Source organism: Lytechinus variegatus, chromosome 3, assembly GCF_018143015.1.
Source record: "Lytechinus variegatus isolate NC3 chromosome 3, Lvar_3.0, whole genome shotgun sequence".
Classification (NCBI taxonomy): Eukaryota; Metazoa; Echinodermata; class Echinoidea; order Temnopleuroida; family Toxopneustidae; genus Lytechinus; species Lytechinus variegatus.
Genome location: NC_054742.1, coordinates 35,376,766 through 35,485,741, shown reverse-complemented (window position 1 = coordinate 35,485,741; position 108,976 = coordinate 35,376,766). Strand labels below are relative to the sequence as shown.

The 108,976-nt window shown below is 35.6% G+C and overlaps 4 protein-coding genes across 6 annotated transcripts; 2 read left to right on the top strand and 2 right to left on the bottom strand.

Moving 5' to 3' along the window:
• Positions 1 to 1,737: 1,737 nt before the first annotated feature.
• LOC121412204 (angiotensin-converting enzyme-like) lies at positions 1,738 to 11,637 on the bottom strand. Its single transcript, XM_041605112.1, has 9 exons — positions 11,393 to 11,637; positions 10,703 to 10,894; positions 10,146 to 10,281; positions 7,715 to 7,846; positions 6,587 to 6,813; positions 6,066 to 6,210; positions 5,479 to 5,577; positions 3,137 to 3,259; positions 1,738 to 2,622 (listed from the first exon to the last, which is right to left on the bottom strand). The coding sequence occupies exons 1-9, from the start codon at positions 11,628 to 11,630 to the stop codon at positions 2,463 to 2,465; spliced, it is 1,452 nt and encodes a 483-aa protein (XP_041461046.1). The 5' UTR covers positions 11,631 to 11,637; the 3' UTR covers positions 1,738 to 2,462.
• An 8,307-nt stretch (positions 11,638 to 19,944) lies between these two features.
• On the top strand, positions 19,945 to 47,132 carry LOC121412013 (angiotensin-converting enzyme-like). The gene is made up of 27 exons (XM_041604926.1): positions 19,945 to 20,097; positions 20,621 to 20,829; positions 21,323 to 21,456; positions 22,130 to 22,284; positions 23,046 to 23,305; positions 25,679 to 25,870; positions 26,610 to 26,745; positions 27,149 to 27,280; positions 27,709 to 27,932; positions 30,972 to 31,116; positions 31,670 to 31,768; positions 32,187 to 32,309; positions 33,076 to 33,240; positions 34,346 to 34,352; positions 36,269 to 36,532; positions 38,461 to 38,619; positions 39,259 to 39,346; positions 39,938 to 40,081; positions 40,536 to 40,727; positions 41,767 to 41,864; positions 42,396 to 42,568; positions 42,876 to 43,099; positions 43,880 to 44,024; positions 44,807 to 44,905; positions 45,357 to 45,479; positions 46,081 to 46,262; positions 46,927 to 47,132. The coding sequence occupies exons 2-27, from the start codon at positions 20,643 to 20,645 to the stop codon at positions 47,022 to 47,024; spliced, it is 3,948 nt and encodes a 1,315-aa protein (XP_041460860.1). The 5' UTR covers positions 19,945 to 20,097; positions 20,621 to 20,642; the 3' UTR covers positions 47,025 to 47,132.
• A 1,812-nt stretch (positions 47,133 to 48,944) lies between these two features.
• Positions 48,945 to 80,372, bottom strand: LOC121410879 (angiotensin-converting enzyme-like). 3 transcript variants are annotated; one of them, XM_041603232.1, is made up of 13 exons: positions 79,864 to 80,372; positions 63,282 to 63,440; positions 62,887 to 62,974; positions 61,952 to 62,095; positions 59,949 to 60,140; positions 59,459 to 59,556; positions 58,386 to 58,558; positions 54,515 to 54,738; positions 53,317 to 53,461; positions 51,797 to 51,895; positions 51,347 to 51,469; positions 50,731 to 50,912; positions 48,945 to 49,680 (listed from the first exon to the last, which is right to left on the bottom strand). In XM_041603232.1, the coding sequence occupies exons 1-13, from the start codon at positions 80,074 to 80,076 to the stop codon at positions 49,598 to 49,600; spliced, it is 1,923 nt and encodes a 640-aa protein (XP_041459166.1). In that variant the 5' UTR covers positions 80,077 to 80,372; the 3' UTR covers positions 48,945 to 49,597. The 3 variants fall into 3 exon arrangements, with proteins under 3 accessions (XP_041459166.1, XP_041459165.1, XP_041459164.1); XM_041603231.1 differs by lacking the exon at positions 54,515 to 54,738 and adding an exon at positions 57,104 to 57,327 and having other exon boundaries at positions 79,864 to 80,371; XM_041603230.1 differs by lacking the exon at positions 54,515 to 54,738 and adding an exon at positions 56,339 to 56,562 and having other exon boundaries at positions 79,864 to 80,368.
• A 3,018-nt stretch (positions 80,373 to 83,390) lies between these two features.
• Positions 83,391 to 108,165, top strand: LOC121410877 (ataxin-7-like protein 3). The gene is made up of 10 exons (XM_041603229.1): positions 83,391 to 83,573; positions 93,857 to 93,988; positions 94,577 to 94,752; positions 96,900 to 96,979; positions 97,522 to 97,593; positions 98,027 to 98,088; positions 99,978 to 100,090; positions 100,631 to 100,732; positions 106,717 to 106,853; positions 107,760 to 108,165. Exons 1-10 carry the CDS (start codon positions 83,511 to 83,513, stop codon positions 107,915 to 107,917), a joined length of 1,095 nt encoding a protein of 364 aa, XP_041459163.1. The 5' UTR covers positions 83,391 to 83,510; the 3' UTR covers positions 107,918 to 108,165.
• The last annotated feature ends 811 nt before the right edge of the window (positions 108,166 to 108,976 follow it).

The following is a 108,976-nucleotide window of genomic DNA, read 5'->3' as shown; positions in this document are numbered from 1 at the left end:
AAAAATAAAAATATCGAGGACACATGTACATAGAGCTATGTTGAGTATGTTCTTTTCATGAGATAAGTCTTTAAATTTGATATGAACAATGTAATATAGGGGATACAACGAAGGTAAGCTGGAAGAATATTCCAAAGACGTGGGGCAGAGTTTGAAAAGGACCTATCACCCAAAAAAAGTTATTTTTTTGACAGTTTGTGATTTGCAGGACGAAGGAACCTACTGAGAGTGTATGCCAGGATTAATTCAGAGATATATTTTTTTGGAGCATATCCATGAAGAAATTTGAATGTTATATAGGAGAAGAATTTGGAATTGTACACGAAATTTTGATTGGGAACCAGTGCAATAATTGTCAAAGAGTTGGTGCTATATGGTTGGTTTATTTCCAATTTGTCTAATGCCAATTAGTCCAATTGCCAACTCGTCTGCTACCATTTGGACTATCATCAGTTCGTCTACTCACCACATGGTCTACTTTCATTTCGTATAATGCCATTCCGTCTAATAACCAGTTGGTCCAATAGCCATTTAGTCCATATACCATTTGGTCTACTAAAATAAAAGTGTTAATTGTGCAAAATGAATGAAAAGAAAATGGGTATTACACCAACTGCTTATTAGACGGAATTGTAATAGATGAAATGGTTATTAAACAAAGTGATGATTGGACCATATGATTATTTGACCAAATGGTTGTTAGACGAAGTGTTGATGGACGGAATGGAATTAGACTAAATTTCAAATCGTCACTTAAAACTCACATTTTCTCATAACTTGTTTTATTTTTCTTTTTTTGATGGATTGACTGTATGTTATTATAATCAGCTAACCTGTACGCTTTAAGGCAACAGTATATAAAGCGCCCTACAAATGTTATTAATAATAATATTATTAAATGAAGGTAGACCATGTGGTGAGGGGACGAGTTGGCAGTGGACGATTTGGCAATTTACCATATGGTTGTGTTTTTAGTGAGGGAAACTAAACGGGCTGCCGAGTTTTGAAGTATCTGCAGCTTTAAAATATCGTTTTCTGGAATTCCATGGAGCCGGCTATTGTAACTGTCAAGAAATGAACCAATAAGTGCATGAATGAGGACTTCAGGAGATGACTTAGACAGATATTTACGAATTTTACCCATTTTCTTAGGGTGAATGATGCTTTCCGACAACTATCGGTACTATTGACATAGGAACGCATTGAAAGGTTGTTTTTTTTTATCAAACAAACACCAAAGTTAGCAACCGTTTTAGAGGGATGTGCATTTGAATTGGACGTAGTTCAGGGGTATTACCTTCGATGGAAGGACAGATGTAGGACTTCCATCTTGTTATCGTTAAGGAGTAAATAGTCTTCAGTCATCCAATTCATTAACACCAATGTCGAAATTGTGAAATATCGTTAAGTGTAAGCCATTTTTCTTCTTTTATCCTCTTAATCGAGGTATTTATTCACAATAAAATGTACGCATATATATACAAAAACAAAAACAAAAATTTGTTTAAATCAATTCAATTCAATAATGCAATAATTTTTGGAATATCACATTTTTTCCAAATACCGAACCTGCTTTTTTGTTTACATAAACTTTCTAAATAAATAATCATAGTAAGCTTGAATTCAATCCATAAAAATTCGCATCATATCTTTTTCCTTTGAATATGCTTTTTATATAATATTGATAAATAACAAATTGAGCAACAACACGAATTTTGCAGATCACAACCAATAATTAATGTTTTTTTCTTCTATAGAAATAGTAATCGAAAATATAAAATAGCTACCTTACTATAATTTTCAAAAACAATCGAACATATTTACAATACAGTATGAAATGAAAAGTGGTATCAACTTCTCCACAAATGTTACATGTGTTGCTTTCTAATACGTGCCACTTAGATGAATTGTCTCTTGAATGTAAAATCTTGTAAGCTTTAATTATATTTGTAACAATCTACAATTGGTAATATTTTGGTAATAAGTATTTGAGCTGGCACTTAAAATTCCATTAATGTGCAAGTTTACACACAACTTAATGAAACACCTGCCTGGTCATTGAATCTGACTAATCACTTCACCCACCATGTCCATGTTGTCATCCTAGAGGAAATTATTGAGGTGGCAATCTGACAATTAGCTAATAATTAAGAGCGCCATCTTTGATAGACGTTAGGAAAGAGTATTGATATGACGTATTGTTATCTTCTATATACAGTGTAATAATGCATCATCAAGTCTTTTAGAACTTGGTATGTTGATTCTTTGTTGAACAGATTCAGCGGTTGTACATTTCAAAACCCATTAAAAGATATATTTGTATTTTCCGAGTCTTCTTCAAAGAAGGGCTTCTCATTCTGGATATACCACCTGAAGAAAGAACTATGATAACGGCCCAAAACCCAATCCATAAGTTCAGTATTTTATAGAATGTAAATTAAAACAAACCAGCTCTATGACTGTCAGGTCCATCCAACAAATTTCCCCTGGTTTTCATTCCGCAGCCATTCGGTAAGAGGCTGAATATATTCTAGGAGAGGTTTGGCATCCATTTTGCGTTGGCCAGTCATGACCTCCATAGCGTCATGCCAAGGTTTACTGGCACCCATCTTCAGCATAGACCTAGGAGAATGAAAAGATAGTTCAACATCTGTTCAGTAGGGGCCCGAGCGGTCTCAGTTACCTGGCAAGAAAGGTCCAGGGTTCAATTCCCGGCCACATGTATGCCCGGCACCTTGAACAAGGCTGTCTTGTTAACATTGATAGAATGAATAAAAATTATACATGATTGTATTTATTGGTCCAAAGTTTAAGGAAATAACTTAACATTAAGATAAAGCCACTGAGTTCAAGGATAGGACAGTTTGTAAACGAATGGACACAATTTTGAAAACAAGATTTTATGTGTTTTTATTACTTTTAATTGTGATATTTAGCTAATTTTCCAGCGTCATGAAAACTCACTGCAGACTGATGTTGTGTAAATTTCAAACGCCAAGAATCATAACACTGTGTACAGCAGAAATCATCGAGAAAACAAAACGAGCAAACATGGCAAAGGAGACCATACAAAATTTATGTTAGATTGTGCGCTTTTTTAAATAAATACTTTCCATGCAATGTTGAAAAGTAATACCTAAATTTTCTTCCAGCTTCTTTAGAATTATAGATGTTGCATAGATGTAATGGGCCCTGTTCTCCTTTAGCGTCGCACAGTGCTTTGTGGAATTGGAACTGAATAACGAAACTAACGAAATATCTAGAAAGACAGAAAACACACACACAACATTGTAGCCGATAAAGCTATCATAATATTAAAGTACACACTAAGAAATAAGGGTTCAAAATTGAACCCCGAAAGGTTGATGCAAAATCAGCACCCTATGGGTTCAAAAATGAAACCTTTGATTTGGGGTTCAAAAATTGAACCCTGCGGTTGGGGTACATTTTTGCACCCTGCGGGTCCAAAACTGCACCCCTAAAATTCAAATTGAACCCCTAGGGGTGCAGTTTTGAACCCGCAGGGTGCAAACATGAACCCCAACCGCAGGGTTCAATTTTTGAACACAAAGATTTTGCATCAACCTTTCGGGGTTCAATTTTGAACCTTTAATTCTTAGAGTGTATGATACTGTGCATACGCTTTACTTTCCTGTATTTTCATTTCACAGTAGATAGCCATATCTGACCACTTGGATCCTACACTGTTAAAAAAACCCTGATTTTACAGAAAAAACAGAAGATTTTGCAGAAAGCAACAACAGAATCATTCTGTAAATTCATAAAACATGAATTTTTCTGCATTTTTTCAGAACAGGGCCCCGTAAAACACAAAGGTTAGCGATTGATCGTACGCTTGATTTTTACGATTGATTGTCCATTGTAGTCAAATCGTAGAAAAGTGTTCTACGATCATTGCTAAGTTTTGTGTTTTGTGTTTTGGCCCAGGTTTGTCTGAAAAGGGGAAAAGTTTGTTTTAGTAAAGGAAATAGATAAGGTTCCATACACCAAATACCAATTTCCTGTAATTTTACATGATCTGGTAAGATTACAGGTGTTCTCGAGACTCTGCTGCAGGAACTTCTTTTTATTTTAAGGATACATTTTCTTACAGTGTATATTATTACGTTATCAATCATTTCACGGGATAGAAGGTAATCGTTATACCTGGACATAGTGGATCGAATGTCACTGCGTTTGATCACATGCCAAATTTATCGAATGTAAATTCGTCAAATATATTCAGTAATTTTCTAGTGGGTTTGAAGATATTCAATCTTGCTTTACTGACCAATACCTGAAAAAACTGATTTCGGTCGTTGACAATGGTGAAATCGCTGAGTATATCCTCTGAGGTTTAGCATATATTGATTCTCATTATGCTAATCGGAAACGGGCTTCTGGGAAAATTTCAAATAAACATTTATTTTCCTCCATTTTACAAAATTACTTCGTTTTTGATAACAAGAATAAGTTTAATCCTATGCTATAATGCATGGTCAACTATCCAAAATATTGATTGCCTGATCATGCTGATTGAATAGAGTCCAAAAAACAACTCCCTTGGAAATCGAATATCTACTGTTTAATATCGTTGTCATACCTGGCTATAGCATAGAAATAGATAAATTGATACGGGCCATTTTCATTTTCCTTCTAAGTTTATTGCTTTAATCCTCAAATAGAACCCTATAATAGAATATTGTGTCTCTTAAAAATATGTCCGTTGATAAACTTATTTCTTGAGGAAAAAAAAAAACATATTTCAGTGCATCTAATTCATGCGGAGTCGCTTTCAGATTTTTTCATTTCAATAATTTAAAAGTAAAGTTACATAGACATTCATCATTAATCCGAACGTACTTGAAGAACGTTTCAACGGAACCTAGTTAGAACGAGACTGTGCGAAACTTCAGATATATCATGTTGATGTTGAGAAAGCTTCTGGCTGTCACGTGATTGTTTCTTTTCTTTTACTACTTGACAATACGCATCCCATCAAAAATTTGCGGTAGTAATTTTCATGATATAAATTCGAATTATTGGTTTTGCTACAAGATGTAATATAATTCTGATCTATGAAACAATGACCCTCTAAAAAATTACTGAAAATAACTCAATTTAATGGTAGTTAAAAGTTGAAATGTAATTTGAACAAAGTCAACTATAGACAGAAAACCGTGGCAAAATTAGCCAAAATTTTTGAGGGGCGTATTGGGAAAATTTCAAACAAATTGCGAATGAATGATGCGAGCGAGAATAAATTTCCAATGTTTATTTCAAAATTCTAATTTTGTGATAGATTTTGGCATACTATCCAGATAATATAATAATTATTTACCCTATCTCTTGACTATTCTTGACTTTTCTCTTTGTTACTTTTTCCTGATTTTTTTTTTTGGGGGGGGGGTGGGCAAGCGCCCCAAGGCCCCCCCTTCTGTATGCCACTGGATAAGTTCATGCCGATAACCAAATTACCTGACGTACGGTGTACCCGTTGCTACGTGAAACTTCGCCCCTGGGTCAAAGTCATGAGGACTGCGTGGTATTGGTGCCTGAATCCCTTGGTATTGTTTCCTATTGATATAAGTATCATAAACTTACAAAATACGCACACATAATTGTTATGTCAGTTTTTGCGGGCAATTTGGGGAAGAGAAATGAATATTGTTGCTGACAGGTTCATCACAAGTAATGCATGACAAGTGTACGTTGTTTCTAAAGCCGAAATTGGTATATAATAAGTGTATTTTCTAGCAATTTGACGTGAAAGTTCATTTCTTGAACGGTTAAATGATATGTCACTTTCATAGCATAGCCATGGGGATAAAACACAAAAAGGACAACCCAAAGTTAAAATCGAGTCAAAATATGATTAACACATATGAAACAGGCAAATTAAGTATATAGGTATAAACAACGGGAAAAAGCCATATTGAATTGGTTTGTAAAAGTAGACAGACAACAAAAGCGACCAAACAAAACAAACAAATAATCGAACAACGCAAAACAAAACCCAAAGTATTTCAAGATTTCGAAACTTTTATTTCGGAAACATTCGATACCTTAGATTCCACCAGGCTTGGTTGTAATCATTTGGTTGTATTTCGCCTTTAAAAGCCTGCCATCGCCATTTATCAACAAGCAGTCCATACGGCAGAAATACCAGCTTGAATAGCGCCAACTTCATTAGAAAGTTAATATTGGATTCTGCATCTGAACGAAAAAAAAATAGTTGTACAAAGACATCTGTTCAAACAGTAACCTTTCTCTTTTTTTAATATCAGTACCCCTTATCATTTCATTTTAAAATATATGATAGGGCTATCATCTCAGACAATGGCTGATCTAGGTAAGGGAACATCCAGCTCGTGACCACCACCCCACCCCCCCCCTCCTTGAGAGGCGTAATTAATGCTTTTTTAGGGAATGTGTCGTGCATACACAATTGAGGAGCTTCGCAACATCTTAACAAGCAGTTAAGCGATAAGAAACCATCACAGTATTTTGGCAATGACATCCTGGAATGGAAAAGGAATCAACGGTTATGACGATCAGGCAATGATGAAGAAAATGATGATTTTACCTGTGTGATTGGATAGAGACTGTTGGAGGAGACCAATTCGGTTCAGATAGCTTGGTGTAATAACCGACAGAGAAACAGTATCCCCTACTGCTTCGTGGAACCCAGGGTTGGCTCCATCACGAAAGAGAGCATGTTGATTCCTGTACTGTAGGTAGTATTGACAATGTCCCATCTCATGATGGACAGTGAAGAGATCCTGCATGTTAACTTCTGTGCACATCTTGATCCTGCACAGCAAAAACTGTGGTGTTAACCGGTGTACATAGAGGACCACACCAGTTATTTTACACCGGTGTTAAATTGGTGGTGTTAGTTTTACACCTTTGGTTGTTACATTTACACTCTTTGGTGTTATTTTCAATCTTTAGGGAGTAATATTAACACCTCAGGGTGTGGTCCTCTATTTACACCAATTGGTGTCAGTTTTAACACCATAGTTTTTACAGTGTGTGTACAGGGATATGAAAAAGACATAAGTACAAACACAAAGCAATGCTTAATAGGGTGTTAATAAAGTGGTATAATACTGAATAGATATATCTGGATATGCTAACATCCACTGGGGATGTGCCACATTGATCAAGCCTATTTTGAACCTCGCCGGTCTAGATCGACAGAGAAGTCGATATCAATGATGGGGATGACCACCTCTACATGGGAATAATGAAGAGGTTTCAACTGATGACAGTAGTATAATGAGCCCCCCCCCCACTCAACAAAATTGAGGGGCATAACATGGCGTATATGCTGATATGGTAAAAATGTCTTTAAAAAATCGTGAGTGAGCGAAGAAAGCGAGTGAAAATGTTTGCCTTAAAGAAAATGAAAATCTACATTCATGATATATTTGACATATTGTATACTGAAAAACAAATGATATCATAATTTACCCTGACCCTTTCTACCCTCTTCTTCATGTTTTTTTTTTTTTTTTCATTTTTGATCGTGGAACCGGGGGGGGTCAAAGTTATCAAAGCCCCCCCCCCATCTGTATGCCAGTGACTGAATTTAAACAAACAGGAATTCGTTTATAAGAAGTAAACCTAACTTGTTGAATTGCTGCATGGACTCATTGAACCATTAGCGAAAGAGTGTATTCTGTGCAATTCTATAAACATAATTTCTTACCTCACATCTTTATTTTTGTAGAAATCAAGAGAGCTTCCGTGGCATGATACTTCACGATTTCTTGGTTTAACCATCATAGACTTAGCCCAGAAACTCCTTGGCATTGATTCAAGCCCAAGTGATGTAAAGAATCTATATGAAAGAATCATATCCGTCTTTAACTTCCAATTTGAAAATAAAATGATTTAAGGTGGTGTCACACCTTGGCGTTTTAGACAGCGTATGCCCGACGTATCAAAATTTCTCTAAAACGTCGGCATACGCTGAACTTTGATTTTTTTTCAACTCTGGGCGTATACTTAGCGTATTCATAACGAGTTGGACGTATACATAACGTATTAGTAACTTATATCGAACGCTTCGTTAACTTATAAGTAACGTATTCCAACGAATGCTTAGCGTATTGCTGGCGTACACAACTTATGCCCTACGATAGCCTAACTTACGCATAGCGCGCGGCAGCGTATCGCTGACGAACACGTGTCATAGCCTATAAAAAGGCTGCCCTCGACTATTCAAATCATAACCGCACGATACATCACCGTATCAACACCACCGCCATGCCGAAGAAAACTCCTGTGAACCCCACCTTTGTATACCAATTCCTATAAACGTTGTCAATACGCCATTATACGGTAGCTGTAAGTTATAAACACGTTCAGTAAGATTTGTGGTCATCCGGAGCACGTCTTCATACGTCAATATACGTTGGAGTTAAGTTACACATACGTTCAAAGCACGTTACTCATAGGTTAGAAGTAAGTTTAGGGTACGCTGGACATTATCTCGACGTACATCGACTTATGAGTAACTTACGAGTAACGTGTGTCAACGTGTATCAACGATCGCGTAACTTGCCTACAACTTATGGCCCGCGTATGCGGGACGTATGAGCCATACGCTGGCATACGTCGAAAAAATTTGTGCTTGCACAAAATTTTTCGACGACCTCGCCGTATGACGACGTATACCAGCGTGTTTTAGCGTACTCTTAACGTATGCAAAACTTACCCGTAACGTATTCGACGTACGCCAGCGTATTCGCCAAATTCCTCATACGTCGGGCATACGCTGTCTAAAACGCCAAGGTGTGACAGCGCCTTAACATTTAATACGACTGAGATATAAGCATACTAACAGAAGCCTCATAAATATTTGAGCAGGTACTCAGTTTGCATACATACACCAAAAAAATGATTTTATCTTTAATACTTTTGTTAGTACAAATGTAAATGCGAAAACAAGATTTCTGTACATAATACTTTATAAGCTGTTATTTTCGCGGATTTCGCGAATTGCCGATCGGCCGCGAATTTAACAACACGCGAAAATATTGACACATTTCTTAGTCAGTGCCAATGCCCCCAACAGCAAAGATTTGCTATTGAAAACATCCTGCATAGTTAGAAAATGGAGATATGCACCTCTATATGTACAAAAAATAAGGCTTAGAAAGTACAGTTAGTGATTCAAAAAGTTAGCTAGAATTTCACTTTTTTAATGTCTCGAACGAAATCAGAGCCTAAATTATTTTCTAACATTATTTTATCAATATTTATACACTCACTGTAATAATAAAATGTATTTTCCATGAAATAATTTGATTTTATTGTCATCTGATTGACTCTATACACACGTATTGGTAGCTATTTGCATACTCATTAATATTCATAAGTCACATGACCAGAATTTTGAGGGTGAAGATTCTGTTCACAAAATTCCACAAGTTTGCACTTTTACCAACTTTTTGAAAAATTAATCAAACAAAACACAAATTCCAAAGATTGCTTAACCCTATTAGATCCTGTGGCATGATGATTTTTTAGATCTAAAGGTTAAAAAAGTGAAATTTAAGCCACCTTTTCCATAATTTCTAACTGTTTTTACAGGGACATATTTATGTACAAAAGACATATCAGCATGAAGATTTTGAGTGGTAAAGATTTGCACATGATTTGCACTGGATTTACTTCTTTGAAATGCTGTGAAAATGATTCGTACATCTTCCGATCGCGAATTTAACAACCCGCGAAAATGTCGGGACACCCGCGATTCGCGAAAAATTCTGTACGCGAAAATATCAGCTTTTACAGTAAGCCTTAATTTGAAATTTCACTTATACACTAAAATTGCACATGTGAAATTTCAAATAATGAAGACATTATTTAAAAAAAAAATCCTATGGTTTCGGTTCCATAAGTTGATTCAACTTAACTAGACTGATTTTTTTTTGGAACTGACTGTAATTGGTTTGAATTAGATTGAAATTTGCTGGTTTTCATATAATCATTCTCATAGATTTTTAAATGAAAATGGTGTCATATTCAAGCGTTCGTGATTAACATCGTTTTTTATTTAAGATTAATTTCAATACGATAGTTCACAACTTCATGTCTTCTGTCATTTATAATGTTTAACACAATAGACTTACTGATTAGCAACAGTGAACATGTTTTCTGCTGTCCATCCGAGATCTTTCATTTCATTGGTGACATCAATTGCGCCATGACCCGGATATGGTTCCACGATGTCGTAGATATTATTCCATTCCTGTGCCCACATGTTACCTGTGAAAATTGCAATTTTCCTGTAAATTACAGGTATCTTATATCATTACGAAAGCAAGGTTTATAAGATTAGGCTACACTGTAAAAACTGCGGTGTTAAAACTGACACCAATTGGTGTTAATAGAGGACCACACCCTGAGGTGTTAAAGTTACACCCTATAGATTAAACGTAACACCAAATAGTGTAAATGTAACAACGAAAGGTGTTGTAATAACACCTATAGGTGTAAAACTAACACCACCAATTTAACACCGGTGTAAAATAACTGATGTGGTCCTCTATATACACCGGTTAACACCACAGTTTTTGCTGTGTAAGCAGAATGTAATTTTATATCATCGGCCTCGTCGGAAGACCCCTGGTTTCATATAATTGATTTTTCGTTGAAAAGAATATTATTATTGCTATCATAGACTCACCAAGGAGATGGGCAGGGATTGGTCCATGTAGATCTACAACATCTGATCCATAATAATCAACGAGTCTTCGCCTGACGTAAGCGTGCACTTGTAAATACAGCGGCTTTATAGACTCCCAAAGATAGTCGATATCATCAATAAAATCAGGATCTTCGTATCTATGCAGCCATGATTCCCCTTCGTTTGAAAAACCTGAACACAATGATGAAAGATAAAAGTAAATTTCTCAAGTACTTTTTTTTAATTTAGAAAGATAAAAAATGAAAGTAATAACATACATTATCTCAATTAAGAGAAGGTTTATTGATGCTGAGGGCATTGATGTACCCGGTGGATAGAATTGATAACTTTAAAAGGAACGGAACAGAAACGAGTAAAAGGGAGGAATATACGGGGGAAATGAGGGGCCGTGGTTAATACAATCCCTTTTTACATCGCCTCTGTTATTGAAAAAAACCCAGATGATTTGACATCTACAGATAATTAAGTGTAACTTGCAGTGCACATAAATGTGCACTGCAAAGATAATTATGTTACAAACTATAAAACTGACATGAATATCAAATACATTGATTATTCAATTACAGGGATAGTCAATGAATTGCAGAATTCGATCATACATGGCTAAAAATATTTTCAAAAAGTGACAAAAGTATATGTCCAAGGGTTGACATTCAAAATGTTTCATACCTTTATTCACAGCAGCTACGTTGGATAGATTCACATATATTGGATAAAGGTCTCTCATTGGTCTACCGACTGCATCTCGCCAGCCTTTCCACGCCCACAGCAACTCATTGGCATCACGTGACATCGCCATTAGGTCAGTTAGATCTGGTTCGATTTGTAGACAACGATGTCTTGTCCGAGGCCTACCGAGAAAGGTGCGACCCGCACAAACCTTGCCATTGTGATATATTCTTCTCATTTCACCTCGTATGAAGCCATAATATCTGTGTTAAAATGAATAATATTATAATGACGTATCAAATAAAACGGGGGGAAATAGACGATGTACCGTTGATCTCAATGTAGATAGAAGTGCTGAAGATGACGGTTTCTATGGCTTTAACACCGTGAAATTTGCAATGGCCACGAACACTAACCTAACCGGGTTGCGTCGCAGTGGTCATCAAGTTTGATCAAATGCCCAAAACTTACAGACCCACCCATTAATAGTAAGTGAAGAGGCTTTAATAGGAGGAAATTATAATTTGTTAACAAATTTTCGGCATTACTCCTATTTGTTTTTGAAGATCAGTAAGCTCGATCTGTAATGAAAACCATAAGTCAGAAAAATTGGAACCAGTGGGATTCGAACCCGCCATCTACTGCTTTCCAGGCAGCGACTTAACCACCATGCTATTCTGGTTCACGGCTAAAGCCAGGCTGACACTTGCACGACTTTTGGCCACGATTTTGTCGTGGCAAGTCGTGGCATTTTGGGGGCACGAACTGGGAGGCTCCCGCACTGTTTACGACTTGTTTCACGCATAGTTCACGACAAGTTCACAAGTTCACGACGAGTTCACGAATAGTTCACGAATGCGTGCCCGTCAGTGTCCACATTGACACGAACTGGCACGACGAGTTCACGCATAGTTTGCGCATAGTTTACGCACTTCCTGCATTGGCGCAATTCGGACGGTGTCGTGCTGAACTATTCGTGAACACGACATGAGCTGTTCGTGAACTATTCGTGACAGTCGTGGCATGGCGCGCACTGCCACGCACTGGCACGCATCCTCCTGCATCGTCCAGACGAGTTCACGACGAGTTCACGAACAGTTTGCGCATAGTTCACGACCCGGTCGCTAAATTTTGTCGTGACCGAAATTTTGAACATTTCAAAATTCTCGTCCTGACATGGCACGCGGTCACGACGTGTCACGACGTGTTTACGCACACTTCACGCCAGTTCACGACTAAATTTGCGCACTGGCACGACTTGAGTCGTGCCAATGCGTGACGCAAAATCGTGCTAGTGTCAGTCTGGCTTAAGTCACGATGAACTGGAATTCAAATACCTTCGATCCTCTTCTTTCTAACTCATTAGTATCCGAATGCCGTCCACCGTGGACAATAGATAGTAAATGAAGAGGTTAATCTTACACGGAAAAACGAAAAAGACGTCAAATATGGTCTAATCCAGGGGCGGATCCAAAATTTTCCAAAAGAGGTGAGGGGCACATTTTTCCGAGGAAAAATTTGACAAGCCAAAAAAAAGGTTTTAACCAAAAATTAAGGATATCTCGTCCCCGAAAAAAATTGACAAGCAAAAAAAAAAAAACACAGGTCTTCACTTCCAAAGGGGGGGGGGGAGGCACGGGCCGGCTTTGCCCCCCCCCCCGGATCCGCCAGTGGTCAAATCGTTAACTTTTTTCGTGCGTAGGCCTACTCCAAAACCACCATAAGTTTTACACGCTTTGATGCCATGAAAGATCTTTATGTGGTTACCGAAGACATTTATGTCATGTATTATTTTCTTTCTTATTTTGTCACTAAAGTAGGCTTAAATATTAAGAAACCCATAATAACTGCATACACTTCCGTGCTAAAACGGCCGGACTTGATGGCTTGAAAATCGAAAATTTTTGACATTCTAACCTAAAAATTTTACATTCTACGCACTTTTTGTAATCATTAACAGGATAGGTATATAACTAAACAATATATGCGAGCGGAAAAAAAAATTGATTAATACCTAAAACAGGACCATATTTATTCATGTTTTGTAAATCATGAAGAGAATGAATAATTGGGTATCTCCCTACACTAATAGCGCGAGCGTGAAGCGAGCGAAGAATTGTTTTATATTCTGATATGAAACTAGATAATTTAAGCATGACTGTGCGCGTGCTTTTGAGATTTATACCTAGAATTTGGGCATTCTGAAATCATTTCTTTTATTATCAATAATACGCTAGCGCGAACCTCTTACCTGAGTTGACTTGGATTATTGAAGGTGAATAGATCAGACCCATAAAAGTTGTATAATCGTTTTATTTGAGGATCCATTCCAGGTTGATCTACATTAATGGATTTAGTCTGCTCCAGAACTATGGATGTTAATGCAACAGTTGCTCTTTCAACGCCTCGTTTTTCCTTTTTGAAAATATGAGAGTGAAGAAGTTTGGAACGAATTGTAAAAGAAATGATAGGAAATGAGAAAATACATTCCATATTTTAAAATTTGAATTTTAAGGGGAAGATTTTGATTTCAAAGTGAAAACAGACATTTTTAAAAATGAGCAGCACGAAATCAAAGAAGCAAACATTTTTTTAAGTTAAAGGAAGTTATGAATTTGTCTAAACCTTGTGATCATTCCAGTTGAAGAAACATGCTTTAGGATAATTTTTTCCTGGATATTTGTCGATTCTGAAACTTATAATTGTTGTAATGCATGAGTTTGATTCGTCTTTCAATGAATAATTCTTTTAAAAGATATAGGTATATTCAATATTAAGGGGAATTTTCATCAAACCTCCAAATTATATTCTGTCAGGTTGGTGACGTAGTTCCATAAAGCTAGACCATTGCGATTTCGAACCTCCACTTCTACTTCATTAATGACTTCCATCCATCGACGGGCCAGTGGATTACTCCTAATCTGACCTGTGTGATTAAAAGGTTAATCCGAGGGTAATCCATAATCATCATAAATTACGAATTTTCATATTATGACGACAAAACATGAAAGCAAGCAAACTATATGATTTTAGTCATTTGGGATCATTTTGATAAAAAATATTCAGTTTAAACTATTATGGATTTAGGGTCGTCTGAGCTGGAGATAATTCTTGCTTCATTGCGTCATATTTTTGCCATGACGAATAAAGAAATCTTTATGTGTAGGTCAGCACAAAAGAATGTCTGATTTATCTACTGGGATTGAAAAAGCATCTTGTATAACACATGCATGCCTACTATAAGCAAACAATAAACAAAATATCGTTTCATCATGTTTATTTGATTTGTGCCCGATTGTTATAATATTGCGCAATCAAAGTAACAATTAAATATAACAATCGTAATAATCAGTATTAGCCTTCATCCTTATCCATGAAAAAGGAGAAAATACTAGAGCGCATCATCTAATTAATCTTTGACAAAGGAAAGACATGCTGTATAGAAAATGTCAAAAGAGCAATTATCATCTTATAGGCTCCCGGCATCCGAGTTGTTTCAGACAGACAAACTACATGGACTTTGTATAACTTACTTTAGAAATGCATCCGTTGACATGCAAAGAATAGAAAGAGAATCAGATACAGTTCCTCCATTAGATTCGTCCAAAAGACATGAAATATTAAAACGACTCGGAAGCTACAAATCGCTGCTTATCTTGATATATATTTCCCTTTGTGTTTCATCATCATTGCTGCTTATTAAAAGGCAAGGTACGGCGAAACATTCACTGTAGCCTACATGTAATTGTGAATGATACCCCCCCATCGCACCGGTGGGATGTACGTACATTATAGTGACAAATGAAATTTATGTAAAGTGGATAATTGATAAATACCTTTTTGTCTATACTGTATACACATCGAAGACACAGGATTCATACACACCATCTGTCCCAAAAGGCCCGAAGTGTGATTTATCAAACTATATATAGTATCAAGGTTTACAGATTCACTCGTTGCTACTGACGACAAAGGAATGGTGATTAGAAAGAACAGATGAAATGGCGCCATCTTCATGATCTTGGTACGCCAAGGTTGGTTCGTTCGGAACGAAGAAAGTAGTTCTGCTTATAATGCTAGAAGTATGAAACTGAAACAAAGAGTGATAAATAGAAAGAGAACACAATGTGTTCTTATACCATTTTGGGCCAAAACGATGCGCATAAAATTGCGGTTTCATAGATAATGTTTAAATTTCGTTTTGTCATCTCTTAAGGCTGATAAATTTATCGTATCATATTAACAAAAATGAGTCAATTTGATTCATTCTCTGAATCTCTGTGCTTGGAGGGTATATCAAATACTTGAATAGTAAATATATTATGATGAACCCTAGACAGGTAAATAGGCAGTGGAATAAGGTTCAATGCAACTTAGCTTATGTGGATCGCATGGTTGAGCAAATTAAGGATCTCATTACAATGAGTTATGAAAAGGATGTGTCTTATTTAACTGAAAGTGAATTGAAGTAACTGATTGTCTTTCTGTGCCTACACGCATATTAATTCCTGGTCCCACCTCGGTTTTTTTTGTTGTTGTTGGAAGTTTTAAAGTGTATTTTTTTTGTACATTGAATCAGAACATATCGGAAACCTAGAACATTTTCAATCCAAAAAGATAAATCAAAACTTTGTCAAGGTAACATTAAAATGAATGGTAAAGTAATTTAGAAGCCTTATTGACAAATTTACAATCATGAAAAAATTGCATTTCGGGAAAAGTGTCATTTGTAACTATTCAGATGGTTAGGATTAACAAATTAATCGAATTCAATGATATCAACCATTGCTTACTCGTTGTGCTTAGTTTGTATTAGAAATTAAGAGGTCATATAAATGAATAAATGAGAAAACTTACTTACCATGAATAATGAGAAAACTTACTTACCGAATCGTTAATTGTAAGATAAGTAACCTTGCAATAAGTTATAAAGAGAGCGTATAACCAAGATAAAAATGCTATTCCAACAACGATTCCTGAGTACTTTTGATAGCTTTTGGCAGAAGACTCGACATGGAAAAGTCAAAAGGGATATAATGATACATTATAAAGGTGAATCAAAGATCTTTTTCACAGAAATGTAGAATAACTCGTCATCAATCCAACAATAAATCGAGTAACAGGATGTTTGAATAACGCCCTGCTGAAGTGACATGAAATATGAGCAGATGGGTAATGTGTCGATGAATCTTATCTGAGCGTCCCCGACCAACAGCCGGGTTATCTGTCAGTTCGCACTCGGAATTGATAGTCGTATGTAGAAGGAATGAATAGTCGAATACAGAAAGGTGGATCAAGGGGTTGTATTAATGGAGTACCAAAACATTTTGATTCCATGTATAGAATAGAATAGAAATAGTTTATTTGAACAAAAGAAATCATTCGCGGCCCAAAGGCCGAATTACAGATTTTCAGACAAACACAAAAATATACATAAAAATTACAACATAATGAGAAACGGGAATTAGAAACACAATCCAAAATACGTGAAAAAAAATAATCACATGCCTGGGGTAAATACATACATACGTTATTGCCAAATCAGTCATCATTGTAATACAATTATTTTATAACCATTTACTATTTGATTCATTAATCTAAGATAATTAATCTAAGATTTGATTATTATTATTTTTATCATTACTATTAATATCATATTTAACTATCCTTTTATTATTCACATTATCATCATAAAAAATTGAGTATTGCACATAGAGAAACATTGGCACTTTGTATTACACTCATAAAAAAACAATAAAAAAATAAAAGATGTTCGTTCATAGTGTACCACTGGTTTATATTGTTACGTTGTGAGTAGTTATAGGTCATAGTAACTTGAAAAGTAAGGCTATAATTGTGTAGGACGGCTAACATATGTATTTGAATTCCGGAAGACTTGGCAATTAAAAAAAAACTCTGTGAGAACTCATACATTAATTGATATATAGAGCGATTAGCAAACGTATGATGCTCAAATGATAAAATATATCAGGAATGGGATTCATTGGTTTTTCTTGGAAATGATAGACAAACGTTTCTGAGATGGCTCTAGACATACAATACTAGTTATTTCTACAATTTTATCCTCCTTTTTGTTCTACTCCTCTTTCCTTTCCTTCTCCATCTTCCGATCTCTCCCCCTCCCCCTTCTATTATAGGTTCTATATAGGCTCCAATGCATAAAACATACCACAAAATTTAATGGTAAATTTACAGTTATCGACTTCAGTTTCAATTCAGTCTTTATTCTTCCATTGCCACATTTTCTTTTAACAAATTACCATACAGATAAAGGAAATAGATATTGATAACTACAATAACCATGGACATCAGCAAAATAAAATCGAGGTTTCCATGGAAAAAACCGTATATGACATGATGTTTCGTGCAATTGGGCCCTACATAGAATGGGTGGCAACTTTTGTGATAACGTTTGCGACCCAATCATAATCTGAAAATTATTTCCAGGACACGTTAAAAAAAAGATTAAAGCTCTATCTCAAATGCGCAATATTAATCTTCGCTCACTTTTTAATGCAAACTAAGAAATACACATACATGTATTTCCAAGGTTTTTCAAATCTTTCGGCATCAGCACCTTTAAATGTTCTTGCAATGTTAGTTAATTAGAACCAAGGAGCTTCGAACTCCCTGCCTGTGTCTACCCTCATTACATGAAGTAATAGTCTGGTAAGACGCTCACATTACATACCAATGATATACAATATCAATAATTGCTCCTAAGCTTGTGTGAAAGACTTCCAGGCTAAAGTCTGTAATCTCGATCGAATACATTAAATTAGGCTAAGATTGGAAGAAACAAAAAACAAAAACAAACATAGTAAGAGCGATTTCAGATAAGCCTTTTAGAACTCTGATTATTTTTCATTTTCTTACATAACTTATTTTTTTGTACTCCAGTGAATCCCAACGTGAAACCATAAGAGTGTTATTTAATAACTGAATATCAAAGTTTAATCTACCCTGAATAAGTCAGTTTAAGACCTTGGTTCCAAAAATAATCGTTGTATGGTAATGAAATTGGTATGTTTAAGATAGAAAAATAGGAAGAAGAATTACACATCCACTAATGAAAGACAATTCGAAATATTTGTAAAATTATATATTTCTGTGAAATTACGAGCTAAAATCCAAGAATTAAAGTCATTAATGAAAATGGCGAATAATGTTGAAATATTATCTCTCTCATTTCATTCGTATCAATGCAGGTCTGATAGCAAAAATATCATATACGCTCGCGCATCGCGCTCGCTTTGATTTTCATGATAAAAGATGTATAGATTTTAGGATTAAATTTGAAACACGTGCGCGAGATCCCATACTACCCATCCTTTTCATGATTTACAAAACATGAATAGAGTGTCCCGTTTTGGGAATTCTTTCGCTCGCGCATCGCGCTCGCAACAATTGTTTAGTTATATAGCTATCGTGTTAACGATTGCAACTATTGATTAAAAATTCCATTCTTTATGTAGAAATGTCAGAAAATTTCAGCGAAGCGCTCGCTTTTTGAAATATTTAACGTCTTTATGGCTAAGTGCAAGCAGTCCTTAACAGGTAGGGCCTACCTTTTTGATTAGTTTGAAACGTATATAAAATTTTTCTGCTCGCGCTTTGCGCTCGCATTGTTAATGTTAGGAAGATCCCGAATTACTCATCCTTCTCTGAATTTACAAAACATGAATAGAGTGTCGCGTTTTTAGGTCTAAATCTCGAAATTTTCCGCTGCGCTTCGCGCTTGCATCAATTGTTAAGTTATATACATATTCTGTTTAAGTTACAAAAAGTGCTTAGAATTTAATTTTTTAGGTAAAAATGTAAAAAAAAAATCAGATCGTGCCTGGCGCTCGCATTATTTAATTGTTGAAACCTATGTAACGTCTTCATGGCTAACTGCAAGCAGTAGGTAGGCCTACCTTTTCGATCAGTTCAATACGTGTATTAAAAATTTCTGCACGCGCTTCGCGTTCGTAGTAATTATTTAGTTGCATACACATCTTTTTTCAGGATAACAAACATTACCTAAAATTTGTATATGTATGTTCATTTGTAAGAATAAAGCTAAGAAGTAATTATTAGGACTACCCCTTCAAAGAAACAAACAAAAATCATGTTCGAGAGGCCGATCGGGAAAAATATGGCTGAAAAAAATTCCGCCCCACCCCCCTATTGGCGAAGACTGTATCCGCCCCTGCAAATAGCTGAACATGGAATCGCATACGTTGTACGTAAATACTTTAACGGATTATTCTTACATTCGCAAAGCACTTGATCAATGACATGCCCCTGTTTCATGAAGACTTGTTATTATTATTATGTCAAATACACACTTTCTCTTTTTCTCGAAAATTTTACCATCACCCAATCATATTGCATGATTTCAATAGTTACCTGATATTGTGTTATCATAGCTAGTTTTATGAAACTGGGTCCTGGTATCAGTGGTCCGTATGGTAACCATTTTTACTGGTATTACTGAAGTTGCTAAAAATGCATTTGTAACAATGCGTGCGTCATAAATCTATGCATAACACAAATATATTTCATTGAGTCCATATGGTAACACAAAAAGAGCGCACTGTAAAAAGTACAGCTTATATTTGATTTTGAGCTGCTTTGTACATCAGGAAGGGGAAATGCAATCTAATCGTATTTTTTCATAATCTTTGTATCTTCTCTTTACGGTAAGTCTTCGTCTACTACATAATATGTGTATTTAATTTTTTAATCAAATTATCAAGTTTTTAAGTGTTATAGCCTAGGTTTTGTTTGCAAGATTATAAAATATATCTAGTTGCGCTGTTACCTCCAAATCACATATTAATATAAATATTGCATAATCATACTGTATAGGTATTTATCCATTTTTTATAGATATGGTGGTGTTTTAAAAAAAAATCTCCAAAGTGTTCTTATGGTTGTATTTTTCATATTAATAAAAGTCACACTGAAACTAATTATGAGGGGGAAAGAAGACGTAGCTTTCTTCTTTTTTTTAAGATATCTGATATTAATGAGACTATTATGTATTATTCATTCATTGGCCAACATCAGAGCTGGAAGGGCCAATTTACAATCACATTTTTCAATAGCGGCCTTTTTTCTTTTCATTTCTCTATTGCATTCAAATGAAATTTGGTTGGAGATGACGTGACTTCTAAGTTGATAAGTCCATATTGTTTTGAAATGTTGTATTGATTTTGTCAGTTTGAGAGAAGAAACAACCATTATGACGAAGTGGAAGGTGATTGCGATAACGCTGGCAGTGATTTGCGCCGTTGTAGCACTTTCCTATGCTTATGACGTCATCGATATGACGACTGCTGAAGAAATGACTGAGGAGTTTACCAATAAGCTTCCCCGGTTAGCATGTTCGGCACCTTCTTCACGTATGTGTGGGCATTTTAATAAGACAGGTATGCATTCTCTTTATCTTCAAGAAAGACAACATATTGTATTTATGTGTTTTTTTATCAGAGTATGGTCATTACAAGAATTTGTTCAACTTTTTAGCCCTCCAAGGGCGGGGCCAGTTTTATGGCCATGAAGCCGAAGGAGACAATGATGCAGGGACCTGTTCACGGAGGATTGGTCTATTGTTACTAGGGGTACTGAGCATTGTCACAGCATCCCCAGTAACAATAGACAATGCTCCGGAGCCATGACATTGATAAAGTAATTCAAGGACCTGTCCACGGAGGATTAGTCTATTGTTACCGGGAGTGCTGTGCACCGTCACAGCACTCCCGGTAACAATAAATATTCCTCCGTAGCCAGGTCCACGAAGTAATTATTGATGATGATGGTGGTGGTTATGATGATACTGATATTGATAATAATAGCTGTTTATTAGCTTCTAACAACATGATGTGACTGTGATGAATCCTGCGTGAATATTATCAAACACAGGCAAGATTCGTGATCCGGAGTTGGGACGATACTGGCTTAAACATTATGTGAACACTGCATACGTGGAGGCCAAGTACAGGAATGCTCAAGGCTCGTGGAACTATGAAACAAATATTACGAAAGGAAATGCAAAAGTAAGTACATGGACATCCATTAAAATGAAAATTCTTAGGATAAACCATGTTTAATATAGTCATTTCATGTTGCCTGTCAAATCAGGTCAAATGAAAATAATTATAATGACGAACATAAAGTAAATGAGAGTTAAATAAGGCATAATGTGTCCAAAATATTAATAAAATACCTATTTGTACTTGTCCAACATGTCCAACTAGGTGTCTGCTTATACTACTGATAAAAGAATAATTGTGAACCGACATTTGCTTCTGTAAAAATTACTCTGGACACAATGCTCCTAAGAATACGACGATTTCTTTAAGGCAATTATTCCCGCGATAATTGCTCCGACACAAACATTGTAGCCGACGATAGGGGGAGGGGGGGGGGCAGCCAAATTAAAAGATATAGATGAAAATTAACGAAAATAATATTGGTAACTTGAACAATTAATAATACGCAATGCCAAATGCCAAAATACGTTTTCAAAAAACCTGGAAATTCACTATAAAACCGTTAAACCAGGCATAAAAATACTATCAAACAGATATTTTGAATGATATTTCTCTATTTTACGTCTGTCTATATCTATTATCTGTCTCTTCTCCCTCATTATCTTATTGTTTCATCTTTCATTTTCCCTTTTCCCCTCTCATTCTAAACTCAACATCGTATTTTTTTATTTGCAAGGAAATGCATCGCATTATAGACATTGCAAGCTCTTTGATGGCAGTTGTTAAGGCTCAAACGGAAATGTTGGACCCAGCCAATCTTGATGAGATAAGTAAGAGAATCATATCATTCATGATGGATGGTGGATTTTATTCAACGAATGAACATGCTCGGTGAGTTGGGATATCTGCTTTTACAGAATTAAGAGGAGAAAGAGAGAAGAAGAAAAAGGAGGAAGAAGGGGGAGAAGGAGAGGGAGGAAGAAGAAGAAAAAAAATAAGAACAAGAAAAACAAGAAGCAGAAATCATGATAATAATGATAATAATAATTATAAGAAGAAGAAAAACATAGTGTTACCCAAGTTTCATTGAAAATACGATGATAATTACCCCGTCCCTAAACTGCATGTACTTCTTCATGAAATGAAATACAACTGGAAAGAACAAAAAAAGAACAGAAACTCGGAGGAAGATTTCAAATTTAACTTTTGATATTTGAAAGAAAATAATCTGTAATTGTGATGGAGATTATCATGTTACAGCTGAACCTAATTCATTCTGTATTATGGTTTACTGCACGTACATAGTCCGAAATAAAATTCGATACGGTATATTTTTTTAATGAAAACTGAACCAAAATGCCTTGTACTAGTCATTTACTTGTAAATCGAGTGGCAACTCAATGCTCAATGATCGGAAGAGAATTCACTAAACCTTTTATTGCACTTTGATGGAACCTACATTGTATGCTTGAAATTTAGCATCGGCTTGCAAACACTGGTTCTTTTGCTGGATTACCAAGACTATTTATCAAGTAGTCAAAAATCAATGCAAAGCGACGGAGAGAGAGAAAGAGAGAGAGAGAGAGGGGGGGGGGGGGTGCCAAGTAATTCGTTGATACAAGAATACATTTGTTTGTTTGTTTTTATGTTAGGGAAGCAAGTGCGGTCCAGGATAATATGACTACCATTTTTGCAACAGGAAAAGTTTGTCGAGAGAGAAAGCTACCAAATAAGAAACGATCGGAGATATGTATGCACATGGAACCAGGCCTTCAGCACTTTATGAGCATATCACGTGATTATGACAAGCTGTTATGGGCGTGGAAAGGATGGCATGACGCAGTTGGACCGAAGATTGGAAAGCTATATCCTACTTATGTTTCACTGTCGAACGAAGCTGCTAGGAATGGGGGTAAATCCTAAAAGAGATTTCAGTAATCCTGATATAAATTCAACAATATTTCAAAGAATATATATATATATATATATACAGTGCGTATAAAAAAACGGGACAGATTTAAAAAGTCTATATATTTTTTTTTAAATTATGATCGTTATATTTTGGTGTCAATAGGTGCTCTGAAGTTTTATCCTTCAAATGCCATCAAAATAATTTAGTTTCGTTCATGCTTGAGCAAACACGGAATGTTTTTGTCTGGGGTTAAAAAGGAGGCTTGCGCCAAAATGGCATAAAATGATAAATATGATGGTGGGACTTCTTGCTAACCAGCAAACTTCCTCTTAACCTTTTCATTATCTTTGCCATAATTTTCGAATCATGCGGTCAAAATTCATTTCCAAATATACTTATTTGCTTGAATTGTTCTGTTGTTCCTTTTTAATATGTTCTCTTTTAGCTTTTAATATTCCTTCTTTAGGCAAGAACGTTTTTTTAACCGAAGTATGGGAGAGCGTGTTTTTTTTTCTTCAAATCCTTTGATTGTGTGCTACAAAGGTTATGGTTGCTTTGAACAGTAGCATACTGATGGGTTGGGGCTTGGGGTACTTCCACAAAATAAATAAATAAATAAAAATCATTAACAAGAAAAAAAAAGTGAAAAGGAAAATAACAGAAAACATAGAAAGCGAAATATGATATCATTTTCTGAATATTGTGTCAAAACCACAGAATTTTATTTTTTAATAAAAAAGTGGAAATTTTTGCTTGATAGCTTCACGACTTTTTAATACATTTTATCCGATCTGCCATATCTTGCTCCTTCAAAATTGACTCAATACACAATTGCCGTTGAAAGACATGAATCCTTTCCCGTTTGTCCTGTCAAGCACATAAACTTGGTGAAGGATTCCATAACCCCTTGAAAATAGGATTCATGTCTTTTATAGGTACCATAACATAATTTGTTTCACGTAATAAAAGGATTTGAATAATTACAAATCCTCCCAATTAATAATGTAAATCTTCTTACTTGGGTTGACAAAAAGTCTTCTTTTCTTATTTATGAAGGAAAATTCAAAGGTAAAAGAAGTTTAAATAAAAAACAAAATAATTCAGGTAAATAAATAAATTTGTAAACAAAATTTGAAAGCTTAATTTGGAAGTTATGGCAAAAACCATGAAAAGATTAAGAGGAAGTCTGCTGATTAGCCAAAAGTCTAATCATCAAATTTCCAATTTCTGCCATTTTGGCGCAAGCCTCTTTTTGAACCTCCGACAAAAACGTCCCATGTTCGCTCAAGCATGAACAAAATTTATTTTTTTAAATGGCATTTCAAAGATAACATCTCAGAGCATCTATTAACATCAAAATATAGATGTAATAATTTAAAACAAAGTTTTTATAGACTTTTCAAAACTGTCCCGTTTTTTTATACGCACTTTATAGTAAATAGTGGTGGTAAAATACGATATGTGATTGACTAGATCTGTACCACGTGACTTCCCTTTAAAAAAGTTATAATGTAAATAAGGACAATATAACTTTTTATTTTTGGAGGGTAAAACCGTAATTAAAGACCCATGCAAGGTACAATATGGACATTTTGGATGTGCAACGGTTCGAATGTTTGACATTCAGCCCCCCATTTGCTCGCGTTCAACAAGCTAAATAGGCCTTGTACAAATAGTGAACGTTCTATCATACAATATTACCATGATTACTGGACTATCCAAATATAAAATTATCCCTCGTGCAGGTCTACTTCACCTCGGCCTTCGGCATCGATGAAATAAACCTGCACTCGAAATAATTTTATTTTGTCGTACATAATATAATCCAGCACATTGTACACTACAGTGCGTCCCATAAAAAACGAAACCGAGATTTATCGATGATTTATTATAACTTAATCCCAAATACAACAGACAAATTACCTACCATTGTAAAGCTTAGAATCTTCTCTTTCATCTGAAATAACTTAGATTATTTCTAATTCATGCATGAGTGAGCAAAAACAATTGAAGAGGGGATACCAAAAAGTCACTTGGCAAGCTGTATCTGGGTTTCAAAAAGAAAACCGCATTTTTCTAAAGTTCAATATCTGCTCCTTAATTTGATACCTCAATTACAGAAAATGGTCAAGAAATAACAAATTTCCGATTATTTGAAATAAGGCTTGAATTTCAATAATTTCATAGAAGGCTAGCGTTCAGACTCACTCGACATCCCGTTTTGTTGACGATCAGCCATGCATTAAGTCTTTTGTTAATCGCGCGGTAGCTTCTGGGAAACCGGTGAAAACACGTTTTTTTAATGAAATTATGGAAATAAACAAGCATTGACACCAATGGAATTTAACAATGATTCATTTTTCCGATGTCAAGGTTATGAAGATTATGGTGGCGAACTCCGGAGTACATATGAGGACCCCAATTTTATTGAGGAGATCGACGCCCTTTGGAATACAGTCAAACCTATGTACCTTCAGATCCATGCATTTACGAGAAGGAGACTGGTGGAAAAATATGGAGCGGACAAGGTCAACTCAACAGGACCAATACCAGCTCATCTTCTTGGTAAGTAGAGCCCCCTACGTGACTACGTCTCAGCAGATTGTCGTCTATAAGAATTCGGTCATGGTTATGGGAGGTGTTGATACATTATTTCCGTCTTTGTTGCTATGTGTATACGATGATAGGTGATGAGAAGTGTAACAGTGTCACTACTTAATAGGCAATGACCAGATGGTCCGGTGTTCTCACTACTTTGAGCCATTTTCAAAGCCAATGTAGCATGAAAGAAGTGCCTTCGGATATTCTTCAGATTATATGCCACACCAATGATGAGTTTTTCACACAGCGACGCCGAACGAAACTTAGAACACAGCAAATGTATTGAAATTACACGCCAAATCACAATGAAACGCTGGGAGGTCTTTGTCGAATATTGGCAAATCGGAACAGCGGTTTTTTTTATCCTGCGTTAAGTAATTAACGATTGGTTTGCCCAGAGTCCAATGAGGAAACTGTTTTTTTTTTGATTCACCAATCTCAAGACTTCATTGTCATGAAGCGCACTTTTTTTTTATAATACATTATTTCTTTTCCCGGAAGTGTTTTGTCGTGTTCCGTAAATACCCTATAGTTCCATAAGCTACGCACTCAGTTTGTGGTTCTCACTGCGTAATCATGGTAATTGTCAATTTTCTTTGACTGTAAAGACGGAAGGGTATATTAGTGAACTTACAAAAATGTATACTATTCTAAACCCCATCTAACATTGTCAGTTTTTATTTCCATGCCTTCCCTTCTCAAGGTAACATGTGGGCTCAAAAATGGGGTCAAATTTATGATCTGTTGACTCCCTACCCTGGTCATGGAGTCGTAGATGTCACAGAGGAAATGCAGAAACAGAAATGGACCGTTAACAAAATGTTCCATGCTGCAAACGAGTAAGATTTTTCTATTGACATCATGTTGGATGAAAAAGGTATATTCAAATTGAATTATATTTTTTCATTGTCATGCTTTACGTGACATCACAAATGTTAACTTTGAAGTAAAAGTCAAACTTTTAATGACCACTTTGACATTGTGAAGCCTGTCTCTAGAGTGACCACCAAAATCACAAAAATCCATTTTACAACGTATTTCCGGATTAAAAATTAACATAAGACAGATGTATTTTAAAGCAAGTATTTGTACTTCACAAATAGGTTCTTATACCCCAGGGTTTTTTTTACTGATAAATAAAAATGTTATTTGGTCTACACTTTGGATGTGAGTGTGATGATACCTTATTTTCAATAACACCATTATTGATACTGAATTTCTATTTTTTTCTTCCTCACCTAGTTTTTTCAAATCTCTTGGATGGAGGTCGATGCCTGAAGCATTCTGGGAGAAATCTTTGTTAGAGAGACCACACGACAGACAAGTAGAATGCCACGGATCTGCTTTTGATTTTTACAAGAACAGAGAAGTCAGGTGAGGATAGATGGATGAAGGATCGTTCATTCTGCCATTCCTATATGTAGTACAACCAATGCAAGTTTTGATATGATTTTTTATCTTAATAGACGTGTACCATTTTGTATTCATTATGAATAGCTGTAACAAATGAATAATCAAAAATAATGTTTGTATATTTTATTTGTAGTTAGATATCAAATTGGTTTTACACTGATGCATTGAATGATGACACCCTGAGAAACTGCTTATATGAATCAAGCAGTTAACATTCACGTTAGTTATTAAGATTGGAGAAGGCAGTGAGACAATTTGGACCAATAATACCACGCTTTCTTAGTGCCCTTTCAACTCATATGGCTGTGTCTAGAACACTGTCGACAATCAGAAGATATGTTTTCTCTAAACGAAATTCTAGTTGAAATTGATTGATATCTTTTTATCAGGATTAAGATGTGTACAGAGATTACGATGGAGGACCTTTACACTGCTCACCATGAGATGGGTCATTGTCAATATTTCCTACATTACCGTCATCAACACGCTGAGCTTAGAGGAGGCGCCAATCCGGGATTCCATGAAGCAGTAGGAGATACCATTGCCCTCTCAGTTGTTACCCCTGACTATCTACATCATCTAGGTCTTCTAGCAACTGATGAGGTTGATGAGGGTAAGATATCCGGGTGGTGTTTCAGATACAGCTCTTCATAACTTACGCATGACTTTGCCCACTGCTAAAAAAAATAATGTTCTTTTTCAAATTCTAAATCATTCAACGTCATATTAGATAAAATTGAATAACTATGTTGGTAGATAAACATTCTGGTGATAACCAGGATCTGACTGCAAAAGTTATATTACAAGTTTCATTAGGTTATCGAAATTCATTCCCATTTTCACTATAAACACAAGAACATGTCACCAGTTCTATGCGTGATTTTTTTCAATAGGACAATTCCATGAAATATATCCGTCTGACTCCCTATGTGGGATCTTAATGAAATTTTTTGTCTCTGATTTCTCGCTCTTTAGACAGTCTATAACAGGGGTTCTCAAACTTTTTCTTTGAAGGGCCAGATGAGACTTCAAGTAAACCTGAAAGGGCCAGGGTAAATTGGATACTAAGAAAAAAATGTGGGCGAAGCGCAATGACCCTTGCGGTCGCGGTCCGAGTTGCTCTCTTGTGCAATCTGGCCCTTATTTTGGAGCCTTTAATCCAACAAATTTAGAATAGTTTCATATGGAACGCGGGCAAAATTATATAAGATTTCAAAATACAGCGAGCTAGAGTAAATATTAATGATAACAAAAAACTTTGCTAAAAGAAATTTAGATTGTACCAATACATATCTGGTAATGGGGAGACAGATAATGTCTTGAAAGTATCAATATTTTTGTAGTAAAAATAGAATGAATACTATACAGTGCGTATCAAAAAAAGTTTACACTTTTGAAAAAGCCCTGGGAATTAAAAAATATACAACATGTGGGTAATTTTTTCATATATAATCTTGGGGTTGGGTCTCATCTATCCAATGAAAGTAAAAGTTTTGACAGAACGTTACACTTGAGTGAGTACTGTCCATTTTTGTAAAGCTCGCAGAAATCTGTTTGCGCAGAAATGCATGTTTTCACGCTGTGTCAAGGGGAAAGGGCGAAATCAAACCTACCCTGCAAAACATTTCTCATACATTTCCCTTGCACTTTTAGTCAATTGAAATAAAACGGATACATTCAAGCATTTTGTAACAATTTTGCCACCCAAATTGAAATTTCAACTCTTTAGTACGCACAACCTTACCCTTTTTGCGCCAGCTGGATCTGAGGACATAACTGAATCTGAACAAAAGTTTTTTCAGACATCTCCAGCATTTTTCACTAAGTTTTTATCATTTAAAGTGGGTTTACATTTCATTTTTCATTTAATACTTGTTTCTACACACTTTTCTAAAGCTTGACAATGATTAACAAAATGAAAATCAAGCCTAAGCCATTTTATGTAAATCACAGCTTAGTGTAAAGCAAATATCGCCACGATGGCCTCAGTGTGTGGGGGAGTGGGATGGGGCGAAATGCAATCTTCAAAGTATTTTGGGCAAGGAAACAAGTAGAAAATGGTAAAAGATATCTTCAAATCAATTTTACTAGCTAAATTCAACATGTTCTTCATGATTAAGGTCTACTTTTATTCGCATAACTATTTCAAAGTTCTGCGCAAATCATTTTTCACTAACTTTTCAAAAGTAAGTGGTGCTCATTCAAGCGGAAATATTTTTCGACAGTTATATCGTCATTTGCTTAAATGGATCTGTACCAATGTTAAAATGTGTAAAAATTTTCAGGATATTACAAATGTGTAATTTTACAGGGTTTTTTCAAAGTGTAAACTTTTTTTTGATACGCACTGTATAGCATGTCTGTTGTAGAGTCTTAAGGACGTCAGTCTCCTAGTCACTTTCAATATTGGAAATGTGACAGTCCGTCAGCAACAAGTTGCTTGAACCTTGGCACTAAACGTTGTAATTGCCAGACAAAGGCACTGGTCAAGCAGGGGCCGCGGAAGCGGGGGGGGGGGGGGTTCAGTCCCCTCCCCCACTTTTTCCAAAACCATGTACAAAAACGTAAAAATGACCATATATGATTGTGATTTTTTGCATGGCCACGCCCCCCCACTTTGAATACCGTTCGGTATGGGTTAGTTCTTAAAAAGTGTTCATTGTGGAAATGCACTTTCGCACCTGTATGTTGATCCAAACATGGTGAGAACAGCGCTGGTCATCTAATAAGAAAGTAGATCGAACAGACAGAAAAGACTCTACTAAACCTTTTTTTAAAGTCAAATTAATTTGACTGCCATTACTTTTATCACGGCTAGGTCTACATGGATACACAATGCAATCATATTAAGCTATGTTTTATATCGTGACTTAAAAGTGAGTTAAAAAAAACAGCGTCTCGCGGGCCGGATTGAGAAGCTCCGCGGGCCGTAGTTTGAGAACCCCTGGTCTATAATATTCTTAAGGACCTTGACTTGGTCAGTTTATGAAATGAAGTAAGACTGGAGAAAAAAGGTTGATCATTTTATGGAATTGTCGAATAACCAATCCAATGGACAGCTTTAGAATATCCATCAGATTCTTTTATTGATCCAATCAACCATTATAGAAAAATAGTTTTATCATGTGGAATTTATAAATTGATTTTGATACATAGATTTTAATCACGTCTAATAACGAATTTGAATTGATTTGACGAGATGACGTGCTATTTTTGTTTATGAATATGTAAATGAATATACGGGACTGGATGACATTAAGTCCCCGATTGAAAAAGTTATGATATTGATTTCATTCCTAAGTTGAGAGTAATCCAATCAATCCCAACTCTTTGTACGAGAGGACCAAGGAGTGCTAAGAAATATGTTCGTTATAGTAGCGGAGGATTTGGAATAAAAAATGCACACTGGAATGTCCATACTGTTTCCTTAGTACTAAAAAAAACAGCACTCTATTCCTAAACATAATTTAAATCAGATCGTAGCAAATATCTGTAATTATATAGAAATTTCCAGTTTTAAGTCGTGCGTAGTGCCATCTCGACATCAAAATGTAGTTTCTATATAGTAGAAAATTAATCTCTTTTCAAATTTATTTTTAATTGTCTTTTAAGATAATCATTAAAAATGACTTCCGATTCACTTTACCTAAAGAATTGCAGATCAATTATCTGATGAGAGTTGCTCTTGATAAGATATCATTTTTACCTTTTGGTCTTTTGATCGACAAGTGGCGTTGGAAGGTGTTTAGTGGTGAGATCAAACCTGATAATTATAACACTGCATGGTGGCAAATGAGGTACGTATTTACAATATTTTGTAACAATGTAGATATAATAATTCAGATCTATGATTATATTTTTTGTCATTTTTCATATGAATCATATACATTTGCTTCGAAAAGTAATATTTCAGTTTCCTAATGAAAAAAAAATAAACATACGAGGATTCTCATTTATTTTTTTCCAAACTTATTCAAACGATATTTCATTTTCATGTAAAACAGCATGACCAGGGTTTCATTTTTTTCTCTCTTTATTTTGAAGATAAATATGTAGTATTATACGTTTAACGCATTTTCAATTTTCCAAGTCTTCCCCTCACGTTATTTTATTTACTCGTCTTTCTCATGTTTTCCTCCTACTTTTAATTTTTTTCTCCTACCATTTCCCTTCTTTTTTCTTTTTTTGCTCCACCAATAAGGGGAGGGGGCGGGTCCTTCGCCCCTGGATCCACCTATGGTATTATGAACCTTGACAGTTTACCTGGAAGGGTCTGTTTTCCATGTTTATCAGAAAACATCATCGGAAAAAGAACACTAAACCATGATTTTATTCTATCCTTAATAATAGACGATATTATCAGGGATTAGAGAGCCCTATAGAGCGCAAACAAACTGATTTTGATCCTGGAGCAAAATATCATATAGCATCAGGAACACCATACATTAGGTAGGTATATATTCTTTATTTAAATGAATAATATAATGAATTAGACGAATATATTCAATATTCACTTTGAAATAAAAGATTACACAATCAATCAATTTAAAAATTTGTCAAATCTATATAACTGATAAGTAGAGATCTATGATGAAGAAGTCTTGATGGGTTAAGCCATTGTTGTCACCGTATTTAATCGCTGCTGATGCGAAAATCCTTTTTCTTTTTTTTTGATATGGGTGATATTTATCTGAAATCATCAAATATAAGTGGAAAAGAAGAGGAAGATCACAAATGTTATGGACTATAACATAGCACTTTATATTTCCCTATACGATAAGCTATAATCTGCCAGTGTATTTCGATAGTATATAAATTGATTTAACTTTGAAATTCCATTGCTGTATCAAATTTCATGTTTTTAAAGGTATTTCGTGAGTTTCATCGTTCAGTTTCAGTTTCATCAGAAGTTGTGTGAGATTTCAAATAGTACTAAACCTTTACATCTATGTAACAACTATAACTCCAAGGAGGCTGGTCAGAAATTCGGGTAATTACTATTAAGAATTAAACTTTAGTTCGGGTTATAATGTCAGTGAGAGAAACTAAATATGGATTTTAAATTCATCATCTAAATGTTATTCGAAAATAAACTCAGAGAAATTTTGTCTGAGAAATATAAACGCAGTTGTATAAATTTGTATGAATGAACTTTCCTTGAAGTACGGTGTATTTCTTTTTTTTCTTTTTTATTAACAACTTCCTGTGCTGTAACAATCGTTAAAAACGTTTCCAAGTAAAACGATTTAAATCCAGGTTTTAAAGACATACAACAGTAGGTATGATTCGGGCCATAGGAAATACCCCCTGAAATAAAAGGATAACAAATGGAGCAAAAAAAAAGAGGAGAAAAGAAAAGATTGGAATTATTGGAACGAGAATATGTGTGCAATACGAGAGTCTATCCATGGCTCTGCCTCTGACACCAATATAGTTTAGACCAATGCTAGTCAAATTGTAATTATATCTCCATCGAATAATTCCAACTGTCTGTTTTTTAATAAATTTTCTACATGATATCATCTTTGCGAATGATTTATGAAAGAAATACAATTTGTAGAGTAGGCTCCCTTCTTTGTCACGGTAATGAATCCAACAAAAAATGTGATAAGAAAATGCGATACTAATATTAATCATTATTTATTTACTAACAAAATAATAGTGTCATTACTTCTAAACGCAGGTTGTTTTATGGAGGAGAAAAGACAGTTTGATTATTTGTTTTATATTCCTTTCTCCTCTTCCCGTCACTTTAGATCAATGCTGAAGATGGGTATGAGTAAACCATGGCAGGATGCAATGGAAGAATTGACAGGCCAGAGACGAATGGATGCTAGCGCCATCATCGAATACTTCCAGCCACTTATCAAATGGCTTACGGATGAAAATGAAAAGAATAACGAAAAGATTGGATGGGATTAGTTGGAAGGTTTAACTGCAAAGTCGGGGTAGTTGACACAATTACGTAACAACTGACCCTAGATTGACCCAGAGACTAGAGCTGTTGGTGCCTTACCCCGTAATGAGGAAAAAATGGCCCTTATTGCCAGATGTAGCGCCAACAGAGCCGATATCTGCATCGATTTGACCACGAAATTAATAATTCTCTGAATGAAATAAAACAAGTATTTTTAAAGGTTGATTTAATTCAAGTTATCATCCCCAACCGATAAAAGTTTTCTGTTACAATTCTCTGATCCGACCCGGGAATTTTTTTAGAGAGTGTATCAATATATATTTATTTTAAACGAATGGATACAGGATATAAGAAAACAGCGATCATAAAAAGGTCAATCTAAATTTCTTACTTCATATTATTTCTCTCACGAGAGACATTTTGTTTCCCTCCGTAAGGTTGTTTCTTTTGAAATTAGATATTATACATGATAATGGGGGAGGCTTTGACTTTGCGGAAAATGATGATTTTTTTTCCCCCGTCACATTTCATTTTCTCATTGAGGTAACTCCTTGATTTCCTCATTGTTTGCCTTCTACCTCTACTTTCTTTTCTTTCTATCCTCCTGTGTCCGCTTTTCAAAGTCATCTTTGTGGACAGAGATTGGTTTGGCATTCAAGCTTTCCGATTTTCCATAAATTTCATTATTCAATAAATCAAATTTATTGATTAATTTATTCATTAATTTACTTGTCCATTGTTTAGTCAGTACATAGTTTGGGGAATGCAGTTTGGCCGTGCTCAAGTATGGACACTTGTCCCCTATTTCGGAATGGTCAAAAAGGGATTCTTAATCATTTTGCGATATAATCACTTGATTCTAATTTTAAGCTTTTGAACTTTAATTTCATTGCTTATACCTTTGAAATTGTATCCAACACTTAGTGAAATCTGATCTTTTCTTCTTTTAGCACAAACTATTTCAATCATTGTCAATGGCATGATGTGAAAAAAAAATCCAATAGTTTTATTTTTAAATCGTTCCTTTGTATTGGACGCGAGAACTATTTGTTAAACCAGGATTTCTGTTATTTATTCTTATTATCTTAATTGTAAATCTCATTTTATAGCCGAAAGGTCAGTAGCCCACTGATTTCTAAAAGTCTTTATACCGTAGATTGATGGATTATATATATAGATCATTAACTTTACCATTGCTTGTTGTATCAATTGCTAGTTTAATTGTTTAAGTTTACTATATTATATTCGATATATAGGTGAGTTTTAAAGAAAATTTGGTAAAATATAGGGAGATATGAATTGCTTCTTTGATTTCCTAGTATATTCATTTTATAAAGACGGCACATCCTGATATAAAAATGATACTAATGGGGAAAGTGAGTGAATAAACAATTAAAACAGTGATAAGTTTATAGGAACTGAATGAAAAATTTGAAAAGTCACAAGAGTCTTTAGTTACATTTCACATGAAACCAGTATATATGCACAACTATGACGACGTGTCAATGAATGAGCTAATGTTGTCGCAATCCATTTTTTTGTGTGGAAATTTATGAAATAGAAGTGAAATGAAAAGGCGAGAAAGTGGAAGCTGGGGAGTAGGGTAGGCCTATTTTTTTCTGAATGAGTGTAGCCCTTGAAAAGACTACAAGAAGGAGTGGTACAGCTGAGTCGGGCCTGAGTAGTATAGACAGTGTGGAAGGCTTGAGTAGATGAGAGAAGGCTGGCTAGATTCGGCGAATGGAGTTGTATAGCAGGAGAGAAGACTCGACGTTTCGGGCAGTTTAACATTACTGCCCGTCTTCAGGAGTGTCTTTAGAGCCTTTGAAAGTTGATTTATCTTGTGAAAGAAAAAATGAGGTAAAGGTATTCGTTTGTTAGCTAAATGGACCTTTTGCTAGTCTATACGTAATTAAAAAAATATCATTTTCAACCATCGCAAAGCTCCCACGTAGAAGGAGAATATACAAAAGTATATCAGAAGGTAATTTGATAAAACCCGTATTGCATAGATTAGCATACGCTGCTGATTTTCTCTAATGAATATAATAAACTAATTATTTCGCTCAGTCATTATGCGACCTCGAAGGCAAATGATCATTGCCAATATTGCAATGTACGTATATCTGTTTCAAACTGTTATTTTTATCAATAGAAAGGCCATGTACTGACTTCCGGTTTTTTGAAGGAAACGCCTCGTCTGTGTCTGGTGACAAACTTTGACCCGATCAGAAAAACCACCCTGGTTAGATTTTTGTCCAAATACTAAGGTACCACATTATAAGCAAAGGGTGAATAAGTGAGATGGAGGAAGGAAGGGGGGTGAGAGGAGGGTAGAGCACTATAGACGTATGCTTTAATGATAGATAACGAGATGGATATAATAATGGGATGATAATGGTATTTTAGAGTATCCTCCTCCCCCGTTGAAATCTTGTTTCCCTTGCCAGATTCGACAAACATCATGACGTGTTCGGGATCGTTATATTACTATTAATCTGTTAAAATCCTTCCAATGAAGACCAATTTTCTGATCATCATCTATTTTATAGGCCTGTACATTATACATTCGGACAGAGTTACACGTGGATTAAAGAAAATCATCATAAAAGTACAGCATTGCAAAACATCTCGTTTAATTTGTGACATATTGTTACTATAGAAAATAATGTCTTCGTGTTGTTTTTCAATCTGTTATGACACTCAACATGTGGGCAGGAAATATCCTTACATGGGTATGCTTAAATAGAGCATCACCTTCGAAGATTCACTTTCCATCTAGGAATTGTATATTTTTCTCAACCCGGGCTGTCACTTGTCTCTATGTAGATCTTTCATAGTTTCGTGGCAAGAGCAAAATAGCGCATGCATATCGACTGGCAAGAAATTTCAATTCAGAATTCCAGCTCACAGGTCTAGAGGTTTTCCAGTCTCAAACTAGGGGGAATCCTCCCGCGCATCATTTGACAGTTGCCCGCTGGGATTCGCCATGTGATCCCATTTCAACAACTCAAGAAAGTATCACTTGCTAGGTAGAGATCACCACCAAGATGGAGCTCATCGTGAAGATGGTCTTCTTATCCACGATGACAATGGTTTTAATATCCATTACAGTAGGCTTGTCGACTACAGACCAATCGGAAAATAACCAAGAACACGGTAGTAACTATAATGAGACACAGTTTGAAATATTCTTGGAAGAGTTCAATCAGAGAGCGATGGACGTCTATTCGTATTCTATAGAAAAATCATGGATATATAACACCAACATCACGGAATATAACAGACACCAGATGGTATGTATTATATACTGAATTTATTTCCAATAACGGGTAAAATGATAATATGCATGTTTGCTTGGTAAAATAATACCAAATACCTTGTGAATTTTACGCGATGTTTCGTTCAAAATTTACCGTATTTTGTCTGATATAGGGACAAATTATAAAGCTAACGTGCTTGTTCCCTTTCTACCAAATATTGGGTAAATTATTACTCAATCGTATTTAGAGTGTAAAAGCAATCAAGTCGAAATACGGAACGATTCTCTGGCAAAGTCAAATCAATACAGCTATTTGAGATATTAATGTGAGTACAATGCATCATTTTTAATGGCAATAGACAAAACAATCCGGTTAGTGGAAGTTAACGTTAGTTTGCAATTAATTTATAGTGCGACGTGTTAAAAAAAAGAGAACACGCCCGTAGAAAATAATATAAACATAGCATTTTTTTTTAGAAAACACACAATCGATTATTGTTACTTCTATTGATCTTGTATTTGAGTGAGACAAGTGTAACTTCTCATCTGGGGTACATCCAATATGATATGACACAACGCAAAGTTATGCATCGCATTCACCCCGCGGTATCAATTTAACAGGGGCACTTTCCATGACCTGAAATATAACATATCTCTCAGCCTTATAATAGAAGCCTGCATGCAGATAGAGGCATAGTTATAGAAGACTGCCAAGAGCTACCAAGAGCTCTAAGTCAAATATTCAGAAATGTGTTTGGTATAATACAAACCAGCCCTTTAAAACTGACGATGACTTGAATAATTCCCTCCAGAATATGATTACTATATATTAGAGTATGGAATATGTTGGCTGTGAATATTTCATTGTCTTCTTTCGACAACTAGAACGCATCGTCATTGTATTTGAATTATATCATTGCATAAAAACAGACGATTGTGATGTAAACAAAATAAATCCATGGGTAAAAGTGGGTCTATAAATGATAAATGATCGGGGGCGAGATGAGAAATTATAAAGACTTGGAGAAAAAAACTCCAGTAGCCTACATTGTTCATACTAATTAACTAATAATACTTTATAATCAATACATGAATGATCTGTTTGGGAATACAAATGGTAGCATGTATAAATGAATAGCATATTCACCGCCATATTTTTTTTCTTTCTTCAAATGAGTATTAACAATTAACACTTGGGGGAGGGGTGAATGCAGAAAAAAAAGAAAATAGACAGTAAGGGTTGAGGAGTTCAAGGCACAATGATAGAACTAGATTCTAATAGAAATACAGGAAGGTGACCGCACTTTTTTTTTTGTAGGAACCCGTTGTAGTGTTTTAAGCAAAAGGCGCGATATTAATCGATCTCTTATGATTGTATTGTTATTTCCAATGTATTTCTTTGTTTTTTTCAACCTTTTGGTTTTTCATGGTTTTCAGATAAAAGGAAACACATAATCATACAAAACAAAATCATAACAAAGTAATTTCAAACAGTTAAAACATAGGTATTCATATACATTTAAGATAATTAGCTGAAAATATAATTTGTATTTGAAACTATACACAAAATCACGTCACTTGCTTTCTTTTATAAACATGCGTTTCCAGGCTTCGCAAGTTTTTTTTTTTTAAATACGGGAGACTCGGGATTATGGCAATCCGTTTTAACATTTGATTCCATTGATATTTTCTTAAATTCATTTCTTGATACACTGTAAAAACTGCGGTGTTAAAACTTACACAAATTGGTGTTAATAGAGGACCACACCCTGAGGTGTTAAAATTACACCCTAGAGATTAAACATAACACCAATGAGTGTAATTAACACCTATTACAATAACACCTAAAATAACTGGTGTGGTCCTCTATATACACCGGTTAACACCACAGTTTTTGCTGTGTATCGAGAATTCGTTTTTTTATATCAAGAATCATAATAATTTGTATCGTTTTATCACTAGATTGAGGCGAGTGTTACTACAGGCAGTTTTTCGAACCATATGAGAGAGCGAGCGCTTGTCTTCAACGATACCAATTTCACTGACACAAATCAACGGCACTACAGGCGACTCGTCTACGTTGGAAATGCTGCTCTTAAAAACGTGTCTGAGATGGAAGAAGTCAGTATTTGAAGTTCATTATTATTTCCAAGTTTATTTTCGGATGGCCTCGATTGCACAATTCCTGGTTGGCACGGTACAATATTATGCAGGACCAGCGAGTAGCAGTTGACCTGTTGACCTTTACAATTTCATAGTGATTGGTTGCAATTTGCGTTGTATAGACTTAACAATATCTTTATACCATTTTAATGTGATTTTTAAAGCAACCATTAATATACAAACTTACAGGATGAAAAATGTGGATCGGAAGCGAGGTAACGATAATTATCATTATCTAGAATACATACGGCCGTTTTATGTGTTTTCTTTTTCACCTCAAGACAAAAGTTTGCACGCCCCCATGCCAAAGAATTATGAATTTGGATTGATTTCGTTGATCTTGACTTGAGATGGACAAATATAGTTTTTACAATGATATTATCACCCAAAATAATGTATATATTTCGAAATAATAATGAAATTTAATAAAAAGAAAGCATTATGACGCAGGGTCATAATTATATTTCATAGTTTCAACAATTATTTGACACTAAAATAATTATTTTGTACCTTAAAAATAATACATGAATAAATTTTATGTGTAGATAAACTTTTCCCAGGGGGAATCATTATTATTTTTTCTCATTTTTTATGTAGGGTGCAAACTTAGTTGCTCGAATGAAAGGACGATATTCAACGGGTAAGGTGTGTAAGGAGGACGGAACGTGTTACAATCTTAATCCGGGTATGTACTCCAAAATTTAGAACATTAATAAATAAATACAACTTTCTCAAGCATGAGCATGCAGACGCCACTGATTAACAACAGTTGCATTTGTCAACTAGTGACCATAATATGGAGAAAGAGGCCGGGACTCGCGGGTTGGAGGCAGAGGGAGGGTTTGAAAGTACTTTTTTCATGTTTAAGATGGGGGGGGGGGCTGGCGTAAAGATGTATAACAAATTAACGCCTTATGCCTCCGTAGAGTAGGCCTAACTCATGTAGCAGATTTAGTGCTGAATATACATACAGTATACTTTTTTATCATTATATCGAACTCCCGAAGACCGGTTAGATTTGCAATCTCCATGATCTTTATTTAATGGCATTACATAATTATTACTTATCAAACACCTTCCTCTAAACGCCAGCTACTGTTTGATGTTTTTGCCTGTATACAGAATTAAGAGAATGGTTAAACGGACTAAGATTCACGCTAATTTATTTCTACTTACTCATTGAACCAAACGACGTAAGTCATGCGGTTGTTGGTATAATAATGTTCTTATTGTTCTTTTTTCTTCAACAACTTCCCAAAACCTTGTCATTTGAAAGGACTTTCAAAGATCATGGCATCTTCAAGAAACTACAGTGAGTTGCTATGGGCTTGGGATTCATGGCGTGCTGCAGTCGGACCTGCGAACCGCCAGGATTTTGTGAGGTACGTCGTCCTGAAGAACAAAGTAGCCGTTGCAAATGGTGTGTATACCCAAAATGTTCTTTCCAATTATTTTATGGCTAACACGATTAAGTATTTTTTTTCAGACAGTGTTTACGTTTTGAATGACCCGTTTATAGAATTTTATACGTCATACTAATGAAAATAAGGATATTGTTAAGATAATAATGATGACGATGATAATAATAATAATAACTTGATAAGAAAGGTATTATATTTACGAATATCATTATTATTATCATAATCGTCGTCGTCGTCATCATCACCGTCATCATCTTCATCCTTATTATTTTGTTTTGGCGTACTTGACCAATATTTAATGTTACTTCCTCAACTACGTGGGATAGGCTTGCAATGAAAACTTCAATTGAAAGTTTCGTTTAATTCTCTTCTCAGCATGCTCAGTAAATTCACAAAATTACCTAATACCAATAATCATTACACGTCTTGCACGTTTTTTTATTTTGATGACAGGAGAGTCGAATGCTGCCACCTACTGGCAATCAGCTTACGGAAATGAAACCTTCCCTGTGATGGTGGAGGAACTTTACCAACAGATAAGGCCACTTTATGAACAACTCCATGCCTATGTAAGGAGAAAGTTGTATGGCGTCTACGGACCAAAATACATCAACCTTCGAGGACCTATCCCAGCACACATCGTAGGTATGAACGGGCTCTCCAGTTTCTGAACTGGATTAGTGATGAGATAGTGGGGACAGATGGTTTTTTAATCTGGTAACCTTAGTATAGCCCTCAACCAAATATTGTACCAAGAAGACCCTAAACATGACCTGAAATCCGATCACCAAATGGGACAGAAGGCAAACGCCCCTTTTGATATTAAGTAGTAAAATGAGCATGGTGTGAGGGGCGGAAGGAGAAAAGTGAGATCTGTGTCTGTGAGTCAATAATACCTAATATATTTTCAATCTATCAGTTCTATGATGGCTTCCACTCTATGAAAATATCTTGGCTCCGTCCCGGAGAATGAGACTTGAGTTTCGAACAGACATCGTCTTCTTATAAGTTTGGTATAAATTTATCGTGCCATATGCTAGCGACATTATTACCATCCCTTTACCATACATTTAATGTATGGTAAAGATATGGTAATGTCGCAAGCATATGGCACGATTTAATTCCTTAACTTATCACATGAATATGTTCATCTATCTTTCCATGTGTTTTAGGGGGTTGAATAGTATTTCTAAAGTATTCAAATAATATTTCCACAGTTTTTCATTCGGAAATGCTTATTTCTAGTTGGAATCAGTTTATTGTTAATTATAAATAAGGTAAAAGGTTCTAACGCTGCCTAAGGCATACGCGCATACGTAAGTTCTCACAGTTCAAAAAAGTTACATTTCCTATACACATTCACCTCACACTCTCACGCCCGCCATCTGCACGCACAAACCACATAAATACACACTACGCACGCACGCATTCACAAAACTCTCCTTCGATTTGGCGGCATTGACATGCACCCTCTCCGATTCATATACATTAGCATAAACAAAATAACTGAAAATTCATTGAATATAAAAACTGATTATTTTCATTACATAATAATGCCCGAATAGTTGTATTTAATTTTCAAGCATTTTATTACTTGCTCTTCCAAATAATTGATTCAGGCCAGTATATGTGTAATACATTTCAATGGTAATCAAATCATATTATCATATGGTCTTGTTTTAAGGAAACATGTGGGCGCAGACGTGGGGTGGATTATACGATATATGTAAACCCTTCCCAAACAAGGCACGAGTCGATGTTACCAAGAGTATGGTGGAAAAGGTAAAATTAATACACTCTTACAAAAAGCAGTGCAATACATCTTACGCACTAGTTGAAATGTTCAAATAATATTTATCAAAAACAATATTAGTAATTTAGTTCACCACGTATAACTATGTCCCATCAAATATCTGTCGCTGTTCAAGGTCAGGTCTTACTTTTCTGCCTCCAACCTTAAATTGAATCGAATGTTCCGTATGTTTATACATTTGATAGTATGCAGATATTTATTTAATCAAAATCTAATGCAACGCAAACATTAACAAAAGCTGCATATCGAATGTTTTGTTATGAACTTTATTTACACTTATTGTATAGAATGGCATGTTGTCTGGCTGTCCATGATGAAGTAACATTTGAATGAATCACGGGAGATAGGAGCATTTAATGTTATGTAATTAACATATCTAAAAAAAAATCAAATTTTTGCCTACGCTAAGAAAGAGCAAAACAAATAAATTCAGAAAATATCAAAGATTATATCAAAGGACTGAGTAAATATATTTTCTTTGTGAATTTTGTACCGATCAGAATTACACCACCAGTAAGATGTTTGAAATGGCGAATGAGTTCTTCACTTCCCTTGGTTTGATCTCTGTACCTACATCATTCTGGAATGATTCCATGTTTGTACGTCCTACTCACGGAAGGAGTGTTAACTGTCACCCGTCTGCATGGGATTTCTACAACCAAGTCGATTTCAGGTGTTTCCTATAAAGGTTTTTTTGCCATTTTCAGACGTTTATGGCGTACTGCCATCCAGATACTGAAAAAATACTGTAATTTAGTGAATTAATTTACTGTAAACATAAATCACATTTTCATTAACTTTCTCAAAGCAAATAAATTCAAATCGTTTTTTTTTTTTCATTACAATTTTTTGTGAAAGTGAAATACTAATTTACAGTGAGAGCGTGCCGGGGAGTGAAAACTGCGAAGTTTACTTTTATCTCCTTACTGTTTTATCTCACATATAATAAGATCTGTTTTTTTGTATCATGTTGTGTACAGAATCAAGATGTGCACAAGTATAACAGTGGAAGACCTGAATACGATACACCATGAACTAGGACACATCCAGTACTACTTGCAATATAAAGACCAGCATGTTCACTTTCGGGGAGGTGCCAATCCCGCTTTTCACGAGGCCGTCGGGGACGTCATGTCGCTTTCGGCCGCAACACCCGGGCATCTATATACCATAGGTCTATTGGACGAAATTGAATATGACGAAGGTAATTGGTTTCTATCAGCAGAATAACACAAAATTGTCTAGCTAGACAGATATGGTCGTTTATCCAAAGAGTTACAAGAAAAGTGATACCTCCTTTTTTTCAAGTCATCCCAAATTGCATACATCATTCTTACAAAGGTGTAGATATGGCTTCTCCTTTCCCTCAGTTTAGAAGTCAAGTTTAATACTTATAGGTAAACACCAATATTGGTGTATTTGTGAGATTTGACGGTGATGAATTCATAATTTTCTTAAATGCTAGTGTATGTTGCGTTGTATCAATAATGATGTATGCACGCAGTTCAGCCCTTAGGGTGTCAATGCTTTGTTTACACATAAATGAATAAATCATTAAAATATGCAAATAAATACACGGGGAAGTACAGTAAGACCCCTTTCGAAAGCTTGAATACTGATTCCCATATGCTCGTGAAACTTAACTGTAATAGGTTATTACCAGTCAAACTTTATACAAAAAATAGCAAGCACGAAATAAGTAGGATAATGCCTATTCTGGCTATAATTGTCTGATTAGCTGATTGATCATGAATTAATTTCAAATTATGTAATTTACCTCTTCCTACCAATAAGTTCCTAATACAGCGTTGAAATTCGGTAGACCATATTTTTCGGATGATGTTGCCCTCTGTTTACTTGCAACTCCAATAGTCAGAACCGCGTCTTCCATTCTAGCATCAATAGACACAACGACACGTACTTATCATTAGGTTTGATCGTAGTATGATTACCACTTCTGGTGTTCTTGATAATTATACTCTAGAGGCTGATCTGAATCACTTGATGAAGGTTGCTCTAACTAAAATAGCTTTCTTACCTTTTGGATACCTGATGGATCAATGGAGATGGAGTGTCTTTGACGGGACCACACCTCCATCCAAATACAACCAAGAATGGTGGAAACTAAGGTAATGGTTGACTTGTCGTATTCAGTCCAAACTTATTCCTTTGAAGAAGCTGAATCCCAAAGGGTACTTTACGCCATGGGCGGAAATCCCAGGGGGACAGGGGACGTGCCCCCCCTACTCAAAATAGTCGGGGGGGGCACAATATCAAATGTCCCCTACTATTTGTGGTCTTTTATGATGGTAAAAATACATCATTCAAAATTTAATGATGACCTTACTTTTGGGATGATAATTGGGGTGATAACCTTTTTTTTTGTCAAATTTATTTTCGTCGAAATGACCTTAAATTTGGGGTGATTACCTTTTTTTTTGCTTGTCAAATTTATTTTCTTCGAAATGACCTTAAATTTGGGGTGACAACCTTTTTTTTTCCTTGTCGAATTTTCCAGCCCCTTGTCCCCTCTACCGTTTGGGAGAGATTTCCGCCCCTGCTTTACGCTCGAAAAAAAAGAATTATATGTGATTTGTCTAGATTACTGGATGCCAAAAAGATACTTGAATGCCTCCAGACAAAACTGAAACGATTCAAGTGAAAACGACCAGAATCGCAAAATATGTACACAATAATCAGAATTTTATTCTACTACGTCAGAATGACGTTATCATTATCTTTTTTTAAATACTAAAATGTAGAAGGGTATTAATTATGACTAGAATAGAACAAGGGTGCCAAATTTATAAGTTCTGTTTGAAGATACCAGCATTGTCTTGACTTACTGAAGCCAATGCCCAGTAGTCAATGGAGTGTCCTACTTTAAATACATATTTCTCTCTCTCTCCAGGCTGAAGTATCAGGGAATTATTCCACCTAATGAGCGTAGTGAGGATGATTTTGACCCCGCTGCCAAGTACCACATATCGGCTGGAGTCCCTTATATCAGGTAATATTCATGATTAAAACTTTCTATTACATACTTCAAAATACCGCACTAAGTTTTATTGATGTGGGACAACTATCGTCCGTTGCTTACGGCCATGGCATCGTGTATATCGCAAGTATTAAAGCTGCATTCTGTATTCGCCTAGTATAACTAGTATGACAAGTGCGACTGGACAACTCCATCAGATCATATTCTTTTGGTGTATTAACACATCACTCACCGAGGAGAGTTCTCTGCCAGACAATTTATCCTGACCGATAACTCATTCAAATATAAATTGTCAGTCACAGGCGGGGGGGGGGGGTGTACATTCCCGATGTTATCAGAGACCCCAAAGGAGATACTGAAATACATGAATGTTTGCTTGTCCGAGATCGCCAAATAAAGGAATTATTTTTTCTTCCATCTTCTGTTGTACAATAATTTATTTTATCCTATGCCTTCGCTCTAGATATTTCGTCAGTTTCTTTCTCCAGTTCCAATTTCATGATGCTTTGTGTAAAGCTGCTGGTCACGATGGTCCGTTACACCGATGTGACATCTATAGGTCAAGAGAAGCAGGGTCACTTCTGTCGTAAGTTCAATTTTTTATTAGTAATTGTGGTATCGTGGCACGTGTATGTCCTTTTGCCGAGTTTTTGTTTTAAATCATGGTCAATATTTTGAAATTTTACAAATCGCATAAAATGCGATCTGTTGCAAATCTTCTTCATAAAGCAATTATTCATCCCCCTTTCAATCGAATCATCACCATCATCATCATCATTGGCTTTGTCATCGTCACCTGCATAGACTTTACATTAACGTCATCGCCCTGCCCTCTTAGAGGACGAAGTCATTTACTGCATGCCATGGTGATCTGCAACTAGCCCATCTCCGAGAACTCCGTTTTACATGTATTCCTGTAACCTCTCGTCACATGCATAATGTTCATGAGAGATAAAGAGTGATATCAGAATGTCACTTTCATTTTCAAAAATAAAACAGTAAATAAAATGACATCAGAATAACGCATTTGATCTTTTACTTGTATGATTATTTTTTGAGGGAGGGGGGGGGTAGATGTCTTTCTTTCCAACAAATGCCCCATGATGTCTATCAATATTTGCTTATAATTCGTAAAATGAACCATCAACAGTTTAAAACTGTTTCTTCCGTTCTTTTTTTCAAAACAGAAATATGTTAAGTAAAGGTTCTAGCCATTCATGGAATGAGGCCCTGGAAGCAATGACGGGTAGTCCAGAGATGAACGCAACTGCATTGGTGTCTTACTTTCAACCTTTGATGGAATACTTGAGAAAAGAGAATGAAAGGAACAACGAGACCTTAGGTTGGCCCGAGATATACACCCCTTTTGGTAAGACAAAGACTTGAAACTCTATATAAACCCCATGGCCTGTATTCTGAAGTCGGGTTTAAGTTAAACTCAGGTTTAAAGTTGTGGTTTAAGTATGGATGGCCAATTGTTACATAAATCACTAACAGTAGAGATATATTTCAGCTCATTTGGCTCTTAAATCATAATTATTTAGGAAGTATAAATAGATGATTGTTTTCAGGAAAGAGCCGAGTAAACATAAGAGACCTACAACTTAATAAAACTTTTGATACTTTTGGCTTCCCATACTTATCCCATCAAAGGTTGAAAGTAAACCACAACTTTAAACCTGAGCTTAAGTTAAACCCGACTTTAGAATACGGGCCCATGTATATAAGTAGAAATTGAATCGTGTCCGGGTGATGTAAACGATTCACACATCTCACTTCGATGAGTTTTATTTTTCTAATCCCACTTATGTTTTACATCTCGGATTCTCATGAAATCAGGGGGCGACCACTTCATCCTCTATTGAGATTATCATAGAATTAAACAAACTTGCTAAAGCGAAATTTGGCAAAAGTTTCGTAGATTAAAAATAAAAACAGAATGCTTGTATCATATAATAATCGATAAAGTTTTTATTTTCCTGATTACCAAAAAGATTGTTGATTATGTCGCTCTCATATTCATATTTTAATAGATCCTTCTTGTGGAGTTAGAATTGGAACCATGTCCCCATCTACATTTATCCTGGTTCTATCATCATCAGTTCTTTGGACACGACTTCACTACTTGTAGTTACCCTTGACGCCTTTTTAAGGACCATTACATGGAATATTAAATAATATAATTTTCTCCTCGTTGTCATGTGAAACAAGGTTTTATTCATCCCTGAGCATGTGTAATTATCATTGTTTAAACATTTTGTGAATCTATAACAAGAGGGTCCTTATTGTCAATTGTGTAAAAATTGAAATATTTTATAATTTAAACAATTAAAAAAAAATAAGTGAATGAGGGACATCAGCGACTCTCATTATCACTGAGTTGTGCATATAACTGTCTGGTGAAAATAAGCGAAATTTCAAAATGTCATAACTCTCTTTATTACATCCAATTTTGATGAAGTTTTCAGTGTTATGCTAGTTCGATTTTAGTCTTTTTCTCCAAAAACTTTTTTTTCTGGTGTGGACTTGACTTCTAACATAGCAAGATACATGTGACTTACAGACTAGAATATGAAGTATAAAATAAACATATATCAAACGTTTTCCTTGTGATGTAATTATTCGTGACGGTGTTTATAGATTTTTAACTGTAAACATGGTAAAGTGCGTCCCAGAAAAGAACGAAACCGAGATTTAGCGATGGTTTACCATAACTTAGTCACAAATACAATAGACAAATGATCTACCATTGTAATGCTTATAATCTCCTCTTTTATCTGAAATTACTTAGAATATTTCACAGTCACGTATAAGTGACCAAAACAATTTGAAGAGGGGATACAAAAAAAGTCATTTGGCGGGCTGTATCTGGGTTTCAAAAAGAAAACCACATTATGGAAATACAAGCATTGTTTCGAGGGAACACAACTTTTTTATTTCTTGATCATTTTCTGTGATTAAGGTAACAAATAAAAGAGCAGATATTGAACTTTTAGGCATGAGACTTTCGTTTGAAATTATGACACTCTCCACCAAATGGGTTTTTGGTATCCTTTTTTTCAAATTGTTTTTGCTCATTCATGCGTGAATGGGGAATAATCTAAGAAATATCTGATGAAAGAAGAGATTCTAAGCTTTACATTGGTATGTCATTTGTCTATTGTATTTATGATTAAGTTATGATAAATAATCGCTAAATCCCGGTTTCGTTTTTTTCTGGTACGCACTGTAAAGTTAAAATAAGATGAAATAAAAGAAATATTAATGTTCTCAGTGATGAACTCGATTGGTAGTATTTCACAGGTATATCTTTAGCTAAACATGAACAACAGTGTTTAACACGATCGGGATTAAACTTTTGGGGTGTTAATACAAGCAAAAACGGTCGCTGAATTTTTATTTATTCTTCATCGCCTCCGTACTTCTGCTTCGCAATATGAATAAGTTCTCTAAGTTCTCTTTTCTTTTGATTTTTATTGCGTTGCATTCCATGATGATGATATCATTCGCATGTTGTTATGTTTAGATCATCTTTTACTTTTATATTTATATGATATTTCATCTTATTTTTCAGTTCCGGTTTCAGATTTTACATCATTATTTCATATTTTAAATGACACTTGTAGTTTCCCTGGTTTTGATGGTTTCATTTTGTGGAACCGCCTAACAGCTAGAACAACTTTCGTCTCTTGATATCGGCTTATATAATTAAGTATACTGTACATGTATATGTAATATAACATACGCTAGAATAATGAGTTGATTTGAAGTGATTATTCAAGAGTTCATGTTTCCATATTCATTTGAAAACCATGATACAGATGTTGAATGTAAACGGCTCTTAAATTTATGTCAAGAGATATGTGAAAAATATGAATTCAATGACGAAAATATTCTACGGAACTGAAATAGTGATTGTGCTTTATTCTGAAATTAAAAAGTACTACTGATGAAGATGATGATGCATGTAGACATATATATGGTATTGAATATGCAAATTGTTACTTATTGGTATAATAAAAGTCATTGGAAAATGAGCGTTTCGAAATTGTCAAGTCTTTGTGTTTTATTTCCAGTTCACTGTATTACCCAGACGTCGTTGAACACTGGTACTCCGTGTCATAAGAACATAACTACTAAATTATGTCCCGATCTCAACTCAAGTAAAAACCAATGCTCTTCTGAATTACAAATGTATGTCTTAGTATTTATCTTCATTTTCTAATATACAAATAAAATGAGTGTTTGTAAATTTGTACTCCACTAACTTATCTATATTATCTAGATTACAAAATTTGTGAAATAATGCATCTATATTGCATTGCTATTTAATTATTACAGAAAACATCGTAGCTATGCTCATAATTGAAAAAAAAATAGTAGTTTGTGATATGGAATATATATAAAACCCTAACCGTGAATAATCGTTTTCGAATACCAATACTTGGGTTAAGACCGGCATATAAAAGTTAATTTATGATTGCTATTTCATTAATCCACTATTATTCGACTTCAACTTTAGTACGGATATAAAACAGAATTTCTTCGTTGTTATAATACACACTTTTTTGTGAAAAAAAAATGTCACACCTGATGACGTCAAAAGACACCAAAGATTTTTTTTACACCATGATAATCGTTCTGATGTAACAGATCACGGTGAGGAGTAAGTTTAAGCTACTAAAGAATTACAAATCTTGGTTCCTAAAATATTCTCGCAAGTATAATGAATATGCAAAGGAAGATCGCTGTCGTAGAAGGCTGTACTGTTACGCCAAAGTTTGGATCTGCAAGATTAAAACAAAAAAGAACAGATTGTAAGTTCATTCAGATATCAAATGATATTTGCTCAATTTAGTGTAATTTAAAAATGGCATTAAAGCTCAAGCTCAAATATTTCATTCAGCTTTTAAGTTCCTTTGAAAACCGTTTTTATTTGGCTTGTCAATCTGGCAATATTTGGATTGTAACTTTGACAATATTTGGCTTGTCAATTATATCTAGTCAGTTAGTTATTCACCTATAAAGACCTTCGGGTGGGTGTCAAGTAAGCCTTAGTTTATTAGGTAGTCTTTTGACTACCTAATTTTTTAAGAAATGCTTAATCCGAATCCTCATTTAGTCTTTTATTTTGGCGTTATAATAGTCTTAATTTATAAACTGGCCCCTTGTTGTTCTTTTCTTTACAGTTTGTTCGTTTCAACTTACATTGTACACTTTTTATATTCATGTTTGTTATATGTTTGTATTTTGTTGTAGGGCCTCCAAGGACAACAGCATATCAATTACTGATGGAGCCACCCTACTAAAAAAAGACTGATAAATAAATGAATAAACAATAAAAACGGTATTAATTGATAAAGTGTTAATATGATGACTATAATTGTTGGAAGCGCATAATGAGAAATCTTTTCACTTTAACATGGCTAACATAAATCATGGATACACAAGGTATGCTAAAATGAATACCTATTAACACCAGCCCTGCTTAAATGTGTGCAAAATAAGAAAGTAAACAAGATTCAATAAAAAAAATACAGAGGCATTTTGGAGACGAATTTCAAGCCATGCATTCATTTAGAGTACAATGTCTTTTAAGACAAATGTGACGAAGGCAAATGGTTGTGAAGTGGCAAGTAGGAAGTTGGGGTCCGTTGTCCGAACAATAAAGTAGATAAAACATCATAAAACATAAACAATAATTTTGAATGCTTGTGCTTTGTAATGTCTGATATTAGTTTCAATTGTTGATGAAATATTGGTCGCAAATTTCCTTCTTGTCTCTGGCCGAAAAACCAACCTGTGTGGACATGCAACAAACCGGGTATAGTACTGACCTGCTGGTGTGTATGTTTCTGGCCATCCTGCAATGTCACCATTTCGTTCATTCTCTGCTTCCAGATAGTCAATCAGGGGTTGGAAGTAAGTAACAAGAGCAGTAGCATTCATTTCACGAGAACCGGTGATTGCTTCCATGGCGTTAGGCCAAGGCTCACTTGAACCCTTTTTCAGCATGTCTCTGAAATCATAGATAAATGTATATCACCTTTAATAGAGAGAGAGGAGGGGGCGGGGGGGGGTCGATTTATCTTTGCACCCAATCCCTCTCTACCGAATTTCGACAGTTCTTAAACCGCATTGTACTGATAATGTGAATCAACCAAATGGTTATCTTCTAATTATTTTTGTATAATTTCTATTTAGCATGCTTTTACACTTGGATTGACTTGTTTGCTGTGATGCAAATTTCGATTTTAGGACGTATAACATAGACCCAAAGGTTACATAAGATGAAAGTTATTCTCAATATAAAGAATACGTACACAAAATAAGCACGCCAATATCATCTTCGTTTATTTAAATCAATAGATTATCGAACAAAGAAAATTGCCTTGATTCAAATATTAATAACACTTTTATAGTAAAAAAAATGGCTGAAAACGCGGAACTTACGACAGAAGTGTACCAGCTTCTCTTGATTGGTAAATATCACATTTATGAAGAGGACCAACATGACCTGCTGCTTTGCACAAAGCATCGTGAAACTGAAACTGTATGACAAAACTGATGAAATACCTGCAAAGAATGAGACAAATCTCTTGATGAAAAAAAGAAGAAAATCCACATGAATGATCGGATTCAACATGAAAGTTTCAAAATTCAGTCTGTGAAATGTTTGATGGAGTCTGGGTCTTCCCATGCGTCGGATTTCCACAGAAAACACAAACAAGAAATAAATTGCAGACACCAATAATGTTATCAGTTGGCATTTGTTTTATGCATGTTTGTTAACTACGATGAGAGCTTCTCATCAAATAGGAGTTTCCCTTTTTATACGTGGCCACTATTTGGCAAAAAATTACCTGACGATGTTATCTCCATAATTTCAGCTTTTATTCTCACCTGATATAAGGTACGTCAGAAGGAATGTGGAACTTGGCTGCAGGGTCGAAATCTTCTTCCGTACGGGTTACAGGTGGGATGATGCCCTGGTATTGCAGTCTTATGGAAAAAAAAAGTGTACATTAGAAAAATAACAACGACGCTAATTCGGTCAATATTATGGTTGGGATCTTTGAAACCTAATTTCCAACTCAAAATTCATCCTGATTATAATTATAAACCCTTTTTGTGTTTAATGCCTTTTAATAAGTGAAATCGGGATTGTTTCTATAAATCCACCTTTTCTGTCCCGCTGCATCGTTTCTCAAATCAATGTTGTACAAGTAGCATTCTCATTCTGTGATTTGTCATTTAGAAATAAGTATTAATCACTGTCTATTTTTGTTATGTTAATGATGAGGCGTGTCTCCATTCTTTGACTGGCGCTTCTGCTATTGAGTATTAATTAGACATCTAACGCTCGAGTCCCCAAGTGGCAATCTTTTATCGTGCGAAATACCCGATGTTTTTTTTTCTATTTGAAGGAAAATTCTTAAGTGACTAAATGTGTGATCTCTGGAATATAATTTTGATTCAGGAATAGTGGAATGTCATTTGATAAAGATTACGTAAATTAATTTATTCTCATGGTATTTTGGGGAGTTAAAACATCGTTAAAATATTTTCGTTCTAAAGCTAGTGTACCGTATCCAACGCAGATAGCTCTACTAGCCACGGAAAAGCTGATAGGGGTGATGGGTCCTTCGGGACCGGGGCGCGGCCGGGCGGGGGGCAGAGCTACGTTTTCAGCAGGGGGCAAACATGATACCTTGACTTGCAGCGGCAGCGGCCCAAGGGGAAACCTAAATTTGATGAGTTAAAAAAACAACAAAAATAACATCCTGATAAAGTCTGGGTTTACTGTATTCGCATGCACCGATATTGAATGAAAGAGTCACAGCCAACAAAAATAAAAGAAGTACGTGTTGGTGCAGTTGATAGAGGTACCGTTATTCATGCATACATAACAGAAACAGTACAAGTTAATAATGAAAGTACTTACTACTAACTAGACTATCAGCTGGGGCCTGGCCCTGGCTATCCGTTCACTAGTCTTGGCCCCTGTTACGGGAAGCTGCATTTCCCAAAGCCCAACACTCTATAGACTCATAAGACCTACCCCCACCCTCATCCAACAATCTTCCCCTATTATGCCCGAGCTCGACTGGGTACGTGTCAACAGGGTGGGGAAAGATATGAAGATTTGGGAAGGACTTGGGTGGCGTCGTCTACCATGTCTACATCTTCTTATTCTTCTTTTCCTTAGTTGCTTCTTCCTCTCAAAATTTCTGCTTCCACCTTTTTTCCCCTCTTCTTTATCTATTTCTTCTCCCTCCTCTTCATTCCCCTTTTTAATAGTAATTTTACTTCTATATCTTCTATCACCACTGCTAAAAATGTTATATACCACTTTCAATGTCACCATACTTTGACTAGATACTTCATTTACTACGTGAATGTGTCCACCGACTACAACTTACCTTAGTTTCCACCAGTCTTCATTATACTTTGATTCGGGGGTAGTTCCGTCAAAGATTCTCCATCTATATCGATCCATTAGGTACCCAAAAGGAAGGAAAGCAATCTTGTCCAGTGCCATGCTCATCAAAAAATTCAGATCGGCCTCTGTAATAACAGATTTAGATGTAAAATAAGATAATAATATTGCTGTATTGGGAGCGCGTTGGATATTTTTTTGTGTGCAATTGTAATGGTCTGAATCTGTGCAATTTTAGTTATGACCTATTTTATCCTACTGGGAAGAGGGAATGGCAGAAACAATAATTTTGCTGTGATATTTTAGAGAGGACAATATCATTAGAAATATGCCGGGAAATATGATAAAAAACAACAATGTTTCATGAAGAAACAAAACTACAATGTTTAAAAGCATATCCAACATTGTTTGTTATAAATTGTGACTCGATTCGGTTTAGTATGTAAAATCTAATGAGCCGTTGCTAGTAAATTATAATATACTGTTACTTTGTCCCTATCAATAAACCTGGCAAAAAGCATACCATTCAAGTTCGCACAATCATTGATGGGAAATGTTATTTTTCACTCTACAAAAAATTGACTATACTGACACTTGCATGATAACATTACATATGGAACAATACGAAGACAAAGTTGAAACAGATTGGTGGAACGAGTGCGTAACATGGATTTTATATTTAGGTCACGGTTTACAAGATGTGTTTATAGAAATGGAAAGACAACACTTTGTTTGTTTTCGGATTAAATAACAAGTGAAACACAAACACTTATGGTAAATGACCCAGACTTAGAAAATAGATTTGTAATAAGATGGTTTCGATGTGAGCATTGAATAATTAGACGTATGTTTATACGTATAATTTATGTAATATTACGGAGGCTCTATTTTATGATAAAAATGTAGAGCCTCCAATTTGGTCATTATGGGATGGATGGAAGGCAAAGTGCATAAGAAAGGTTTTAAGTATGACATAGCGCATAAGAACAAATTTGGTTCCATTAAATAGTGCAGAGCTGCATATTCGATCAGTTTTTAAAAAATTCCACGAGTCGACACCAAAAATATTTTGAACAACTATTTCCTATAGGACTACTAACCCCGACTTATCCATCCCTCAATTTGATCCTAAGTTTCAGATTCGGAAAAGGGGAATATAAAAGAGGGAATCCCTGATATACCGTCGTGATCTGCAACTTCATTCAGAAGACCGACGGAGAAAAGATGCTGTGGTGTTGAGACAGAAAGAGCTAGAACGTCACCCACAGCCTCATGAAATCCAGGATTGGCACCTCGTCTGTACTTTACAGGTTGATCCTTGTATTGCAGATAATACTCAACATGTCCCATCTCGTGGTGAATTGTGATGAAGTCGTCCTGCGTGATATCTGTACATTGCTTGACTCTAGAAAATCAATCGAGTTTTATTCTTCATTGCATGCTGGTTTCAAGATCAAGAGAGGGTTCGGATGCAGGCAGGGGTGGACTGGTAGTCATGGTAGAATTGCGGATTCTACTAGGATCCACGGTAGAATAGGTGAATGAGACAGGTTTTTCATTTAATCCAACAAGTGGTTTTTGGACAGAGCTCAACTCTGAGACTTCTAGTCCACCGGTTTCTCTGATCCACCTGCGAAACATAGGCCCACCTCTCGTTGGAATCAAAACTGGTAGTGCCGGGGGATGAATGAATGTTTAACTTTTTTAAAAAATCAGCCAATACATGCAGCATAAGAGGATTTTTAATTGGTTATTTAGGTTGTGCTTTGCCGTGCATTTTGAACATAATTCTTCCATGCAGGTCCTGAAGAAGGTTAGTCGTGTTAGTAAATAATGATCAGGCGATCACTGGATGCGGTGAGGTGTTCGATCGTTCGTAGAGGATGTCATTCATGAGTGTGTTGACACATCACAAGTATCCCACACTTTAAATCGATGGTTAACAAACTTTGACGTAGATAAGAAAGTTATTAACTTTAAAGTGTACTACAAAAATAACCAGTTCGTGTTCAATTGATTCAAAGTTGCCACGCGTATTTTTGCTCAGCTTGCTCCTATAAACAAATTGACTAAGATCCTTTCTTCAAAAACTCTGAATACTCAGATTAATGTTTTGAAGGAATTATAATACAAATATGGTATTTATGAGATAATTTATCCATCTAAGGTTATATTCGGCCTTTATACTGACTGGGTATAAGTGAGTGACTTAAGTAATAGGTAATACTGATCTCCTTATCAACTGCTGGACATTAGTAGAACAATGGAGATAGGAAGTACTCTTTATTTAAAAAAAAATTACAACACTTAGCCCAGTGAACTAGATGCTGACTACATAATGCAGTACACAGTAAAAATAAATGCATGCAATGCTGTTTACTAGATATGAACTGAACAGTTTGTCTTGTGATATAGTAGATTGTTTTATTCTGGAGAAAACCATACTTGTGCTTTTGCTCCACTTTCTAATCGTTAAAACTGTATAGAAGTGTTGGTGTTGGAATGAGTTAAATGATGTCCTAGATGATGTTAGGATTTGATTGGGTTATTTTGAGCACTGTATTCGGGATGTTTTACGGAAGATGGTGAGATTCTAAATGGTAATAGCTGACGCAGATGATGAACTCTGCTATATCAAGCTGTCTTTCAATATTATTGTTCAAGACATCATCCATTTTGTTTATCCTTCCCAGGTTGAATATTTGAATTATATCTGATTCTTGTAGTAACTTGAGATTTCATCCCTGAGCTGATTTCCAAAGCTTAAAATGCGTTTGGTAATCGTGCAAAATTGCAACCTATGTTAGTGATTTTATCTCAGGGGAGTATGGCCTTAACTATTCTGGCGGCGTAAGATAATCTATAAAATTTTCTTAAAACATGAAAGACAGCGTAATAGGACATGTAGAATGCAATCCTGTACGATACAATACAGTTAAGATAATAATCACGAAAATACGGAATGTGTATGACTGAAGCAGGCGGCAAACATGTATTAAGTATACCCTCATCATCTTCGACCTCGTCTAAGAGACCAACAGCTTTAAGATGGGCCGGTGTCGAGACAGAAAGAGCTAGAACATCACCCACAGCCTCATGGAATCCAGGATTGGCACCTCGTCTGTACTTTACAGGTTGATCCTTGTATTGCAGATAATACTCAACATGTCCCATCTCATGGTGAACTGTGATGAAGTCGTCCATGGTTATATCCGTACATTGCTTTATTCTAAGAAACACAAAGTCGCTGATTATAAATATCAATTAAGTCCGTCCAGTTTTTAGAATATGATGCTCGTAGAGGTATGAGTTGAAAAATGTAAAAATAAAATAAGTCGTAAACGGGATAAACTTATAACCTTCTGACCTATTCGAACTTAGTAGCGCCATTTGTTCCGTTTCACTTTTGTTTTCCCTTTGTTTATTTTGCCTTATGTTCATTTTTCTATGAAGATGAATCTGAATTTGGACCACTTCACTCTAAGTCAGTTGAAATGAGCCAGATGCATTGGTATATTTGAAGCCACCAGAAATTATAAATTACCAAAACTGATAAAACAGCATCAAAGCTGAATTGGTACATAATTTGGAAAGTTATAATAAAAGAACTTCAGAATGTGCTATTTCTATGTTGACCCAAACATATTTTTGGTTAACAGGCTGAAAAAAGGAAATGGAGAATATCACGTTTACAGATGTAATGAGACTTGATAAAGATGAGATGAAAACAAGATTGTGTATCCAGAATAAACGATGTAGATAGAAAATACCCTCATCATCCTCGACTTCATCCAGGAGACCAACAGAATAGAGATGGGCTGGTGTCGCGACCGACAGAGCGAGTACATCGCCTACGGCCTCGTGGAATCCAGGATTTGCGCCGTCACGGTATGACACTGGTTGGTCCTTGTACTGTAGGAAATACTCAACGTGTCCCATCTCATGGTGAATGGTGATGAAATCATCCATGGTTATATCAGTACATTGTTTGATTCTAAATGTGGATCAGATACATCCGGGTATGCAATGAGAGAATGTAGAGAGTATACAACAAAGGATGTCAAAATTGTATTTGAGCAAAAAAAAGGTACATAAATATTCTCTCAAACCCAAATCGTCTTTTTCCGACACTGAATTAATACAGATCATCACACTAGAACCAGCCCCCCCCCCCAAACAGTGTTGGAAGCCCAATATCTCAACCTTTAAATGATCGATATATGATATTGATTATGGTAATATATTTTGTCTCTGTTAAACCGTATGAAATTTACGCTGTAAAAAAGGGGAAAAATGGAAAAATATAAGTTCAATGATTCAAGCTTCCAAATTTCCTTTGAAACAAAACATGAAACAGAACCATACAACGAAGGGAAGCAACACCAATCTACACAAGACAGCATAAACAACAGTGGTGCACCTAGATCATCGTCAACTTCTTTCAAAAGACCAATTGATTTGAGATGAGAAGGTGTGGATACAGAGAGAGCAATAACATCCCCTACAGCCTCATGGAACCCCGGGTTGGCGCCATTGCGGAACAGAACGTGTAGTTCTTTGATCTGGAGGTAATATTCTACGTGACCCATCTCGTGATGGACGACAATGAAGTCCTCCATGATCACCTGGGTACATTGGGTTATTCTAGGAGAGGTGGAAGAAGACGACGAGGAGGGCGATGGGGGGATAGGAGTGGGAAGGTTGCAGGAGGTAGGGGACAGTAAATGTAAAGTAATGATGTTAGCATATATAGTAGATATTAGTACGTATACTTTATTATCATGCTATTTTAGTACTATAATATCATAATGTTTTAATACACAACTGAAGAATTTAAAGCCAGCCTTTATCAGTGTTTATAAAACATTAAATATTTCCTTAACTTCGAAAATGGAAAATACACCGATATCAGAGAAAGGTAATTACCACATTTGAGATGAGTGTTAAGTAGTCCTAATACGAATGTACAAAAATCCCACAAATTTCGAATCGTCAATATTACTATAATCATAATCTCGTACTATCAAAAACCGACTGAGAGATTTGGGTTACCTGAAATCCTTTTGGTTGTAAAAGTCCCAAGCTGAAGCATGGCATACAACATCACGTCCATCGCTTGGTCGTTCAAGCATCGATTCGTTCCAGAATTCTTCAGGCATGGGGATCAGTCCAAGTGACGCAAAAAACTCATCTGAGACTTGAAACATTTGCAGGGGAGTATAACCCTGTATAAAAGTATCACGGAAAACGTTTTAAAACACACGATGTTTAGAATCATGCCATCATATTAAAAGGGAGGTTCACCCCGACAAAAAAAATTAACATTGCAAAAAGGACAAATAAATATTGGTTAAAGTTAGAGGAAATACCACCAAAATTAAAAAAAAGGCTATTAGAATTTTGATTTGTGACGTCATATGTGAGCAGCTTCCAATGTATGGTGAATTAAAAAAATCGATGAAATGTCACTTTCTCCTAAAAAAAAATGAAAATCGTTGTTATTGTACCTTACATATTATCAACAGACAACGCACCTGAAAGAAGACAATTAATATCAATCATCACGATCCTTTCCAAAATTGAGAGTTGTACATTAATTTTTATATTACATAACACATGAGGCAGCTGCTAGTTTATGACGTCACAAAAACAACTCAAATTCTATTAACTTTGTTTATATTTGATGAATTTTCCTCAAAACCTTCACCAATATTTTTAAATCATTTTTTCTTCACATAAAAACTACGTTCACCAAGTTTATGTCGTTCCGATAAATAATGCTGCCAAATTCCAAGACACATGTGACCAATGATCACAAACATGACAGTGGATATCAGGATATATTCTCTGCTCGACGGTAATGCTCGATTGTCCATTCTTTTCACTATTTGTTTTTTCTTCTCTACTCTACTCTACTCTACTCAACACCACTCCTTATAACAAACGCACAAACATCCAGACAGTTTCTCTCTAACATGTTCAACTACACAGAAACACTTTCTACTTGTTTCATTCTCCTTACCATTTTCTCTCATATAAAGGAATCAGCAGTTATACCATGCATATACATACTATATCCATGATAATTCATACTCTATACGTACAATGTAAATAGTGCAACTTACCTTTTCAATAAGGACTGGCGTGATATCTACACTGGGTTTATTAGGGAATGGCTGGCAGAGATCTAGGAGTTGGAGCCAGGATTGGGCCCACATATTACCTGTATGTTGTGAGACACCACATGATTAGAGAACATTGAATGAAAACTTCAAAGCTTACCTCTTTCAAACTTTTGTCCCAATAGATTTTCTCTTACTTTCGGATCTTTGTATTTTAACCATTTAAAATGATTTCAGACAATCATTGTTATTTATATGATATCTATTTAGCCTTTAAAAAAACTTCGATTTGTGAGTAGGTTTCGGAACTTGGTTACGAAATAGCGCCATAAATTACATACATCACAACGGAGCTGCATTGTGTTCTCATGATCTTAAGAGCAACAACGATTATTTTGAAATGTACCGTTATTTCAAGAATGGACAAAACCATGATCGCTATGACCCAAAATCATATCATCTATTTAATTTGACTAAAGTATATATGGCCTACCAAGTATGTGAGCAGGAATAGGTCCACGCAGGTTGATATAATCGCTGCCATACACATTGTATAACTTTCTACGAACATAAGCGTGCAGGTTGGTGTAAAGTGGTGTGAGTTGATTGTATAGCTCCTCGGTCATTTCTTCTAGATTATCCACCTCATACCAAGAACGCCAGTAAGCTCCGTTGTCAGGTTGATCTAAAATAAAAACAAAAATCAGTTGATAGATAATATAATTTCATTATATTGTCATAATTGTAGAGCTTTTTGGTAAATTGTTCTTGAGGGAAAAGCCTTTTCCAAACAGGGGTAATTTTCAGAAGGTGTGTGTGGGTGTGTTAGGAGTAAATGTCCCCTGGATCAGTGCCTGGCCTGTATAGACTCAGTTGATTTCGTACCAATAGAGCATGTTATTCTGATAATATAAAACAATGAAACAGCTCCAGGGTGCATTGAGGACCAATGATGCAGCTCTTTTCAGCGTTAATTGGCATCTTATACACTTTGGCTCTACCCATTTCATATCAAATTGAAAGCACAAGGCATAATATTGTTTTATTATGTTCTTCTCCTCTTTCGTCTTTATATCTAACAGTCCATAGTGACTTGAAGATAAAAGAGGGCGGAAATGCCCAAAGGGGACACCCTTGATAAACAGCATTTCCAATTGGAATACGTTATGACGTCACAGCATGGAGTGTTTTTAATGACGCAGACAGTCGATTTGTAAATAATTAATGTCTATGCCTCGACCACGACTATCAGTATGTCGGTAATTCCTTCGTTTCATTGCAGATCATGTCTTGAATATGTTATGAATTTAATAGTTTCATTCTCAGAAACAAATTGAAACGCACATTTCAACAAAGTTCTGATTAGTGAGTCTTGCCTAACTGCTGTGTACTTAATTAATTCCTCGAAATACTCATATTTAATATATTGTAATAAATCTTTTGATTGTATTGATAAGCAGATGTGTTTCATTAAAAATATCGATGGGCTGCCCCTTTAAATTGACTATGTTGATAGCAATTACATAATTAATTTATTTCATCATTACTGTCCCCATTGTATTTGTATAGGCCTAGTATTATCGTCTTGACTAACATTATTAATCTTGAAAATAGCCTTACTAAAATTGTATTATCGTGTTTTGGCATAATGTTTTTGTTCATGACATTTAAACATTATTTTTTTCCCCAATGATTCCTCTTTGGATTGATTTTGCAAAGTTAAATTGAATAATATCAAAGCATTCCACAATGAGTGTCAGCGACATCTCAACAACAGGAATATTTTAATGTAAAACTATCAGTCTTAGAATGCTGGAATGCTAGAACATCAGCAAACTAATTCTTTAGGATTTTAATTAACTAGGGGTTTCGTGAAACAATCTTATCATTCACACCACGTTGGACTGTTAGCATGATGAAATAAAAAACGGTATTTCTCACGTATCATTTACTTCCCATGTCAAAAATCAAAAGAAATCATGAAAGGTCAAATCCTAAAATAAAATTGTAAAAAGTCCCGAGATTCTCACCAACGTGATTTAATGTCTATCCTGTACATTATATGTTTATACATACATCGGTGTTTAAAAATAAAGCATTGGTGTGTGGGGGTCTGAAGAGGATTTGGTGTGGGTGCGTGAGTGGGTTTGCACAATGCCTCTCTACTATTTTCATTTGTTATAGCCATCAGTGGCGTAATGAGCCAAAAAATTTGTTAGGGTCAGAAATGACGTATTTAAAAAAAAAGTTGCGAGCGAGCAAAAATTTCGACATTTTTTATGACTAAAATTCAATTTTGCGATAATTTTTTACATAATATTCTGAAAACAATATTCATATGACATCCTTCACTAATTCATTTTGTTTGCTCTTTTTTTTTCTTGGTCTTGACAAAATGGGGGGGGGCAATCGCCCTCAAGCCCCCATCTGTACGCCACTGATAGCAATGGGATCAATAAAGAGTGAATTATGTGCGTCATCATGATAATCATTTACCATTGGCTTGAGCAGCCATATTTTTCAGTTCGACGTATCGGACGTAGTCCTGTCGGGCTGGAGCTCCGACCTCATCGCGCCAGGCATCCCATGCCCAATAAAGTTCCTGGTAGTCACGTGACTCAGCCATGATCCTGGTGAGATCTTTGCATATATCATTGAAATATAAACAGAAGAAAATTCATATAGCAAATATTATGCTAAATTACATAATTCATACTTTTTCACCGACAGAATAGAAACTCGTTATATTAATGTAGAAAAAGAAACCCGCTTTGCGAATTCGAACACAATTTCATGCAACAAAGTATAGAAATAGCTAATCCAACTTTAAGGGCCAGCAAAGCAAGTAAAAACTAGGAAAATTGAACAGGGTAGTCGTAGGAGTATTTAGTAAAAGTGAATTTCCGAAATGTTTTTAAGTCTCCCTTAAATAACATTTATTATTGCGCCATGGGTCCGTATTCTGATAGCAGGTTTAACTTAAACTCAAGTTTAAGTATGGATAGCCAATTGTTACATTAATCACTAACAGTAGAGATATCATACTTCAGCTCGATTGGCTCTCAAATCATTCTAATTGTCTAAGAAGTATGAATTATTGTCTTCACCATCGATGAATCAGGAAAAAGCACAGAAAACATAAGAAACATACAACTTTAATAACAATGTTGCTACTTTTGGCTTCCCATACTTAAACCACAACTTTAAACCTGAGTTTAAGTTAAACCTGCTATCATAACACAGGCCATGTTGTTTAAAAGAAAGCGCTGTGCAATCTCTCTCTCTCTCTCTTTAAATATATATTTTCAAAAAAAAATAAAACAAAACTGATAAAACATCTAATATTTTCCTTGATATGATATTACGGAAATGTAACTTATTCAAACGGAAGAGCGGATTTATTTTGACAGGATGACATCTCAGAACCTCACCTGGTTCTAAAGAATAGCAGGTACCGTCCTCCTTGCAGGGTTTTCCTGTTGCATAGCGAGTCTCCATGTCCGATAGTAAGTTAGTCAGCTGTATGAAGTAGAGCAAACTCACAAATAACTCAAAAAGTTGAACATGAAATTACGAATAACGAATGTATAAATTTGAATAAATTTTCACATACTTCAATGACTACTAGCTAATTATGTCTTTCGAAAGGATCACCCTCCTCACGCCAGAAAATGTATATCTGAAATATTCTTCATGTAGAGCAACTTCCCGATGAGTGAAAATTTGTCTTTGAAGATTTTGCTCTTTGGCTAACCGCTAATCTTAAGATGTGCTGACTAGAAAAATACGCATGTGCAAATCTTATCCGGGGGATGTTATACCCTACCTCTTCCAAATCTTCCTGGTTTTCCAAAGCAGCATCACCAATGTATATTAATTTACCCAGCAGTCGCTTCGTGTTATCAGAAAACCCAGTCTGGTCAAACTGCAGAGCCTGCGTTCTCATTTCATTATCAAAGTTTGATGCGGCCAAACTAGCAGCCACCTGAGATTTGAAAAAAAGGAGAAGACAATCAATCATTTGAAATGTATTCATGATGAAGGATTATGTTCATTAAATTCTTGTATGGTTGTATAGATTTCTACCTATTTAGCAAGATAGGATACCGAATTTGTATTGCACAAATCTTCTCTCCCTGCCTACACATGTATGCTCAAATCATTGAATAAAGGGTATAGTGAAATATTAGTGATAGGACTCCGCTCTGTCTGATGTCAGAGTTTTTTTTACCGAGCGGTGGCGTTATGAGCCAAAAATTGAGGGGGGGCGGGCAAAATGGTATGATAAATCTGTAACATAATATTCAGAAAATAACATCACACTTTATCCTTTCTTTGCCTCTTAATTTGTTTTCCTTTTGTAGTTTTTTGTCTGTGGATTTTCAATTCATTTTTATTTTGTCTTGGTTTTGGAAGGCATGGCTCCACCCCCCCCCCCCATCTGGTATATGTCATTGATACTAACTTGAAATTTAATAGATACAGAATGTAACGGATTCATTCAAATATTTCGCTCCTATACTAAATAAAATATGTTAATGTCCTGTCCTGCGACTGGCTGCTAAAACAAGAAAAGATGTGGATTGCGTTTCTGGCATTATACAAAACTGGAATAAAAGCTGAGCCTATATATGTATTGTGTACAAAAGTTGCTCATACCTTATATTACGTTTCGGAACCATATGAATGTATTTTGTTTTGAAGAATATGATTGTATTTTCAAAACAAATTTTGGACTTTGCTCACGGAGGTTATTAGGGGAAATAAAAACAAATATTTGTTTGTAATATCAGAAATCAACAGGGTAAAGGTCACGATGATGCTGACAAGACGAGATTGTAATTACAGACTTCGTATAAGACCATGAAAAATGAAATGACGAGATATGAAGTTCAAGTATCGTTTTGATGAGGACGAAAAAAAAACGAAATGCCGGGAGAACATTTCATGAATGTTGTCAGATGAAAATGTTTATAAATCGTTCCCAAGATCTTATCAAATCAATTTGGTGTTATGAGAGCGTGAAAGTATACATGTACCAACTAACCACCTCGTTAACAAGATATCATGTGTCGCCCTCATGACATGTAACTTTTTAGAAGGCGACTTGGCAAGATCTTGTCATTCTGCCTTCTTGTCGTGATCAAGTCCGGGATCAAGTCGACTTATAAACCATTGGTCCCATGCAGCGGCCGTACTTGCATGTGCGTGCTGTCTACTTGCAAAATCGATGTCAAAATTTAGGGATATGTAGGTGGTGACAGGGTGACCAGACGTCCCGTATTTCCCGGGATTGTCCCGTATTTTGCTCTTTTGTCCCGGCGTCCCGACAAACCCTTCCCGGGACGCCTATTTGTTCCGTATTTCAGAATATTGAACAAAATGTAGTTAATACAAAAAGTGACGAATTTTCATTAAATAACCAATGGATGACGAAGCAGAGACAACAATAAAATTGATAACTGTAACCGTTTGCAAGTTCTGCGATGATTTTCTTGCTAATTCATTAATTGCAAACGAACTGGCCTCCTGCCTGTGTGTGGCAGGCTACAACCTAGGCATTTAGGATCAGAGCAAATTCTCAATATCTTTCTTTCCTGAACATTTTTTTCTCTCTCTCTGTTCATTTTTTCTTTCCCTTTTTTCTCTTACTTTCATTTTTTATCATATTTCCTTTTTTATTTCCTTCATTCTCATCTTTGAAATTACCTTGGCTTCCTTTTCTTTTCCTCTCCTGTTTCTTTTTGTTCTTTCTCTCCTTCCATTATTTTCTCTTTTTTTCGTTCTCTCCTCTCTCCATTCTTCATTCCCTCCCTCTCTTTCTTTCTTCCTTCCTTTCTTTATTTTATTTTTTTCCTTCTAATTCTTTTTTCTTATTCTTTCTTTCTTTCCCTTCCTTCATCCCTCCCTTCCTGTTTTCTTCTTTCTTTCAAAGAATAAAGGAAACATATTTCTTTCCTTCATTTCTTTCCTCCTCCTTTTTCTTACTTTTTCCCATTAATTCTCTCCTTACTTTGTCTTTCACACATTTATTAATCTTCCCTTCCTTTCTTTTTCTTCTTTCTTTCTTTCTTTCTTTCTTTCAAAGAATGACGGAAATCTTTTTTATCCCTTTTATTCTTTTTCCATCCTTTTATTCTAACTTTCTGTTATTTTTTTCCTTTATTTTCTTTCCTTCTCAATTCATCTCTTTTTATTTTCTCCTTCATTCTTTCGTTCACCCTCCCTTCCAATTCTTTATATTTTTTCACAAGTCTAACACTGTGCGTGGGCTTCTTTGTTGATTGTCCCGTATTTCATTTTGTGAAATCTGGTCACCCTGGGTGGTGAGTACCACCTCCGTACGTATTTGGGAGCACGCAGACAAGACACAGCATTTTAACTACGAGTAGAACATTTGCTGCGTTCGATCTGCGTGCAGGCTAGAATTTATCCTGGGCATGGGTGATGTGCGTACCCCTACTGCCAACCTTAATCGCACTTGCACGCACTTACGATGTCCGAACGAGTCACATGAAAATCGTACGTTGTGAGCACGTGCCACGTCCACAAAGTATGATGCAAGCATCCCTTCACGGCTTTGCGAGTAACGCGATTGGACGTACGCCCTTCCATTCTCACGGGCTTAATCACAACTGGCAGGCAAAAGATATTCATTCGACCCAACACATTGCTCAATTTTTAAATTTGATATCGCTGATTGACAAAAATGAATGAATATGACTGACAATCTAACACTGATTCTATAGGGCAGGGCTTCTCAAACTACGGCCCGCGGGCCGGATCCGGCCCGCAGAGCTTCTCGATCCGGCCCGCGTGACTCTGCTGTTTTTTTTAATCACTTTTAAGTCACAATATAAATTATAGCTCAATATGAGTACATTGTGTATCCATGAAACCGTAATAACAGTAAGGCAGTCAAATAAATTTCACTTCATACAAAGTTTAGTGGAGTCTTTTCTGTCTGTTCGATATACTTTCTTATTAGGTAACCATTCTCACAACGGTTTGGACCTAAATAGGCCTACAGGTGCAAAAGTTAATATTGCACAATGAACATTTTAAAGAACTAACTCATACCGAAGCACCACGTTTTTTGACCAGTGAACATTTGCACCAGTGCCTTCATCTGGTAATTTCACCTTTTGTGCCAAGGTTCAAGCAACTTGTTGCTGACAGTGTCACTTTTCCCATTGAAAGTGATTAGGAGACTGACACCCTAACAAGAGTCTACAACAGACATGCTCTATTATTCAATTTACTTTGACTACAGAAAATATTGTTACTTCAAGACATCTGTCTCCCCAATTATACCCGGTATATGTATAGGTATACAATCTAGATTCCTTTGAACAAAGTACTACAATTTTATCATTAATATTGACTCTCGCTGTATTTTAAAAACTTTTCTAATTTTGCCTGCGTTCCATATGAAACTGTTATAAATTTGTTGGATTAAATGCTCCCAAAGAAAGGACCAGATTGCAAAAGAGAGCATCTAGGACCCCGAACGCAATGATCTTTGCGCTTCGCACACATTTTAAACAAAAATTATCTTCACCCTGGCCCTTTTCAGGTTTACTTTCAGTCTCATCTGGCCCTTCAAAAAAAAAGTTTGAGAACCCCTGATTCTATAGGGGGTACTTATGCTTTTTCGAAATTGGAAAGATATATCACCACTATGAACTATATTTTTTACTGGCGGAAGAATTATGGTCATTTTACTCTCTCAAGTGATAAAGTTGTTGTTGTTATCTTGGGTTTTGTTGTTGTTGTTGTTGTTGTTCGCTTGAGTTTTGAGGCGCGTGTCATTCAGATATGAATATTTACGCCTATATCAATTTGTCGTTTTTGTGGTTATAAAATTTTGACGCATAATGGATTAGCGCTGATTTCAGTAAATTTGAATGAGATCGTGAAAGGCGGCTCATCACAAATCCTTGATTGTTTGAATAGTATTTTCTAGCCAATTTAAGGATCTCCATAGCATTAGTGATTGCAATATTCAAATGCTCATAACTTTCTCATTATTTTTCAGATTTTTCTCAAACTTTCATTGATCTGTTTCTTTGATTTTTCTGTTTTCACACAAGCTATCTTGTTCCAAAGGTTTCATTCTCCTTTAAGCAAAATATACATAATCCTATCATATTTGTACGTGGTAGTGGCGAGTTAATAAGTCGACTTGTTAAACATGTTAAAACTGGCATGTATCAGGTGTGGACAAACACCGTCAGGTGTAGTCTTCATAAATGCTGATTAATTTTTAAAATGAGCCGGTCGAGGTACCCTTTTCTGATCAGATATGGAATGTCAGACATGTTATCCTATCCACTGGTAGTAAACATTCAACCATCGAATTTCCTCCTTATTTTTTATGAATTCTTTTTAAGTGCCACTTTAACACACGAGTCTATGGGAAATAAATAAGGCCTGTGAGCCCTATTTTTTTATAAAATGGTGGCGGCCCTGGCCTCCCTAAAAAAATAAATACGGACTTAAACACATACGGTGGGTTGTGACCGCAGCTTTCATCAGTTACTGATTTTTTTCATGTTGCATGTTTTGTCATCAAATTAACAAACGTTTCTTATCTTTTTGTTTGTCCACACCTGATACATGCCAGTTTTAACATGTTTAACAAGTCGACTTATTAACTCGCCACTACCACGTACAAATATGATAGGATTATGTATATTTTGCTTAAAGGAGAATGAAACCTTTGGAACAAGATAGCTTGTGTGAAAACAGAAAAATCAAAGAAATAGATCAATGAAAGTTTGAGAAAAATCTGAAAAATAATGAGAAAGTTATGAGCATTTGAATATTGCAATCACTAATGCTATGGAGATCCTTAAATTGGCAATGCGACAAAGATGTGTGATGTCACTTGTGAACAACTCTCCCCATTACTTTAATAAATATCTCACTAAAATTGCCTCTTTTATCACATCTATATCAGTAGATCATGTGTTCTTGTTAGAGGAGGGCATGTAATACAGATTTCTAAAGAATAAATCATGGATAAACAGTTTGTATTACCATAAGGAAAAGCAAAGAGACATTTTGAGGGTATTTTATAGTCCATTAAGGGGAAAGTCGTTCACATGTGACATCACACATCCTTGTCGCATTGCCAGTGGGAGGATCTCCATAGCAGATTGCAATATTCAAATGTTCATAACTTTCTCATTATTCTTCCGATTGTTCTCAAATTTTTTTGTTCTTATTCTTTTATTTTTTTGTTTCGACACAAGCCTACCTGTTCCGAAGGCTTCATTCCCCTGGATTACATGAGAATCAAGTGGCCCGTTATTGCCATGAGACGATGTGGGTTGGCGTATGGGTGTGTGTGTGTGTGTGTGAGAGAGAGAGTAATATGCGTGTTGGAGGATTGGTGTGTCTACCATACACACCCGTAAGAGCTATTGCATAAAGTGCTCCCTCTAAACGTTGTCGTTTTACTAAATGTAGAATCTTCATACTTTCTGCCTAAGCGGTTATAAATTGCTATGAATCAAGATGCCTTTCCTATAATTTGGTTCTCTTCGCTCTCTTGTGTTTGTATTCAGAGAGAAAAAAAATCCAATTTGTTGTCACCTTCCCGGGGTCAACTGAGTCATCTTCCCGGGGTCATCGTCTTCTCATCTGTGGCGGTATTGCTTCGATATTCATAAACATATAGCAACAATCGATTGAACTTTCAAGAAAATGAACTATTTTGGCAGGGTAAAGGAGGATTCAAAGCAGATCATCATATAAAGAGCAAATCATAGTTCATATATTCGATGATGCATTATACAACGATAAACAGTATATTCGTGTATAATGCCTAAAAATTATTTCATTTTAATAATATAATCCTAACTGTTAGCTGTCTTTAAAGTATATGTCATGATGACGCACATGACTCCGTGCTTAAACTGCCTCGGCCAATTCTTAATCGCTTTTGTTGGTGTGTCTGATAAAGCATCAATCACATCATGCTTGCAAATAGGCTAATTATCGTAACTTGTTGATCTACATTATGGGTGTCAGCCCTATTGTTCCTATGATACGGTTTGTATTGAGTGAAGTCAGATGAGAAGCAATTTGATTAAACTGAATTGGGATTTCAGTAGATTTTAAGAGCAATGGAAAAAAAGGGAAGTAGTATTCGAGGGTTTGGGCAATAGCATGTTGCTTCCATTGCAACACAATTTCAAACAAAGGTGATTTTTTTTTGCTCTCCTTAACTAGTGTGTCCAATTTCAAGAGAACTGGATAAAACGGATGAAGTAGTTTAAAACGCATTTTGAGCTTTTAGCGGTCGTATTTGATCCACAAAGAGTTTTTCTGGGTTTTGGAGCATAATATACGGTTACTGTGGCAACACGATTTTCCGACAGACGTCCAAAAGGCCCGTTTTTTGTCTTTACCTTAAGACCAATGCATGAGCCAAATTTCATGAGAATCGATTGAAAACTGATGAAGAAGTTCGAACCGCAAAATTTTTTTATGCAAGATGAATGCCCCCACACGAACGTCTACTGTGCCCCTTTCACCTGAGAGGACCCGTTTAAGGTGTTACCAAGTGCCTTTCTCGTATAAGTGCCAATTTTTACAAAATATGCCCCCTCTCGAACATGTTCTGTGCCCATTTCACCTGACAATGACCCATTCTGTGTTATCAAGTGCCATTTCTCATTACATTGTTCTGTTGAAAATGAAAATAAATAAAATTGAAATGTGTGTGCAAATTCTTACCCCAAAATCCCCCTTACATACGAATTCTGTACCCCTTTCACTTGAGATTGACCCGTTTTATGTGTGAGCAAATGCACCCTCGCCTTCTTATAGGTGCCCTTTCTCGAAAAAGACTCGAATCAGTGTCCCTTTTTACCCAAGAAAAGTGTCCCTCACGAACGTTTTCTGTGCCTTCTTAACAGAGAAAGACCAGTTTTATGTGTTAACGAGTAAAAAAATGAAAAAAACAAAAGAAATAGTGAGTTAAGGACATCATTGACTGTCTCATTTGCATGTCAATGAATTGTGCATATCACTGTTTTGTGAAAAATAAGCAAAACTCTGAAATGTCATAAAACTTTTTTATCTTATATTCGATTTTCATGAAATTGTCAGCTTTGTGCTAGTTTGATTTTTCTATATTTATTTAAATCAACATATTTCTGGGGTGGACTTGATCTTTAAGTGGGGAAGATAAGCAATGGCGTACAGATGGGTGGGGGCTCTTGCCCCCCCCCCAACAAAAAAAAATCAAGACCAAGAAAAGTCAAAACGAAAAGAGAGAAGGGTGATATATGATATTATTTTCTGAAATATTATGTCAAAATCTTTCACAACAATTGGATTTTCGTTATAAAAATGTTCCAATTTTTGCTCGCTTGCTTCGCTCGATCGCAACTTCTTATGAAGTTTACGTGATACGACAAATCTAGCCACCTCTAAAATTTTGGCCCATTACCACTGTTCATTTTTTTCCCTTTGTTTTAATAGTGCCCTTTTCGAAAGAATATGTGCCTTTTTTCCCTGTGCCCCCCTTTCAACTTTGCTCCGCTGCCCCTGAGTTATTCATCTGACATAACAATTGTACGACACAGGTAGGCGTGTCTTTTTTTTTTTTTTTACAAAAACTTGCGTCTTCATGTGCAAGTTAATCTAATAATCCTTGACATGAATTAAAAGTTCTCATTTCAAACTCTGTAACATTTTATAAAGATGTAGTCTATGGTTCAGATTTTACTCAGGATTCTGAAACTAAAACAATGAAATAAATTTATGAAAAACATCTAATTTTATTAATCCCTTAAGTACTGGAATCAAAGTCTTGACATTTTCTACTTCCCAAAGTTTTAGCGCAGACTTAGACCATGTTTAAAGTTGTTGGAACTATTTTTTTTCTTCCAAAATTACATCTGATGTGCATTTTAAAACCCCTTTGAGTAACCACTCTGCGTGACTTAACCAAAGCTTATTTATAAACTTGATTTACATAATGCTGTGATACATTAACTTTTGCCTATTAAAGGCGTTGATCTAATATTTATTCTTATTTTATCTAACCTCGTATTTGTTTCGGAGGGTCACTAAGCGTAACCGAATGACCTTTTATTTCCTTTATATTTTATCTACCCTGAATTGTCACTTATGTTCAAATATTAGCAGAGCAATATACCTTTTAATGATAGCAAACAGTAATATCAATATAACATGGGGAAATAAATACAGGTAGTCGAGTGGTCTATTCTTTTAATCGGAAAATACCCAAATTTATACAACAAACCGGTTAATTTTCAATTGTTATTTCCTCTTAGCATTCTTAGGTAGAGGCTTGCGCATACATTCGTAATTCCGAAGCTTCGTTATTCAGAAGGTTCGGATATTCCGAAGGTTCGTTATTCCGAAGGTTCGTATTTCCGAAGGTTCGTAATTCCGAAGGTTCGTTAGTCCGAAAACGAAATGAGGTTCGTAATTCCGAAGGTTCGTTAGTCCGAAAACGAAGTGAGGTTCGTAATTCTGAAGGTTCGTTAATCCGAAAACTAAATGATTAACTAACCTTATTTCGTTTTCGGTCTAACGAACCTTCGGAACAACGAACCTTATTTCGTTTTCGGATTAACGAACCTTCGGAACAACGAACCTTATTTCGTTTTTGGATTAACGAACCTTTGGAACATCGAACCTTATTTTGTTTTCGGATTATCGAACCTTCGGAATAACGCCACAAATGTTCGGATTAACGAATCCTTTTACGTTTTCAGATTAACGAACATCGAGCTATAGGCAATTTGCGTGTTTCGGAATTACGAACCTTCGGAATTACGAAGTGTAACCGAGGTTTGTATAGCCACATGAAATTCTCGTTCTTATCACTCAATATCTCCATGACTTATTTCTAACAGTTAAGAAGGAAAATGTCACAAAATAAACCTGAATAATTGACACTATATGCCAGCCTGTTATAAGTATTATCATTCGAATGAAGGCTTAATCGTGTTAATGGTAAATGTTGAATAATATGAATTATCATCCCAAGTTCCACTCTTGCGAATGTGGAGTGACCATCAAATCGTTTTCCATTGGCTGGTTCTTTTCAGAAAATTATGAATTTTACCTTTAAGGACATTTTGCACCTCCGTTGGTGTAAGTTTTATACTCTTTAGAAAACGTCTTTGAATACGTGCTTTATAAATTTTGGGAAAACATATCAGAATAACTGCATATTATTCCTTTAAATTTTCATTTTTTTTTCATTAACAATTTTTATGTGAAGCCACAACTAAGTCCTCTAAAAACGTTCATATATACTTTATGCAGTGATGAACTGCAACAGTGACAGGTATATGGGTGTTTAATAAAAAAAGATGGTGTTTTAAAAATTGTTCAAAAAATTTACTTTGAATCCAAGATTCAGGGCGATGCGTATAGAGAAAGGTGAAGAAATATGGAAATTGCGTTTGGAATAAATCCCGGAAGTGGATATAATGTGGGATGAGCGGACCCTAGATGAATTATTCTCACTTAAAGTCTGGCAGACAAAACCAGGAGCGGATCAAGGATTTTCCAAAAGAGGGGGGAGGAGGCATTTTTAATGAAAATTTTGACCAAAAAAGGGATTTCATTACCGATTCGAAGTGATTTGTTCCAAAAAGAGTTTGACAAGCAAAAAAATAAAATTTCCTTAGGAAAACTACGTTATTTCGTCATTGTTTTGACAAGCAAAAAAAGGTCTTCACTACAAAATCCACGCCATATCTTCCAGGAAAAAATTGACAACCCCCTAAAAAATAATAAAGTCAAAGGTTTTCACCTGCCTATATTATATTTCACAATAAAATACTTCCTGTGCCTCTCAAAGCACGGGCCAAAAACAACAATGGAACGATACATGAATTGATAACCCTCTTCCAAAGGTGGGAGCCTGGATCCGTGATCATAAGCTACGGTCCTCAACTCCCCTCCTCAAATGGACAGATACTATGATAGATCAACTTAAGTAGCATAAATAAACCAAGAAAATCATTATGATGCTTTCAAATTACAAAGGGATGATAATTTTAGGGCAATTTGTTCCTTTATTCCTCTTCACAAATTGCCGCACACTATGCAAAAATGTCGATATCAGTTCGTAACTGATAAACTGTTGCATATACACTAAAAAAATAGTGGGTAATATTTTAACCAGCACGAGGGTAATTACGTGTCCAACCAATTTGGGGCAGTATTTTACCCAATGTGGGATTCGGAAGCATATTGTCCAGTAAGGTTAGAAAATAAGCAGCAATTACTTAAGAATGGGCAAAATTTCACCACACTGGATCAATGAAAATACCCAAACGAAATGCCCAATGTTGGCTGGACACATAATTACCCTCATAGAGCATTTTAACCCAATAATTTTTGTATAGGGCAATAAAGTATAAACATTGCGTTGGTCGCGAGGGTTTATATTACAATCGTGTAAGATTACATCAGTTAAGATAGCACCCTGTTTTCGAACTTGGCCTTATAATGTTTGTTTGTTTTAAACGTTATTTTAAATTATTCGTCTTTGGGCTGAGGCGTAATGCTGCTTTAGTATGTTCTAGAAGTGTCGCTCAATCAGTCTCGACTTGAACAAGAAATCGTTACATTTTCGTCCTTCCTTTGATAAAATTATAGGGCAACCTTGAATCTTCATTTCAGATTGGGGTTATAGGTTGAGGACCCCGATGAGTACTAGGTCAAGTGTGGGTACAAACATGTGTCATGCATGGTCCAAACGTATAGTAAAAAATGTAATCGAGCAAGAGATGCAGATGGATGTTTCCAACATAATATACCTTATTATAAAAAAAAACAGACCATACGCAATATTGTTCTTATACGATGGAGACTGATGGTCATCTACACTGAAGTCACATCCAGTAGACCAGCTCCATACCTCACGAAGGCTGATGTTGGTATAACGTCGTAATAGCTTTAAACTATCTGGCAGGGGCGGATCCAGCCTTCGCCAATAGGGGGGGGGCCCGGATTTTTTTTTCAGCCATATTTTCCCCGATCGGCCACTCGAATATGATATTTGCCGGGATTTTTGGTTTCTTTAAAGGGGTAGTCCGATTAGTCACTTCTTAGCTTTATTCTTATGAATAAACATAAATATATAATACCATAATCATTATTTATATAATGCGAGCGCGAAGCGCGAGCTATTTTTTTTTTGGGGGGAATCTTATGTACTTTTTTCTAAAAGTTTTGAACATTCTTGGCAATCCTGATAAAAGATGTGTATGCAAGTGAATTATTATTACGAACGTGAAGCGCGAGCAGAAATGAACTGATGGAAAAGGTACTGTTAATGACTTGCTTGCAGTTAGCCATGAAGACGTTACATATTTTAAAAAATCAAATAATGCGAGCGCGAAGCGCGAGCTGAAATTTTTTGACATTTTTACCTAAGGAATGGAAATTCTAAGCACTTTTTGTAACTTAACAGAATAGGTATATAACTAAACGATTGGTGCGAGCGCGAAGCGTGAGCAAAAAATTTCGTGATTTAGACCTACTGAACGAGACACTCTATTCAAGTTTTGTAAATCATGAAAAGGATGAGGAAGTGGGGATTTTCCTTACATTAATAATGCGAGCGCAGAGCGCGAGCGGAAAATTTTTATATACGTTTTGAGCTGATCGAAAACGTATTTGTTATGGACTGCTTGAACTTAGCATGAAGACATTACATATTTCAACATTCAAATATTGCGAGCGCGAAGCGCGAGCTGAAAATTTTTGACATTTCTACCTGAATAATGGAAATTTTAAGCACTTTTTGTAATCGTGGAAAGGATAAGACAAAAACTGAACATTATTGATGCGAGCGCGAAGCGCGAGCGGAAAAATTCAGGACACTCTATTCATGTTTTATAAATCATGAAAAGGTTAAGCTATTGGAAATTTCCATACATTAATAATGCGAGCACAAAGCGCGAGCAGACAACTTTTTCATATTGTTATCTGAAACTGGATAATTATTTAAATGGAGAACAAGCTGCGTATCTGAATAAACGTGTGTTTGAGATATCGACCTAGAATTTGGGTATTCTAAATACCTTTTTTTACCACTAAAATCAATAAAGCGAGCGCAAAATATATATGATATTCAGATCTGAAAAGGGGTCACTTTAAGCTCTGTATTGCAAGCACTTTGTGGAAAAATTGTGAGGTGAAGAAGGATCACAGTTAAAACAGAGCTGATATTTTCAATTATTGTTACTTTGAGTTTTGACATAGGACCGGGATATTCTATAAGGACATTATGTCATCATAAGAAAATGATGACTATCTTCCTATTTCTCTTCCTAAGCATGAGGGCGCAAAATCTATTAATATTATGGCCTGAAAATTTGACATTTTAAGCACTTTTGTAATTATGCATAAGATCTATCAATGCGAGCGCAAATCGCGAGCAGAAATTTATGATTAATTGTCATCGAATGGTGATTTTAAGTAGTTTGTTTTAGAATTAATAATGAGATATACATAACTCACTAATCAAAATGCAAGCGTGCAGCGCTAGCTGATACGTTTTGACAATCTGACCTAAATAGGGATATTTTGAGAACTTCATGGAATACAGGAAAATAATAGGTACCTGACAAATCAAGCAGAAATTGTTAATATTCAGACCATAAAGCAGAAATTTTTACACTTTTAAAAAATCAATTTGTAAATAAAACAAAATAATGAAAGTTCAATTTCCCAGCTGAAATATGTTTTGTATATTGACTTCAGGATTGATATTTTAAGGTCCATATTGAGCAAGATATCACCTAAAAGGCAATGCGAGCGCAAAGCGCGAGCGAAAATTTTACATCCCGACATGAAAGATTAAACAAAAATAATTTCCAAGTCTTCCCCTTATCTTATTTTATTCACTCATCTTCCTCCTCTTATGCTTGCCTTCCTTCTTTTCTCCTCTCTTTTCCCTTTTTCTTTTTTCCTTTCTTTTCCCCTTTTTTCTTTTTTTTGCTCCGCCAATAGGGGGGGCCCGGGCCCCTCGGGCCCCCCCTGGATCCGCCTATGATCTGGGGTCTGTTACATAAAACTTGCCATACAAAAACTCTGGCAAAAAAAAAGCTATAAAGTTTTTTTTTTAATGCAACGAACAGGCACCTGGGGTCGCGTTCGTCTGTGTGAATGAGATAAAAAAAACAAACTATCACACCCTTCCTTTGTGATTTCTAGAACTCTTTAACTCCCCTCGTCATCATTCTCTCTCCAGCCATAAATCCGACTGGTTAAATCAAGTATGATCATCATATGATGTACGGCGTTTATTTAAATGTAGGATAAGGAGAACTGTCGATTAAAAACCTTGCTCACGGGCACGGTGCCATGGCCGGGGATCGATCCTCAGACTTCGATGTCTATATAGTGAGTCACCTTAGACTACTCGACCACGGCACCTCCTTTGTGGTTCTTAAATTTGAGCAGAACAGATACCACACTGCCATCATTTTCTGACCTATCCTAACCAATGATTGGAAGCCCCAGGACATGTTCTGATTGACATTGACTTAAATTCTATCTATCAGCAGCTCATTCTTCACAGGTCATCAGAAACAAAACCCCAACATAACTAACTGTCCTCCGCCACTATGTACTGTACGCCTATATACATGCAACATTAATTATTTTGCTGTTTGAAATAATCTCGTGTAATACTGATGCACAATAAGCGGCGGGTATTAATACAAATGTACACTTTGGAAAAGCTGTGAAAATAATGTCTCTAAATTTCAAAGATGTTTTAATAGCATGCACTCTCTCCTATAAAAAGATTTATGTTAATGCTTGAACGAAAAAATACAATCGTTGTTGAGTGCCAAAAGTTACTTGCGCTAAAGTGAAATAAAATTGGCAAAGTAGTCTGAATCAGGTACGGGTCAACGAGGGGGGGTGGGGGGGCTTGGAGATCCCCCACCCACACACACACACACACCTAAGTTCAAAAATTTTCTCGCTCGGGTTTGGAATTCATCAAAGGGTGAGTGTCGTCAGCCTATTGTTTCCCTGGTCATTAGGGTAGAGAGCCATGCACATACGCTGTTTGATACTATTGATAGTCAGCAATACGCAAGTGGCGAGGAACAACTTTTTTAAGTAACTCTCCCCGCCTCGGATAAATTCACTGGCGTAAATCCTTTCGTCACACCTATAATTCAGGGGGTCTATTATTCCACCCCCCCCCCCACTTAAATAGCATGACGAAACGGATTTACGCTTGTGGATAAATTACACATTTATACCATGAAGTTGCATATTTTGTCATACGCGATCAAAATCGTAATAGTTTTTCTCAGAAAAGAAACGGAAATTCTCATTGACAGATTGTGCAAGTTACTATAATATAGGGCGGTGATCCCGGGGTCATGTTCATTTGTATCTATCTGACGAGTATCCGATCCAGTAATTTGAAAAGATTTTAGGCCTATACTGGATAGGAGATTCATAATAGAGTGCTTCCACATGTGAAATCACTTTTTTTTTTAAACTCGATCACCACATTTCCTCGGACAATAGGGCCCGATATAGGGCCGGCTAGTTAATCATTGTTTTTCGTGCAATACCATGTTTCATCTCAAATAATATCATGTACTACGTTATATCGTTAAAATTCTCAAGTTTATTCTCGAAAATATGATTTTTTTCTCGATCGTTCGCTTCGATATCTCGTGTATAATAATTGAAACACCCGGAGGGATTGCGACACAGAGCTCTTTCCTGATCAGCTGGATGCCAGTCGAATCATCCTTATCTTACCATGAAGCATATTCTCAGATGCTGTATGTATAATTATGTAGAAATATTGTTCTAAAATACAATGGCTATTCAATATGTGATATTTTACGTGCCCTCATAGAACAATTGAAACTAATTCATCGTTGAAACGGGAGGGGGAGCTAATATTTAAGACATCAATTTCAAGCTGCCGAGTCATTGGTCTCCCGCTACACAAGATAGAAAATTTCCTTGTATTTTCCAAGCATCAAGAAAGCAAAAGCACCACCTTCCCCACTGAAAGGGTATTCTAGAAACCATACCTGTCAATAATGGGCTAACCGTAATGCTACAATACAGTACAGATTTTTATTATGAGCTATTATTTCATTCTATTGTTTAATAATTTTGTTGTGCTAAAATGAACATCTGCATGATGGGAATTAATGTATATTATTTTATTTGATAACATTTCTTATATACACAATATTGAACGATATCACCGAAAATCAAATATAAGTGGTGAGATCTGAGCTTAATTATCATTTGTATTTCGTCCAAAAGTGGAAATAATTAATTTATAATGCAGGAAGTTGGATTATTTTCAAAGGCTTTACAAGGTGTGTATTAAAACTTTGCGTGTTGACAGTATCGTCCTTGATGTCAAAATTGAAAACATGTGTCTTTGTATATAAAGTGGTGGATACTGTTGTGGGGTGTGGCTATGAATAATTGCATGATTCATTTTGATCTATGCCTTTCAGTTGCAAAAGTATTGGGATGATCGAAACATAGTTAATACATCCGTCTTTCCTGTCCGACTCAAAATGAACATCATCACTTCATTCGAAAAATAACAAACATGCGAGGGTCAAAACTACCCATTTACAGTAAATCGAAATAGATCTAAGATTACGAGATTTATGCTTTCTTCCTTCTTTCCTTTCTTTTATTACTTCTTTCCTTCTTTTTCTTTCTTTCTTTCTTTCGTTTTTCTTCAAAATCATAAAAATTCTATACGAATTTTCGTATTACAACTTATATTTGAATACTAATGCTTTGCTAAGGAAATGGTGCATGATTGCTGTTTGTAATAAATGAGGAAATTATCGCATGGCTAATATGTTTGTAATCAAACCTCATAGAATTTTGCATTTTTTATCCCATGAATATTCATATCCTTGTCAAACTATTCTTTCTTTGAGTTTCTGTGATTATATTTTTCAGCGAAATTTTCATTTTAAATACTAATAATGTAGTTATTTCTTCCTCCCTTCCTTTCTTTCGTTTTTTGTTTTATTTCTTTCATCTTTCTCTGTTTAAAAAACTTTCTTCCCTTCATTCCTTCTTCTTCATTTCTTTATTAAAGAACAAATTGTGGATATGACATCACCAGCTTGCTCTTTGCATATTCTTAAAGGCATGCATCAAGCTGTTTCACAGAAGTATTTTGCTTTTTTAATGTCACGAAGTTCTTGTCCGGTTTTGATAAAGTTTGCCGCTGTGTCTTTGTTTGCTTGATTTTTATTTTATCTGTTTAAATAATAATATTCAGCGTGGAGTACCATCTAAAACTTATAAATTCACCCCCTCCCCCCCCCCTCTGATTTCCGCTCCAAGAAGAAGTCTCAAGAATTCAAACTTACCGATTGTTCTTGGTTGTAAACTGTAATATTTGTATTGTAGTCCCAAGAAGCCGATACAGATTTAAAGTATTCTACCATGGCCTGTTGGTTATAATCTTCGAGGAAGATGATCGCAGCTGTCTCATTGTTGTTCCCCAGTACTGAAGTAGTGCTCATCATCGTTATCAACGTTGCTAGTGATACGGCCATCGAAAGCCAGTTCAACCCCGCCATGATTCTTTCAGCTTTAAATGTGAAGAGGCCAATCTGAACAAAACAGAATGTTTCCGTCGTCGCTTGCTGATTCAGCTTGAGAAACTGACTACTCTTATGACTATTCGGAAGGGTAAACCAAACGGATATGAAAATCAAGATTCACTTAAATGTTATCTAATAATATAAAAAAAAGTTTCAACAACTTTGAGAAGTTGCTGTCCGATGCAGCAGTTGTTAACCGATGCGTACGTACCCTCCCCGTCACGGTCTGGGCAACGAATGAGCCGATACCACTCGCTTTATAGTGAGCGAGTTCACCTTTTTTTGCACGGTCCCAAACTACATAGAGCGATGCACTTTATGGAATTCGAAAGGGGCGTATCATCATCTATAACATTTCCTTATATTACTATTGACACTGCACCAGGCGCTCACTTGATTAATAAATGCTTATTTTATCTCCAGGGTGTAAACAGAAGTCTTTTTGATATCTGTTTCTAGGTTGGTGTCACTCATGGTCTCTATCATGCTAATCAAAATTAGCTCATTAAAGGGCAAATTTACCCGGCCGAAAGTTAAATCTAAAACAGCATTTAATAATTTTGAAAAATGTTGAAGGTTGGGGACAATTCTTATCTTTAAGATTAGATTAGATTTTTTGTGACGTCTTATACGTGCTTCCTGCCCATATGAAATGCAATGTTCTCATCAGGGGAGTCGATCCATTTTTCAGATGGGGGGGGGGCAAAATCATAAAGTGAATCAACGTTCCATAGGCGCTCAATTACACAAAACAAACAACCCCCCACACACATATATAGGACTATATATATATGTGTGTGGGTGACTCATGAAAAAGAGACACATATCTCACCAACAAATTAATACGAGCGCGAAGCGCGAGCCGAAAATTTGGATATTTCGATCTGAAAAAATGAGTTAAATGGACGTTTTTGATAAAGAACAAGTTATAAAGATTATTGCAAATCGAAGCGGGAGTTCTTTTGAGGTTTAGAACTGAAAACAGGACATTCTATTTACCTATTTAATCATGAAAAGTATGGGGTTTTGCCAACGAAATGATGCGAGCACGAAGCGCGAGCTGAAAATTTTTATATTCCAATCTGAAAAAGCTGACATTTTAAGCACGATTTTAAATAAAGAACAAGTTTTGTATCTCAATCTCGCTTGCTGATCTCTGTGTAACATTACAATCTTATTTTATTTTTGCACAAGCGGAATTATTGGGGGAGGGGGCAAAACGATATGTTTGCTCCCCCCCCGATATTTTCACTGGTGGGGTGATCGCCCCCTCCCTGCCCCCCCCCCCCAGGATCGACGCCTCTGGTTCTCATAACATTGTAAGTCCACTCCCAACAACAAGTTGATTTGAATAAGAATCCAACAAACGTAACACTGAAAATTTCATCAAAATCGGATGAAAGTTATGACATTTAAGTTTCGCTTAATTTTTACAAAACATTAAGCCTAGATATCTATTTTGTGAAAAAAGAGCGAAACATTAAAATGTCACAACTTCCTTATTTTACATTTTGATCAAATTTTCAGCATTAGTCTTGTCTGACTTTTTTTCTATTGATTCATATCAGCATTTTTCTGAAATGGACTTGACCTTAAATGTTGGCTACCGTCAATTTATCAGCAGACAAATCATAACATTCCAGCTCTGAAAGATTTCTTTTAACTCATAATGAACATTTGAAATATTGACATTCAAATTTTCGTCAGGGCTGTCTTCCCCTCATAAAGAAAGAGGAAATAGTTTGTAAAAATATCAAGAAACGGGAAGAGGAGAGAGAGGAATGGAATACAACAAATTCAAATTTCCCTCTTTATCATTTCTCACAATCTCAATTAATTTCTCTATCATGACTCGTTGGGGCGTATAGGTCTCTTTAATGTATCATTCATTTTATGGTGTCAATAATGGTTTCATAATTAGGAGGGCCCTGCTTATCACAAACAATCTGTATAAACTATGTAAGCATTATTTACTACGGTTATATAAAAAAATGTTTCTGTTTTTTAAAGATGGCGAAAGAGAGAGGGGGATATGTCGGATGAACAGGAAGAAGAAGATAATGCCAAGAGAGAGAGAGAATGAGAGAGAGAGGGAGAGAGGGGGGAGGAAAATCGTGAAAAAATGGGGACGAAAAAGATGAATAATTAATAAGGCCTATATTATACCTTACAGTAATCATAAACGGGGACCACCCATGCACCCTATACCATAACGCTCCTAGATGTAGTTACTGTACTGTATTTTTCAAACACAATTAGAATTCGATGGTTGCATGTTCCTCCATTTTGGTTTTAAAAATTAATAAACGTTTTTGCTTATGCCACCTGATTTAATGAAATAAACTTCCAAACTTTGTTGAATACTTTTTTAGAAATGAATATCTTGACCAATGGCGAGCTAATAAGCTACAAAAAACACAACAACAATAATATGCTTTCATGCTTGAGCAGCAGAGTATTTCATTTAGAAGCGTTCCAAAACGCAAACATAAAAAATGAGTATCATTGATACTGTGCTATTCTCTGGCAAGGATTGATATAATCGTGTGTGAACGGGGTTGTGATTACATGGAGAGAAGATGCATTTCTTTTTTTTCCAGATTGCAAACACAACTATAACATATTTTAAACCGTTTGCAAAGAAATACATGTACGTCTTTGGAATAAATTAAAGCTTAAATGAACATTAACCCACAGCTTTATTATCTTATTCTGGGGGATTTATTTCATTATTATTATTTTTTGCCTCGATCGCATTTAGCTACAACCACTATGTCAGGTAAATAATATACCTACATACCGAACTCTATACGTAAAGTAAAAAGCCGCGCCGCATAAGCAGTAAATGAAGCAAGGCATGACAAAAAACAATTTCTGGAGCTTGGGTTTCGATAATAATATGAGCAGAAGATATTCTCTGCGTATATTGTTCTCATAAATATTTCCTATTCGTAATTTTGAAAAGCAATTAAAAAAATAAGCACTTCAAATGTTTTATTGTATGTTTTGCTACAGTTGCAAAATAAACTAAACTATTAAAATGGACATACAAACGCCTGTAAAGGTCCGATCTTAACTCCGATCACTATGATCACATAAGATAAATGGCAGAGAAAAGCAATGAAGCCCATTATCTAGAATCATGAATTCGAGTGTTTACAAACTACTTACACCAGTAAGTAGTAAAAGTGCGTGAATGAATCACAGCTTTCCGATGATATTATAACTAATAATTGTTATGGCTGCGCTTATCGCAGAGGGCGGCATAGTACAATTGGCAGGACAATTGGGCTGCTTCTTGGAACCTCTGGAAGAGCCAAAAAACGAAGACTGAAATCAGAGGAGGACTTTGTTCAATTTGTTGATTTGTACAAGTGCATGTCAAAACTACCAGACATTACTGTAAAGTGATGATGAATCCACAGCTTTTGTTGATGGCAGATGTCGGACAGTTCGAACGTGACGACTCTGGGGTAGGTAATAGTCTTAGGTATCAATGTACTTTGAATGAACTGATTAATCTCAGTCCCATACGTTGACAATCGTGTCGGCAGTTTAACAGTTCGAGTAGCCGTAGATTCCAGTCTAGCACTCTAGGCGACAACGCAATACTTACCCGTGTTAAGAAACTGGGACTCCACTCACGCGCATTTGGGCCGCCCTAGCTTAGAACTAAGCTTTGTTTCACGAAAAATTGAATATTCTTATAATTCAATACATGTAACTAATTAGATTAGTACTGTTAAATCGGTACTCACCGGTTCTTTTCTTGAATTTTCTTGAAAATTCCCACGCTTCTGGCTTCAATTCTGCGATAGATTCTGTTGCCATAGACAGCTACACATGCAACTTTATTTATAAATGGAGCGCCCCTTACGAGAGTCGCTAATGCCGTGGAAAAATTGTTAGGCATTTTGGCCTGTGGTCAAGGCGTTCTTCTGTTCTATTTTTTTTATAGGTATGAGATCGAAATCACAGCGACTATTCACACTGTTCCATAATGATTCCGAAAGGAGGTGCAACACCCCCCACCCACATGGGCGCAAATCCCAGGGGGACACTTCCCCCTAACCCAAAATAGTAGGGGCACATTATCAAATGTCCCCCTACTATTTTTGTTCTTTTATATATGATGGAAAGAAATAGGCCTACATCATTTAAATCGAAGTAAAACATGTATTTTGGACGAGACGACCTTCTTTTGGGGGTGATAAACCTTCCTTTTTTTTTTTTTTTTGTTAGTTTTTTTTTTTTTTTTTTTGCCTGTTTTCCAGCCCCTGGTCCCCTACCTTAGATTTCCACCCTTGCCTCCCACTACTCTTGATATTGTTTGCGAATCTGTTTTGTAAATTAAAGGGGAATTTCACCCTGATAAAAAGATGATGAAAATATGAGAAAAATCATTTCAAAATATCGATGAAGGTGTTATTTGACAATAAATGGAGTTGATAGAATTTAGAATGCTTGATTTATTGTGACGTCTATAACGAGCAGTTGCTCTATCCTAAATATAAAATGCCCAAATTTCCCATTTTTAATGGTCCGTAACGACCCACTTTTTTCTTTTTGATAACAAGTATGAATTGATATAGGCCTACTAAAATGTACCATAAAAATCATTATCATGTATTTCTTGACATTTCATTTACTTTTTTACCATAATAATAGCTGCTTGCAAAGGCCTACGCCGTCACAAAAAAACCCGGGGGGGGGGGCCACTTACATTGACGAGTGGATACCATGCGCGACCAAAAAAAAACGTAAAAAGGATGTCCTTTTCACGATAGGGCACGTTACCTACGTAACGTGATAAGGGTGTCAAAAACACAAAAATAACGAAAAAAGGGTATCTATTAATTCGCTAGGAAAACCGTCGTGTTTAGGGTCTAATTTGCGGGGATGATAAAACAAAATCAAAATGTTTTATAAAGGATGTCCTTTTTGCTCCAACACTTCGTGTTTAGAGTCCGATTTGCGCGAGGTGTAGAAGGTGGGGTCGTACTAAACCAAATAAGGTAAAGCCGACGACCGAAGGACCCGTAACAATAAAACATTCCTGTACTTGTTTAGGGGTTCATTTCAGGGAATATTTGCCAAGAGTATCGTTTTGTTTCCAATACTTGTTAAGGGTAGGGTTTCACACGCCAATACTTGTTAAGGGGTGCATTTTCAGAATATGGAAATTACGTGTTTAGGGTGCTTTTCGAGACCCCATGGTCGCGCATGGTATCCACTCGTGAATGAAAGTGGCCCCCCCCCGGGCAAAAAAAAATCTTACCTTTGAAAAAGATTGGTGGGGGATGGATTTTCCTCGAACGCATACCAATTTTTTTTCTGCTATTTTCATAATAAACTTTAAATGAATTCAACTTTGCACTACTTAATTTTTTCAAAGACAAAATAACAAAATTACATCTCGTCATCATCATCATCACCACTATCATTAGCATCACCATCATCATCACCACAACCGTCACCACAACCATCATCATCACCAAGATAATTTTCATCATCGTCATTGCCATCATCATCTTTTTTTTTTTCTTTTTTTTTTCCCCATCCCTTCTTCTTTTTTTTTTCTTCCAATATTCCTCCTTTTTTTTTAGAGCGGCACACCGTCATGCTCCCTCACTGATTATCCGCCTCTATATGCTTGGTGTTGTATAAATTGGTGGATACCTGAATGAAATACTGAAGAGAAAATAAGGAAAGGGAAAAAGTAAGAAGAAAAAGAAGATGAGGAGAAGAAAAAAAGAAAGCCAAACAAAACAATGTCAAAATTTTGTAATAAAGTCTTCTACGTCAGTTTAATAATGATGTTTTCATTGAAATGAGAACAAAAAAAGAATTGAAACCATAGGCGGCGGAAGCGGGGACGTTCCCCCCTAAATTTGTTGTTGACCTTTTTTTTTTTTTTGCTTGTCAATTTATTTTCCTACGTCCCCCCTAAAATGTTTGGGTTGAGAGCCTTTTTTTTTTGCTTGTCAAATTTTTTTAGGTTGTCCCCTCCTAAAATTTGGGGCTTCCGCCGCCAATGATTGAAACAATGAGGTAAAAAGGACTACATTATATAGTGTAAAGAAATAGAGGGAAGCTCCGAGACAATAAAAAGGTTGAAAAAGAAAAAAATGTGAAAACACAAAGCTCTCACAACATGAGCATAATAACAAATAATAACAAATAAGCGAGGACAAGTAGCTGAGGGACCCCCCCCCAACTCTCTCTCTCTAGTTATCTATCTATCTATCCGACTCGATTATATAAGAGAAGAATTTACTAATCAAAATATTATGAGCAAAAAGCACGAGCTGATATTTTTTATGAATATTCAAAACTGATAGAGACGCAATCGAATTATTCGATTGCGACAAAATTGATGATCTGAGAATTTATTGTTTTTAGGAATTCATTAAAAGCATAAAGTTGATCAGCATTAAAATATGGCAGGCGCAACGCATGAGCTAAAGCTTTATAGGCATACACCGATAAAAAAATTTAAGTATTTTTGGTAATCATGAAAAAAATTGATATTTCATGAAAGCTCAAATCCCGAGGAGGAATATTCTTATGAATTGACTTTAAAAAAAACTGTGGTAAGCCCCATTTAATATTTGATTATAAGTCGAATAAAACAGTAAAAGCTGAAAAACGTTCGCGTGATATTTGGCAACCTCCCCCCCCCAAAAAAAAAATAAATAAATAAAAAAAAGTTTTTAACTATAATAATGATCGAAGGTAATTTTGTCTCGCGTAGAACTGGACAAATGAAAAAAAGATTGTCACTAAAAAAATGAAGGTAATTTTGACCCACGTAAAATTTGGCGAGCCCCCCCCCCAAAAAAAAAAGGAAAAAAGGTTTTAACAAGCAAAAAAAGGCTAAAAAAGAGAAAGAAGAGACAAGAATAATTATGAACGAAATATCCCCATTACAAATAATGCTGTGATCATCATAAGGGAGGGGTCGCATAACTAGTATGAACAACGTATTTAATTCCAAAATATTTACTACAAATCTCAATAGGGGGATCGGGCAGAAATGCTCACCCCCACCCCCACCCCCCCGATCCGCCACTGATTCCAATCAATAATGACATTTATCTGCAATACTGATACTTTGGAATCAAGATACTGAAGATTGATACGCTTTACATAAATTATGAACGTCTGACAAAAAGATAATCTACCGATCACCTGACCGATCAGCTGACCAGTTCGCGTATCACTTCGGAGTTGATCACTCGTCGCAGCTGTGTGGAACGCTCACCGAAAATCAACAAAAAGGGCCTGAAATGTAAGTTTAATGATAATCTATTTTAATTTGAACTACTTAATTAATACTTTTAATGTCTCCCCACCAAATGAAAGTCATATCACTTAACTCCAATTTGTATTAAGGCGTACATTTACCAAAGTCTTGGGTTGGAAATCAGAACAGCATTGTCTAACCCATATTTTTGGGTAATGTCGCCTATGAGGTCCATACATGTTAATGTTTGGACCTCATTGGTACTAGGAGTGGTCTTGAGTTGAGTGAGGACTCCATGGTGATGTCTTAAAAAAAATTGACATATACTTCTTCATCATGGAGTCTTGAATCCCCGCCCATATAGCCTTAAGAGAACCAAATAAATACAGATGGATTCCCCTTGGAAATCCATCTTTTATATTAAAAATCACGTAATTGGTCGTGTCGTGATTTTAACTCTAGATCCACTTGTTCACTGCTACCACCCTGCCTGTGGGGAATCTACAGGTAGGACTATGGTATGCCAATGTTGTACAGGGCACACACTTTAAAAAATCATTAAAATATCACTTTTGTGACCAAAATTACTAATTTCCATACAGTTGGAATTTATTTTTCATTAGTAACTTGGGAATAATTTTTGTATTCACCAGAGCGCTCAAAAACTTGAATTTTGGGCATATTTTTGGGTACGCCCTCTATTGGTAGAAAGTAATATGGCAAGAAAATTTTCCTTTTTTTATCTCTATTTTTAATTAAGAAAAAAATGATTTAAAGAATCAAATTTAAATAAAAGCCAAGTTATATGAATAATAGGTGTAATGGAAACTGTCAGTGTAAAAAAATTAAGCATTTGCCCCAAAGAAAAAGAGAAAATAAGCCAAACATTGCCACCCTTATTTTGCCACACATGGATATATAACTGAGAACAAGGTTATATTATAACCTTGTTCATTGAATGAGTGCTACCACCCTGCCTGTGGGGAATCTACAGGTACATGTAGGACTATGGTATGCCAATGTTGTGCAGAGCACACACTTTAAAAAATCATTAAAATATCACTTTTGTGACCAAAATTACCAATTTCCATACAGTTGCAATTTATTTTTCATTAGTAACTTGGGAATAATTTTTGTATTCACTAGCACACTCAAAAACTTGAATTTTAGGCATATTTTTGGACGCCCTCTATTGGTGGAAAGTAATATGGCAAGAAAATTTTCATTTTTTGATCTCTATTTTTAATTAAGAAAAAAATAATTTAAAGAATCAAATTTAAATAAGAGTCAAGTTGTATGAATAATAGGTGTAATGGAAACTTTCAGTGTAAAAAATCAAGCATTTGCCCCAAAGAAAAAGAGAAAATAAGCCAAACATTGCCACCCTTATTTTGTCACACATGGAGATATAAATGAGAACAAGGTTATATAATAACCTTGTTCATTGAATGAGTGTCTAGATCTACACCTTCCTGACCTAGTCCTACACCTAATGCGTAGCAAGGTTAAAAAAAACAGGGGAAAAAGGTGAAAAATAAAGGATTCTTACCAGACCAATTTCGCGTAGACCCCTCAATCCACATGTAATACCAATGTAAGCAAACGCAAATACAATGGCGTCGACCCTTGAACCACTTATGTCTTACGTACTTCCGATACGCAATGCCTTTTTGAAGAACAATTTATAGATTAAAAAATTTCACAAATATTGAAATTTCTTACATAATTATAAATAATTGATATAATACTACTAATTATAATCACGTAATATATTTTAATATTTGTAAAATAATAATTTTTATCTATAAATTAATCTTCAGAATGGCATCGCTAACCTGAAGTACATAAGACATAAGCGGTTCAAGGGTCGAAGCCATTGTATTTGCGTTTGTTTACATTGGTATTACATGTGGATCGAGGGGTCTATGCGACATCGGTCTGGTAAGAATCCTTTATTTTTCACTTTTTTTCCCGTTTTTTTAAACCTTCCTACGCATTAGGTGTACATGTAGGACTAGGAAGGTGTAGATCTAGAGTTAAAATCACGACCAATTACGTGATTTTTAATAAAAAAGATGGATTTCCAAGGGGAATCCATCTGTATTTATTTGGTTCTCTTAAGGCTGTATGGGCAGGGATTCAAGACTCCATGATGAAGAAGCATACGTCAATTTTTTTTTAAAGACATGGAGTCCTCAAGACTAGATTCCAGTCATATAACGAGTAAGTCCAAGGGTTTATTACCATCCTGCCTGCACTCTAGGCGACACCACAATACTTACCTGTGTTAAGAAACTGGGACTCCACCTCATGCGCATTTGTGCCGCCCTAGCTTAGAACTAAGCTTTGTTTTACTAAAAAATAAATATTCTTATAATTCAATAAATGTTAATAAATAAGTACTGGTACTGTCAAATCGGTACTCACCGGTTCTTTTCTTGAATTTTCTGGCAATTTCCCATGCTTCTGGCAATAATTTTGCAACTAGCCCCGTCGCGGTGGACAGCTACGCATGCAATTTTATTTATAAATGGAGCGCCCCTTACGAGAGTTGTTAATGCCGCGGAGAAATCGTTAGGCATTTTGGCCTGTGTTCAAGGCGTAGCTGTTCTATTTTTTTTTTTATAGGTATGAGATCGAAATCGCAGCGAGTATTTACACTCTTCCATAATGATTCCGTCATTCCGAAAGGGAGGCGCAACACCCCCACCCACATGGGCGCAAATCCCAAAATAGTAGGGGGGCACATTATGAAATGTCCCCCTACTTTTTTGGTCTTTTCATTCAAAATCGAAATAAAACATGTATTTTGGAAGAGATGATCTTACTTTTGCGGTGCCCCCTTTTTTTTTTGGGGGGGGGGTTTGTTTGCTTGTCAAATTTCTTTTGGTGAAGATGACTTTGTTTTGGGGGTGATAAACCTTTTTTTGTTTGTTTTTTGCTTGTCAAATTTTCCAGCCCCTGGTCCCCCTACCTTTGGGGAAAGATTTCTGCCCTTGCCTAACACTATTCTTGATATTGTTTGTGAATCTGCGCGGGCGTCGGGGGCTGGGGGATGAGGAAAAGCGGTGAGACGAGAAAATAAATAGAAGGACAGAAAATAAGTGAACAAAAGAAAAATTAATCGAAAATAAAAGGGAGGAGAAAATAGTGAGAAAATTGATGGGTAGGTCGAGATTTTATGTGCCTGTGCAAAAAGAAATGAGCAGATGTTGAGATGTTGTCCGTTTGGGCAAATGTCTGTCTGTTTGTTGGACTGGTGCCTGTTGCAAAAATTATTAAGCTGATGGAATCAGGAAGTTCCAACTGCTTCATACCGACAGTGACAGGATTTAGCGGTTGTAGTTATAAATTGCGCTATAACGCTCTAAAACGCTGTTCTTTATTGAAAAGTTGTCCTTCATATTCATTTTCGCAAAAGAATATAAAGTTTTCAATTCTTTGTCTATAGTTATCCTGTTTATGATAAAATACTTAGAAATTGGGTTAGGTTAGGGTTATCAAATTATCAGGGCAGAATTTTTTTTTTTTCAGCTCACGTGTCAAGCTGGCATTATTTGATCTGTGAAATTATGTTTTTAATGACATTCATTCTATTCACAGCAATATATTATTAAACATTGCCGCATGCGCTGCAAGCTGCATGAATTATAGATAGGTCTATAGTTATCAGGTGAATAATTTACCTCTTCACACTGATCATCCTTAATTTCCTTCCGTAATTTCCTTCAGCAAGAAATTTATCCACACTGTGCTGCACTCGACCCAGGTGAGGTGAATGGGTACCCGGCAGGATTAATTCCTTGAATGCATGAGCGCTGAGAGGCAGCTCAAGCTAAAGCCGAGATAATAATAATGCGCCTCGGAATAGAATACTTCTAGATAGATGGCGCTATATAAATGCCTATTATTATTATTTCTAATTAAGAAAAAATAATTTAGAGAATCAAATTTACTTAATAGCCAAGTTCTATGATGAATCGTAATGAAAACTGACAGTGTAAAAATCAAGCATTTGTCCCAAAGAAAAAGAGAAAATAAGCCAAACATTGCCAACCTTATTTCACCACAGTAGTAGCAGAGAACAAGGTTATATCATGACCTTGTTCTGTTGTTCATAGAATGAGTGATATAAGTCATAAGTAGCCTAGGACTCCGTGATGATATTTTTTATGATTTTGATTGTCATTACATCACAGAGCCTAGACACGCGTATGGGACTGTGCCTAGCGAACTTACAATGTAATACACAAGAATGAAATTCCCTTCGTATCTTCATATTCCCTTCGTATATTTGGAGGCATTGTAACCATCCAACAAATTCTAAGACTAAGACTAAACTAAAATTTAATTTCAATTAAATACCTCTACACCTAATAATGCATATAAAGATATGTTAATTTCACCCCTAAAATAAAAAAATTGAGAGGTTTCTTATCAGACCAATCTCGTGTATAATTTCGTAAACACTGCAAATACAATAGGCTTGAACTGCTTCGTTATGATGTAGCTTTGATAAGCGATGTTACAAAATACCATTTTGAAGAAAAATTTTTAGATGAAAATTATTATTTTAGAAATAAAAAAAATTTGATTTTGATTGTAAATATTTGTTATATGATAATAATTATAAAATTGAAATAAAAATCCCTTGAAGCATGCTCAGGTCAGACCACTTTTGGAGATCAGTAAATTGTTTGCTGATGACTTGAATAGTTACAGACCAATTGCTAATCTAAAGTTCCTCTCTAAAGCAATTGAATGTGCAGCAGCCTCCCTGATTCAGTCCTATCTGTCATTAAACAACTTGAATCTTATCATGCAATCCGCATATCGTAAAATTCATAGTTGTGAAACTGCTTTGTTAAAGGTTTGCAATGATCTCCTCCTTTGATTAGAATTCGGTAAAGAGGCAGCTCTTCTTATGTTGGATTACTTGGCAGCCTTTGAAATTTATCTCATCGTATCATTCTTTGCCGGCTGTGCAGAAGATTTGATTCACTAGTGCTGCTTTTAATTGGATTGAATCACGCTATGTATGCTGAAGACACTTGGCTGTATGCTGTAGTTAATTGTAATGACTGGTTGAATGTGATTCCGAACTAGAGTTGTGCCTGCAGAAAATATCGGCATGGTCAACTGAAAATAGACTTACAATCAATGAAGGAAAAAGTGAACTTCTTCACTTGTCTTCCCGTCATCGAACAAGAAGTTTACTTCTTCCTGTCTCTTTCAATCAATCCAGTCTCCAACCGGCAAAGTGTACTAGGAACCGAGGGTTTGCAGGGTGCTACATAATTTTTTAGAAGCACTTGCCCAGTCGTCAAATACACTTTCAAATAGTTGGAATATACTTGCCCAAAAAGCTATTTCACTTGCCTGAAAAATCCTTGAAAAAAAAAAGTTTTACGCTTACCTATTTTGCAGTTTTTAAAACCATTGACCCTTTTCTCTCTTATGACATGAATTGATCTACCTGCCATGACCAAAATTATGGTCAATATCATATCAAATCGACCCTAATTTCGGTCATTCTACTGTGAGAATTGTGCTTGCCAAATTCAGGCAAGTAGTTTTGGTCTTTACTTCAAAACACTTGCCCAACTCTAACTTTTACTTGCCCTGGTGTGTGATTGATAGTCAATTGACAATGTCTAACCATATAAAACGATGAGTCGTTCTGCTTCTTATGATTTATACAAGATTGGAAAGATTACAATGTAGGCCTTATCTTGATCAAGACACTACAGCAAGACTTGTTCATGCATTTGTAATTAGCCATATTGATAATTGTAATGGCCTATTGTATGGTTTGTCTGACACACTGATCAGTAGACTGCAGTGAAATTCAGAATTCTGCTGCCAGGGTTGTCACTAAAACAAGGTCTCGAGAATCATTTTTTTCTATACCCACAGCTTACATTGGTTACCAGTGAAAGATTTTAAATTTTTTTGTAATTGTTTTTAAATGTCAGAATGAAGTAGCCCCTTTATACTTACAACAGCTTCTCAATGAGTATCACCTGGTCAGGCAATTATGCTCAAGTAACAGAAAGATGTTCATTCCCCTAAATGTAAATACTATTTCATATGGGCAAAGAGCAAATCAATATTCAGTCCCTCAACTTTGGAATAAACTTCCTGATAATATTCAAGAATGTTCTTCTCTTGATCTTTTTAAGTCTATTTTGAAGTGTTACCTTTTCCAAAGATAAGCTGAAATTTCCTAATGATGTATTATATACATGTAGTTCCAAATTGTCAAAATTCAGTCTTGAATATAAATATAATGATGCTTTTAGGTTATGTTTAATGATGTATGTAGGTTCAGTATGATTGTTTTTTTCCATTTCGATCTCTTTCTTTCGCAAACTACCTTTAAGAGCGCTAAGAGACTTAACTGTAATTTGTGCTATATGAAAATAGAGTATTATTATTATAGAGATGACCTTGCATGGTGTAATATGAGTATTTATTTATTCATTTTTTACCTTGATATTTTATTCTCAGGAAAATGAACTTGCTGAGGAAATTTGGAGTGACCTCATTGATGAGATGACCCTTGGATTATGTTTTGATGTTCATCGTTCTGTCAAGCTTGGACTCATGATCATGGATGACATGACAGAAGAGGCTCAGCAGGTATGGAAATACAATGAAACATACATACATGTATAATATGATATACCAAGTATCAAAGCGCAGTTGATTTTATGCACGTAGAGACTGCGCTTTTTTAATGGACATATTATTATTGTCATTATTGTTATATATATATAAATACCAAAAAGGGGAGTCTTTGTATTGCAGAACTTTGCCACCTGTGGAAAGGTTTCATTTGAAACATGTTCAAATCAAAACCATGTAAAGCTGAGTGTTCTTTTAAAATATAATGTTTAAACAAATAGTTTGTATGGTAATATATTAATATTGTTGTTGATCTGTCAACTCCATGCTTCACTGCAGTTCGGAAAACTGGATTTTCTAATTAATATGATGATGAGAGATTTCAACAATTTCATCATTTAATGGTGATTTAGATTTTAGCAAATTAGAAAGCCAACATCACTTAACATAATGTTATATGTGACCTACCAAGTACAGAACCACTATGACATCTCAAGTCATTAACATATGTATATTTACTGCAAGAAAATTTCAGTAACTCTCAGTAAACACTGTGTAGTTCACCATGCTCCAATCTCATTGTCCTATTTAAAAAATTCCTAGGAATATGAGATAGTTGACGAACCAGGACTGGATGTATTTGGTCAGCCTCCTCTGAAGAAGCATTTAGAATGTTTGTGTCCTAGCTGTAATCGCAACCTGGCAGCAAATCGCTTTGCTCCACATCTTGAGAAATGCATGGGAATGGGTAGAAACAGCAGCAGATTAGCAAGCAAGAGGTACTGTTGATTTTTATTTTTGTTTACATTTAAAAACAGTAGGCCCTTATCACACAGACCCTCTATGTAGTTTTAAGGGGGGGGGGGGTTAAAAATGAAAAGTTACTGAAAATCATCAGGTTTAAAGATCAGACATGCAGTTTAAAATGTGAAGTGTAAGATAGCTCTGACAATCAAGACAGAATGAGTGAGGGAACTATCATGGGGAAATTTGATGGATGCTGTAAGCTGACAAGGATTGCTAGCATTAAAGGAGGCTGCTGAGCTGGGAAAATCCTTAAGAATAATCTTTATCTATGAAGAGTACGCAGTCATCTGCTCTGTACTTATTGTCTTCTTTAAGGTTGAATAAAGCAAAAGTTGGGGAAATTCAGTGTCCAACTTTGCAGATCCTGAACTAAGATAAGTTGATGCTAGTAGTTGAGTTCTCTGTAGATAGGGTCTTTGGGGTAGAGCTCTGAAGAATCAGTAGAGGGTTTCACCATCCATGAGGCAACATGAGGCTTTGAGGCGAACCCCGAACATCTGAGCTTCCACATGTTCTTTGAGGGCCATCTTAATGGTGCATTCAAAAACCAATATGGCATGGGATTCATAAGCAGGTCTCCTAGCAGAGAGAGCCCATAGTTCCCAAGAATACACGTAAGGGACTTGACTGATTGGGTGTTGGCATGCAGAGAAAGGAGAACGGTCCCATACTCGTACCTGATCTGATGGAGGCCAAGAAGCTGCCCTGAAAGCAACATCTTGCAGTGTATTCTCGCATTGATTTGAAGAAGGCCAATTAGAAGAAACACATTCTTTAGCTGAAGAAGTTGGAACCCAATGACTGACTGTCTTGCAAAGTTGGTTATGTGCCTTGTTGAGCCTGGACTCCATGGCTTTGACTGTGATGAGGTGAAGGATTGCTGTTAAAAGAAAAGCATTCTTGGAATGCAGTATAGAGCATAATACATACTGAGACCTTTCAAAATAATCTGCTCTGTGGTGTCCAAGCAAGAACCTGACTGGAATACCAAGTTGGTCATGGCAGTATTTGCAGATGGTTGGGGGGTCACCCATCTCCCAGCCTGTCTGTGTGTCGCTCTTCTTAGGGCAAGGACACCAGCATACCAGCAATTGATGAGGCAACAAAGGTTCTTGTCTCAAAGGGTCTTAATTAGGTAATCAATGGAGAGAGTATAGAGTGACAGTGGGAGATGGGAGGTGAGACTTTCCCATCACATTACATATTATTAAGAATATCCATACCCTCATACAGGCTCTCAATTGTTTGAAAAAGGAACTGGTTAGTTTGTTCTGCAAGCCTTGGTGCCAGATTTTTCAAAGGCATTTTCATAGTCTAATAGGGCAATGAAGGTTGGTCTTTTTCATTTTGTTGGACTTCTAAGATAAGCTATAAGTAAGAAATAGAGCTGTAAGTTGACGGGATAATCCTTTTCTGAATCCAAACTGCAGTTAGACAGGAATATTTCTGATCATATATCATTCTTGTCGTTTAGAAATTTATTAGATTAGTAATGAAATAAAGCATAATGAATTACAATTTCTGAACTACTTTTTTCTTATATTTCCTACAAAATATCAGACATTTTTATTTTGGTTCTTGTGTTATTGGCATGATTTTGTTTGTATTCACCTGGAAAGTTCATTGGACAAACTTTCTATTGATACCAAAATCATGATAATCTGGAAAAAAATAGCCCATACTATAGTGGAAATAAAAGAGATTAAATCTTTGCCTGGTCTCCCACTATGTGGTTTCCGAATCCTGGATCCAAAAACGCATTGTTCTGTGCATTAAATTATGTGACAACAAAGGGTTGTCAATAGGGAAATACATGGTTGTGCAAAATTGCGAACTAAACGCAAACAAAAACAAAATGCACTTAAAGTGAAACAAACTATCTCATCCCTTTAAAAAATTGACACAAACAAGAAATGAACCAAGTAAATTCCCACTCCTACTTTTCTGGCTGAAGATTCTGGAATTGTGAAGGAAGTGTCCTTGATGTTGTTGCATGTACATAAATCGTCTTTTTTCATAATCAAATAGAGAAGGGACTACTCAACATGTATGCAAACGATAAACAACATGCAGAACAAGTTTTAATACATGTTATACTTGTTTCCTTTTACTTATGCAGGATAGCCATAGCAAACACTACCAAACTGGACAGTGATGAAGATGATGATAGAGATTTAGACTGGACAATGGCTGTAAAAGGTGATGGAGATGCTTGTCACATTTTTTACCAAACTATTGATATTATATGCGTAACCTGCTCCTTTTTTTCTTAGCTTTTTCTTCTATGAACAGAGTCAGATTTCTCTTTTCTCTTCTGAGATGAAAATAGTGACATAATAAAATAAAAAGACGGTTATATGTGTGTTATGTAAATTACCCAAGGTATTTGTTATCACTTTAAAGAATACCATTGTATTAATGATAATATGTTGCTTTCTTATATCACAACAATCAGTCCAATTGGAGAGGAATCAAGATCAAGCTACAAATGCAGAAAAATATGAAGATTTCATGGATCATTATTTACATCACATTCAATTACTATTGTCTCTTCATGATTAAATAGAATTTGTTTCTGACCAGGAGTTCAAGAATATTAAGCTTATTTTTGGATCTGGTTTTGTCCTTATTGATGGAGGTGACTGGATTTACCTCACACAATGAAATCATAAAGTCATTATAAAAATCAATTTCAGATTGGGTTTTTCATTTATTTTCCTTATTTTCATTTTCTGTCACAGGTTCCAAGAGATCAAGGAAAGAAAAGCTTGGTAATAACTCTCCAAGAAGAACCAAATCAAAATTGAAACCTGGTAAATATAATTCTATGTGTAGAGTCAAATATACATGTATGAGAATAGGAGAATAGTTGGCCATCTATTGTATGTAAATTTATATCTGAATGTTCTATTAAGAGACCATCATTTGTGAAAAATAACACAAAAGCTGAGCTCATAAACTAACATTGCAATTTTTTTAACCCATTGCCAGCTAGATTTTGCAATTCCCATACTCATTGTACAAGGGACCATCCAATTTATGTGTGCTATGGAATTTTCTTTTCTTTTTTTAATTACATAACTGGTAACATAATACCCTAGATCCAAGATATTTATTTCTCATTGTTCCAAAGATGTGGAGATCTATTGTAATTGCAGATTCTGAAATTGTGTAATTAGGGGCCTCTCTTTTGTCGATTGTATCCTTATTGTAATCTCCTAATATCTATTCCATTCAACTATTCAGATGTCAGTGATGTATCCAATGTTAGTAGCACCAATATGGAGAACAGCATGGCAACTTTTAAGGTATGTAATTTGTAAAGATGGAAAATTAATGTACTTTTTAATAGAAGATACATTTTGTTTCCATTTATAATTCAATGGACCAAGTACTCCAGGTACTTTCTTCAGTATGCCTGCAAAAGCTCACTACCATCTGTTCATGGGGGGAATTGAAAAATTTCAGTATCAATGAAATACTTTTTCTAAACAGGCGGTTGTTTCTGTTGACATCTTCCCCAAACTCGTGGGCAGATTCTGATTGCATGTATGATTCTAGATTTTACCTAATACTTTGTAAGTTTTTTTTCACCAGCATAGTAGAAGTGAGACAGGTGGAGTCTGTCCAACAGCAGAAATCGCATCATTAAGAACAAATCTATCTTAACCAATTTTAAGTTCTGAAATGTGATCATAAATTATAAAATCAATTTCATGAATCTTGCACATAAGTTAAATCAAGTATGACTGATCATCTGGCATGATTTTCAGGTCACATGATTAAGGTTATATGTCATTCAATGTCAATCAACATTGTTTTTGTTGAGGTATAAACATCAAAATCTTAACCAAGATTAAGATTTTTATTTTAAAGTTAATTTCAGAAATAAAAGTCTCTATCCCATAACAATTATTTATATTGTCTGAAAACGAAGGAATGTAATTTTTGGTCACTAGATTGAAGGTCATTTGGCAGTCAATAAACCAATATCAACTTAGAAAATTTAAAGGGATTGTTGCATTTTGTGAGCAGCTAATTAAAAACAAATTTCAAACTAAGATGAAACATGTGTTTGCGTACTTGTATTTGTTCTCAAAAAACAGTGAAACACACCATGGTATAGTATGAAAAACTGTAATTTAGACACAAGTAGCAATTTATTTGCCTGATTTTGAGAACTGTCTCTGAGACACATTTAGCTTCTGCCTGCTTTTCTCAAATTAAAAAAAGTCTTTAAGCTTTGTCTGACTGCCTTCTGTGTTTAACTTTAACCAAAGTTATTTTGAATTTCAACATAATTTTCTCAGTTAATGTTAAATGTCATTTGAGGTCAGTGAAGTTGGGGTTTTATCATCAAATCAATGTGTGTTTTTGTTCTCTTATTTTGAGGGATTATTCATCTTTATTGTGTTCAAAGTCAACAATGCTCTTATATTGAATTGTGTAATGCAGGCAAGACTTCCAGAGGCATTCCACGTGTTTCACATAATATTGACATAGAAAATCAGTTATGATTATGTCAATAACCACCACCACAAATAACCATTACAAACTAATCTACACAATTTACCCAATCTTTTTCATGGATATGGGGCTTGTTTTCACAAAAATTAGGTTACTTGATTACCCAATCACCAGATGTTTTTAACTCTTTGCCCGCTTTGTTCGACTAGATTCACATACAGCAGACTGCCAAATTTGACTCAATTCACATTCTGTTCACAATACACACAGAGTGCACTAAGTCTATTGCTCATACACACATACACAATAGTGATGTGTGCAATGCATTGTACTGTGTGCATGCAAAGCTTTTATGTACAATAAACCCATTAAAAAGCTATTGTGAGCTGAATTAGCATAGTCCATGCTAAACCCCTCTTAAGGTTGCACCTTAAATTAATGTGGCGCAGGAGTGATTTTGTCCATGGCAGGCAAAGAGTTTGTTTTCAAAGCCTGTTTTAAGGCTGAATTTGTTTTCAAGAAGTGACAAGTTACCTGATAACACGTCCAGATGCGTAGACACAGTGGTTGAAGAAAGCCTTCTTTTACAATATATCTACTAAAGTTAATCACAACTGATATGTGTAATCTACATAAACTTTGGCATCAAACCACAGTTTGAAAATCACCTTTATGAATTTGGCCATTTTACTTGATATTGAATGTGTCATGTGTTATTTTTTTTGCTCAGGCCTTGGGAAATTCTGTTCCTGTCTTTGAAACTCTGACTTTGGAAGAAAGGAAAAACATCTTGATGACAACCTGTGGTGTTATATCAGAGCATACTAAAAAAATGTGCACAAAGTAAGTTTGATATATTATGAAGGTTAGTGATAAATCATAGGCTTGATTTTAATGATTTATTACACATTTTAGCCAATCCAGTCAATCAATTAAAAAAAGGTTCTACGATGATTGCTAAGCTTTATGTTATGGGCCCCTGATCACTTAATTGATCCCAAAGCAAATGTCATATCTAATGTGAAGTGTTAAAAATGATCCTAGCTTCTAGTGAATAGTGCAATAGTTAAGGAGAATAACTTATATATTATAATAAACTCACCAACGTTTTATACTAGGTGCTTGCTTTGCATATAGGATATATAGGTATATTAGGCCATACAAATTCCAGGAATAATTTTTTACCTATACTCTTGTTTGTTTGGCTTGATGTTTCTCCAATACAGTAGAGCATTAACTTCCCTAGGAACCTTTCAATCTAATGATACAATGTATTCATACAGGTTGCTTAAATAAGATAAAATGAGTCAGCTCACAGGTTTTTATTTTGCTAACCTTTTTTAATGATTTTCACTTAATATATCTGTTTACTTGTATATGTAGATCACTGAGATGTCCACAGCATACAGATGAGATGAGACAAGGAGTAAGGAGATACCTTCTTGGCCTTGAGACAGAGGAAAGACTAAGACACAAGGCAGATGGGTGAGTTTATCTCCACTTGGGCATAGCATTAAAGATCTCGTCATTGTATCGTATGACCATGTAAAATCTATTTGTTTATTTATTTGGTTAAGAATATAAATACATGATACAAAGGTCCAGGACCAAACTGAACATGTTTACAACAATTACAGCATAAAAATTGTCGTTAAAATTAATGGTAACAAGGAAGACAGACTACTAAACATCAAACAAAGAAAATATAAATGCATTCAAGAAGAAAGTCATTATTATAGTCAGGGGCCTTAGCAAAATTTTGGGGACAGGATTTACAAAAGCGCCATTTTTTGCATGTGGGTCCCTGGTATCAAAAGCATTAATTCTAGATAGGGTGCCCCGAAATCGGTGAAGGGCACCCTATTTTAAAATGCTAATTTATGCAAATTTTATGCAAAAAACTCATAATTCACCATATCTCACTAAAAATAATTTTCAAATGCCCAATTTTTGTGTATTTGGGTCTTCTTTTGCTAAACATTCAACTGCAGGTCGATATTTATAAAAATTGGTGAGTATGAATCAATTTTTAAGGTTAATTTATGCAAATTATATGCAAATCACATGTAAAAACACATGTATTATCATATATCGACGTATAGAATTGTCAAAAGCACAATGTTTTTTCCACATGTGTCACTAGCTGGTACCAAAAGCATTAATTCTTGATAGGATGCCTCGATATCAATGATTGGAATCTTTTTTCATTGGGCTAATTTATGCAAAATTATGCAACATCACACTATTCACCGTGAATTACTGTATATGTATAGTACAGACCTAAACTTTTCTATAGAAGCTTATTTCTTTTTTTTTGGGGGGGGGGGTATTTGGGATTTATTTTGACGGGGCATCAAATCTAGATTGATTTCTGTACAGCTCCTGAATAAGAATCAATTTTCGATATTAATGCAAATTTATGCAAAATTTATGCAAATATGTGTAAAACTCATCAACTATCCTATTTTGAGGTTTTAAACCGAGGGACAAGCACAATACTATGCATATGAGACACTGTTACACAATTCATTCATTATGGTGACTTTCCATGCGATCAGAGGAGAGCATCATGTTCAAAATGCAAATTTATGCAAATTATAAATCCTGTGCATACCCCTTTCATAATTAAAAATACCCCGAAATCATATGGAAAAGATAAACAGTATTTCATCTTTCTTTTCAAAGCAATTCAAGAGGTCAGATTTCTTTCCCAAGTAGAGTTTTCCCCTGTCAGAAAGAGGAGGGTATATGGATGGTTCTAATGGTAGAAAAAAGCTGTCCATGTCTGCCCCTCTGACAACTATGTACATTTTTTTTAGAACAGGGACATATAAGATTTGAGCAGAGACCCGATCCTTCTTCTTTTTCTGTCGTCCCTTGATTGAAGGTGACTTGAATAATTTCAGTGATTTTTCTTTATTGGCTTATGAATTGATCTCTATCTCTAAAATTAAGGTAATTAACACCAAGACCAAATTCTCCCAATCAATTTTAGGCCGAATCAGAGTCGAACTTGTCTGGAATAGGTCCCGAATCAGAGCTATCGACTTCCCAAAATAATTGTCCAAATGCCTCCCCAAAATTAATTCAACCGAATTCCATCCAAATACATCCCTAATGTGGCTCGAAAAAATGTGTCTTGGCCACATTCTGGAGTATTTTGGAGGATATTCGGCTGGTTTTAAAATTTTCAAGGCAAGCAGAATCTCTCCATGAATATTTCCGTTGGGGAGGGAGAACAGAATAGTCCCGGATCCTTCCTAAGCGATTCCGGGAGCTCTCAGAATCCGAGATTAAGTACCGAATCCAGGCCATTTTGGGCAGAATTGATCCTACTTTGTTCGGGAGAATTTGGTTTTGGTGTAACCCTTTGCTTAAAGCTAGGGTTAGAACGGAACCGAATCAGCTGCGAATCCATCCATATACACGTATTCTTGTGGTTTCAGTAATATTCTGTTTTGCCTTCGTAAATGCAAGAAAATTTGGGAACATTCGCTGAAAAATTCAGCTCATTTTGAAATGTTCAAAACCAGCCGAATACCCTTCAGACTATTCCCGAATGTAACCACAACAAATTCCATTCGGGCCACATTCGGGATGTATTCCAATGGAATTCGGTTGAATTTTTGGAGGCATTGTGGGGTATTTTGGGAAGATTAAGACCTATTCGTATCAGTCGTAGAGTAATTAAAGGTCCGACTCTTGCCCCCCCCCATATCGTACGAATCATTATTCGAATACAAAGAAGAATATAGACGAGTGAGATGAATTGGCCAGAAGTAAAAAATGGCATCCAAAAAGCTGCCGAATCGGTAAATTATAGCCCATTTCGAAAGAATCTGGCACATTTTCGGGAAATTCTGTAGCGTACTCCGCAAATTCGGGCATAATCGTTCGATTCGGGTCGTTATTCATGTCGTCATTTGGCGATAATCGGAGGATTCGGGCTAAATTCGGCTCGATTCTGGCCGCTCTGGCTCGATTTTTGCCACTGTTCTGGTTTGCATACGGCTTTATGCTTTATGTGATATATATTAGTCAATGGAATACAGCTTCATACATAAATTATTGTTAATTTTCATAATATAACACACTTTTGCTTGGAAACAGGATTTTCAATAGCATACAATTGAAGATTTGAACTAAGTGATAGATGTACTTCAGCAGTTTGGCCCCCTTTCCACTGTTAAACCCACTGGAATGGGACTAATTTATACATATAAATAATTGCTAATTTACACATATTAGCATATTTTGCATGAAGACGGGATTTTCAATAGCACGTTTGATAGGGAAAATTAAATCTGTGGATCTGATAGAGATTTTCTTTAAGTTTGGTTTCTTTTTATTCCTTTTACTAATTTTTACTATACATGCATAAATCAACTGCTAATTTACATAAATTAACATATTTTTGCATAAAAACATGATTTCAATATCCTGTTTGATAGGGAAATTTAAAGCTATTGACCCAAAGAGACTTTCTTTGGTTTGGTATCTCTTTATTTACTTTTATTAATCAATTCTTATTGGCATATGGCTTTATGCATAATTACTGCTAATTTACATAAATTGGCATATTTTTGCATAAAGTCGCAATTTTCAGCGCCATGTTCTGTGGGAAAAATTAAAGCTATTGACCTGATAGAGACTTTCCTAAAGTTTGGTATCTTTTTTATTAACTTTTATTAATTCCCATTGGCATATGGCTTCATGCATAAATTACTGCTAATTTACATAAATTAGCATATTTTTGCATGAAGATGCAATTTTCAACACAATGTCCTGTGGGAAAAATTAAAGCTATTGACCTGATAGAGGCTTTCCTAAAGTTTGGTATCTTCTTTTAAAAAAAAAATAATTAATTCCTAATGGCATATGGCTTCATGCATAAAATACTGCTAATTTGCATAAATTAGCATATTTTTGCATGAAGATGCAATTTTCAACACCATGTTCTGTGAGAAAAAATGAAGCTATTGACCTAATAGTGACATAGGGAAAGTTTGGTGCTTTTGTAAACTCTGTCCCCAAAACTTCAAATTTAAGGCCTAAGGCCCCTGACTATTAACCATATCAACAAAACCAATATAAGAGAACAATTATTGTCACAGAAGTTAACAAATCACTGCCGAAAAAAAATCTATATCCAGAAGATTATGAAATAAGATAAAGCAAACAAAACGATGGTTCTAAGACTGAGGGATATGCAGTTATTACAATAACTGCCTATTAGAATAACTGCAGTGCATTGGATCTCCTGCAGCAGTGCACAGGTGCTCTGGCCTTTACAGGCACGCCCATTGGGCCTCCCACCATCTTGCTGCTAGTGCTTCCAAGATCATCTTTGAGATTAATCTTGGACTAAATCTAATATCCTGGGAGGTCTAAGCTCTCTCTATATATTATAGCAGTTTCAAACTCTTCAAACTCATACTCAAGCTTTTTGTCTTATCGATATAGCAAAACGAGTTTACATGTTGATACCACATAATTATTTTTGTGACGAAATTATGTACAAAGTAGAAGTAGAAGTGAAAAAATAAATTATATACAGTGAGAAAGATGTACATCACATATCATCAGTTTGCATACTAATTGATGATAATAATTATTACCCTGGCTGTAGCTGAGCCTGCCATATACATGTAGACGCTAAAGCATTTAAGAAATAAATCCTACCAGGTACCCATACACCTCACCTGGGTAGAGTGCAGCACAATGTATGTAATTTTTTTGCTGAAGGAAAACAAGTCCCTCTGATTGAAAGATCAGTCGTAACCACTAGACCGCAATGCCCCGCCCGGCCCAGTCCACGCAGCACAGCTAACTAGCTTTCATCATTCCCTATCGAATACCATGAGTGATCATGACCTATAATGATCCAGCGGCTGAAGCCCTGTTATCCAGCTCATAATATATATACGTCTGACCCCCTTTATTTACTCTATTTACTAATTTATATGAAAATTAATACTCTCAAATTATCATAGTTTGAGCAGTTAAAAAATGAAGTAAGAATGGAGATAAATGGGGGTTGGCTTTACAAAAAGATTATTTCATGGAATTGCTTTGCTAATTATGTTGTATAAAGACCATTCCTAAGATTTAAATAGTACAAAAATAAGTTTCATCAAATTAATAATAAACCAGGGCAATACATTAAAACCTTTTCTAGAAAGAAGATGAATGGGATTATTGTATTTCAGGTGTAATTTACACAGGAAATACCAAGATTGTATATTACAGGACATGCCAAGGTAGAAATATACATCATCCAGGTGTTAAGTGGTGTCATACCCTGATTGTTGAGTTCATTAGTAAGAAACTTACATGATATTTACTATAAAATATTCAATGAAGATTTGTAAACAAGAAGGAATGTGAAATGTACAGTGTGTAATTTATACCGTGTTTACACTTGATAGGCTTTTGGCCAATGCAGAATTGGCTTTTGGTTTGCGTTTACACGTTGTTACAGCTCGCGGTTCAGAACCGCGATGCAAAAACCTGAAATGATACTCACACCAACAATAAATGTCATAATAAAGACAACGCTGGATCCGTGCGCTTACAAATACATTACAATGGTAAAGTTAATGAAATGCGCACAAATTGCTGATGCAGAATCGGCTTTCTGTTTACACGTAGTAAAAAAGCTGATTCTGCATTGGCTCGTGGTTCAGAACCTTCTACTTTGGTGGTGCAAATTGCTGGGTCTGAACCGCGAGCCGATGCAAATTAATCACGTTTACACGCTATGAAAAAGCCGATTCAAAAGCCAATTAAGTGTAAACAGGGTATAAGTTGATGGTACATGAAGCAATTGACACACTCTTAATGCTGGATTCGCACTGTGTTTTAATTGAGGCTTGAGCTCCAACATTTTTTTTTTTTTGCAAAATACTATTATCTAGCAGTTCTAATTGTTATTTTCCTGTCCATATTTTGGCTGTTAATATATTAAACAAATTGTATTTTCTTTCTGGAAATATGTAATTTGAAGGCAGAATTGCATGAGACATGCATGTATTTTCAATGCACATGCATATTTTAATGCCTTATTGTGAATTAGTATTACAGCCTTAACAGGCAACTTTACCAAATTAAGACTTTTTGGACCACAGAAATCTATCATACTTCCATGTTTGCACTATCTAAGCTGTTTAATATTGTAAAAAATCAATTGCATCTCTGTATAATAACCCCTTCCTCATGTGCCCTGTTACACAAACAGATATAATCAATTGTTGATCGTAAGTAAATTTTAAGTAAATTAATCAATTATTCAATCAACTGTAACTCTTTTTGTACTGTTTATCATGTGTAAGCATTACTACCACCTGTAAATTAACCATATCTCATGTCCACAAAATTGCTTTGATATTAAGTTGCTAAATTACAATGATGATACATGTAGGTAAAGTTAAGCAAGGTTTAATTCTTTAATTTTCTTTTTCTAACATCAGTGTTCTTGAGACGGAAGAGATTGATATAGATACCTATGAAGATGGAGACAGTCAGGCTCTAAGGGAACGTCTCAATAGAATACAGCAATGGGATGCTATAAGTAATCCATCACCAGCTGAATCAACTTCCACAACAAGTAAGTACCAAGCTCCTCCGTTATCAGATGTGGCTGCCCTGGGTCCTCTTATTAATATCTAATATCCATGGCAAGTTGCAATTTTACGTGCTGTTGTTTCCAGCTTCTTAAATCCTGCAATACAATTGATCACATACATGTACATCACAATCAGGTAAATGCAGGTTCTAACTTAAAGGTCAAGTCCACCTCAGAAAAATGTTGATTTGAATCAATAGAGAAAAATCAGACAAGCACAATGCTGAAAATTTCATCAAAATTGGATGTAAAATAAGAAAGTTATGACATTTCAAAGTTTCGCTTATTTTTAACAAAATAGTTATATGAACGAGCCAGTTACATCCAAATGAGAGAGTCGATGATGTCACTCACTCACTATTTCTTTTGTTTTTTATTGTTTGAATTATACAATATTTCAATTTTTACGAATTTGACGATTAGGACCTCCTTGCCTGAAGCACAAAATGTTAAAATAATGGAATTTCACATGTTCAGGGAGGAATGAAACTTCATTTCACATGACAATGACGAGAAAATAATATTTATATTTCATATTATAAAATACAAAAGAAAAAGTGAGTGAGTGATGTCATCAGTTCCCTCATTTGCATACCGACCGAGATGTTCATATAACTGTTTTGTGAAATGAAGCGAAACTTTAAAATGCCATAACTTTCTTATTTTACATCCGATTTTGATGAAATTTTCAGTGTTATGCTTGTTGAATTTTTCTCTTTTTATTCAAATCAAGTTTTTGTTGGGGTGGACTTGTCTTTTAATTTCAACTTGCCCTATCAGATCAATTTCTTTGTAGCATAAAAAAAGTTATGTCATGTTGTAAGTTATGTTTCTTACAAAAAAGGGTAAATGATATATTTTCAATATTTTTTTTGTATCAATTACCAGACTCAAATGAGGGCCAGGGTTCCAAGAAACGAAAGAAGGGAGGTAAACTCACCCATCGGAAGAACAGGAAACAGCGCCCTCCTTCAGCTCAGTCACAGACTAGCAGCGGTTCAACATCTGCTGCAGCAGCTGCATTGCAGTATGAGGTCATTGACTGATCATGCATGAAGGTGTGGCTGCTGATATTAGGGGGATTCCCCTGATGAAGGAATGATGTCATTGAAGGAGGGAGACATCCCGTATGCTGCTTCCTTCCATGCCAAGATGGCAGAGATCTTCCAAATGATGGAGGAAAGATGAATGTCTTCCAATGCAGGGGGACAGAGAATAGAGCATTGAGATTGAATGTTGATTGATAAAGTTGTAATGTTACAATTCAGTGTCTGTTTATTGGTTGCAGAAATGTGTTTTGATTGAAATCCCAGGATTTAATGGTATCTCCAGGTGAGTATACAATGACAGAAGTTGCAGGTTTCTTTGAGATTTCAATCTCCTTACAAATGGCATAAAGATTTGTGTGAGTTGAAAGCAAGTGCTTGTAGCAATTTGATCAGCCTATCAGCTGGAACATTTCTTTGTATGATTTCTTGAGGAATTAAGAAGGGATAACATAAAAAGAAAATGTATATCATATGAAAAGCAGAGACAAAGTAAGGCTGCATTGATTTATTTATTAATTCTTTAATTAATAATCATGATGATGAGGAGCACCATGGCATTTAACATCCTTTAGACTTTATTTAAATAAAGAAATTGACACTAATTTTATCCCGATGAGAGGCATGCTGCAACATTTCATTACTTCAAGTATTTATGCTTCATTTGCACTTAGGGTTTAGATCAATCATTGTGTGTCCCTGAAATGACTATTTTATCACATCTGGAGCAGCATGCTATAAGTGCCTTTTAGCATGAGGTCTCCTACCCTTCATTTACAATTCCAAATCCTTTTGAATTATTTACATTCGGGAGCATCACATTCACCAAACACTGCCTGATGAAACATGAACATATTTCATTAAAATAAGTGCAAGTGGCATATTAACCCACCAGATATATACGAAGTTGATGATAGGTATCATAGACCTTTGGGTATTTGGAAAATTCAATATTCAGAATTTAGACAGTCTTCAGTTAATATTTATTAAATTTATTCATTTTTTTTCTGTTTCATGGTGGTATAGGGCAGAGTCATATGACTCAGTTATCCATTTACA

Bases quoted from the DNA above. Each gene is read 5' to 3' on its own strand.
- LOC121412013 (XM_041604926.1), top strand. From the start codon at position 20,643: ATGACGAAGTGGAAGGTGATTGCGATAACGCTGGCAGTGATTTGCGCC. The intron at 21,457-22,129 runs GTAAGTACATGG...TTTATTTGCAAG, and splicing joins TTACGAAAGGAAATGCAAAA to GAAATGCATCGCATTATAGA. The intron at 31,117-31,669 runs GTACGTATTTAC...CCTTAATAATAG, and splicing joins ACTGCATGGTGGCAAATGAG to ACGATATTATCAGGGATTAG.
- LOC121410879 (XM_041603232.1), bottom strand. From the start codon at position 80,076: ATGGCGGGGTTGAACTGGCTTTCGATGGCCGTATCACTAGCAACGTTG. The intron at 54,739-58,385 runs GTAACCCAAATC...TTGATTTTCTAG, and splicing joins TACAACCAAAAGGATTTCAG to AGTCAAGCAATGTACAGATA. The intron at 51,470-51,796 runs GTGAGAATAAAA...CATTCTTTGCAG, and splicing joins TCTGACGTACCTTATATCAG to GTATTTCATCAGTTTTGTCA.
- LOC121412204 (XM_041605112.1), bottom strand. From the start codon at position 11,630: ATGAGAAGAATATATCACAATGGCAAGGTTTGTGCGGGTCGCACCTTT. The intron at 7,847-10,145 runs GTAAGTCTATTG...TCTTTCATATAG, and splicing joins ATGTTCACTGTTGCTAATCA to ATTCTTTACATCACTTGGGC. The intron at 3,260-5,478 runs GTAATTTGGTTA...CTGTCTTTCTAG, and splicing joins ACGGGTACACCGTACGTCAG to ATATTTCGTTAGTTTCGTTA.
- LOC121410877 (XM_041603229.1), top strand. From the start codon at position 83,511: ATGATGAATCCACAGCTTTTGTTGATGGCAGATGTCGGACAGTTCGAA. The intron at 83,574-93,856 runs GTAGGTAATAGT...TTTTATTCTCAG, and splicing joins TCGAACGTGACGACTCTGGG to GAAAATGAACTTGCTGAGGA. The intron at 93,989-94,576 runs GTATGGAAATAC...AAAAATTCCTAG, and splicing joins TGACAGAAGAGGCTCAGCAG to GAATATGAGATAGTTGACGA.